We start from the raw sequence: 117827 nt of genomic DNA on the forward strand, positions 1-117827 counted from the left end.
GGTGTGGATTCCGGCTTCTGTTACTGCCGGTTCGCTCAGGGATGCACTTCGTGTGCGCGTTTGCTTGATGTGCTTCTACACATGCGCAGAAGCAAAAAACAAGATGGTGGTGCTTACGACATTGCCAATAGAACCAGTTTGGGGGCATGGCCAGACAAGTTACTACCTACTCAGCTGAACTGGTCCAAACTGGTAGAAACCTACCTCTGTCTGGAGTCCATTTAAGCTCATGCCTACTGCTTTGGTAACTCCATCCAGCCACCTCATTCTCTGGGTTCCCCTCCTTCTTTTGCCCTCAATCTTCCCCAGCATTAGGCTCTTCTCCAGTGAGTTCTTCCTTCTCATTAGGTGGCCAAAGTATGTCAGTTTCATCTTCAGCATCTGGCCTTCTAAAGAGCAGTCAGGGTTGATTTCCTCTAGGACTGACCGGTTTGATTGCCTTGCAGTTCAAGGGACTCGCAGGCGTCTTCTTCAGCACCATTGTTCAAAGGCAATGAATACCAATGAATGAAAAACAATGAATACAAAATTTTTGCATCAAAATGCATTGAGTATTAAATTCAATGAGTTTTTAGAGCAGTCGAGTACAGAGGTATCAGAGTTACAAGTGCTTCAAAAATTATTCAGAGGCAGTTCCAACTCAACATATAATTTGACATACAACAGCATGACCTCGGGAAAAGGTGTCATTGCTTTAACAAATCAGCTTAAAGTTATGGCATTTACTACTGTAACATTTTTTCAGGATTGCAAAACAGTCTAAAAAACGATCTTTAAAAATAGCAGCGAGGTGGAGTGTTCAGAAAAGGTCTGAAATTCATTTTCAGATTAATTTTTAAAGCACATAATCTCCTAATTTTATTTAGAAAAGAGTCAGTCCTGAATTCAAGATGACCCCCTCCCTAAAAGAAAGATTAGGCAGGAAAAATTACTTCATGCACATCGGGAATGTGCCAATCCAGGGTTTACCATTCCAGCCAAAATGGCCCCTAATTTTTTTTTTCTCATCAGTAAACGCCTACCTGGGCCATATATGTATATATCTGCCACATTCTGTATATCTTCCGGAATATGTGGTCATATATGTATATATCTGCCAGAATCCAAACAGGCAGAGCCCAGAAAGTAAGCAGATTAAGAACCAAACAGTGATTAAAATCAATTGTTTGTAAAATGAGATATACCCATCTATATACCAACCCGTTTTGTCTTACACCAAACCATTTCCACAGAGGGAAAAATAAAAGTATAATTTCAGCAAGGCTTGGTACTAGAGAAAGGGTTAAATTCACCAGGCAAATAGCAACAACTCCTTCCCAAGCAACAGCTGATGGATGCCTTTGAACAGGGAGAACTCTAATACCTCTTGCCCATTCCTTTGTTTTCAATATTGCCTCATGGCAGGGGTTCCCAACTCCTGGGCCACAACTCACTAACAGGCCTTGAGCTGTTCGGAACTAGGCTGCAGAATTGGCGGGCAAGCACTTAACATGCACATCCCCACTTCTGCAAGCAGGAGGCGAGCACATGTGCATGCATGGTCTTCATTTGCACGAATGGCAGATGTCCGTACCTGCTGCTCGCACAAATGGAGCTGCACGCTCGTTTGCCCACCGCTCATATGGAACAATCCCCCCCTCCCCTCACAAGTTCACAAAGCCTGAAAGGTTGGGGAACTCTGTCTTATGGGTCACCAGTGAATGTGTGATGACCCTCAATTAAAAAGCAATTATTGGATGAAAAAAGATTAGTATATAGATAGCACCTCTTCTTCAGCTATTTCTCTCAACCACTACAGTTGTTAAGTTAGTGACAGGGTCGTTAAGCGAATCTGGCTTCCACATTGATTTTGCTTGTTAGAAGGTCACAAAAGGTCATCACATAACCTAAAGGCCGTGCAACCATCATAATTACATGGCCGTTCCAAGCATCTGAATTTTGATTGTGTGACCATGGGATGCTGCAATGGTCAAAAATGTGAAAAACGGTCATAAGTCACCTTTTTCAGTACTGTAACTTCGAATGGTCACTAAACAAATGCTTATGTCAAGTTACTCCCATTTGGGCATTTAAAGTAATGTGGTAAGATTAAGATGATAATTGGCTACAATAAAAGTTGTCTTGAAATCAATAAACTCATAGGAATTAAGTCCTATGCTTCTTTTTATTTTCTTCAAACATTTCCACTTATTTCAACCATCTCATAAAAACATTCAGTAGAGCTCTGTGAGAAGGCAGCCAGGCTAAAAACCACCACAGAATGATTTGACTTGGGAGAAACCAAAGGGCAGCTAGGGTGAATGAAAGAATGAAAGTCACAGAAAAGAGACGGTTGATTCCTGATTTGTATTTAAGGTGAGGGAAAGATGGAAGAAACATTTGTGGCTTCATCAACAGGGGAAGGCATGGAGGTGATCAACATGGCTGAGAGTGAGGACTCCCAACAGCTTGGGAATGCAGCAGTGAAGGACATCTTGCTGGACTTAATCATCTCTCTGAATACTGCCAGTGTCATGCTCTTTTTTTTATGCGTGACATAGAGCCAGAAGTCTTAGCAATGATAATGGATGAAGACAACCTGAACATCTACTTCTGCTTCATGATTGCCTACTAAGCTGTGACCATCACTCGGACCCAGGGACCTCAGTGCCAACTAAGCATGTCTCCACACCATGGCCCCTGAGCGGAACAATAAACCTTCTAACCAAAGCTTGTAGGATGTGTTCTAAGCCAGAATATGAATTCTGACCCTCGTGGTTTTGCCCATTCTTACATGTGTGTCCCTTTAGCTCTTTGGGGGCTTTAGGAGCTTTTTAGGTAAACAGATAATACCTCTGTAATTTTTCTTTCTGGTCCCCAGGACCATCTAATGAACATACTGTGAATAGAAAACTCTGTGTCAGAGAGTAAAACCAAATCAATCTGGACATTTCCTCGACATCTTAGTTTTCTATGGATAATTCCTTTTGAAAAGAGGATCTCAGTCATTCCTTCTTTAATCTGAAATGGTGCATGGTTACACTGTGTTAAGCTTTCCTCTACAAAAGACATAAGAGCCCTTGTTTTTCCACACCTCAAAAATAATTTGGTTTTCTTTTTAGAATTATGGGGATTCCTTCCTACCAGTTGAGGAAAATGGGGTAGGTTTGCCTTTAAATGACTCAACATGGTTACAGGTGTTCAATCTTCTCTTAGGCTTCACTTCCCAGCTGATTATCTATCAGCCTACCAAGCAGGCACATAGTTCCTCCCTTTGTAAGATTGTTAAACAGCCAGCAGTTCCCTGTCTGAATTCTGACCATTTAAGGTCAGTCTGCTGTATGAAGAAGATGAGCAGCATTAGAAAGGTAGGTTTCACTGGCATTATGCTATGGAGAAAAAAAAACCTGATCCTCTCTGCCTGCACTGCAATGAGACCTCTAAGGGCTGTTTTTAAAGGGTGTGTTAGGAGATAGATGTATGTGAACTGCAACTGCATATTTAATGTATCCTTGAGCAAGCATTTTTAATATACCAGAGAGGCAATATTTTTTACAGGTTGTTGCCACTTCCTATGCTTGTTCTCATCTTAATCCACGGGAGCACCAAATGAACCTTAGAGAAATTGTGATCTCCCCCACAGGGGGCTCTGATTCTTGTTATGCTTCGTGGCACCATTGGGGGACAGGACCCAAAGCTGGGTTTTTTTTTTACCTTGTTATGATGTGGTGAATACATGTAAAATTTTGAACTTCCTTAGCTTTAAATGCAAATGGTCTCCCAATGTTTGCTGTTCTGCTGCTTTAGTTATTTCTCTATTTTCTCTGAAAAACATAGTGCCTGTTATACAGATTGGCAACACTATTTTTTTTTATATTGTGCTGTAATTATCTTGGATTTCAATAAAGCGAAAGAGATATTGTGTCATTACAAACAACATACGGATTATGTCAATTTAATTGTGATTCAGTGTTGTGCTTTTTAAAAGTACATATTGATCTGTTCAGTTAAACTGGAAGAACACTTTTCAGTGCTTTTGTTTGAACAGTCAGATTTAATAAGGAGGCACTTAGTTGTGAAGTTCTGCATTAATCTATTGAAATAATCAGGAAGTGTGTTTAAAATGTTCCTGTTTTGTTGAGTGGCAATTGCGCAGGCTAACTTCGCAGGGGACTGAAATGTGCTTTTGACACCTAGGAGAAATATTCACATTGTCTGTGATTGGGTGGGGAGTGCTCCAATCACCTAGAATTTTAATAATTATCCAGTGGAAGTCACATGCATCGTGGTGTAAAAAGCCAAAGAAACAACCTATTTCATTTTTGGCTCTCTGTTTCATTCTGTGTCTGTCAGGTTCTACTTCTGTTGCTGCAGCAGGGGTGGGTTCCTACCAGTTCTAACCTCTTCTATAGAAGAGGTTCCACAAATCTACAGTGCCGTTTAGAACCGGTTCCAGCTCCCTCCCGCCTTCAAGATGAAGAGCGAGAGGAGGAATTCTGGGAGTTGAAGTCCACAAGTCTTAAAGCTGTCAAGTTTGAACATCCCTGGGGTTTTTTTCGCTAAAGGGTTAGGGGTGGAAGGGTCTTGTAACTTGACAGCTTTAAGATTTGCATGCTTCAATGCCAGAGTTCCTGAGCCAACATGACTGGAGGAGGAATTCTGGGAGTTGAAGTCCACAAGTCTTAAAGTTGTCAAGTTTGAACACCCCTGGGTTTTTTTTTCTAAAGGGTTAGGGGTGCAAGGGTCTTGTAACTTGACAGCTTTAAGACTTGCATGCTTCAAATGCCAGAGTTTCTGAGCCAACATTTTGGTTGCTAAGCAAGAGTGTTGTTAAGTGAGTTTCACCACATTTTACAAGTTGGCCATGCCCACTCAGTCACATGGCTGGCAAGCCACTCCCACCCAGTCACAAGCCAGCAAGCTACTCCCACAAAGCAGGCCACACCTACAGAAGAGGTTCTAAAAATTTTTGAAACCCCCACTGTGCTGCAGACATAACAAATCCCTTTGCTACTTTCAAGTGTTGTTGGCTCTGCTCCTATGCATCTACATTGATTTTGTAATTTCTAGCCCAAAAGGATGATCTTCATAATAGTATGTGCACATCTGTAAGTGTTACATTAACTTAAGTTAACTTCTTAAATAGGATTTCATTTGGAAGAATGAGCAAAAAAATCTTAAAAGATGGCCATGAAAAAACAAATTAGCAGCCGTCATATTCCTTTTCTCAGAAAAGTCTGAGGTAGCAATCAACAGTATTATTATGAAATATGTATGATCTTTTTAAGTGATGCAAAATTAGTAGATCTTCAATGGGCCAACTATATTTACATCAGAGTGCTTAGCCTAAATCATCAAACTATTACTTATTTATCTCAGTGTTTGGCCCCCAAGTGAAAGAATGATGAGGAAAACAATATTTTGTGTGGCTGCAGGCAGATAAAGCAAATATCAAGATTATATCATGTAATATAAATAGTAAAGTAAAATAACTGGTAATATGTACATTTATTTAAGATTAATTCATGTTTTAAAAAAAGCATAACTTACAGCATGAACATCAATTGATTAATAAACTATGGTTTTATATCTGGGAATCAGAATTAGAAATTGTAATCTAAAATCATAATTGGAAGTGGTTTTTGCAATCTAAGAAGTGTACAAACTATATTGTGATATGTTTTATGAACAAAAACATAGCTGTGTTTATTGCTTTGTCTTCAGGGGCTACATCATGAAGAAAAACAATATGATTTTTTACTTATGGTTATTTGGGGACTATTTAGAATACCAAATTATGACTTTGTTAGCTATATTCTCTGTACAAAAAGCTCTTGAATTAATAGGAAATTATCATGTAAAGGAGAGAGAATGGGTTTTTTTTGCACAATTATGTTTTTTTTTTAGTTTTGCATGGCAGGTCAGCCATTCTGAATTGGTTTAACCCAAATACAAATTTCTCACATTGAACACAGATTGAATTTTAACTGACATGCGTGCTTTGGCAGATATTGAATATTCAGGTTTCTAATCTCAGAGCTTCAAATTTCGCTTTTCCAGTTCTCAGATGGAGTCTTTCGTTTGTCTGATTACAAAATGTTTTTTTACAAAATGCTTTTAAAAAGTTGGTAGGGAAGTTCCACAGTGCAGGATATTCTCTTCTTTTCCATCTTGATAAATGGATGGAACCTTCTTTCACATTGACAACTGGAGAGTAGGGGAAGAAGCACTGTGTCATGAAGGAATGGAATATAGCCTTGCCACAAGAACAATCAACATACTGAATCCTGACTTTATAGCCCAAATCTCTGTGTCTTCTGCATTAACTGTCCCATGTGCCCTTGAGATCATCTCACCAGAAGCGGCACTTAAGAGCTGGATTCATTGGTGATTTGCTTGGACATTGGAAATGTCTAGAGAAATCCTGGCTGTTGCTTAAAGAACCAAGCACTCGAAGAGGAGGGGGGCTGTGAGGATCCCTGTGTAAGAAGGCTTGCAGACTCTCCAGGCTCTGGCGCCCACACATTGCCTGTGGAAAACATGCAGTTGTAAATATTGAATAGCAAAATTAAAACAAGTCATTTTTTCCACATAGTCTCTTACATAACTGTACCATGAGAATATGATGCTAGTTGTTGCAGGAGGAAAAATACCAGTGCTCTTCCTCTTCGCTTTCAAAAGATCTTCTGTTTGAACCACACAGATCAACAAGTTACAAATTTGGCTTCAGAAAGATCTAATAGCATTATGTACACAAACTGGGCCAAATTGTGGGTTCATGTATCCATGTTATTTAATCAAAGAGGAGTTAAGTACCCAAGAAATATGTATTAGTGAGCTCCTGATTGATGCTATTGAAGATCATAACGTTTATAAGTAATAATGCCATCTACTTTGTGGCCATAAATATTATGAAGGAGTATATGCCATTTTTTTCTCTGCATACCTTTTCTCTATTCTCAAAAGTTCTCCAACCTGAGTGGCTTTTTCTCTCAATATTTGTACTCGGATGCAATTATTTTGTTTGCTGCTTCTCTATGCTAACTTTCTTCTCCAACCTGGAACTGAATGTTTGGAAACAGAGATAACAGATTAACAGAGTTGGAAGGACCTTATAGGCCATCTAGTCCAACCCCTCAATCAAGCAGGAGACCCTACACTATTTCTGACAAATGGCAGTCCAGTCTCTTTTTGAAAGTCTCAAGTGATGAAGCCCCCACAACTTCCAAGGGCAAGCTGTTCCATTGGTTGATTGTTCTCTAAAGTTTCTCCTTATTTCTAGGTTAAATCTCTCCTTGGTCAATTTCCATCCATTATTCCTTGTCTTCCCCTTCAGGTGCTTTGGAAAATAGCTTGACCCCCCCCCCTCCTCTCTGTGGCAGCCCCTCAAATATTGAAACACTGCTATCATGTCTCCCCTGGTCCTTCTCTTCACTAGACTAGCCATGCCCAGTTCCTGTAATCATTCTTCATGTTTTAGTCTCCAGTCCCCTAATCCTCCTGATTGCTCTTCTCTGAACTTTTTCTAGAGTCTCAACATCTTTTTTTAGCGTGGTGACCAAACCTGGATACAGTACTTTAGGTGAGGTCTTACTAGGGCTTTACAGAGTGGTATTAGTAACTCACTTGCTCTTGATTGTATACCTCTGTTAATGAAACTTAGGATTTCATTGGCTTTTTTAGCTGCTGCTGCACATTGCTAACTCATATTTTGCTGGTTGTCCACTAAGACTCCAAGATCCCTCTCACAGTCACTGCTATTAAACCTGGTTTCACCCAGTTTATATGTGTACTTTTGGATTTTCTTACCTAAGTGTAGGACTTTACTTTTCTCTACATTGAATTTCATTTTGTTATTGAGCTATAGATGTCCCTGATATGACTTAAGGGGAAAAAGAGCTACACAATATTCCAAGAAAATGTAAAAGCAGTCAGTAAGATTGTAAAAATATAAAGAGCTGAGTAGCAAACTAAAACCACCAGGGGAAAAAAAGAAGAATGAATTACATGGGCAAAGCTGACAAAGAAGAGTTGATGGTGTGAGAGTCCAAGCTTAGGTAAATTTGTTACCCCTCTGTGCTTTGCAAACCAGTTTTCATAAGCCTGTGAGGAAAAGAAAGAAAATAAATAAATGCATTTTATACTTTGGGATATGATGCTCAATGAGAAAACAATAATTCAGGAGGCTAGGATCCTGCATAAAAAAAAAAGAACCATAGTTAGGGGAAGAATCCCTCTGACCATCTTCAAATTTGGAAGTGAGAGGACACTGTTTTGCACTGGTTCTCCTCCTTTTTCCAGAACAGATTTCAATCCGATATTAGAGTCTCTGTTATGAAGCATACCAAGGCTCAATTCTCTCTCCCCTCCTATTTGCTGGGGAAGGTCATTCATCCACATGGTGTCGGTAATATCCTGATGGTACTCAAGTGCGTAACACAAGGCTGGCCTGAACAGGAGATGCGGTGAAGGTGTTATTTAAGTGTTTGGAGGCTGTAAAGTTCTGAATTGGAAAGAACAAACTCAAGCTTAATCTCAGCCGGTTGAAGTGGAGAAACTCAGAAACCAACTCAGTTTGGGAACATCCCTGCCTTGTTTCTAGTTAGGATGACACCTGAATATCAAGAGTTGAGTTCTTACTCCACTGTAAGACTGATTTTATTTTGGCATGATTTTTCCTTGATGTGAATAGATCTATACTATGATGTGATAGAAATGATATATATATATATATATATATATATATATATATATATATATATATATATATGTATATGTATATGTATATGTATATGTATATGTATATGTATATGTATATGTATATGTATATGTATATGTATATGTATATGTATATGTATATGTATATGTATATGTATATGTATATGTATATGTATATGTATGTATGTATGTATATATACATACGTACGTACGTATGTATGTATGTATGTATGTATGTATGTATATGTATATGTATATGTATATGTATATGTATATGTATATGTATTTGTGTTCGAATCCCAGTAAGGGTATGGCTAGCTGATGAGAGCTAATTAGCTTGAAATAGATCTATACTAGTCTCCCTTTATTTATTTATCAGTACAAATACAACACAAATATAAAAAGGCAACATTAAAAATAAAAATATGGTTTTCTGCCTGCATGGTCTTCTGTGATGAGCCGAAGGACATATTTAGGCATACCAGGGGTTGTAACACAAATACATACATACATACATACATACATACATACATACGTGTGTGTGTGTGTGTGTGTGTGTGTGTGTATGTATGTATATATGTTTGTATTTTATACCTACATTTTGTTACTGGGCTGGTGGGTAAACTGCTTAGAGGTTATTTATGACAAAAGTGGCATATAGGTATGTGAAACAAATGAATACATAACATGTGAATAAATACATTAAAATACTTGTGCCTTTGTGTTTCTATTTTATTAGATTTCTTGCCCTAAATGGGAGTAATACCCCTGTTATTTAATATTTTATTATTGCGTTTCAGTGGCATGATCTTGGCTAACATCTAAGGTTACCAAATGAAATTTGGAGGCGCTAATGAAACATTGCAATATATTGTATCCCCAATGGTTAGCTTAATCATGTAGGGAGGGGTTAAACAATAGTTGTTCTAGGTTGTTCTTGTTGCTTCTGCTAATATGACTCATGCACATTGCTTGTTTCATGATCTAGCTCTTAGCTGACCCTTTGATAACAAATAGACAATCATTCCAGAGATCTTTGCATATCTATTCTCCCCTCCTTAAATAATCCAAAGGCTGAGTGAGCAAAGCCTTTTATCTCATATTAAAATTAGCAACATGGTTCCTATGGGTCTGGGGAAGAGAACAACTTGTACAAAGTGGCTGTCACTTTGGCCGAGAGGCCTCTACACATCTTTCTTATCTTGACACTTTGTTCGTCATTGAATCTTTGAGGGAAGCAACATTGTTAAGCAAGAAAGGAAAACTTTGCTGGGATTTTTGCAAAAATATGCAGTTATCAAGGTTATAGGGTCAGTTGCAGCTCCTAACCAAGTGCACATCTAGCAGCAAAATCATATGGGATTTTTTGCACATTATGTGTGAAATAAATTCTATTGCTCATTTAAATGTATATAAACCTAATCAATCTGCTGGTCAAATCATTTTTTTTAAAATGTAATTACTACACATTGCTTTGCGCAATGTGTTTTCTATAGTTATTGCACTTTGCCTTTCCATAATTAGTTTCAATTAAAATCTCAGAGATGCTGTCCCTAGCTATTTCCTCTTTAAAAGTGGGGACGGAATTCTGGCATTATTTCTTCACATGCATTCACATGAATTTTGTATCGAGGTCCTATGGACTTCAAACACAGACTTTCAAGGCTTTTGTAAGAGCCAAAAACCACCTGCAAAGTTTTAAACAGTACAGGGGTGGGTTCCTGCCAGTTCTAACCTCTTCTATAGAAGAGGTTCCACAAATCTACAGTGCCGTTTAGAACCGGTTCCAGCTCCCTCCCCCCGCCTGTCCGCACATCATCAAGATGAAGAGCGAGAAGAGGAATTCTGGGAGTTGAAGTCCACAAGTCTTAAAGCTGTCAAGTTTGAACACCCCTGGGTTTTTTTTCTAAAGGGTTAGGGGTGCAAGGGTCTTGTAACTTGACAGCTTTAAGACTTGCATGCTTCAAATGCCAGAGTTTCTGAGCCAAGATTTTGGTTGCTAAGCAAGAGCATTGTTAAGTGAGTTTCACCACATTTTACAAGTTGGCCAAGCCCACCCAGTCACATGACTGGCAAGCCACTCCCACCTGGTCACATGGCCAGCAAGCCACTCCCACCCGGTCACATGGCTGGCAAGCCACTCCCAACAAGTCGGCCACACCTACAGAAGAGGTTCTAAAAAATGTTGAAACCCACCACTGTCCTCAACTTACAATTGTAATTGAGCATGCCCATTATGGTCGTAAGTCATGATGGTCAAAAAAAATGGACCATCATTAGGCAAACCAAATGTTTGCTACGGGCCAGTTTTTGTATCACATCGTAAAATGTGATCATCTGACTGCAGGACACTGCAAATGGTTATAAGGACTATCTGTATAAAGTTCAGTTCATTACGCTAGGATCGGTTCTAATTTGTCAAGTGCAAATGAAGCCATTTTGTTTGAAAGGGAAGTCCTAGTCAATTCCTCTATATGATTTGATTCAGATACCTGGTAAGCAATGGCAATCCCTCCAGTGTCAGCTAAATTCTCCAGGAGTGTGAAGGAGCCATTGACGCGATGGCCCTTCAGGGAATAGTTCCCATATTGTTTCACCAGACAATCTTTATCTTCTGCTGGTATATTCATGACACAAGTAGAACAGTTCTCAGGCAGCACTGTAAACAAAAGGAAAGAAACTCCAGAAAGAAAGCCAGGTCTTGTCAGCCACTGTAACTCTCTATGTTTATACAGTTCCATTAAACAATATTTCCCTCCTCAAAGCCCTCCTTGAAGCTGTAATGATTAAATGTTGCTTCAGTTGGTAGAACTTGATTGCTATGAAAATCTGTGCAGATGTCTAGAATTTCTTCCAGGTTATGGGGTTAATAAAATGGTTATCTAATCTACTTTTTAGCAGTCTGAAACAATTATAGAATATTTCATAACATTTATATTTTCACTGCCATGCCATATGTTGAGCCCTGCATCCATTTCTCCCTCAATTAAATCAACATTAATATAAATTGCTCACAGATTTTCCTTCAACATAAGGGGGAAAAATACCTTTAGCTCCAAGACATTTTGTGATATTGGCTGCATGGAATCTTTCTATCATGTAAGTACTTTTTCAAAATTATTATTTTCAGGCCATTTCATGAGGTTTTTTTTTTAAAGGGGGTGTTAAATATTTGTTCTAACTACAGTGGTTTCCACCAAGGTCCTCTATTCTGGCGGGAACAGAGGTTTAATCCTATTGGTCGAAGGGTCTGACAGCTCCCTATAAAAGGGCTGCTGTCAGACTCAACCTTCGCTGGATTGTTCTCACTTGTTGTACTTAATAAAGAGCTGTTGTTACCATTAAGCATGTGTGTGCCTATCCATTACCCAATCTAACACTGGTGACGAGGATGGGATTGGAAGGCAACTAGGCGAACCAAAAAGAACGTAGCAATCCAGCAAGTACCTCCAGCGCGGCTTTCAGCAGCCATTTTTGAGCGGCAAACTCAAAATGCCCTCGAACACAAAATGGCCATGCACGCCCCACTGACTCCATATGACCCAGTCACCGAGCACTGGGATTCGTACATGCTCAGATTTGACTGTTTCCTCAAGGCAAACGACCTCATGGGCCTTTCTGAAGGCCGCAAGAAGAACATGTTCCTCGGATACTGTTGCCGGGAAGTGTTTGAGATGGTGAAAGACCTCTCTGAGCCAACACCGCTGCAATCAGTCACCTGGTCCATGCTCCAGCAGACGCTGAGGACCCACTATGCCCGCAAGCCGTCCAAGCATGAGTTTAATATCAGGAACCAGAAAGAGGGCGAGTTGATTAATGAGTATGTTGCGGCGCTTCACAAGTCCGCAGCGTACTGCGAATTCTGAGACCTGGACATGGTCGTCATAATGGGGAATGGAGGAGGAGCTTCCGGAGGGAATGGAGGACTGCCTCTGAGCTCCGCTAAATGCGTCGAAATGCGGAGGGCTTCCTGACGGGAGGGATGCTGCCGACCCTCATTTCCATCCTGAGGGTCGGGGATTTTTGGCGCTAAACATCCTGGCACCTGCCTGGCCCCAAGCTGGCCTGTCGGGTCGGCCGGGCAGCCAGACAGGAGGAAGATAGCGCGCCAGTTGGCGCGGCGTGGCAGCTGGCGTTTTAAACCAGCATGGCGGCCGGCGCTCTCAGAATCGGAGTCAGGGCGGCAGAGCGGCAGAGCGGCGGCAGAACAACGGGGCGGAGCAGCGGAGCGGTAAAGATTGGATTGGAGGGGGGCGAGAAGGCTGGAGGAGGTGGAGGACAGCGGTGGAGGACAGCGGCGGTGGTCTGGGCGGTCTGCGTGATTGCGTGACTGTGCGACTGGGCGGTTTTTGGCCTGTGACATGAGAGTGATGGTGGCAACCCTGGAGAGCCGAGCGGCCCAAACTACGAACTATTACGAACTATGGATCGCTGAGCTCGAATTTGGGCGGTGATTGTGTGTAGGAATGTAAGGCCCGAGGGAGGCCCGAGAGACCCAAGGCGCCGAAGGGAAGAAGGAAGGAGGGTGAGGCCTGAGGCGCCGGAGGAAGCAGAGAGTTGAAAGAACGAGGGAAGGGCTGCAGGGAGGCCGCAGGGAGGCCGATGCAGCCCTCCCGGGCCCAATAACAACACCTGGGTTGCCAAATGGACAGAGGATTCTTTTCATCTAGGGCAGGCCATGGAATCGGAGGCCTGGAACATCAGAGGCCCACGCAGAAGGTCAGACCCGGTGTTTTGCTGAGCTCACTACTACCCCCCCCCCACTCACGCATTTACCATCTACTTACTACGGGCTATCTGCCCTACCATCTATTATGATTTACCATCCATTGCAAACTACCTCTTAGCTGCAATTTTTATCCATCAGCTGGCTACTTTATCATACTTCCATCAGCCAGCATTTCCATCCAGATATGGACTATTTCCATCAGCCTATCCCCCTGCCTGGACTATCTTCTTGCCAAGACCATCCCCTTAGTGGGAACTGTGGCCACTGATACATCTACAGCTCCCACTTGACGAACTTGGCCCTGTCTAATCATGTTATATACGAGGCTAGACCTACTACAGCTACGAGATTCCCCCCTCTCGCAGCTATGGCCTCCTGCCCTTTCAAGGGCCCACCTTGAGGACGGGTTCATTAACCCAGAGAGGTGGAGGAAGCGCACGTTAAGGGGTTTTTTAATTAAATGTTTTTTAAAAGTTGTAAGGGGTTATAAGGATGGGGGGGGAGGGGTTGTAGGGATGGGGGGGGGAACCGGTTAGGAGGGATGGAAGAGCCAGGCACCTAGGTGTGGTCGAAAGAGGAGGGAGCGGAGTGGGGGAGGAGAGGGAAGATAGCATTCCTGTGCAGGGCTCCTTAATACCAACGGTCGTGGGGAGGGGCAGGTGCGAGGACAGTTTAAGAGCGCGTAGTCGGTTGGGAGACCGGGGTTTTTGGTCATTCCCGGTCGTTTGTACCAACCCCTGCATACTAGGTGGTCAGGATCTACAGACCCAAGGCCTGAGACTGCTGTTATGCAACGCGAGGTCCGTTGTTAATAAGGCCCCCCTCATCCACGATCTAATTTTGGAGGGGGAACCAGACCTCGCCGGAATAACCGAGACCTGGTTGGGCCACGAGGGAGGTATACCCCTTGTGGAAATGTGCCCGCCAGGTTATCGAGCATTTCACCAGCCTCGGGCCCAGGGAAGGGGCGGCGGGGTAGCAGTGATTATCCGGGAAGACTTAGAGCCGAGAGAGTTCACCGTGCCGCAGACATCCGGGTGTGAGTCCCTCGTCGTGAGATGGGGCCCAGGGAGGCAGTTGGGCCTGCTGATAGTATACCTGGCTCCTCGCTATACTTCAGCGGCCCTGCCCGAACTCCTTGAGCTGATCTCATCGGTGGCGGTTGAGACCCCCAAACTTTTAGTGATGGGGGATTTTAATCTGCCGTCGATGGGAGAAGCGTCTGAGGGGGTTCGGGAGTTCATGGCTTCCATGACAGCCATGGACCTGACCCAGTAAATTCAGGGCCCTACTCACGAGGGAGGCCACACCCTGGACCTTGTTTTCGTCTCTGGCCAGTGGACGAGTGATCTGGGAATAGGGGATCTAGACATTATTCCCCTGTCATGGTCGGATCACTCACTTCTCCGGCTGGACTTCCCTGGTGCTACCCCCCGCCGCGAGGAGGCGGAACTGGAAGGTATTAGATGGTTCCGCCCCAAGCGCCTGATGGAAACGGATAGGTTCCAGACGGAACTTGGGCCACCTCCTGTGGACCTGACCCGCCCCCGAGTGGAGGACCTGGTAGACGCATGGAATAGTGCGACTACCGGCGTCCTAGACCGGGTGGCGCCTTTGCGGCCTCTCCTGCGGCGACGAACCACCCTGGCACCTTGGTTTACCGAGGAGCTAAGGGTGATGAAACGCCACAAGAGACGCCTAGAGAGTCGTTGGAGATCCTCCCGTTCCGAATTTGACCGAGCACAGGCACGAGCCTATTTGAAGACGTACCTTGTGGCATTAAGAGCGGCCAAACGTCAACATTGTGCCGCTCTTATTGCGTCTGCAGATAACCGCCCTGCCGCCCTGTTTCGGGTGACCCGCTCTCTCTTGTTTGAGAGACCACGGGAAGCCCCACTACAGGGCAGAGCAGAGGAGTTTGGGAAATATCTACAGGACAAAGTCGCTCAAATCCGGATGGGATGGGCCCCTTTCAGTGGTTCAGTAGAGACGCCCGTGGCGAGTCTTGAGGGACCGCTTTGGGAGGAGTTTGACTCGGTTGCCATCGAGGATTTGGACAGGTTGCGTGGACGTCTGCGACCCACCACATGTTTATTGGACCCGTGTCCCTCCTGGCTTGTACTGGCATCCTGGGAGGTTACGCGCGACTGGCTCCTTGGCCTGGTGAACGTCTCGCTGGGTGAGGGGTCTCTACCGGCCGCCTTGAAAGAGGCGGTGGTGAGGCCCCTGCTCAAGAAGCCTTCCCTGGACCCAACGGACCTAGTCAATTATCGTCCAGTCTCCAACCTTCCTTTTTTAGCGAAGGTGGTAGAGAGTGTGGTGGTACAGCAGTTCCCACGTCACCTGGAGGAAAATGATTATCTAGACCCGCGCCAGTCCGGCTTCCGACCCGGGCACAGCACGGAGACGGCCTTGGTCGCATTGGTTGATGATCTCTGGAGGGCCAGAGATAGGGGTTGTTCCTCTATCCTGGTCCTATTAGATCTCTCGGCGGCTTTCGATACCATCGACCATGGTATCCTGTTGCACCGGCTAGAGGGGCTAGGAGTCAGGGGCACCGTTTTACGGTGGTTTGGCTCCTACCTCTCTGATCGGACGCAACGTGTGTTGGCAGGGGAGCAGAGTTCGACCCGGAGGCCACTCACATGTGGAGTGCCACAGGGATCGGTGCTCTCGCCTCTCCTGTTCAACACATATATGAAACCGCTGGGCGAGATCATCCGTGGTTTTGGGGTGGGATATCATCTGTATGCTGATGATACTCAGCTATACATTTCCACCCCGAACCACCCCAATGAGGCCGTCGAAATGATGTCCCGGTGTCTGGAGGCCGTACGGGTCTGGATGGATGGCAACCGACTAAAACTCAACCCTTCCAAGACGGAGTGGCTGTGGCTTCCGGCCTCCCGGTTCAACCAGGTGCTTCCATCTCTGGCCATCGGGGGCGTCCAACTAGCCCCCATGGAACAGGTGCGCAATTTGGGCGTCCTCCTGGATGCCCGGCTGTCCATGGATGATCATGTAACAGCCGTGGCAAGGGGGGCGTTCCATCAGGTTCGCCTGATGCGCCAATTGCGCCCCTTATTGGACCGGGATGCCCTACGCACAGTCACCCATGCGCTAGTGACGTCTCGCCTGGATTACTGCAATGCTCTCTACATGGGGCTTCCCTTGAGATGCACTCGGAGACTACAGTTGGTCCAGAACGCGGCCGCGCGGGTGATTATGGGGAGGACTAGATACTCCCCTGTAACACCTCTCCTGCGCGAGCTGCACTGGCTTCCTGTGGTCTACCGAGTGCGTTTCAAGGTTTTGATTATGATCTTTAAAGCGCTTCATGGCACAGGGCCTAGTTATATGCAGGATCGCATCCTGCCCCACACATCCCTACGACCAATTCGCTCACACAGAGAGGGACTTCTCCGGGTGCTGTCCGCCAAACAGTGCCGGGGGGCGACACCCAGGAGCAGAGCCTTCTCTGTGATGGGCCCAGCCCTGTGGAATGACCTCCCCCGTGACATCAGGATTACTTCCGATCTCCGCTCCTTCCGTGTACAGCTGAAGACCCACCTCTTTCAATTATCTGGCCTGGCTCAATCGTAATTTCTCTTATTCCTCCTAACTGTTTTTTAAATTGTCTTTAAATATTAATTCTTAATTGCATATTGGGTTTTTACAATTGGGGTATTTTAATGCTGATTTTTAACTGTCTAAATGATGAAATTTGTTACCTCCTCCGTGTATGTGTGTATGTGTGTTTTGTATTTATGTACGTTTATGTGCTGTTATATATCTTCTATGTTTTATGCTCCATTGTACGCCGCCCCGAGTCCTACTTGGAAAGGGAGCGGCTAATAAATCCAAATTATTATTATTATTATTATTATAATTCCGATTATGACGACCACATAATTTGCGGCGTGCAGGACATTAACCTACAGAGGAGGTTACTTGCTAAATCTAACTCTGCAGATCCCCTTGGATGAAGCCAGGGCATCCGAATCAGCCGTAAAATCTACTGAGACTCTGCAGCGCCAAAGTGCTCCACAAGATGCACAAAAGAGTACACACGTACATCGCTAGGCTGCATAGCCCGAGAGCTCAGAGGGCAAGGAAGATGACAGCTGCTGCATGTGCAGTAGCCATGCCCAGCCGGCACGCAAATTCAAACAGCATCTCCCGCCTTACGCTAGCTGCGGAGGAGACCATGCCAGATTGTTTTGCTGTCTCCGCGATGCTATCTGCCAGTGCTACGAGCGAAAGGGGCACATCGCCAAGGTTTGCTGAAGCAAGCTCCCCCCAACGACCTGGCAGCCACGAAGCCGACCTAACCGCCAGCAGAGGCCTGACCAACGGGCATGGCGGCCACCACCACCGTGCTCAGAGGGCGACAATAGAGTCACCTATCACACCTCAATCGGCCAAGCCCGCATAAGGAGGTCAAAGAAGCTGAATGTCACAGTCCTCATCGAGGGCTCTCCATGCGAGATGGAGATTGACACCGGGTCATCACTGACCATCATGCCGTGGTCTACCCTGAAGCAGGCTATCCCTAGCCTGAAGAAACAACATCTACGCACCTCTGACATCCACCTTCGCGATTACCAGGGGAACTGAATCCCCATTGTGGGCCAAGGCACCTTCCAGGTGAACTTCAACAACTTCAGTGGCCAGCTGCCGGTGACGGTGGTCAGCGGAAACCTGTGGAGCCTCCTGAGGTTTGACTGGTTCGAAGCCCTGGGGCTAGAAGTGACAGGTGTCGTGAGCACCGACCAACTACTCGCAGACCCTACCCCCGAGATGCCAGTCCTCCTCATTGACTGCCTTGAGACTGGGCCTGTCTCATCCAGTGTGTTGCCCGTCACTTTGCAAAGGACTCCACCATAAAACAAATTTTGAACTGGGTGTGGAGGGGGTGGCCCAAGGGGCCTGTTGGGGCTGATTTCAAAATGTATTTTGCCAAACGCAATGAGTTATCGGTTGTAAATGGCTTTTTACTGTTCCACCCAAACTGCACAATGCAGTATTAGAGGCTTTACACGTAGGGCATCCTGGAATTGTCAGGATGCAGTCTTTACGTGTGGTTGCCTAACATGGACAGGGAGATCGAAGAATGGTGGCTACCTGCACACCGTGCCAGGACTCCAGACCAGCTCCCCCAGAGGCACCCACTAAAGAGTAGGAGCAACCTCAAGCACCATGGTCTAGGGTGCACATTGACTTTGCTGGCCCAGTTCACGGCCAGACATTCCTCGTAGTTGTGGATGCCTACTCGGTCCTGATGACTACTAAGCGGTCATCAAGGTGCTCCAAGACTTTTCTCCACACATGGCCTGCCCGACGTCTTGGTCTCTGACAATGGGCCCCAATTTACGGCCATGCAATTTGAGACTTTCCTAGCAGCTCAGGGAATTAGGCATGCCCTGGTCGTGCCATTCCATCTGGCCTCCAATGGTCAGGCAGAGAGAATGGTGAGATCTGCAAAAGAGGCCCTCTCTAGGATGGGCCCGGGAGATTGGCAAACATGGGTTGACCCTATTTGCTAATTCAGCACATCACACCCAGTGCCACTACAGGGAGAAGCCCCTCCGAGCTTCTCATGGGTCACTGGCTAAGGTCCCACTTAGACCGGCTACACCCCAATTATTCTGCCTCATCGCCCCCAGACTCCACAAGCAAGATTCGGGCATTTGGCGTAGGGGATTCGGTATACACCCACAACTACGCCGGGGGAATAGGCATCACCGACCCTCGCTCTTACCTCCTAGAGCTTGAGGATGGTAGGAATTGGAGAAGGCATATTGACCAACTCTGTGGCTGCCTCTCCAACTCCACTCTTAGACAACCAGTGGTAACTCCTGCACGAGTTAGCCAAAGCCCTATCCAAATGGAGCAAACACTCACTCCTTCCACGGCCAGCTCAAGCCCAAGGGTACCGGGAAACTTATCTGGTTATGTTGCAGGCCCACAGCAAGCTCCGAGCGAACCGGCTCTAGAAGCTCCAGCCGCGGCCTGTGAAAGGTTCCAGGAGCTTCCACCAAGCAGAGCTGCGGAGCAAACAGGTCCGTCCGACCTGTCCAAGGAAACCCCTCCTACTAAACTGCTCAGGTCTGGCAGAGCTACCCAAACACCCGCCTACCTGCGTGACTATGTAACAAGTAGGATTGTTCCATCTAAGAGGGGAGGAGTGTTAGATATTTGTTCTAACTACAGTGGTTTCCACCAAGGTCCTCTGTTCCGGTGGGAACAGAGATTTAATCCTATTGGTCGAAGGGTCTGACAGCTCCCTATAAAAGGGCTGCTGTCAGACTCAACCTTCACTGGATTGTTCTCACTTCTTGTACTTAATAAAGAGCTGTTGTTACCGTTAGGCCTGTGTGTGCCTATTTGAATGGGAAAAGGCAAAACTCTACAGGACTTCATGTTAGAATTCAATTGAAATTCAAGAGAAAGCAAAATGCCCAAAGCATTCATAATAAAATGGTAGCAGAATTAATTTACATCTCTAGAGTAGTAGCTCAATCCAATATGAATTTGGGCCCCTTTGCTCCATTTAATTAAAATAGTTTGCATGTTATGAATAAAGGTACTTTTTCTGTCTGAGTTAACAATGCATACGGGGAAAGGACGAAACACAAGCTGAGCCCAAGATGTGTTCCTCCTTGAAGAATGGATATATATTGTTAAAGAAAAACACAGGAGCCCCAAAAGAACTAGATTTTTCAATGAAGATTTCAATATTGTACTAACCATGTCATTGTATGCTTAACAATTGGTGTGCTACAGGTAGTCCTTGACGTATGACCATAACTTAGCCTAAAATTTCTGTTGCTAAGATAGCTGTTAAGTGAATTTTGCTCCATTTTATGACCTTTCTTGCCACAGTGGTTAAGTGAATCACTGCGGTTGTTAAGTTAGTAACACAGGTGTTAAGGGAATCTGTTTACCCATTTATTTTGCTTGTCAAGAAATCGCAACAGGTGATCACGTGACCCCAGGACACTGCAACCGTCATGAATACATGCCAGTTGTCAAGCATCCAAATTTCAGTACTGTGACAATGCTGCAGTGGTCATAAGTGTGACTAGCTGTCATAAGGATTTTTTCCAGTGTTGTTGTAAGTTGAAAGGATCACTAAACAAATGGTTGTAATTCAGGGACTATCTGTACTCTTTTAAACTGAAATTACTCATGTCACATCTGTCTCATGTATTCAGGCCCTCTTTCTTCTTAGCAAAGCAACGTTGAAAGTGCCAAAGAAATGGAAGGAAAGCCCTCTTTCACCCAACTCCAAAATCCGATCCCAAAACCATATACTTGTGATTTTTTAAAAAAAAGTACAGTTCTGTAATTCTGTAAAGAAAAGAGGGATGGGATGAGCAAGTATCAGATGAAAAGGGGACAGAATTATAAAACAGTGGCCAACAAAACATTTGCCATTAAAAAAAAAATCACACCTCCTACCCACTAAGCCACTTGTGAAAGGCTTACAGCACTTGAATTTTCAATTCTGGCCTTACCAAATAAGGTCCTATAAATGCAGCTAGCAGGATAGTCAATATATTACCCATAATTTATCAGAATACATACCATAATCATACAAGGAGTGCAGTAGTTCATGTGCCATGAAAAAACCCATGACTCCAAAGTTGACAGCACTGGGAAAAAAAGACATGGGAGATCTTTTAAATTTCCATAGAATATATGTGTTTATATAGATATATAGATACCAAATAGGCTGGAGACTGTCAGCATCTGGATTTGGGGAGAGAACAAACTGAACCCTGGCAAATCAGGGCTGTGGCTGATATAGCAAGGTCTTCTGTGGCCACCAGAGCTACTCCTTGATGGGCTAACACTACCCATCAGGGGCAGATTCAAGACTTGGGAATCCTGATGGATTCACAACTCACGTTAGATCAACCCTAACCCCCAAAGCAAGGGGGGTTCCTACTCAACTCTGATTGGTGTACCAATTGTGACCACCCATAACAGACTACTGTAATGTGCTCTTCTTGTGGCTGCCCTTAAATAATATTCAGAAATTGCAGTTGGTTTAAAATGCAGCAGCCCAAATAATTTCGATAGACAGAGTACATAACACTGATTTTATGAAGTCTGCATTGTTTGCAAGTTGGTTTCCGGTCTACATTAAAGTGCTGGTTTTGACCTATAATGCTTTTCATGGTTTGGCACCCAGAGGCTTCAGGATCATGTTCTCCAGCCGGCTTTGGGACAGTGATCAATGGTTTTTATAGCTGTTTTGACATTTTCCTTACCTGGGAAATTCAGTATGGAAGAAAGGATTGCGAAACATCCCAGCAGGAAATACTACAGCATGGCGCCGCAGTGAGTAGTAGGAATGGACAGACCAAGGAGGCACTTCCCAACTGAAATGGGGGGAAAAAATCACAGCAAAGGAAGGAAATAATTGCTTTTGTTGGAATTTTCTCATTTTTTGCTGGTATATGTTCTCACATTTATAGCAATGCCAACTTCTTCACAGTTTTAAGCTTCCAAATTACTTGACCTTTTCAGAAGAGTGGCACTAATGTGTTAGCAATCTGCTGATTCAAATGTGTTTCTTGAGTCTGGTTTGTCTTCAGACAGAAGCATCTTACATTTTCAATCTTTTTTTCAAGTTTATCATTTACTTATGTATATTAGTATATTATGCTGGTGGGTGGTACATATTATCATTATTATCATCCTCTGGCTGAATCGATCCATTGTAGAATGAAAGCCTGCTCAATGAAGTTATGGGACGTAATCAATCACACTGGTCCAGTGCAAATTGGCAAATCTACATTTGCTATGATGAAGTGGTTGTCCCAAAGTCACCCAGCTGGCTTCTGTACCCAAGAAAAGACTAAAACTTTAGTCTCCCCATTCCTAGTACAGAGAGAGAGAGAGACAGGCAGACAGACAGAGAGAATACATAGATGAAGGCAAGTTTCAAAAATAAGTCTTCATTCAATTGTTGTTGTGTACAAGGTTACATCAATAGTCTATAAAGAAAAAAAGAATTCAAGTAATAGTAAGCAATTCTGAACTTTTCTAAAATGTCTAATCTTATAGAATAAACTGGAAGCCAAGGAGAGCAAACCTGTAGAACAGCAGCAGAAGAGGATGTGGGAAGCCAAGATATTAGTTTATTCATTTGGTAAGAAAAACATACCTATCATGCAGCTGGGGTCTGACAAGTCTGAGCAAGAACCTCTTCTTCAGAGAGTTTAGGCAGGCAACCACATTGTGGAAAAAATTATTTTCATAAATCTTCAGCTGAACAAAGTAGCAAACAATAATGTTAGGAATGGGAGTTCAATGACAATGTTTGGCAAAGACAATAAATATTATTTTTCATTTTGTTCTCTGGATTCTACCTAGGTTTCACTTTGTTAAATAATTAAGCACAAATTATGTTGGGTATTTAATTCTTCCGACTCTCCCCTGAAATTCTAAGTTTCTATCAACATGTCAAAAATCTGTAGCTCTACAAAGGCACAATCATTTGGCAGGTGAGAGTTTCACTATATACTGCCTGCCTATTAAATAATATTTGTCGCTCCCCCATCAACTTTCATGGAATTACTGCAGGAAATAAGCTGATTACTCCTTTCCTTTGCAGCTGCAATTTGACAAAAAAATTACTATGTCCTCCTTTCCCATATGCTGCCCTTCCAGCACAAGCAAGTGTAACTATTAATTGTTAAGACAAAACAAAGGAAGAAATGACAACCCATAGGTGTAACACATTTAACATGCAGTTGATTTATGGATGACTATTCAATTTATTGCTGATAATTTAAAAGTTTCTAACTTTGTTTGTAAAATTGAAAACTGGGCAGTTTTATTTCAAGAGCTATCTGAGATAGGAGTATTCTTGAGTGGAGATCAGCTGTGTCAAAATGGGAGGCATAGAGCAGGATTGTCAAACCTTGACTCCTTTTTAGATGCCTACAAGAGCAAGAACCTGGCTGTCCTTGCTGTTTTGATATTGTTGACTCTCTTGGCAGTGTCCCCTGATCTAAGGGGAGCCCATGAGATAGTGTCCGTGTCTTTGATTCAATTCCTAATATTTGAAACTGTAGGAGAGCAGCAAATACACTTTTCTGTGTCTTAAGACCCATCCTTCAGTGGAAGAAATAAAGATATTTGAAGCCAAATCACAAATGGTGCTTAATGTTTACCTCTTGGTACTCATCGTCAATTTTGTTTGTTTGGAGCATGGTTTCTGGATAGCCAATCTCTACTTGGAGGCTATAAATCTAAAAATATGAAAATAAAGATTAGTTATTTACTCTGAACCTATGACATGATGAAATAAAAGAACTACTGGCATTGGTATGCAAACAAGGGCATCCTTCAGAAAAGACTTGAGCATTACTTACAGTATGATTTCCCCTGCTTAAAACTCTTGTATTCATTCATTAATATAAATAAACCATATTTTGTACAAAGCAGGATTGAATGGGAAATTTTTTAATCCATGCCTGGAATTAGACTGATGAATTTCATGTCTGTATAACCTTAATCTTGAAAGTAAAGGTTGCATTGACAACATTATCAAGTGTTACAGAAAAAAAAGATAAAATTTCTGACTGGTAAGTGCTGCAATAAATACTCACTTTTCAGAAATATCATATACCTAGAGCTCCATTCCAGACATGGACACTAGTTTTGACGTTTCTGAGGTGGAGAATACACTCCCTAGATATAAATTCTATTACAGGCATACATTCCCATAACCTAACCAAACAAGCATCACAATAGATGAACATACTTTCTTCTTGGCTTCTTGACGGGATTGGGAGTCCATCCAATTAACTTGATCCAGATGGCTGTTAATGGCATCCCGGATCTCAGAAAAAATCTCTTCTGCCTGGCCAGAGAAAAGAAAGAGAGTCCCAGAAGTAGGGAAGCACTTCACTTGTTATTTGCCCATAAGCCCTAAGACTAAACTTTGCCCATAAGCCCTAAGACTAAACTTTAAAAACAAGAAGTTGTATAGTAGATATGGCAGCACTCTTGAAAGGAATGGTTAAGAAGAAACTAAATCTGCTGTTTTGTTTTGAATAGTGGATAATATTGAGTATGGTTATAGAATGCTGAAGAACGTATTTTATCTGATACTACTTTGTTTCCTTCCTGATGGAGGACCCCCCTTATAATATAATAGTATCTTCTGCCATTTCTGATGAAATCTAAGATTAGCTATGGATAGGCATGAAACATACCACTTCTAATGAAATCAAAGATTAGCTATGGATAGGCATGAAACATACCACATAAGCATATTAGTTTGAAAAGCACAAGAAAATATGGGCTAATAAGTCAGTATCTGGTACTATTGAATACCTACGAGACCCTTGGCCTTCTGGGGGAAAATCTCCTGTACAACCATCTTCCCAAGTACAGGTCCAAAGAATGCGCTAGTGTCAATCAGACATTTCCTCCATCGCTCAGTTCTTATCTGAAAATAATTAAAATTAAATTAAAAATTGAGCAAGTATGAAAAATGAATCCAGAACAAATGGGAGCATTTGCTCCAGAATATAGCTAAATGTGGCTGTGGATGAAAATCCACCCCCCCAAAAAAATTCCAGGATTTAAGTTGGGAAAAAAATAATGGAAGAAGACAATGCAACCCAAATGGGCATATCCATGGAGTCCTGCGTGCCCCAAGAGAGATTCCTTCAATCAAAAATCTATTTGATCTACACACAATAATGTGCTTCTTCTGCCTCCTTCAATATGGCATAACAGCATCACCCATCCTTCTGTAGTGCATGAATCTGGAACAGCATCTCAATCTGGAGATCAGGAGCAGAGGGTTTATGAAGACAAGCCATGGGGGCAGTTTTCCTCCCTTTTGTAAAAATAAAATGTGACTGCTAGAAGCTGCAACAACAGAAGACTGTGTCTCTTTCTGCAGCTTCAATGGATGAGGCAATATTGCTGAAGAAGTAATGATATCTGTGGCAATGGCCATCATTGCAGTCATGAGTCTATATCAGGAAGAAGCATTTGCAAATCTGAAACGTTATCAAGAAACAGAGGGGTTCACTAGGCCAGTGATGGCTATCTTTTTGTTGTTGCGTGCCAAAAGCATACACAACAGTGTGCCTGCACCTGTAATGCAATGCATGGGTTCCCCCTCCGTGCGTGTGCCCCAACCTATGCATGTGCACATGTGACTCCCGTGTTTCCCCATGCATGCTCCCCCCCCCCATTTTTTGCTTCCAGGTTGGTGCAGGAGGCTTTCCAGACCCCAAATAGGGCACCATGGGGCCTCACACGGTGCCCCTGCACCCCGTTTTGGCTTCCAGGTTGGTGCAGGAGGCTTGCCAAGCCCAAAATGGGGTTGCGGATGGGGGCATGTGAGGCCCAAAATGCAATGTGAGCGCTCACCCCCGCACATACATCCCCCGTGCATGCGTCCTGTGCATGCGTGGCAGAGACCCAAAGACCAGCTGGCTGGCGGAAGGCAGCTGGGTTGGGGCAATGGCTGGTGTGACCACAAAGAGGGCTCTGGTTGCCACCCGTGGCACTAGGCCATCAACAGGAAGTTTTTGTCTAATTGTGGAAGAATCCCAAAATGCAGTTGTTAATAGTAGCATTTGTCCTACTTGACTGGAAATCCACCACCAAAATATTATTTTAAAAAAGAGAAAAAAAATGTCCGTACACTTTGTCCCCAATTTATTGTTCAGAGAGAAAGAATCCCAGGGAAGTTACTGATGAGTTAAACATTTCTTTTCTTTCATGCATTCTAGCACTCCCAAATTACAATGAAAAAGTGATCTCGGATTAACATTAAGTGTTAATTCTTAATGCAATAGAAAAAGAGAGTATAAGAAAAGTACTCTTACCATGTTCCCTGCCCTGCTATCCAGTATGTTTGCTAATTCTTGACGAGCTTTCTGGAATTTGCTGTCCAGGGCTGGGGAGAGATTTCCAATTAGGCAAAGGATCATGTAGGTCTGCAATACATCTCTAAAATGAGAAAATGAAAAGAACAAAATGTGATTTTTGTCCCTGTAATGGTATTGATCTTGAAAGGGTAGTTCAGATTTTATTGTATTGTAAATTTGATAAGAGTTCTTAGCAGAATGTTATCTTACTTATATTAAAATCCCAACTATTATACTTTTGAGTATGTTAAAAAAAATACTTGCAGATGAAAAGCCTAAAATTACAATGGAGATAGTCAGATTTGTAACTCTGGCTATAAAAACAAGGTTTTTTAGTAACAAATCAATGTTGGCATTTTAAATGCATTATGTAAAAGCTATTATAGATTATGTACCTTAATAATTGTTTGGATCACATTTAAGGCAAATATATATCGCTGTGTTATTGCTAGCCCTTCATGGAAAAAGAAAACATCAGACAACAAAGTGTTGAAAAAAAGGTGAAATGACTCTTAAGTATGTACTGGTTAAGGACTGCAAGAAGGTGTTTTAGAGTATACATGAATTATGCAAAGTTCTATGAATACCAAACAGGAAAATTTCTTCTATACATTTAGTGCAGAATGTAACTGTGAACATGAAGTAATCAATGTGGCCTCCTTTTTCAACTTCCATATATACAGTCTGTTCAAAATAGCTTCTCCAGGTCTTGCTTTCTTAAGTTATAGAAGTGAAATTACAGCATTCCACAGACCAGCAATGTCTTACCTCCGGTTTTGCCACTGCGCAATAAGTTGTGACATTCCTTTCAAATAATCCATGTCATGCACAGCAATTGGTTGAGACATGTTCAGCTGCACAGGATGGAAAGCTGCCTGAAGGCATGACAGCCAATCAATAGCAGGAGCCTTTTCCTAAAAATAGAATTAGACAGATGAAATGATGAAATCTCACCAAGAAGAGACACAACAAAATACTTGCTTGGAAATTGAAGGCATTCTAGTGTGAAGACAGGGCAGAAAGGAGGAAAGAAGACACACACATACACACACAAAACATTCCTCAGAAATCAATAAAAAGACAATGCTATGATTTGGTGGAGGAAGCAGGGCTATACTACAAGTGGAAATAGGAAAAAGCCTGATTTTATGCATGATTTCACATCATAAATCTCATTGTTTCCATTTCAGTGCATATGGCATTGTGCCCTGAATAAAAGTAGAATAAGATTGTGGCAAGATAGGCACACTGTTGATGTGTGATTTACAAGCCTAGTAAATGAGAGAATGGCCTATACTGGAAAGTACTGCATTCTCTTTGAAGAAGTAGCTTCATGGACTTCAGATTTCTACTTCTTTCAGTGAAAATAGCTGCCTGGGATCATCTGCTTATTTCGGGTTCCTTATTGCCACAGTTTAGCCTTCTATTCTTTCCAACTATGCCATTGCAATGTACTCTGCAGGTGGCCATCGTTAAAGATGATTTAAATCATCTTTGCAGTATTACAGTAGGAAAATTCAGTGAATCATTGGTATTTCAAATTCCCTTTGTGCATTAATTTTAGATCCCCTACAGTATAACAAATAATGAATCATTTTAAATCAAAAAGAATTTCAGGTCCTCTTGGCACTAAAAATTCGTTTCATTATCCAGAATATCCTGGATTTTGTTTTAAACTTCTGGAAGTTGTTAAGACTAAGAATTTCTAGAAAATGTTTGATAGTGGTCATACTTTCTGGTCTTAGTAGAAATTAATCTAAGTAATCCCTTGCTTTATTATCCTTATTATTTCTGTTACAAGATTTGTGACTATTTTATATATATACCATGGACATTTTCCGTGTTTAGATAGATATTTTGATTTCACAGTAATGTTGCAGCATTACTCTTAACCACTTAAACACTGAGATTTTTTTTTATTGTCTCAGCATTATATATTGTAAAAATACAAAATACACATTTCTGGAAAACTATATACAGACCTGTAGCTTCTTGATGGTAGTGTGGTGAAAAAGCATCCTCTTCTCCTGTCGCTTCTTCAGGGGAGTAACAATTTTCTGAAGATTTGAGATAAAGGAGAATGCCAAGGAAATATAGGTAGAAGTAGAATCTGTATGTCCACCCATCAACTCTTCTAGCTTCTTCAAATATGAGTAATATGAACGTAAGACCTGCAAAACAGACCTTTATTTCAAGCAGTAGTTAAACTTGTTCTGAGCCATTTTCTCAGATATGAGCTATCTAAAATAATAAAAAAGAATATCCACATACCACACTCTTCTACTTCTCATATTGGAACAACTTGCCTCCAGAAGTTGTAAATGCTCCAACACTGGAAGTTTTTAAGAAGAGATTGGATAACCATTTGTCTGAAGTGGTGTAGGGTATCCTGCCTAAGCAGGGGGTTGGACTTGAATACCTCCAAAGTCCCTTCCAATTCTATTATTCTATTCCATTCTATTCTATTCTAGATACTTAAAAGACATAAGAGTAGGCACATCATGAATTTCAAAAGAGAGAGGATTCTAGAGTATAGGTACCACTGCAAAGAAGGTCCATTTGGAAATAACCACAAGACCCTGTTAATCCTGTCTCATGCAACAGGACCTCCCTAGATGATCTTAGCAACTGACAGATCTGTAATGATGAAGGTATATTTTCAGCTGTTCTGATCCTAAGTTGTTACGTACCTTACAAGTCAAAAATGAAAATCTAAACCTGGATTGGTAGCTAACTAGCAGCCAATGCAAATGCTTTGGCAGAGGTATAACATGTGGATATGCAACTGCCCCTTGTGGCAACTTGGCTGTCAGATTATGTACCAACTGCAATTTCCACACAAGCACAGCAGCAGCCCTATATAGGCCATACTAAAGGTTTACATATGTGGTTTCCATTTCAAGAATGACCCTGTATTTAGATGTCCTCGTTCAAGAAAGCACATCAACTAAAGTTTACAATAAGTTCTCTTAAACAGAAATCACATGGCTATCAAAGACAATGATGCCTTTCGGAATCATCTGCCAAAATCATCTTCACTTTACCAGGATTCCGTCTAACGATTTAAGTTATCCAGCCATCCTACCACTACAACCAGACAGAGACCCTCGGAATCAGATTCTATGGCATAGTAAGCGTTAGTGCCATTTGCATACTGAAAATACCAAAGCCAACATTTATGACAGTCACAGTTTCATATAAATGATAGATAGCATTGGAATAAAATGTCTATGGAGATTTTTAAGTCATCCAGGTCACGGTTGTCCCAAAGGTGCTTTTTCAAAAGGCAACTGCTTTTCCTTGAAGAGATTTTGCTTCTCGTCCAAGAAGCTTCTTAACTTCTACTGAATGGTGGAGAATGGAATATAAATCCTTCCATCTGCCACCATTCAGTCAGAAGAAGCTTCTTGGATGAGAAGTGAAATGTCTTCAAGAAAAAACAGTCTAGTTGCCTTTTGAAAAGCAACCTTTGGGATGGGAATAAACTACTATTTACAACATCCCACAACACAACTTGGAGAGCATAGGCACAGTCAGCAATTGCTATTTTCTGAGATGATCACTGAATAAGGTAATATGGTCAAGTGAGCAAGACGTCTCATCATAGCTACAGGCATCAGGAGGTACAATGTACAGTTCAGTAGATTTGAAATCAAAACTGTGTTCACATCAGCATGAAGTTGAGCAATTTTGTCCTCAGTGCCTTCTAAATCTGTCAAGCAAGTAATTGAAAGCTGTAAATTCAATTTATCTGAGGCAATGACAATAAATTCTTTAATAATAATAAACCCACTTTGAAAAGATCTGCTGAACGGCTATTTAATGATGTGAAGAAGTCTTTACAACTTTTTATGCCACCCAACAAGTAGGACTGTGTGCACCACCATTGTAAATATCATACTACTTATATTTCAGTTGTCTCCTCATCTGCTCCGTGGTCAGAGATTTCAGGAGAACTAGGGAGAAGTTTTTTATCTACAATGCTGAATAAAACAATTTAGAGCAATTGTCTGAATATCTTTTGTTTTCCTGTTGTACAGTATAGATCAAAAAGATTCAAAGCAGTTGAATATACTTTTGTCCCATATACTGGTAGTAAATTAAAACAAGATTACTAATTCTGGCTTCTGCAAAAAAAACCAGAGCAGCCAAAAATCCATTAGATTCCATCAGTTGTCAAGGGTGGATGCCCTTAATTATTCCTTTTACTTTTTTTGATGGGGAATGAAGCTCTGAGCATCATGTTGGAATAACTATTATCTTTTCCTCCAGTATCAAATTCATTCTACCCATATCCCAGGCCAGAATTAACGTGAGAGCATGTCCTACCCTATACTAAGACAGTTTAATGTCATAATTATAGCTTTATCTAGTTATAGTTTTAGAATGATTCACAGTTAACATGGAAAGCATAAAGTCTCAGCTTCAGCATGAATTGAATTGTTGAACTTTTATAGGATCGTTATCCTGGAGTTCTTTAATAGCACACTTCAGATCATCTTAGCTAGTTCACTCAGGAAGGCTATAAACCAAGTTTCTTCAAAGTGCCCCACTGATTCAATGCCACATAAAGACCATATTATATTTCAATTTGAAATTACCTGGTGATTAAATTGATTACAATGGAGACTTCCAATCCCCACCATGAGTTGATGCTACTTTAAAAACACAGACAGCAATATCATCCATTTAAATTTCTCAGTACAATACAGTAACATACATCATAGATGAATGAGTCTTTGTGACCCACCTCACAATATATTCTCAGTTTCACACAACAAGCACAAGACATAGAGACTGACTTGAGAAATGACTAAACCAGAAGCAGTAAATTAATCATTTAACACAGCTTACCTGGGGATAATTCACATTTCTTTCAAAATAGTATTCGAGTGGCAATTCAAATTCTGGATGGTCAATCTGAAAAAAGAAAACAAGGATAGATACCAACTATATTACAAATGGGGTAACAATAATCAAAAAGTAATTGTAAGGGAAAGAAAGGAAAGAAGGGAAGGAGGGAAGGAGGGAAGGAGGGAAGGAGGGAGGGAGGGAGGGAAGGAAGGAAGGAAGGAAGGAAGGAAGGAAGGAAGGAAGGAAGGAAGGAAGGAAGGAAAAAGTGTTGAGAGAATATTGACTTCTGCAAAATTCCTGATAAGAAGGGAGCATTGTAAACACAAGAGTTTACAATGTCAAGTTGTTATCGGCAATGGCACAAATTTGCATTAAATTTGCATGCGATTATCTATCAAATATAAGCTGATATAGCAATTTTCAAAGAGGAAAATAATACATTCTGAGTTGTTGCTGTTGATAATAAATCATCTATTCGAGCATGGATTTTGTTTGGAACCAATAAGCATTTCTAACTCCACTAGACAGAGCAATGATGCCAATGCAAGTACTGTATGAGATAAAACCTTAACTTAAAAAAAAAGCTATGTAATCCTCCACACTTTAAACCTCAGCATGAAAATTTACTGAATGTTGTGAACAGTGGTAGATGCATTTTTCAGAAGGGCTTAGATGTCTGTCTCTGTCTCCCCCTCCATCCCTCTCTCTCTCTTTCCTGACCCCCCAAAATTGCACTAAAGAAGCATGTTCACATATCTATGTAGTAATACATGAAAATATATAAAAAACAAAAATACTCAAATTTCCATTGACTTTCTTTAATATGGGGGGGGGGGGGGGGAATCATCAAACCCGAATCCTGATATAACATGGAAAGGAAAGAGATTTATCATAATATTTGCTTTGATCACTGCATGTTCATAGCTGCACTTGGCCATATTCTGTGCGCTAACTCCATTGTTCTGACTCTGCATAAGGTAACTTCAGAGAGGAAAATGCATGTACTTGAATCAAACATTTTCACTGCATTGCCTAAATGTTGCCTTCTAGCAGTCCTACCTGGATAATATTGGTGTTTGGATCCGATGAACTGGGTCCCACATATGCTTTGAAGAATGGAAAAGTGTTGTATTTTTCCATGAGTATCTGAAGAGTTTGGTTAAAATCTGTTTGTTTCCAGGAACCAGTGATATTCCAACCACCAATCTGAACAAAGAAAATTTGAACTTTGTTACTGTAGGAAGCCCCCTCCCTCAGAGAATGAAATATTTTGGGGAATATTTTTAAAAAAGAGGCAGAATATTATATTTCCCCAAAAGGAGAAATGGAGAAAACGGGTTCTTAAAGGCAACCCCAGTCTTCCTGCATAGTAAAACAGCCTCCAGCAGATACCTAAAGCATTTAGAGATGGATATTTTGTGTCCATTAAGAAGGACTGGGCCAATCTATTCACAAACAAAGCTCCTGCTGATGGGATTACAAAGGACAGGACAGGACTTTTAGGACATAATAGGATTAACTCACCCCTATTAGAATAGCAAAAAGGACAAAGTTCACTACATTGCACAACCCCCTGGAGCATTTCAAACACAAAACCCCAAAGAATGTATAAAAGCCCACCAATCCCAACTGCATTTTGTCAGCTGCCCCAGAGCTCCTCATCAATAATCACAGTCCTTCTTTCCAACCAACCTCCATTTTATTTCCAACACCTTTTTTTCCAGATTGGAACTGTACTGGATTTTTCTTCCAGCATTACCAAGAAAAAAGGGTTATAAAATAGATAATTATGCATAAGTTCTGAGTCGGAAAAATGCTCAGTTCAAATTTGATTTCAGAAATGGACTCAGCTAAGACTCCTTTTAAAATAAATGAAACCATAATGATAGTAATAAGCTCCATCACTACCCTATGTAAGGACAGGTTTCATTCTTTTCTTTCCTCATTTGCCATCCTGATAAATGTCCTGCTACACTGTCCTTAGCTTAAAATAGTAATCCCTGTAACGGAATGCATGGATTACCCAGAGGAAAAGAGAGAGGCAATGCTGCCTTGGGAGCCACCATATAAGAGAGAGACGAGCCAACAATTGTTTATCAGTCAAAGAAAGAAAGATAGGAAGGAGCTTCCCTAATGGGTCAAGCAGTTAAAAATGGCAGACAAGAAGTTTGTGCTTTCAGACTTGCAAGATTCTAATAATGTAGACTTACACCAAAGTAGATTTAGCTCATCTAGTTGTATTCCCCAGTCCACGTGTCCTCATTAAAACTAACGCAAAATTCTGATTCTCGCCCTCCCACCCCCAAAATAAGAGCATTAGTATTTCTGACAAGATTGTGTTATGGGAAGAAAGAGTTTATTTTTTTCTGCCAGAGCACTATTGTTTCACTCAATTATTATTTGAACTTATTGATGGACTTACAGCCCTGCCTCAGATAATGAACCCAAAAGCACATTTTCCTGTTCCCTCCTTTTTTAACACATTTCTTGTAGTTATATAGTATCCAATATAGACAGAAGAAACAATGAGTAAATAGAATTGTAAAGTTGACATCTAGATACCACCTAATAATATTGAGGAGGTAAGTCAGTAGGATAATAAGACTTATCTGAAGCAACTTTTTGCCCACCTGAAAATGAAAAAAAAAAATATCAAAATGGATCATGGCTTTGAAACTGCAGCATTCCATGTATCCTTCACTCACTTTACCTCAGTAATGTTTGCAAAAACAACTTTCTAATGGAGGGATATTACTTTTTTTTCCCCTCTTGGGCAACGATTTTTAAAAGTGTTTTCTTTTTTTTCCTTTCAGGTTTTTTATTTATATATGTATATGTATAAATGCATGAACAGTGTGGCACCTGGGTTTCATACATTCTAATTCAAATAAGACTTGTAGAATTAATCATAGTTATTACATTCAACCAACTTATATACTGTATTTCTAATAATAATACACATTTATATTAAGTTATAGTCTGTCATTATTTAATTATTCCATGTCTTCTCTTGTTATTGCTTTTATTTTATTATGCAAAAGTGTATTAATATTAACACTAATATTCCCCCTTTCTCTTATTTCTATCTCTTATTCCAACTTTTAATCATGTCATCCTTTTATTAAAAGACATTTTCTTTCTAGCCTTCCTAACTTCTAATCATGTCACCTACCTAAAAAAGAAATGAAAGAGAGAGAAAAAGAAAATCAGAACAACAACAAAAAGAGAAATCATCTATCCATCGTCTCTTGCCCTCTTCAGTAGTTCAGTTGCTATGCTTTTTTTGACTTGCCTCCTATATTCCTCTCTTAGATCTTTATCTCTGACTACATCTACTTCTTGGCTATTCAGTCTAAGCATTTCTCCCATTTTTACCCTCTTCCTCTGCTTAGTTTCCAAAATTTCTGCCCAAGCCCCTATCTCCCTTTCAAAAGTATCTTCCTCTATTTTCAATTCTCTTTTCAACTCTCTTAAAATATTTTCCCCCTGGTTTAATTCATCAATCACTGTTATTTTCATTATTATCTCCTCCTTGTATTCTTCTATTGTTTGCTGGTTCTTCGGTCCAATCTTTCCCTTCATTTCTTCTGTTAGCTCCACCCTTTCCTGAGTCTTTACTCATCATCCCTTATATAGTATTTTCCATTTTTTCCATAATCTCCTTAAATCCTTTCTCCATGGTGTCCTTTGTGTTTTGAAAAAGCAACGCCATCTCCCTCAAAGTTCCACTCATTTCTTCCTTAGTAAGCATCTTATTTTGTTTTTAAAATCCAACTTTTGTCCAATAGTCCAAGAACTATTTATTCAGTCCTAAAGTTGCCCTTCAAGGAGTACACTAATCACAGTTCTTTATATCCCATAGATAAACAATCAGCTCTGTTTGAATAGTCCCAGAAGTTATCAAAATCCTGTTAATGTCCCCTTTATAGGTTAAATCTTCTAGCATAACATTCAGGGGTTCTTTTAATTAAATAGCTTTCTTGTTTTCATATTTGAGTCTCCAGTAGTCATGGGGTAGTTAACAGGGTTGAAATGCCCAATGACAATACCCAATGACCATGATCCGGTAGTGAAAAAAAACTTCTGAGGATCGTGTGGCTCAGCTGTGAGCTGCACAATCTTCGGAAGCTTCCCCCCCTCCACACACACACTTTCTAAAGCATTTTTTCCCTGTCAGTTTGGTCGAATAGGCAGGAAAAAAATGCTTTAAAAACAAAAAATAAATAAAAGCTTCCAAGGATCGTGTGGCTCAGCTGTGAATCACATGATCCTTGGAAGCTTCCCCCCCCCCCTTTTCTTTTATTTTTTCCTGCTTATTTGCCCAAACCGGCATGAAAAAAATGCTTTAAAAAGTGAAAAAAAGTTCCATGATAATCAGCTGTGCCATGCGATCATAGGGAGCTCTTTTTTTTTCACTTGTTAAAGAATTTTTTTACTACCTATTCACCCAAGCTGGTAGTAAAAAAATGCTTTAAAAAGTGAAAAAAAAGGTTCCCACGATCACACAGCACAGCCGAACCTTTTTTTTCACTTCTTAAAGCATTTTTTACTACCGGTTCAGGTGAATAGGCAGTAAAAAATGCTTTAAAAATTACAAAAAGTTGGCCACACCTACCACATGAATCCCCACCACCAAGCCATTCTCACCAAGCCATGCCCAGAGAACCCGTAGCAAAAAAAATTACATTTCACCACTTGTCGTTAGGTATAATCCAGCAAATATTTTTTCACAGTCCTTCATATAAGTATTCCCAGACTTGTATATTTTCCTTTCATCAGCAGGTGGTGCTCTCCACTTAAACGTCAGTGTTGCCACTAGTTAATCGTCATTTTAGTTGTTGTTCAATTATGGAAGCAGGATAAGTTTTTAAAGTAAATGATTTCAGCATTTTAAAATGCCTTCCCATTATCCCATCTTCCCAATTTAGGAGTCCAATTTTCTGAATATTTAATTTTTTTATTATTTTTCTCTCTTTACGCCTTTCCCTTCTGGTCTGATATTTTTTTCAGAATGCTTAAACACTGCTTTAACAAATAGTTCTCAGCAAATAGTTCTACATTATTCCTTGGGGTTAGATTTTAAGCAAAAAGGAATCCTCTCCCCCAGTTCCAGCCACTGTTCGTCTACTTCAATCCAGCACCAGTCTTAGTTATTTTACGGTTAGCCCTGCTTCATGGCAGCCATCTTTAGGCTGCCTCTTCTCCTTGCCATGGCTGAGAGGGAAAAAGAATTCCAGGTCAAACAGGAGAGCTGCAACTCTCTGCAACCACACTGGGCACCCCTCTTTGCTTCACCACTCCTACAGGGTGGCTTTGGCTCCTTTCAGAACCCACCAATGAAGGGAACTTGGCATGGGAGCATGGAAACCTGTGCTGTGTGTCTGATCCTGCCACAATATCAACTGGAAGTCGGAGGGACATTAGTGAGGGAAATATTATATAAGTAAAAATAAATTGGCATGTTGCCCATAATAATCTCAAAACAACAGGATTTTTAAAATCTCCAATACTTTTACCAAGTACTCTGTAGATATTTCAAAGTCTGAATCTGCATTCCAAAGACCTTGAATAATTGTTTGTTTGATTAAGCTCTACCAAGTCAGTGTTGAAACTTAGTAATCATATATGTAAACTTCCTCCAAGATGATCAGTCCCCAAGCTGGTCCTTCAAGCTTTCAGTGATGAACTCATTTTCCACTGTAACTGAATCCTCCCACTTTGCTGCTTGCAACTCTTCTATTTCTTCCAAGTGAGAAGTCTGGTTTGATTTCTGCTGTGATTCATTTGTTTGTTTTCTTAGTTGTCTCTAGTATTATCAAGGGTCTTCTCTAGCAACAACGTTCAAAGTCATCAATACTCTTTCTACTCTGTTTCTTTCCCAGAGGGTCACAAGGAAAGCTATTTCACACACATCATGGCATCTAAATATTTTTACTGCCTCCATATTGTATGCTAGCCTGAAAAATGTCTTCATTGCTATTTCTTTACTCTGATATTCAATTCTAAAAGACAGAAGCTATCTATTATTCCGATGTCTTTACAATCAGTTTTAAAGCTCCTTGCAGTACATGTTGATATCAGTTTGATTTTCTTTACATTTACTCATAGTCTCATGTTTTTTTCACTGTGCATCTTAACTTTCGTTATTAGAGTTTACAGATAATTTGCATTTTCAGCTATCTGTATTCAAAAATAACAGAATAACAGAGTTGGAAGGGACCTAAGAGTTTTTTTAGCCCAGCCTCCTGCTCAAGCAAGAGACCCTATAGTACCATTTCAGACAAGTGGTTGTCCAATATTTTCTTTAAAATCTCCAGTGGTGGAGCACCCACAACTTCTGAAGGCAAGTTGGTCTACTGATTAATTGTTCTAACTGTCAGGAGATTTCTCCTTATTTTTAGGTTGATTCTCTCCTTGATTAGTTTCTATACATTGCTCCTTGTTCTTCCTTAAGATGCTTTGGAAAATAGGCTGACCCACCTCCCCTCTTCCACAATTGTGGAAAATTCCACAGCTTCTTGTGGCTGGCAAGGTGAAAGTTTTTCTATAGTAAATGAAGCACATATTGATTTTCCCCCCTCTTTGGCTTTCTTTTCTATTCATTATGCTCCAGCAATAATAATCTCATGATTCTAGGCCTTTTTAAAAACCAGTTTGAACTTGTGGCATCTCCTTTTCCATATAAGGAAATGATTATTTCCACGTAAGGAAATAAATCTGTGTTGAATGATCATAAGCATTATTTTGCTATTATGTGGAAAGTTTCTTTTTTTTCCTTTTGGGTTACTGATATGTAGACAGACTCCTTTCAATCTGTTTCACAATGTATTGTTCTCCAGATTTGATGACATAGTTTCACTGGGACTTTTACTGATTCTTCTTCTGTTGTGTGTTATATTTCTATAATTATTCCATAAGTTCTTATATTCTTCCAGCTTGGTGACCACAGGAGTGCCATTATAACTTCATCTGCTAGTACTAAGGATTCTCGTAAACAGGAAATCATTTCTAAAGTATCAGTTACTTGGTATCCTCGTGCATACCATTTCAAAATTGGAAACTTCTGACTTCAGAGATCTTTTGAAAAGCTGTTCTTGTTTTTCTATTATTCTTTCCATGTACCACATTATTACAGATATTGTATTATTGCTTCTTGTTTCTTCTAGAAGATCTGTAAAATACGTCCTTCCTGAGGTATTTGTCTTTTGTAACTTTAGCTTCTCTTCTTTGCCATTTTCCTTGTTCTGACATCTAGTTGCTTTCTTCTGTTTTTTAGTCTTTGACACATTTTCTTTTCACATCTGTACTTAACATTTTGTTTGATTTTATTCCATCATTTCTCTATTAATGAGGTTCAAGATCTCAAAGTGATTCTTGATGTTCTCATTGAAAATGGAGGCTATATGCTCATATAGTAGAAATTAGTTGGCTTTGTTCTTCTACTTTTGACTTGTAACTAATTTTACTCTTTGTTCTTCTACTTGACTTGTAACTACTTTTACTCTTTGTTCTTCTACTTGACTTGTAACTTGACTTGTTTCATGTTTTTGATGTTACAGCTGAGGTTTTCTACCTTCTTATAACATTGATTTGATTTCTGTGTACTCCATCTTGTGTTGTCAATGTACACAGGTGTCATGCATAGGTTGTTTGAATAATATATTAGCAATGAAGAAATCACTGGATTGGCAGAAACTGGTAAGTAATTCTGCTTAATTTCTGTTTTCAAAACCATACAATCCAAACTAAAGTTTTTCCTCTAGGTTCTGTTGCATGCATTTGCTCTTTAAAGCTCTAGTCATTCATTTCCTTAGTCCACCCTGGTTTTCCTTCCTAGAATATTTAATCCATTTCCTTTGTTGTTATCAGAAAACCATTTTTGAGTTCCTATCCTGCATTATTCCTTCTGTCTTTCTTGTTCTTGTTGTCACTCCCTTTCAATTTGCTTCTTTGTTTGATTCTCTTCCCTTTGAAAAGTTGTTTCCACACCTGACTCCTGTTGTAATGCGCCTTTATTTAGTCTAATTATTTTGTCTTATCTTCTTAACAGTTGTAGTCCCTTGCACAAACAATTGCAGTATTTCTTTCATTAGTGACATTTGCTTGACCTAGGTGCAAACATATCTCCTGATTGTTGCAAGTCACAGCAACAAAGTCAGCTCCATTCACTTTCATTTCACCATAAATACAAAAATAATTTAATAATACAATAATAGAGTTGGAAGGGACCTTGGAGGTCTTCTTGTCCAACCCCCTGCCTAGGCAGGAAACCCTATACCATTTCAGACAGATGGCTATCCAACATCTTCTTAAAGACTTCCAGTGTTGGGGCATTCACAATTTCTGGAGGCAAGCTGTTCCACTGATTAATTGTTCTAACTGTCAGGAAATTTCTCCTCAGTTGTAAGTTGCTTCTCTCCTTGATTAGTTGCCACCCATTGCTTCTTGTTCTACACTCAGGTGCCTTGGAGAATAGTTTGATTCCCTCTTCTTTGTGGCAACCCCTGAGATATTGGAACACTGCTATCATGTTTCCCCTAGTCCTTCTTTCTATTAAACTAGACATACCCAGTTCCTGCAACCGTTCTTCATATGTTTTAGTCTCCAGTCCCCTAATCATCTCTGTTGCTCTTCTCTGCACTCTTTCTAGAGTCTCCACATCTTTTTTACATCATGGCAACCAGAACTGAATGCAGTATTCCAAGTGTGGCCTTACCAAGGCATTATAAAGTGGTATTAACACTTCACGTGATCTTGATTCTATCCCTCTATTTATGCAGCCTAGAACTGTGTTGGCTTTTTTGGCAGCTGCTGCACACTGCTGGCTGATATATTAATGGTTGTCCACTAGGACTCCAAGATCCCTTTCACAGTTACTACTACTGAGCAAGGTATCATCTATTCTGTACCTGTGCATTCCGTTTTTGTTGCCTAAATGTAGAACCTTACTCTTTTCACCATTGAATTTCATTTTATTAGATAGTGCCCAATGTTCAAGTTTGTCAAGATCCTTCTGTACCTTAGGCCTATCTTCTGGAGTGTTGGCTATTCCTGCCAGCTTGGTGTCATCTGCAAATTTGATGAGTTCCCCATTTATTCCCTCATCCAAATCATTGATGAAGATGTTGAAGAGTACTGGGCCTAAAACAAAGCCTTGGGGTACTCCACTGCATACTTCCCTCCATGTAGATGCAGTTCCATTGAGGACTACACGTTGAGTGCGGTTGGTCAGCCAGTTACGAATCCATCTGGTGGTGATGCTGTCTAACCCACATTCTTCTACTTTATCTAGTAGTAGGTTATGGTCTACTTATCAAAAGCCTTACTGAAGTCCAAGTAAACTATATCGACGGCATTCCTCTGGTCCACAAATTTTGTCACATTATCAAAGAATGCAATAAGATTAGTCTGGCATGATCTGTTTTTGACAAATCCATGTTGGCTTTTGGCTATTACTTTGTTTGTTTCTAGGTGTTCGCAAATTCGCTTGATTATTTTTTCCAGAATCTTTCCTGGTATTGAGGTCAGGCTGATAGGTCTGTAGTTTCCTGGATCTGTTTTTTTCCCCTTTTTTGAAGATGGGAACCACATCAGCTCTTTTCCAGTCCTCTGGTAGTTCCCCGGTGTTCCAGGATCTCTGAAAGATATAATTCAGTGGTTCTGAGATCTCGTCTGCTAGTTCCTTCAGAACCCTGGGGTGTAATCCATCCAGTCCTGGTGATTTGAACTCGTCTAGGGTAGACAGGTGCTCACTTACCATTTTCTTCCCTATTTCAATTTGTGTTCCTAATCTGATTTTTGTGGTGCTGCTTTTGATAGATTGGACTGTTTTATTCCTTTGTGTAAAGACAGATGCAAAAAATGAGTTAAATAGTTCTGCTTTCTCCCTGTTGCTTGTCACCTTCTTGCCACTTTCTCCCAGCAATGGACCAATTGTTTCCTTAACTTTTTTCTTGTTTTTAACATGTTGGAAGAAGCTTTTTTTGTTAATTTTTACTTTTGTGGCAAGCCTTTCTTCATTGTGAGCCTTAGCTTTCCTCACTTCATCTTATCAATTTATTTCTATTTGTTACTTTCTCAGATGTCAAATGTATCCTTAATTCATATGAATTCCACTGCAAACTCCTATTGGTTCTCCCTGTTCACTTGATCAATGCTTATAACTATATTGGCACCCAGAAAGTAATATGAAAACCAAGGAGAAGTTCCTATGGGATGATTCAGATATGCATTTTTCTCTGCCTGAGATTCCCTTATTTGAAGAATGGGAGCTGAATATGGAAGTTAAGATGACTTCTCCGGGGAAAAAAATATTGCCTTTAAGGCAAAGGTGGTTGCTCCCGGTTTGCACCGGTTCGGGAGAACTGGTAGTGGTAATTGGGCATGGGTCACCGAACCGGTAGTGATGGCTGGCTGGCCACGCCCCCGAACTGGCTCGCTCCAATGCTCTCCCTGCCTCGTCTTCGTCATGTGCATCCACACAACTGCCGCCTAGTGCCTACACACAGGTAAGCAGCATGGGCTGCTCAGGGAGCCCCAAGTCTTCACAACCACCGCCTCCTAAGTGGGTTCGAGCCTCCCCACCTCCTTGATGCACAGAGACAGGAGGTGGCAGTTTCATTTGCTGCCTGCGAGCTCTTGGGAGGGGGGGAGGCGAGTAGCCAAGCGAGCATGCCAGGATCTGTCAGCTGCCTCTAATCTGCAATTTACTCATGAGCAAGGTGCTCACGAGTAAACTGCAGATTAGAGGCAGCTGGCAGATTTCTGGTTTGCTTGCTCAGCTGCCTCTAATCTGCAGTTTACTCATGAGCAAGTTTACTCATGAGCGGGGTGCTCATCAGCCGGCAGCCGGCAGACTGCTGGCTTGCTCACTCGGCTGCTACCCTCCCCCTGGAGCTCACAGGCAGTGAACAAAACCACACACTCTTCGGGCCCTCCAGCTCTCCTGCGTTCAGTTGGCAAAGCTCGGGTTGCTGCTTCCTTTGGCCTTTTTAAAAAGAAGTTTTACAGCATATTTTATTTCCCATCTCCAATCTGAAACATAAATTTGCCAAGCCACACCCACAAAATAAGCCATGCCCACAGAACCGGTAGCAAAAAATTTTTTTGAAACCCACTCCTGCTTTAAGGAACTATGAAAATTCGGTAGTATTAGATCTGTGATTGGCCTATTAATAGTAATAAGCAAACCTTTAAGAAAGGTTTAGAAAAATAGATCTGGAAAGAACTTTATGTCCAAGGCTACATCATCACAATAATCTATCTGACAACTAGCCACAAAAGAACACAAATAATAAAAGTGACATAACGAGTATAAAAGTCCACATCACACAAGATAATATCGTCACTGAATTACTGTGTTCAGGAGGGATACTTTTTTCACATCCGTGGAAAGTATTATTTTATTCATACTCAATTTTTATGAGTCAACAGATTAAAGTGGGTTTGTTCAAAGTGTCAACACACACACACAAACAAATATTATTTGAAGCCTTCTTCATAATATACAAATATACAAGTATATACATAATATACAAGTGTGTACATATGAGCAAAAGAGCTTCAATGCTGCCTTTTTATTTTCTTTTGGCTGAAGGAACAAGCTTCCCTGAGCAGAAAAGTGGCAAGATATGAAGCTGCTGTCATTCATCTTCTCTTCCTACAACTACTTTCTTTACAATTCAAAAGGTATCTGATGTTCTGAACCCATGGACAAGGGAGATGTGGGTTTATCCTTAAGTAGAAATATAGGCTTATCACTTTTTGTCAGCCTTGCAGTCCAGACAAGACATCTGCAGTCCAGAAGAACTAATTCTACTTTGTTGTAAGGTTACACTTAACAGAATCTTACCGGTGTGAAAATACATTTCTTCCCCATTGCCATTCAGTCCAAGGAATTAGGGAGGATTCCTTCTGAGACACCCACATTCCTGCTGTGGGTTAATCTGCCTCTTATCCAACTATTTCTCTGGCTATGGCTCTTCTCCCTGTCTCTCAAGATCATTCCCTCATATCACTACATCTTTAAATTTAAATCTTTCAAATTGAGTATATTTTTTAAATGATGGATTCCAGCTATTAAATTCTGTGAGTTGACATTTTAAAAAACGAGGAAACTATCAACCTAAGAATAGCAAATAAGGGAGAAATAATGGCAATGAGAAATGAATCTAAATAGGTACAGAATTTAAGAAGCAACTGAAGATAAGGGCAGAAATATATGCTGGGCAGGATAGAATCTTTTTATTGTATAGATATATGTCAATAAGAAATAGGAGCATCATAACCAACCATCAATTATTTGAGTTTGTGGGCCAGAAAGTAAATGATAAAGCTTGTTATGTTCAATGTTAATATGAAGAAGATAGAACCTATACTAGAATACATCTATGCCTGGGCAAAATCAAACATCCACATTAATGTACAGCGATCACCTCATTTATGAGCTTCTTCAAAGGCTCAGCACCTTGCGCTTCAATCTGATCCGTACTCATGCAAGAGGTATAAAACCGCACAGCTTTCTCCTTTGCTGAGCCACTAGTCCCAAGTTGTCGTTCCTCTGAACAAGAGAAAGCATTAAAATCAACAAAAATCATTGGGAGATATTTTTTTAAAAAAAAATGTGACACAACCCAAATTCCTTTCAATATGACAAGCTATAAAATGCATGGTGAAACAAAGCTAAAATTCTTTCATTCCGATAACAGTGTTTTCTATTTCTATATGTGCTTCTTCACATACCCTCCGGATATTAGGAATACCTCTGACCTCCGCTCCTTTCGTATAAAGCTCAAGACCCACCTATTCCAAGTAGCTGGCCTGGCTCAACTTTGATCTAACTATATCGCTCCTGACGGGTTTTTATTTGGGTATTTTAATTGTATTCAATTATTTAGGGGTTTCTAAACATTGTATTTTATTGTTTTTATTCATTAGCCGACCTCCTCCTTGTACATGTCTTGGTATATGTTTTTGTAATATGTATGTCTTGTCTATATATTTATTTCATATGTTTTATTGTACGCCGCCCCGAGTCCTTCGGGAGAGGGTGCGGCTAAGAAATAAATATTTTATTATTATTATTATTATTATTATTATTATTATTATTATTATTATTATTATTATTAAATTATTTGTAATCAACTTTAAGAGGTGCTATTTGAAAAGAAGAATCTGAGTGAAACCAATACATTGGTCTGGCTGGCTAGCAGAAATAATCCTAAATTTAAATCATACTAAGTTTAAATCAGGGTTCCTACCAGTTTGGACCAGTTTGATCGAGTAGATAGTAACTCGACCTGCCATGCCCCCGAACCATTTCTATTATCAGCGGCAGAATCTTGTTTTTTGGTTCTGCACATGCTCAGAACAATCTTCATTGCAAACATTTATTTTTTTCCTTTTCTAATGTTCTGCGCATGCGCAGACCTTTTTAGCTGCAAATGCGCACATGCACGGAGTGTACGTTTGGCATGCATGTGAGCGAATTTTTTTGTGCACCGAACTGGCAGTAATGCCAGTAGCAACCCACCTCTAGTTTAAATCATATTAAGATTATTAAATCAAATCATATTAAGGTTATATCCATGAGTTCAACAGAGAACAGATCCCCATATGCTTTGGCATTCATATGTCTGCTTTACTGCATTAGGACATAATGTACAATATTTTTACCCAACCACTTCCTTCAGATGTGTTAGATTCCCATTGCCTTTTATTGGTCAGGGAATGGAGGTGATGACCCTTTCTCCACCCATGGAAGAAAGAAGAACGCATAGGTGAAGAAGCATCATGAAGACATTATGGCTGCAGAAATCAAAGTTTGATCATCGAATTAATTTGGTTACATTTGTGTTGACATAATTACCTTTCTTTTGAATATGGCTAAAAGTGACATATTGAATTCGCGCAAAAAGACCTCCAAAAATGTTATCTGATTATGTTATGTTTGTAACGTTTGTATTAATTGGAAAGTTGATATAATACCATAGAGAAATGCAGTTGCTCTGGGATTTATTAAGTAGCGTACTTCCGGGAGAAATATTATTTGGCTGGATTTAAAAACTCACATGAGGGATCTATTTTGAGTTGTGATCGTCCCTGTTCTCTCTGAGGGGTGCTTGGTGCTCTCTAAGCTTGGTTGTTTTCTTGTGGATGTTTCATTATTCAAACTAGGTAACAAGGTAACATCATGAGATGTTACCTAGTTTGGGTAATGAAACGCCTACAAGAAACCAACCAAGCTCAGAGAGCATCAAGAACCCTTTATTTCAACCCTGAGCTACAGATATTCTTCTTTATTGGTCTGTTCTCTCTGCATTCGAAAAGAGTATCAAATGGACTTTTTTGAATTTGACCTTTGGAATCCTTATGTTTCATGGGTAGTCTTTTTCCATTTGAAAGTTTTGTTTTTTATTGTATTGAATTTTTTTATTAATGTTAGGTGACTTGGCTATCATTTTTCTTTAGCAGAAAGGAGCAGGAGGAACAGAAGTAGTAGAGATGATAGATATGTAGAATTGAGGAATGCAGAATGCAGAAAAGGAAAAGTCAAGAAGAAAGTAGGCAACTAATAGAGGAGAATATATATTTCTTATATATATATAACTGGCAGAAATGTTATATGGTAACATTGGGTTACCGTGGGTTACCACGGTCATCACAAATGGCTAAGAATGAGGGACAGTAGAATGCAAAAGGTTTCAAACCTCTTCATGCCACAGAACCTATTCATTAAAATCATGATCATCTTCATAATCACCATCCCAGAATCCCAAGAGGACAAACTCTAGTGATAAAATTTAAGTGAATTTTTTTTTAACCAAGAATCTCTAACAGAATCCAATCAACTTTTTTAACAGTCAGAAGAAAGAATATAGCACTGCAAGGAGCAGAGATTTTGGTAATTGTACTACAAGTGAGATGAATAAATGAATCATACTTCATGCATCAAACTGAACAACACTTGATGAAATAATGTAATCAAAAAGAAATCCCTAAAATTATGGGTTCACAGTGGAATATGAATAAGAATAAATAATAGATTCAAAAGAATAAACAGATTTAAAAGGAATGCATATAGAAATGGTTAGCTAAAAGCTCTCCTTACCCCTCCAGTTTGATACATTTAGAAACAAAATGCTCTTTATATCAAAAGAGTAGGAAATGTTATCTAGTGATATTTTTGCCAAATAAAAAATTACCATCTGAATTGGTTTTAAATTTGTTCCGTTGCAGGTTGTTATACTTGCAATTGGGAGTATATGTAGATTTTTTGATAACAGGGAGTTGGTATAAAGAATCTTAGTACTTAATGAATCTATGTCTGTTACATGCTATATGTTCATTAATGGTATAATTACTAGCAGTCCTATTTAGAATATGTTCCTGGTCTTCCCACCCCCCACCCCCACCCACCCTCACCCTAGATATCTGCATAGGATTCTGACCATAGAAGTAACCATATGCATTGTTCCTCTACCTAAAAGTTTCTTCATGATGAGATGGTTTTCTTCCAAAAGTACATCAAACACATTCACTGAAGGTATATCAATGTCCCATGTGTTATTAGCCTGCCAGTTGCCACACACATAACTGAAGAAGTCTTCACAAGGATCAATGGTGGCATTCTGAGCCTCCTGCAGTCTAGTCAGGAGCACAAGGCAGGACACAGTATTGCAGCTTTCTGGAAAAACATAGGAACAGGGAGGAAGAATTGTAAATTATCTTGCCTTTACTGAAAAGTATAGATTGTTTTATACTATAACTTCAGGAAAACCCATAGCATATGCAATCTCTGGAGGTGTGTGTGTGTGTGTGTGTGTGTGTGTGTGTGTGTGTAAAATACTGTGGACTTCCATAAAGAGCAATTTTATTAATGGATGTTTTCCACCTACCGTGTTTCCCTGAAAATAAGACATGCCCTGCTAATAAGCCCAATCGGGCTTTTTAAAGCATGCGCCATAATAAGCCCTCCCGCGAAAATAAGCCCACCCCAACTATTTAAGCACATGCACAACCAGTCCCTGCCATTACCATTGTACCACTTACCAGTACAGCTTGCGGGGTAAAAAGAGGGCCCGCCACAAAAACAGTGGAAGGCGAAGCAAAGTGCTTCCACCACCCCCCACCCTTCCCTCCCACGCAAAAAGAGCCCGCCGCAAAAAGAGCGGCAGGCCAGCAATGCGATCACCCCCTCCCGCCTGTTCCTTCTCGTGCAAAAAAACACCACCCACCCCACCCCAATGGTAAAGGCAGCCTGCCTGGTTCCCTTCCACGCCGCCCCTTTAGCGAGGGGTGGCAGGTGGTGGTGGGGAGAAGCGAGGCATGTCTCTTACTTTTTCAGGTCCGTTGCTTTCCTCGCCCTTTTGTCCAGTGAATCCCCTTGTAAAGAAAACCTCATGAGTTCAACTCACAAGGTTTTTTTTACAAGGGGCTTCAATGGATGAAAGGGGCGAGGAACGAAACAGACCTGAAAAGGTAAGAGGCACGCCTCGTGGCCCAATGCCGCCCACCTCGCCCCAAGCGAGGGGTGGCAGGTGAGGGCTGAAGCGAGACACGCATCCTAGCGAGTTGAACTCATGAGGTTTTTTTTACAAGGGGTTCAACTGGACAAAGGGCGAGGAATGCAACGGACCTGGAAAGGTAAGAGGCGTGCCTCGCTTCTCCCCCCCCACCTGCCACCTCTCACTAAAGGGACGGCGGTGAAGGGAACCAGGCAGGCTGTCTTCACCATTGGGGTGAAGTGAGCAGTGTTGGGCTGCGAGGCGCGCCTCTTACCTTTCCAGGTCCATTGCCTTCCTTGCCATTGTGTCCAGGAAAGCCCCTGGTAAAAAAAAAAAACATCTCGCGACTTTAAGAAGTTTGATTGAACTCGCGAGAAGTGATTTTTTTTACCAGCGGCTTCCCTGAACATAATGGCGAGGAACATGAAGGAATTGGAAAGGTAAAAGGCGCACCTCACTTCTCACCTGCCCAGAAAATAATAAGCCCTCCCCCTATAATAAGCCCAAGGCCATATTTCGTGGGGCAAAAGAAAATAAGACCCTGTCTTATTTTCAGAGAAACACGGTAATTTTTCCTTTGGATTTTTTCATTCTTTCAAAATAAGTTCCTCATTGCTCAGAAAAATGTAAGTAACCTTGGCATGGGCTTCCCATAATTCCTTGAAAGTCACATGACATAAATCAGGCCATAGATCACCTACCTATATATCTTACTTTATATCATGAATGGCAATATAAATTACTAAGCACAATCTACAATAGAATTTGTTGTCATCTGTCTACTCCCTCCCCAAGGTCTTTCTTTTGTCTTTTGGCCATATATATTTATGTTTCAGTAATGTTGTTTGGTCAATGAAGCATCAGAGAAATGGTAACTTCTAAAAGGTGGTAACCAAACTAAATATTTGACTGAAGGAGAAATATTTACACTGAATATTTCATGAATATTTTAAAATATGTGGAACAGGAAAATATGACTAATAGTGTAAAGTGCTTTCTACAAATGTATTTGATATTACTGCTATCTTCAATGAGAAACTATGATAAATGAGGGGATCTAGGGATTTTTAAGAAGCAGTTTAAACATTAAGATGTAAAGGTCTTCTAAGAGCTTTCTGGGAGTATGGAAGTTGATGAGATTTCCATAACACAATAATCACACTTCTCGAGAATATGTGCAACTTTTCTCATAACTCTGTGGTGATCTTAGTTGGTAAAGATCTTTATCAATACAAATTATTATTCTGGTAAGTAAACATTAAAGCTCTGAAACTTGATTCCCTCGTTTTTCTTCTAATGCTATCATACTGCTCTGAATATAGCCCAAAGGAGAGCTTATTTCAGTTTTTTGCTAACGTTTCATCCAAATATGCTCTGTAAGATACACTCACACAGCATCTATACATTACAGGAACACCTGATCCCCTTTTAAAAGCAGATCACTTCTAGAATCCCAACAAGCTTCTGAACAGAATTGTGTATGATTACAATTTTCATACTTTTTAATCATTATAACCACCCTAAAGCAACTTTATGAAGCAACTTCAGATTTAATTAAGCATTTTTGGTTCCCTCAATCTGACAAAATGGTTTTGTCACTCATTTTTTATGCTCAACCTGGAGAGAACTAAGTGATAAGGGAGTGCCTTCAAATCAGGAGTGGGTTCCTGCCAGTTCTAACCTTTTCTAGAGAAGAGGTTCCACAAATCTACTGTGCTGTTTAGAACCAGTTCCAGCTCCCTCCCCCTGCCCATCCGCACCATGCTTGCCCCACCCACCGCTCACTGATTGGCTGGCTCACCAATCGCCCCGCCCGCCTCTAAGAGACCTATCTAAACCTTAAAGTCTTAAAGCTGTCAAGTTTGAACATCCCTGGGGGGGGGGGGGTTCTAAAGGGTGAGGGGTGCAAGGGTCTTGTAACTTGACAGCTTTAAGACTTGTGTGCTTCAAATGCCAAAGTTTCTGAGCCAACATTTTGGTTGCTAAGCAAGAGCGTTGTTAAGTGAGTTTCACCACATTTTACAAATTGGCCATGCCCACCCAGTCACATGACTGCCAAGCCATCCCACTCTGTCACATGGCCGGCAAGCTACTCCCACCTGGTCACATGGCCAGCAAGCCACTCCCACAAAGCAGGCCACACCTACAGAAGAGGTTCTAAAAAAAATTGAAACCCACCACTGCTTCAAATGCACAAACACAGAATAAGTCATTAAAAAAAGGAAAGCTCTAATACCTAGATCACATGTAATGATGGAGAAGACAATGACTAACACAAGACCAATGACAGCACTGAAGAGTAGAACATAAAGGAACAGGGATTTTCTTTGACGACATCTTTGCACAGTCCCTCTTGGGCTTTCATCACTCTGGAATCAAAGAAACACAGCAACCAGTTATTTCCTTGGGTAGACAGGACTGCAATAATTCTTATCCAGGAACCAAAATCAGGAGAAGTTTGAAGTCAGGTGAAAATCAGGGAACAAGTATCAAAACACAGATAATGAATTAATGGAGGAGGCTAAGAGTAGTAGTTCAGCGTGAATTCTCTACACTCAGTCTAAAATATAAGAAGTGCAGTTATACAAAAATCCTTCATTGGATACTATTTTCTATTGTAACATATTAATGAATTGTTTAAAGACACTCATATTGCATTGATATTTGAATATCAAGCTTAACAAAAATGACTATTTCACTGAATCATACAATTAGTATTTTCCATGAATACTTCAGATTTTCTAAGCAGAATCACTTCTTTATTATTTGTGTGAATCTTATATGATTATCAATACTTACAATGTCACTTTTTAATTAAATGAGGCCTTTTATGTTCCTAATAAACATACAAAATTTATCAACAAATGGGATATATTCCAAGGTATTCAAAGCTGGGGTTATTTAATATGAAATGAAATGTTTTGGGTAAATAGGAGTATGTGTGGAAACAGAAATGGAAGTGAACAAATTGCCAGAATGAAACAGTTTAGGTATAATGTAAAATAGTAAATCAACAGAACTAAAGTGGATATGGATATACATGGGAAATACGTTTGAGGATTTTAAAATCCCTTTCCTTTTTTTTAACTCTTTCATATTCTTCCTGGTCTCTAAAAATTGGATGACAGGGTACCCTGCAAGCTCTTACTTGTGCACTTAAAAATTAATACAACCTTGGGCATCAGATGATATAGTCAGCAGCTGAAGGTAGTACATGCACACCTGTCATATCAAATACTCCAGATAGAACTTACATAACAATTTTCATAATTAAACTTTCATAACATCACCTTAAATCAATTTGCACCTACTACTCAGAGTCTTCATTCATTGATCATTTTTAGAGAAGCAACCCTGTCAAATTTGTTGCCACAAAAGTGACAACCTACATTTATTAAAGTGGAGATTACAAAAACATGTCATAATCAATTAGTTGATCTCTAAGATACAACCCATAGAAAATATTAACACCTGGGCAATTATGTCTGGGCTCAGAAATTAAGCAGAAACAGACTTGGTTGATCCTTACGTAACTGACCTCCAGGGAATACCAAGGCTTTAAGCTAGACTGGGAAGCAGCCAGCACTGATTTGCTTTGATGGCAGCTTGCCATAATGCAGTGGTTCTCAACCTTCCCAATGCCGCGACCCTTTAATACAGTTCCTCATGTTGTGGTGACCCCCAACCATAAAATTGGTGTCTCGGTTCCTAAGACCATCGAAAATATGTGTTTTCCGATGGTCTTAGGCGACCCCTGTGGAAGGGTCGTTCAACCCCCAGAGTGGTCCCAACCCACAGGTTGAGAACCACTGCTGTAATGTATGGGGAGGGGGGAGGGATACAGTGAGGGGGGAATGAAAGGAATCAGAAGGGCCAACCAGAGACTACAGTTGAACGATACAAGGACACAGGCATGGGAACCGAATGTGAACACCTACCAAAGAGACACGAAACTTTAGAACTGTTACCAAAACAGCTAATTTGAACCTTATTGGACACTCACAAGATAAACATGGGGGGCGGGGAGCCTGGGGAAAGGGAAAATTACAGAATTTACATGGGAATCCTCAGATCTAGATTTACTTACACTGTAACCACTTGGCTTTAGTAAACATATACCTTTCACTGAAAATGGAGTCGAGGGTCTTTCATTCCTAAATGCCCAAGCTGGGACAGGCCTCACAGAGAAGTCCAAATCATCATCATCATCATTATCATCCCAGAAGGCAAACCAAACAAAAATCACCTAGACACATCTATGAAGTTACCAAATATTGCACTCTCCTTTAGAAAGGCTATTATTGGCATAGTCTGATTAACTAAACTACGGTATATATCTATACAGACATATGCATACAGTACTCCCATAGTTCTAACAAGAAAACAAAATGGATGTTTCCATGAAATCACTGGGAGCTGAGCTTAATGGAGACTTTACTTTTTCAAGTCTTGATTAACCATGAAAAGAAAATAAATGGCAGACAGGCACTTGCAAAAACTGCTGCAAGTGCATTAGTGTTTTTTAACATCAGCAACTTCAGGATGTGTGGGTGTTCCCCAGTCATCATGCTGGCTGGGGAATTCTGGGAGGGGAAGTCCACAGGTCCTGAAGTTGCTGAAATTGAGAAGCAGCAGCTTACAGCATAAGTAAAGGAAAACCAATATGTACAGAATGATGAAAGTGCAGCAAAGGATATGCTGGCCCAAATTTGCCAACAATAAATATACCTGACAGTCATCTCTATGAATCACTACTAGTATAATACAGAGGTCAGAATGAAGTATTTGAATCTTATAAGCTTGACACTTTTTCAGTCTGTCCTACCACACATAATGCCTGTCTTTTTTAAAAGAATGAAAGCAATAATTAAATCATTTTGCCATTCTGGCAATTGTCTCAAATCCACGGCAACTCTTCCAAGTGAGAAACTCACAGTACTTTCATTAATATTTTGAACTGAAAGGGATAGAATACACAATTTTCAGCACGATTTTCTGCAAGAGAGCCAAGTTAGATGTAGTGCTTAAGATGCTGGCTTAGAAACCTGAATACCATGAGTTCTAGTCCTATCCTAGCCATGAAAGCCTTCTGAGTAAATTTGGGACAGTCACAGAGGTGGTATTCAGCAGATTCTGACCAGTTTTGGAGAACCGATAGCAGATATTTTGAGTAGTTTGAAGAACCGTTAAATACCACCTCTGACTGGCCCCGCCCCCACATATTCTCTGCTTCCCAAGTCCCTGCTGATCAGGAGAAATGGGGATTTTGCAGTAACCTTCCCCTGGAGTGGGAAAGGAATGGAGATTTTACAGTATCCTTCCCCTGCCACACCCACCAAGCCATGCTGTGTCCACCAAGCCACACCCACAGAACCGGTAGTAAAAAACAATCCCACCACTGGACAATCACCCTCTCTCAGTTCAATTTAGCTCATAGGATTGTTGTGGGTTAAACAGAAAGAAATATTATGTATGTTTATTGCCTTGAGTTAGTTATAAAAACAATATTTTTCATATGGAACTAAATTAACAGCCTGAATATTTTAGGGCAGAAAATGTAGTCTTATTCCTTTTCTTTCTAACAATTTTTCTATGAAGTGGCAAAGAGCTGAACCTTTTCATAAATAATGCAGAAACTTGGAGCAGTCTGTTTATCAAACCATCTCCTGAACATTTGTCAGCTCGTCAACCAACCATCATGATTATTTTTACATAATTCTATAATTTTCTAGAGCTGAAATCTGAAGGTCGCATTGTGTTACATCTTGTTTCTGCAGATATAAGTGTGCGAGATAATCATAAGAGATTGGCAGCTGAGGAAGGAGGAAAACGATTATTTTATGCAGAGAGAAAGCCCAAGACCCACCTAGCACCTTCAGCCATATAATCACTTCCAGGTCATCCTCAACTCTTGCCATTTCTGTATGCAGGCCTATAAAGCAAGGATTGCCAAATCCCTGGAATAAAAGATTCACGGAAAAGATTTGGAAAAACCATTTTCTGGGGTTCTTGGTGTAACCAAGGTTAAATCAGCAGATGCAAACAGCATACAATAGTACTTGGTTAAATCTAGTGATCTCCATAGGAGTAGGGGCTAAAACATCTGGTACTCCTAACTGTTAGAATTGGACTGGGAAATTTGGGGCATGTCATTCTAAAGGGGAAAAAAACCCTGTTTTTTTCATACTCAGTTCTAAAACAGTGACAAAATTAGTAAGGAGCTATCTTACATTTTCTTATTTGGAGCTAGGCCAAAACAAAACTTAGCCTCATTAAAGAAAACATAGCAGAATTAACAAAAATCTTTAAGGTGTAGACAATATATAATTATATCTAATTTCCAAATCAAAATAACATTAATATATGTGTAGCCTTAGGTATTAATAATAATACATCAAAGCAAATCCATAGTACAGAAATATTCTTCACTTTATTGAATATTGTGCAACATTTCTAACCTTTAATTTTTTTTAAAAAAAAGAATGTCATATAAGTAAATATCAGCTGTTCTCTCATTTTGTGAAGTCTGTATCATTACGTGAAATCTGAACTTTGCATGTATCAGGCAGCTCGGTGCTATTTTTGGTATTCTGTAAAATGACAAGGTTAATTTTTCCTGATACAAAATTCTCCATAAAATTCTACTTTTGATCTGAAGGTTAGGAACTCTGACCGTGCCAAATGTTGTTCTTGCTCAAATAAATCACCTTGGCAGGAAAAGGGTAGAGAGAATGCTGGATTCAATGATGTCAGATTTGCTCTGTAATTGGAATGTCCTTTACAATCAGATTATCATTGGTTATATCAAAGATTGTACCTCAGAAATGATGCTAGCAGAGAATTTGAAAAATAAATGTTATTTTAATTATTTATTTGCTTTACTATCTCCCATCTCTCACCAGTAGAAGTTGGAGGATGGGAAGAATATATTTTGTGTCAGATTGGTTTATATGATAGTTTTAAAGGTAAGTTTTATTTATTTATTTATTAGTTTGTCAAATATGTACAAGATAGCAGGTGTAATTATGAACATGGACATGAACAAAGGAAATGAATACAAATAAATGGGGGCAGTAGGACAGGGACGGTAGGCACGCTGGTGCTCTTATGCGTGTCCCTTTTACGGACCTCTTAGGAATGGGGCGAGGTCCATGGTAGACAGTTTAAGGTTGAAGCTGTGAGGGTTTGAGATGTTTTTGGTTTGTTTTAGGAACAGATGAATAAATTAATCTCATGTACTCTTCTTCACTGCTTTTTAGCCCCAAGCATTAGTTCTAATTCCTTGTTACTTCTCTTTTCCTTTGCCCAAAAAACCCATTAATGTTGTTCTGAGATTTGCCATATGTATTTCTCGTCACGTGATCTAGTTTCATTCTCGGTGCTATTACATTCTCATAATATTGAGGCATATAAAGAACCTCCAAGAATATTTTTAGAAGACCTATGAATTAATACTAAACACAAATCAAGTTGACAGACATTTGTCCAAATAATCATCAGGAACTAAACCTGACACAGTACAATGCTCTGTGAAATTTGGCAAGCATAATACTTAATAGTGAGGTGGCCTATGTTAAAATTTTCTTCTGTTTTAGCTAAAACGAAAACAGATACTGAAGTGTGTGGTTTATAATGTGGATTCCCTATTGTGAATCTTATGGTATTTAGCATTTTCTTATGTTTTAGCTCCTTCAAATTTCAATTTGTTCTGATTTAAAAGATTTAAAAGTTGTTTATGCTTTTCTAACAGAAGGAAGACAACTATTTTTCCCAGTTTGGCTTCAAAACTGAGAACTAGGTAGAATGGGCTTTCCCCAGGATTAAGACAGACACAAGGGTCTCACTGCAAAGTAAGTGGAATATATGTGATAGGTATTTTATCATCAAAAAAGTTTTCATTGCAACATATGTTATTAAATTAAACTGAGCTATTAATATAAAGTGTGACTTATCTACGTAAAAACCACAAAAAAATGTCAGCGAGTTTGTATGTATTCGTATATTTCTTAAGGATAATCTCTACCACTTGCAATTGATTTTACTTTAAAATATGTTTAGCTTAAACAAATCCAGCACAGCATATTCAAGGAGGGATGGGGAGGGGGGGTGAGGTGGAGGTCAACTCTTGTAAATGAAAATATCTGACAAGCCAAGATCAGTGCAGCCAGACCCCCAAATATGACTTATTACATTGTATATCATTACATTTCAAAAGCAGCTGTAGATAACACTTTTTGGAATGTTGTTGTTCAATAGTTAGGAAATGACTGCACATCCGCAGTGGACTAAGTAGAGAATTAAAAATTTAATTCCCTAGAAAGATATAATTGTTGCTCAGTAGAGCATGGGGAAATAGGTATCACCACATGGAAGCAGTATCCGATATTTGTTTTCATCAATACATATGTACAAATTTTGCTGCAGAGGAAGCCTTTGTATGAATGCCCTAATTTCTAAAAATAGATACATTGCTGCTATACTCTGAAAGTTTTTGATGTGTAATTTTGTCTCCCTAATTCTGAGTCTGGCTGTAAATGAGCTAAAAAGCTAAAAAGAAAGAAAAAAAAGAAAAAAACTCTCTGCGTTCTGAACTGATAATTCCTCTATCTTAGAGACACAAAAGCAGAAATACAAGTTCCATTTTAGCTGGTAAACGTTTGTGTGGTGGTATCAGGATATCAGGACCGAATTAGCAACACATCTTTTTGTTCTCAAATTAAAGCAACTAATGCCTGAGAAGATAAATGCCTAAAATGAGATGAGCAAAGAGAGAGAAAAGTGGGCTCCATCCTACCTGCGGAGATGTCCTCATGATTTCACTTTTGAATTCTTTGCAAAACTTCTCTCTTTCTCCGGGTCCTTTACTCCACCTTCTCCTTAGAGGTTAGCAAAGTATATCATTTCAGAGCAGAGACCAAGTTTTCTGTTTCTACTCTGGCTAGAGGCATGACAGAGGAGGAGATGGAGGAGGAGTGGCAGGGAAACTGGTCAAAATAACATCCCTGAAGGAAAAAGAAGCGGATAACTTTCCCACCCACTTCTTCTTTGTATCATGGTTTCCTCCTGGAATGTGCAGTTCAAACACACTTTCGAGTCCTTGGAATGTAACGTGTATCTTTCCCCCCCAGTGACTGCACAGTAACTTCATTGCCTGCAATGGTTTTGAGACTGCAGCCTTTGACTGTCACTTTGCTGCTGAATCCCCCCCCCCGGATATTATCTCTTCCTCACATGCACATGGAGACACACCCAATGCTAGAATCCAACTGCTTTAACCACACTTGACATTCAATCCATAGTTTGCCCTCATAATTGTCCTGCTACTGCCTTTTACCCATTTTGCCATAATTTTGCATGCCTCCTTTGATCAGAGATATTTTCTTCACACTGCTTGTTTCAACTTGCTGTGCTGAGCCCTCAGGCTTCTGTTAATACCAAGATACAAATAATACAAGCTTTGACTTCCACTGATTCTTCTTCTTTTTCTCCCCAGTTCCTAAAACAAGTGATATTATAAATATGTTTCAGTGACTGACATTAGGACAATATTTTCTTCAGGTGAATAGAATATTCATAAACTTCTTTTGAAATATGCAGCCGACCAAATTTAGGCTTCATTATAATATTAGTCTGGCAAGCTCCTTCTCACAGGAAAGCACCCTTGGATAGAAGTTTTGTGGCAGAGAAAGTGAATGCTTAATTCTCTGCTCCTAAATGTATCTCTCTGGAGAACAGGGCAAAGGAGAGCATGCTATCAGACTCCTTTTACATATGGCTACAGTGTAACTTGCAAATTCAGCCTGCTTATGTCAGCTTTTCTGCCCTCAATGCCTGTGCACAATAATTCTGTATTTAGGAAGAAATTTTGCTTTTTTAAAAAAGAAACAAAGAAAAATATGTTTGTTTAATTATGAGATTTAGAAGCCACTAGACTCCAGAACAACTCTGAGAACTTTATCCTAAGAAAAATAGAAATCAATAAAACAGTTGTATGCATTTGGGCAAATAACACTTCCTATATTCTCCTTATAACATTATAAACTCAGACTAGGACACACACACCCCAGACATTTTATCCTGAACTGCACATTGAGAGTAGCATTCTTACAATGATGAGATAAGGATTACTATGAAATACAGCTGGTTTCCCAGTTGACAGCAGGAGAAGGAGGAGGAGGAGGAGGAGGAGGAGGAGGAGGAGGAGGAGGAGGAGGAGGAGGAGGAGGAGGAGGAGGTGGTGGTGGTGGTGGTGGTGGTGGTAGTAGTAGTAGTAGTAGTAGTAGTAGTAGTAGTAGTAGTAGTAGTTCTTCCTTGAATATGCTGAGGAAAGGGTTTCTTTTTATTTTCTTCCTTAACATGGTATTTTTCTGTGAAGTTTCTTCATATATTTCAATTATACAGACTTCCATCTGATGCAAGTAGAGATAAGACCAGAAAAAAAATGGGATTTTCTGTTATTGAAGTGGCATGTATATCCTTATATACAGTATAGGATACACCCATTGCTCAACCTCCAATAAGGGCTTTATACTCACTCAGTATTAGCTTCAAATTTCAACAAATGAATTAAGGGATAAAGACTATTTAGTTCTGATTCTGCGTCATCATCCTTAAATCCACAGGAAAAGCTTTTGTAAATGTTTCCAAATTGCTCTGAAGCACTTGTTTCTGCTTCAGGTTTTATTCTGCTTTTTCTTTATATAGGACTAAGTGATACTTTTTTGACAGATTCCACCACTGCACTCTCTCCAACCTCATCTAATACTGATGATGGCACATTATAAGAATGCAAACCATCAATACTCTTTAGGGCAGTGTTCAATCAGGATTGACAGAAGTGAAAGGGGATCAATAGGCATAAAAGGACTGCTCAACAAGAACAAGTAGTAAGCATGAAAGGGGCAAGAATTTGCAGATTCTCACTGTGACTCATTGATGCATCAATTGCTACCAACAAATGCCTTCACAAGAAGCTTTTAGAAGAGAGCATGGATAGTGCAAGGTTCACATTGTTGATGATCCATGATTACCAGTCCATGCCCAGGTGAATAGATCCACTGGATCAACTGCATCAAGCCCTCTATGAAGTTTTTCTTCGAAACTGCTTCTCTCTAACAATTTAAATAGTACAGCAGCAGGTTACTTCCCATGGTCTCCATAGCTCTTGCATGATGGAAATCTAAAGGCAGAGTAAAAAGACAGAACTCTCAATGCACTGTGACCTTGAGAGCAGAAATTAGGAAGAACATTTTAGCACCAATACTTGCTTGAGAGGTAAAATAATGCTCCAGGAAGTATGCTTAGTGATGGAACTTCAGAGATACTGTTAAGCCAATATTAGCTCTTACTCCAAAGGAGGGAAAGATGGGAGAGGGCAGAAGGTGAGTACTACATCACATACTTTGAGTCAGCTTCTGCTTAGTGAAGGTAAAAAAATGAATGTTACAACTTTTGAGTTGGACCTTGCCCTTGTAAAAAATGCAACCCAGGGCAGAAATCCCAATCTTGTGATACAACATACTCTGAGCATAGTCTGTCCAACAGTGCTCTTAATTCCTGCAGGGTAATCTGGCAAGGCAGCTGTTGGTCCTGCTGTCATTGTGCTTGCAATGGCTCAAGAACATGGATTTGAAAGGAATATTTTATGCTTCTGAGTAATTAATTTTATTGCAACTTATAGCAAGAAAGACGAGGAGGCACCTTCTTCTTTTTTTCAGGGCAATATACAATAACTGATCAAGCTAAATCTAAACTGATCAGCAATTAGAAAATAACTCCAGCAGTGTTTATTTATTTTTTTAAAATAAATAATTTATACAGGCACCCATCTTATTAGAAACTCATGGCAGTTCCCAACATAGATTGTATAAAATAAACCACAAATCCAGTGAGCTGCATGAGAATACAATTTATCATTGTGTTCAACATTTATGTCTATCCACTGGGTTAACAAGAGACAAAAAGAAATCAGATATAAACATAATTCAGGTTGAATATTCAGTGATTATTGTATATTCATTGCAGCTTTCTTTTGTTGTCCCCAGGTCTGTGCTGAGCCTCCAGTTCTGTAGCCAAGATTTTGAACTGTGCAGGTGAAAGGGCCATCTCTGTGCTCTTCTTTCTTGTCTCTGCTCTGTGAGGTAATGAAAGCAAATAAAACACAGTATGAGTGGCTTGTCAAAGGAGCTGAACAGCAGGGATATGGAGTGACCATTTGTGGATATCTAGCCTTTATTTAAATATACAATAACATAGTTAATAAAGCATTTGATATTAGCAAAACTGGAAGTCTGGACTCGTATCCCTAATCCATCTCTTTCAGAAGGTTCCTGTCATTCCTTTGCTTGCTGGCGCCTTGCTCCTCAGGAATGGCAAAACAGAAATTCACAGGAAGACTGCAGGTTAAAACGTGCCTTCTCTTCCCCCAAACATTGTTTAAAATATCACTTGTGCTTTTCTCTGGAGCAACTACTAAGTAACTTCAGAAGATATTTAGCTATCTAAAGCTCCCCACATTCTTACTGTTAGCTTCCTCTGAACCAGATGACTAAAAGATTTCATACACAAGAGAGAAATGGTTGGGTTACTAGGCTCAAAGATAACACCACCCATAGCCTTTGAAAAGAGAAGACTACTAAAACAGAAATGTCATGCTTTTTTTTTCCACACCAGCATAGCTTTATCTTTATAAAGTGATCTGTCAATGATCCCTGGCATGAGGAAAGAAAAAATATTCCTTACAGCTCTTATAACCTCATTCTGTGGATACACAAAAGGAAATGGGGTGGTTATGGCTTTAACTCAGTGCAAAAAGCCTATTTGCTCAAAGCCATCTATGACCAGCAGATAAATCAAAATGAAGCTGAAAATGCTCAGGAATATTATTTCAGCAGCTCATTCTTTAGTATCTCTATTTCAGGGCAGCAGCTCTTGGAGCTAATGATAAGGCAATAGAGCAGTTTTGTTGCTAATCCATTGCTACTCTGATAGTGAGAGGAAAGTTGTTAGCAGCCCATCACTGCTGCCTCCTTGTAATCCTTGACAAATAAGATGATGGAAATCCTTAAGATTGTTATCAAAGTTCAGATTCCACGCTTGTGCTTCTCTTGGAAGAATCATAGAATTGGAAGAATGTCTATGGAGATTTCAATCATCCAGGCATCCAGGTATATCATGGTTGTCCCAAAGGTGCTTTTCTAAAAGCCAACTGGACCTTTTTTTTTTGGGGGGGGGGGTTCCCTTGAAAATGGAAAGCAAAACATTTTCAAGGGGAAAAAACTAAGAAAGTCTAGTTGCTTTTTAGAAAAGCTCCTTTGGAACATAGAGTTGGAAAGGTATCTAAAGGTCATCTAAATTTCTTGCTCTGTTTGAGGTTCACTAGAGTATATCTGAGAGATTATTGTCCCCCTTCCATTTCAAGATCTCCAATAGATAAGGGAGTCTTCTTCAAAAACATACAGTGTTGCTAAATATATGAAGAATTTATTCTTTAGTTCCCCAGACTGCAGGAACCAGAATCAATGGATTCAAACTCTAAGGAATAAAGGTCAGACTAGCCATCTTTCTATCTAAGCTATCAGTCAGTGTAACAGTCATATGAAATGATGAGTTGTAGCATCTTACATAAAATTCTTAAGTTATTTCTTATCATCCCACATAGCCATCATGAGATCTTTCTATCAGTTTGTGCATCAAAGATAAACTCATAGCACTTTGGAGACAGGGCACAACTGGCAAAGCTAAAATCAGCTTTTTCTCAGTCCCCAAATTCAATTCAACAGGACTTTAGCCAGATTTAACATTCTTCAAAAGCTGTTATTGAGGAGAGATTACAGAACATCCCAGGTGAGTAGTGACCATGTCCCTGAAATGGAAGGACAATGGAACTACTGAATCATATTGTAGAGCACTGCAAGTTTTAAGCTGATGCACAGCAGAAGTTGTTATCTCTATTTTTAATCAAGCACATGGGTGCCCTGACTCCTTTTTACCCCCAGTTGTTATTATCAAATCAATCTGACTTTCTTTCACAGAATGTTGCTAAATATTGCTCCATTTGTACAATACATTGCAACTTTTCTGAGAATCAGGATTCTATCGAATCTATGGGAAAATAAAAGGATATAAGTTGGAAAAGTGACAGATTAAAAAGAATCTCCCATCAATGTTTTCTACTACACCCTGCTACACTAAGATAATTTTTCCCATGGAAATTTCTAATAGAAATGTCTGGGGGGTGGGGGGACAACAGGAAGGGCAGAAAGATAAAACTCTTCCAATTACTGCTCTCTTTCCCCCTAAATAATGCATTATTTTTATCACTTTTTGAAACTTAAAGATCTGAAGTTCCATTGTAGTTGGTTCTCTACAGATCAGCACTATTACATAAGTTTTCAGACAGATGGTTTTCTTATAGCTCTAAAATATATGGAGGTCATCACACTGAAGGCTATTAGGGAAATTGGGTGACAAGAGGCTTCCCATTGCCATGGCTAGTTGTCAAGGCACTCAGTAGAGCAGATTTGTTTTATTATTTATTATGGAGAAACAGAGATGTTATCAACTTGGAAGCCATTGGAGAAGAAAATAATTCACAGTATTTTTTCAGAAATTCTCACCTCTCACATTTTCATTTGTGAATATATTGTCTTCAAATATGCAAGCCAACTATAGCTAGTTCTGGTTTCTTTCCTTCTTTCTTTTTTTCTTCCTTCCCTCCTTTCTTCCCTCTTTCCTTCTTCTGTCAATTTTCGAGTTCTGATAACTGCCAGAACTAGTCCCAGCAGTTTCCTTGACAATTTTTTTCAGAAGTGATTTGCCTCCTTCCTAGGATTGAAGGTGAATGACTAGCCCAATGTCACCCACCCAATGGTGACTAATGTTGGACTAGGACTCATAATCTCATGGTTTCTAGACTGGTGCTTTAACCATTACACCAAACTGGCTCTCTTAGTCCCAAATAGGTCCCATTAAAATCAATGGAAACATGCTGAAACTAAAAGTTCTATTGCTTTTTCCATTCCATTAATTATGACTAACGTTAGCTAACTTCACAAATGACTCTGGTTTTTTTTTAATATGGCTGTGATAGCCTCTGGGTAATATATATCAAAAGAGAAAAGCAGCCATATATAACTTTTTGGCACAAGCTCACATCCCTTTAGTGGGATTTTTCATGTTCTTATTAATGTTATCTCCTTTTGTAATCACGCCAAACTAACTAAAGCATGTTTGCACCGGCTGTGTTTAGTGCAAACCAAACATTTTACAAGTACATCTTTATTATACAGATAGGTAGTTTCTGTTATTTCATATGGCAATCCTCTGTTGTTTGGGGAGAATTTGCTATGTTATATGCATATGCAATCTACAAATGTTAATCATCTAATGAAGGACTGCTCTATTTCTCAGGGTAACTTATATGGACAAACCTCAAGTGCTACCAATCAAAGTCAATGGGCAGTGATTTCTATACTTCATGGTAAGAAAGAAGAGATAGGAAGGTATGATAGTTACAAATGGGAAAAAAACTTTATCTGAATTAGGTTTATTAGGTTTATTAAATTTATAGACCGCCCCCTCTCCCCGTAGGGACTCGGGGCGGTGTACAGACCGTTCGTGTATAAAACAACAAAACATAACATAAAACACCAGACAAAACAACGCAACCATACCGTCATGAATTCATTCATGAAGTCTACGAATGAAGCAGCAAGAGCTTCTCAATTCCAATTCTAAATCCCCAAAGAAGTCAGTTTAGACTAGTGGCTAAGGCATCAGATCAGAAACCAGGAGAGGGTAAGTTCTAGTCACACCTTAGTCATGAAAGCCTGGTGGGTGACCTTGGGCCAGTTACTTTTTCTCATCCCAATTCCTCTGACAGGGTTGTTGTTGTAGGGAAAATAGGAGAAGGAAGGTGTGTGGATATATGTCAGAGGTGTCCAAACTTGGGAACTATTTATTTATTTATTTATTTATTTATTTATTTATTTATTTATTTATTTATTTATTTATTTATTTATTTATTTATTTATTTATTATTCGTATTTATAGACCGCCCCCTCTCCCGAAAGGGACTCGGGGCGGTGTACAGTCACTAAAATGCGTTATAAAATACATACATAAAACAGTTAAATAATTAAATACGTAGGTGGAGGAGGTTGCAAGACTGTATATAGAATAATAAATATAGTACATTAAAAACTCTAATAACCCAGGAGTTAAAATATTACCCAAAATTACCCATTAAAATATATCCACCGGGAGGTAAAAACTAAGAATGTGCCAGGCCAGCTAATCGAAACAGGTGAGTCTTTAATTTTTGACGGAAGGAACGGAAGTCAGTGGTAGTTCTAATGTCGGGGGGGAGGTCATTCCAGAGGGTTGGGCCCATCACAGAGAAGGTCCTACCCCTAGGTGTCGCCCGCTGGCACTGCCTGGTGGACGGTACCAGTAGTAGTCCCTCCCTATGAGAGCGGATTGGTCGTAGGGATGTGTGCAGGAGGATACGATCCCGCAGGTAACTGGGTCCTGTGCCATGGAGCGCTTTAAAGATGGTAATCAATACCTTGAAACGCACCCGAAAAACCACAGGTAGCCAGTGCAGCTCGTGCAGGAGAGGTGTCACGTGGGAGTATCTTGAGCTCCCCATAATCACCCACCCATGCTGGCTGGGGAATTCTGGGAGTTGAAGTCCACAAGTCTTAAAGTTCCCAAATTTGGACACCCCTGATATACGTTGACCACCTTGAATTAAAAATAACAATGGCAGGGTACAAATAAAACAAACAAACAAATAAATAAACATTTTTATATTAAAAACTACATCTAGATGCAGCTTGAAGATATGGTAGTAAGAAAGTTACTTCTTTGTGAATCGTGACTTGGTTCCTATAAAGTTCTTCAAATTGCCTGAAACAAAGGAGCTAGGAATGATTAAAAAAGAAGTGATGAGAACTTTTTAAAAGAATAGCAGGAGATTACCCCTGCAAAACTGTTGCAATTCAAAAAAAAAAACACCCAACAACCTAGATTTTACCCTTGAAATCAGTTTTCTGCCAAACATCTAATTATTTTGTTCTACAGTTTTTTTGCTGAGAAAGCACAATATTCAGGGTTGAGATATTAAAGCTTTATTAGTTGAAACCTTAGACAATAGTGCAAGCCAGCAAGATACCAAAGGGGGGATTTTTTTATCTCTCATTAGTGGACAGTAGCCCAAAGCCTTTCAGAAAAGAGTTCACATTTTCCCCAAAGGCCATTTAAAATAACTCATGTTAAACTTCAACACTGAGATCATTTACAGAGCAATTGCTCAAAGTTGTAATACACAGAATATTTGAGGAATGTGTCATCCGTGTAATCAAATCACACAGTTCTTATATCCCAGAACATATCATTTTTCCCATTTCCAGATTATGTATATGCACAAGAAATGACACCACTCCTAGTGTTTTGATTCCCCCCGCTTCTGGTTTATTTAACCTGCTGCCTAATAAGGAATTGTGCAAATCACCCAGACTTGTTTCTTGTAACAGCCGTATCTGTTAAACAGAAAGGATTTTTGTTGCTTTTCCTGAAACAGGATGTGGAACGGCAAGATACTTGCATGCCTAGGTCATTATGCAGTGCTGATGAATAAGATTCTCCAGTTTTCTGTATGATAACAATGGGTGATGGGATAAGCAAAGCCTGCAGCCCGAAATAAGTAATTGATTAAAAGCTTTTTTCCCTGGGAATTGTTATTACTCACCAAACAGGTTAGAGTGAGGGTAGTGATAAGGAAGTAACAAGAGCTATCAGCTGGCTTCCACCTTATCATTCAACTGCAGATGACAGCTGTATACTGAGGAGCCTAACAGTTTTTCAGGATCCCAGGATCAGCTAAGACTGGACAGCTCATCTCTCAAGATGAAAAAAAGTCACTTTGAGTAGTATACTATGTGGGAGAGATTGTGCAGGAGAACCTGTGAATAAGAAAGAATTGGCACAGTGACTTTTCAGAACAGCCTGGGATAAGACCACTTCAGGATAAGTTACACTAGCCAATCATTGCTCTTTAGTTATAAGAGAGAATTGCACTCAATTTTCCACTTTTATGCAAGCAGTGAACTGCATTTGGGTTGATGTCTCTCATAAGGCCTGCATCTAGTTTTGGTATACACAATACAATAGATGTGGCATTCTCATGAGGACAGTTTTAATTAATCCCGAGTCTCCTGCTCTTGCTTTAATTTTCAAGGCATTTTTTTTTCAAATTAACCATTTCCTAAATCAGGGGTCTCTAGCCTACAGCCCACTACCAGGCTGAAGCCCCTTTGGAACCAGGCCATGCAAGTGGCAGGTGAACATGCACACGGACACTTGCGCTCACACACAAAGCATGTGCCACCACTTACACAGAATCAACCTCTCCTCTCCACACAGCTGTCCACCAAGCTGGAAAGGTTGGGGCCACTGTCCTAAAGTATCCCTTCAAAGGCAGAAGGAAGGCAGTGTCCAATATGCAAGCTCTATGAACAATTTCATATTTTGATGTCCTAGATTTAATAGTAATGGTTTTTTATGTGATGGGGCAATTAAAGAATTAATTAGGAACATGGAAAGCCCAAGATTAAATTTGCCTTCAGTCATAGAAGATCACTGTGTAACTCTGGGCCAAGTCTCTCTCTCAGGTAAGCTACTTCATGCGCTTTTTATTGTGGAGAAAAAATAAAGGATGGAATACTACATACTCCACCTTGAACTTTTGTGGAGAAAGCTGTATATTACAATGAATGAATATATAAATGAATAAATATATCTAACCTTGTTGTTTAGTTAATTTCTTTCAGAAGGCAGTTCCTTCATCTCTAGTCAGATTTTAACTCTGTGTGTAACACTAACGGTTTATATATTCATCTGTAAAATGTACCTATATAGATGCATATAGACATGTTTCTGCATTCTTTTATTAAATAAAATTACCAAAATATAAAGTATAGTTTTAAAATAAGTGGATGTCTGCAACAACAAGGAAAGAAGACCGAGGGTCTTCCTAATTTCTCCTCTGCTCCTGTGATCTGTGAGAGGAATTGGTTAAGGGAAAGAATTGCATGACTATGATGTTTTTCTTTAATTATTGAAGCATTAGAGCTGTTTATATGCAATAGCAGTCAAGGAAGGAGGTTTTCTTCACTGAGAACCCAATGAATCTTTCACAAGATTTTTTCCCTTCACGTCCTAGATTTTTCTGCAGCAAAGTACAGAATATTTAGAGTAAAGGGTGCTCCATCTGGTGCTTTTCAAAGAAAGGTTGAACAGCTGTTTCTCTGGGAAGCTCTGAGGATTGCTGATGTCATCAAGGGGTTGGACTAGAACACCTCTAAAGTTCCTTGATTCTGTTATACTATGATTTTCATAGATTTTTATAACTATGACAGACCATCCCCAAATCTCACCTTTGAGCTCTAGGTAGTTTAGTACTCCTCGGTGACGCTTTTCTGTCTCTTTTTCTTTCAGTTTTTGTTTGTTGCTTCCATGACAACTTCAAAGACCAGATCATCTCTTGCCATTAAAGCATCCAAGTCATTCTCCAAAAGCAATTTATAGTGTTTTCTAGACTCACCCAACCATAAGCATGCCAAAATAACAGCAATGGGCTGTTCCTCACAGCCAGGTTAACATATAATCCTCCAGTCTCTGAGTCAGCAGAAAAGAAGGCCAGAATAAGTTGGGCTGTGCCGCCTTGAAGAACCAGACTTGTGAGTGGTGTTGCAGTCTTGACAAATTTAAGGAAGCAATAGGTGGATTCCCCCTGCCTTTTTCTCCCCCCCCCCCCATGTGACCGGCTGGAGGGGGGGATCCATCAATCATTTCTGTTAATTTTGGATGGGGATGAGGTGAGCTTTGACCAATGGGAAGACCAGCATGTTTAACATCTGTGAACCCTTTCTCTGGTTTTCTAAAGTTGGGGAAAAATGCATGATTGTGCATGACTGAGGTCTTTTTCTATCTTAAAGCTATGGTGCATTTCCTCCTTTCTTTTTTATTAATTTCATTTTTGAATATTTCTTCAAGTGAATTTCGAATCTTTTTTGTTAAATCTATTGCTTAATTTAAATTCACATCTTATGCTGGCTGCAATATATGTTCCTTAGAGTTGTTTCCATTTAAAACACCTTAATGTAATATATACCGGTAAATAACAAACTGAAGAGGTCTTATTAATCCAGAACTCAATTGTTATATTATTAGTTTCCGAATGATGCACAATTATTAATTTGGCTGCTAAGATTAAATAAAGATTATTTATTTTTAAGCTTATGATTGGTGCTGTAAATAAATGCAGTAAACCTAGCTCTGAAGAGCATCCAATTCTTTGATTAATCATCATCATTGTTGCATTTTTTTTCATCATCGTTGTTGTCATCAGCCATTCAGTTGTGCGCGACTATTGGCCGCTCTATGGATCAGCACTCTCCATGCCCCTCTGTATCACATCACATGACCATAGCGGATCTGAAAGACGTGGTGAATTTTGGATCCTTTTTGTTATTGTTATGATTTAACGTCACATCTTACGCTGGCTGTAATGTAAGTTCCTTTAGAATTGTTTCCCTTTAAAATACTGTAATGTCACATACAGTATAAATAACAAAATATGTTATTTAAAGTATTATAACAAAATGTTTAGGATCACCCTAATTAAAATGTGCATCTTATGTATCACATGCAGATGTTAACTTTTCGCAAAAAGGAAAGTTAATTGAGCTATTATCCTGCAGGCAACAGTTTCAAATGTTTGGCATCTCCAGTTTAATCATGTGCCATCCTGCTGAATCTTTACATGCCAGCTCAATTATAGGAAAAATTACGATCCCAGAGGCAATTTCTGACAAAGAAGAAATAAGATTATCTCAAAAGATTATTTTAGAGAACATTTTTTTCAGTTTTCCCTGAAGCCTAAAGGGATTATTTAATCAAATGTTAAAACATTGCTTTGATTCTAGACATAACTCCAGCATATTATATCATTATTTGAACTACAAAATTCAAACTATATAATTGAGCTTAACCTGGGCCCTTTTATGCAGCAGGAAAAGCATTTGTAGATATAAATATGGACAATGCACTTATATTGGGCTCAGAACATTAGCATTATTCTTTTTGATACTTACGCACTTTTTATTTTGCTCTTGTGCTTTTTGCAAGAACATCATTTCATTTTTAGAAAAAAAATTCCACCACTCAACTCTCTCCATAACATACAATAATCCAATGTATGCTAATATATTGTAATTCGTTTATTGAACACAAGTATTGGATCTATTGGATCAAACATCATTATCTGCTTAAATAATTTTAGATATTTTAGATACTGTACCTTTGGATACCAACTGAAATATTTGTTCAGTGGATTAAACATTTATCAAATTTCATGGAACATGATTTGAAATGGTTATGGTATCTATGTGATATGCTCTTATCTGAAATATCAAGGAATAAAAGACCACGAAATAGAATCTTAAATAGTCTAAGCTAATAAATTGTTATTCTAATCATATGTAGATGATTACCATATAATTCAAAGGAAGCTCAAGATATTGGTCTTGATAATCCTATATAGGAGACAAATTGTCAGAAATTCTGGAAACCAGGCAGATTTATTGCAGTTTCAATGCAAAAATGCAATAGAAAAGTATACATCTCAGGTATTCTATTCCTATTAGGTTGGCACATATATCACAATTATTTTTCCAACCTATTGGAAAATTGTCAAAAATGTCATTTTTTCATTTGGGGTAGTCATCAATATAACCTTTTGGCATAAAAAATTTGATGAGATAGTCAAGTCTACTAATCAAAGATATTTGGCATGAATAACATCTGGAAAACATAGTAAAAATATCAGCCTCCCAACCAAATGTAGATTAGGCAACACAATAAATTTCCAATTGCTAAATAGAAAAAGGGTGGAAGCCTTCAAACTATGGCGTTGAAGATGACTATTCTGCCTCCCATGGACTGTAGAAATTACAAACAAACAAACAAACAAACAAAGAAGTCCTAGAAGACCAGCGATGGCGAACCTTTTTTTGCTTGCGTGCCATAAGTGGGGTTGTGCGTGGGCGTGCCGCACTCATAATGCAACACGTGATCCCCGCATGCGCTCATGAGAGGCATGCCCCCCATTTTCTGCGTGCTTTTTTCACCCTCCCCAGGCTCCAGAGGCTTTATAGGAGCCTGGGGAGGGCAGAAACAGTCTACCCTCCCCCTGGAGGCCCTCCAGAGGCTTCAGGGACCTTCGGGAGGCTTCCCTGAAGCCTCTGGAGGGCAAAAAACAACCCTACGAGCAAACCGGAAGTCACTTCCAGTTTGCTCGTTTTTAGTCCTCCTGAGGCTTCAGGAAAGTCTCCTGAAGGTCCCTGAAGCCTCTGGAAGACTTAAACCGACCCTACAAGTAAACCAAAGTCTGTTCCCTGAAGCCTTTAGAGGGCCTCCGGAGGGGGGAGGCTCTTTTCGCCCTTCCCAGGCTCCTATAAAGAGGAGCCTGGGGAGGGCGAAAAATGGCTTTTAAAAAGGCTGAACTCAGCTGGCCAGCGCACACATGCTCAAATGGATCTGCGTGCCATATAGGTTCGCCATCCTGGTCCTAGACCAAACTTTGACAAAATATCACTCAGAGCCAAGATTATCAAACAAAAGCTATCATATGTCATGAGAGCTGAATCACTCGAAAAGTCAATCATGCTGGAAATGATCAGCAGAAAAAGAAGAAGAGACCACTAGTACCAATTGGCTGGACACTATACAGGATGACCTAAAGTATACATTAAATCTATTGCTATTGACATATACTATTAAATCTCTTCAAGTTTGAAAAATTTGTGGTTCTTACCTCTGATATTTCTTTAATTTAGCTCTATAATTCTTTTTCTAATGTAGCCTCCCCCCTCCGGAGGCCCACCAGAGGCTTCAGGAGCTTCCCTAAAGCCTCCGGAGTGAAAAAAAAACCCGGCCCTATGGACAAACCAGAATGTGCCCAATATTGGCCCCTCTATGGATCAGCACTCTCTATGCCCCTTTGTATCAACCATGTACCATGGTGGATATGAAAGAGGCGGTGTGATACCTCATCATACATTTTTTCTAAATCCACCAATGCAATTTTTCCATTTTCAAATTCCGATGCAATCTTCATAGAGTTAAAGAAGTTTGACTGAGTTTCCATAAGCTAACCATATACATGTATTTTAAGATTTTTCCAATTACTTCATTTGCTGCTATAGCCTGATCATTTTGCAACTTGTTCATTGAATGAGTGCTTCTTTTCCATTAATTTTGCCTTGGGCTCTAACGCTTATCAGATTTATTCCATACTACTTATCATTGCATCACAGTTATTCCTATGTTAATCTAAAATACTCTTTTCAGGAATCAGTTTTGTCACTTTTTTCAGTGATGTTGTAACTTTGAATAGTCACTAAATGAACTATTGTAAGTTGAGAACTACCTGTAATCTATCTATGTCAATATTTTGACTTATTGTAGTTCCACTTTACTTGTTTCTCTGTATTATGTTCCATAATTCTCTTTATGAGAATATCCATTATTTTCTTGTACTAAGCTCACCATGTAGTTTTTCAAACTTCTTATGTTGAAGACTCTTATATACTAAAGTAGAGGAATAGGTGATTTCTGAAACTCAATTAAAAGTGAAAGTCTCCACGTGTTTGAAAGCATTGCTCAAATTCATGGGAAAGCACTGTCCTCTAGGAGGGCTTAACATCTTCCATCCTGGGGTTCTGGGCAGTCGCTTGAACACCCATCAAAACGTGAAAGCAGCAATTGTTCATTTGAAGGTATAAATCAAAGCTCTCTGCGTGTGGTGGAATGTTGTCTTGCTTCCCAGGAGGGAAGGCTGCATTCCAGAGGGAAAAGAGATTGCAGAAATTGAAAAATGTGGCCAACAAGCTCCTCCCTCCCAATGGCTCCTCCCTAATGTTTTCCTATATTTTACCCACCAAGCTATCAATGGAGATATCCCACATTTTATAAACTCTTCTTCTCTGGTTTCTCATCTCTTGGGAGAGATTGAAGGGGCCAAAGAACAAAACTAGCCCTGGGCCCTCTTTCAAGAATGGCCAAGTAGAGGCTCTAAGAAGCTTGCCAACTGACCTGCTAATGGGGTTGGCCTGAATCATTCTTCCTTTATCAGAAGCAGAGGTAGAGGGTAGAGATCCCTCCCCTCTATATCTGCTGAGTTTGCTAGGTTGTCCGGGTTCCTCCAAACAAGAGGAACTCCTCTCCTCCACCTGGTCTTGAGACATGAACCTCCTCTGGTCATGTTGAAAAATCATCCTTACCCCTGAGAATGAAGATGTGTCTCCATCACAAGAGCTCTCCTGCTCCTCAATCCATTTCTGTGCCTCTTCAGTCCTAACCAGTCTGGACATGTCAAAGAACATCCACCTAGTTCAACCTCCCCTTTCTCAGACCAGCCAGTCAGCCTGTCCATCTTTTTGCCCCACAAGCCCCTTATGGACAGGAAGTCATCTTGGAGAGAGCCTCTTACAGATACTGCAACCCATCAATGATGCCCCACCATGCCCAGGATTTAGGAGAAGGCAGTAGTACATGTCAGGAGGAATATCTTCTACATTGATGCCCATGAAAGATGAAAACAAAACATAACAGTTGGTTTGAAAAGATTTGCCTTGCTAAATAATGAATAAACTCCACATCTGCCAAATCAGTGATGAACTCCACATCTGTTGAATCAGCACTGGAGTCTACATCTGTCCAATCAGCAGTGGAGCCCACAACTGTCTATAAGAAAACCAGGTTGACACACTAACAATTATAAATGTAAGTTTCATGTAAAGAATCCATGAATTTCTGTTGGAGACCATAGTTAGGAAGGGAGGGAAGGACAGAGGGACAGAGGGAGGGAGGAAAGGAGGAAGGAAGGGAAGGGAAGGAAGAAAGGAAGGAAGGGCTATCCATGGGAAAATAAGCACACCCAGACCTTCAAGGTGGGGGGGGGGGCAGCAATCTACAGAAAGGTAGTATAACAAAAAGGAAAAAAGAAGCAACTGCTATCCCTTTCTAATTGAATAACTATAAACAGGCTGCTCCAAAGCCTTCTGCCATTCAAATTATTTAATTTAAATATGGATATTTCATTTCATTCAATTTATTGAGCCACTTAATTGTGAGCAAGTCAACATATTAAAAATTTTAAAAACAAATTACAGAAATTCAAACATGGAGTTAATAAAAGTACTGTATTGGGGAAATATAAAGATTACTAAGAGCATGTACTTTATGCAGGTTCACAAACTGCTCTGGGCTAGGGCCTGCTGGAAGAACTTTTTAAGTTGCTCTCAAGCACAACAAAATCAGGGTCCTATGGAACTCAGAGGGAAATGATATTTTTAAGTACAAGAGTGGTGACAGAATAGGTACACCTCTAAAATGACACTATTTATTTAATGAAACCTGGAACACACCAATACTGCCAGATACTATAGAAGGAGCAAAAACCAGTCTGAAATAGGTAGACCTTTTTCACCTGTAAGATCTAAACCATGAAGGACTTTGTAGGTGAAATTCAGCACCAAGACATTAATTGTAAATCAGTGCATGGTGCAAGAGAAAGCTGGAAAGTACCTGGAATTAGAAGATCCTTGATCTACAATCTCAGTCTTCCTGAGATTGAACCTAACCTCATTCTTGCCCAACTGGAACTAATATCCAACAGTCACTGAGGCAGAACCTTGGGCTATGTTTTGAAATATCTAACAGTATACATCTGCATCTGTTTATTTATTTGTTTGTTTTTTGATTGATTGATCACGTATACTGTGAGACGCAACTCTTGGTATTGAGGTCTATGGCGATTCTCAGTCATCCAGGTCATGGTTGTCCCAAATATGCTTTTTCAAGAGGCAACTGGACCTTCTGGTTTTTCTTTAAAGATGTTTCGGTTCTCATCCAAGAAGCTTCTTTAGCTCTGACTGGATAGTGGGGAATGGAAGGATTTATACTCCTTGCAGACAGCTGGTCATTTGTATTCTTTTAGAGCAGGGGTGTAACTTGATTTCATTGAGGGACGGATCAGGATTGTTTGACCTTGGAGGGGCTGGGGTGGGCGTGTCTGGAGTGGGCTTGTCTAGCTTGATGTCACTCATGTCGGGGGTGCCTGTGGTGGCCCAAATGCTCTGCCAGCAAAAACGGGCTCCCAAGCTCCGTTTTTTCTTGTGACGGCCTACCGTAACTCTCTGCCAGTGAAAATATCCCCCCTGCCCCCCCACAAGCTCCATTTTGACTGGCAGAGGCACCATGGGCTGGTCCTTCGCTGTTTCTAGGGTGGCCCTGCGGGCCAGATCTAAGTATCTGGCCCACGGGCCTTGAGTTTGACACCCCTGTTTTAGAGAGTTGTTGAGGCCACCTGGAGATTTATCTGTGTTGTCAGAGTCACATGAGTAGTGCAAATGGATGTGGAGCCTTCTTAGAACTGTTGAAAGGACTGTACTTGCTAAAAGAATGCAAATGACCAGCTGTCTGCAAGGAATATAAATCCTTCCATTCCCCACCATCCAGTCAGAGCTGAAGAAGCTTCTTGGATGAGAAGCGAAGCGCCTTCAAAGAAAAACCAGAAAGTCTTGAAAAAGCGCGTTGAGGTCTTGGTATACATAGATGCTCTTGAAAGTCATTTAGACATCCAGGAGATAAAGGTCAATTACTCTACTCTCATTCCATGGTGTCCAGAGGCCATTGACAAGCACAACCAATACTGTCTCAGTGCTATACCATATATCCAGATGAAAAGGGTTCATACGGTCTGCTTTATCCAGGGCTGTCTGCAGGTGAAAGCCTTCCACCCTTAATGAAGCTGGATCTCCAGCATGGGATTTTCCTTTGGTGCATGCTTGCTATCAGCTGCCATAGTAATGGGGAGGGAGGGGCATGGCATTTGGGTTGGGGAAGTGAACTGGTAAGGGGAAGACCCATGTGAACTTAAAGAGAGGTTTGCTCTCAAGAATTATTGTGCTGCTGAGTGGAGTTGTTTACACCCTGTCAAGGCCAACCATCCTAGAACTCCAGATGGGTGAAATACCTGAGGAGGAGCTTCACATGACATTATTTGGGATGTTGATTGGACGCTTAGCATGAGACCCGGGGAGGGGGGATTTGGGGAAACTTTCAACCTGTAACTTTCATACCTTTTGAATCAGATCTTGCCTTGTTTTCGCTGCTATCATTTCAAACTCAGTAAAAGTACCTCTTCTCTACTTCAGTGGAGTTGGAAGTTTTCTTTCTTGGGTTTTGAATGGAGGCAGACCTGACACTCTTAATATTTTTTCCCAAAAAGAAAAGGTTGGAGACTGGATAAAAGTTATCCAAAACAGCTGTGTCCAAGGGAGTGCATCACTACCTTCTTCAAAGCTGCTGGGACCCCTTTCTGAAAGGGATTAATCATCATGTTAATAATGCGCCTTTATAAATTTCTACTTTCTATACACTAACAAAAGCTGGAGAATTTACTACAGCAGAAAAAACATTACTTCTGTTGGCAATACATACAGTATCTAAAGCTGTATTGTACAACAGTTTCCAATGAAGACCTTAAAAGGTTTTTAAGAATCAAGCAGTAATATTAACTGAAAATAATACTACTCATACTACAACTGTACTGTAGCTACAGAAGCATTTCCAATTTAGCCTGGTTCTTTAAGGTGAATATTAGAATGATTATATAACAATGAGATAAAAAGGAAAACTCAGAAAGACATCTGAAATTATTGTACAGATAATGTTTGAGAGCCTGGCCATTATGGTCACATGTTGTGATGGTCATTAGGTGAAGTGTCTCATCTAACGACCTGTCCATCCCCGTTGTTTAAGGAGTGTTAAGTGGAGCATGGGGTGCCTCAAAGGTGGGGTTGGCTCTTAGAGGCCTAGCAAAAGCCCAGGTCCACCTGCCCTGGTCCTCCCAAAGGCTCTCCCACCCATGAGACATCCCATGGTCTGCTTCCTGCCCTTTGGGTCCCCATAGGCCTTTTCCAACTCCCATTGGTCCCTCAAGGCTTAGGCCTGATTCCCACACTTCCAGGTCAAACACTCTCCTTCGCATTTACCTTTTGAAAAGTTCCAAGGCCTTCAGAGCACTGTAATTGATTGCTTCTTTATGCAGCCACATAGTGCTGTTCCAGAAGCAGCTGCCATTTTGTCCTACCCACCAAAGTAGACCTATGTTCTGGTTGCTGCCATGTGAGCCGAAAATAAACAGCTTCATTTTGCTTTGTAAAAGCTTCTGCAGCCCTGTGCAGACCCTGTTAAGGCAGCCAAATCAAGCATTTTGTCTGTCAGTAGCCATTTTCTCCCAGCCCACAAGTGGGCAGGACAAAATGGCCACCACATTCATGTTGCTGGCATACAGCCCAGATATAAACTGCTTCATTATGCTGCCTTAACAGGGTCTGAATAGTGCTGCAGAAGATTCTGAATGCTCCAGAAATCTTCTACAGCACAAGTGGGCAGGACAAAATGGCAGGTGTGTTTGGGTTCCCTCCAGATGGCTGAGGCCTGCCCACCTCTCCCAAGATGACCTATGTACAGTTGCCTGTATCACACCAATAAGGAAGAATGTGGACTTTATAAGTCCTCCAGGCACTCAAAGAGCTAGTTTTCCAGCTAATTCATTTTAAGAAACAGTATAATCTTTTCTGTAGTCAGCCTCTTTCGCTCCTTCGAGTAAGTATCAAAGTGGATGTTAGCTAACTGCTATTCTTAACAGTGGCTCTATCAGGCAAAAGCATAGTCAAAGTGATTAAAATGAACTAGCCCTGCTGAAGCTCATTCAGGGCTCATTCAGGGCACAAAAGGCCCTTAAGAGTTTGCCAATAAATTAATAGGCCAGGCCCCTTACGTGAAGGCAACCATATTTTTCAAATCTCAGCTCCAAGCCAAATCAAAATGACTGTTAGCGACATCACTGGCTCCTGCTAAGCTCATTGGCTGGAGGTTACCATGGCAAGCATCCACATTTCCGGAATTGTCCGTTATTCTGAACTGCAGTTCTGGGAGGTTCTGTTCAAAAATAACTGGAAAGCAAGTGGATTAGATGGTTGGCATTGTCTGCATAGAAAGAATATCCCTCATTTGGGGATTCAGGTTAAAGTTGCTGCACCAGGCTGCCAATCCAAACCTTGAGGGGAAATATATGTTATTCTGTTTTTCTTTCCTTATATAATAGATCAGGAAGAGTTAATAATAAAAATAAGAAAAGAAGTTTCTCCCAATAATCACTTTTCAAGATGTTATTAAATCTTTTCCAGGCTTTTTATGATTTAAAGCTTCCATTAGATATTTCTTTTGCATCTGAGTCTTTAATGTTTTTCCATGTATTCAATCACCACTTTCTTAACATTTGGAGATTATTTCTTGGAATTCTTTTACTTGGGTTAGATCTCTAGAATAAAAGTTGGAAGTTATCTTGCCCAGTTTCAATGCTCTGTCCACGAACCACTCCAGCACAAATCTTATTATCCCAGTTGTCACAGGTTGTGACTTGCCAAAAATGGCTGTCATTCCTGCTGCCATTTGGGAGAGCTTTCTTTGGATCAACGAGGAAATTGTGGTTTCTTCGTGATCAACAAAGCACCTCTTATTTCTTCAACACTCCTCCAGGGCAGCTTTGACCCCATAGGGTCTCCAGGCAAACATATACCAGCTGGTTTCCATGGAGCTCAGTGGAGCTCCGCTATTTTCCAGCTGTTCCTGCCACGACACCAACTGGTCTCCCTTTATTCTGTTACTTGCTTGCACCTGCTTTGATCGTAATCTCCACACCTGTGACTGAATCTCATCATCCACCATGTCGAAGATATACATCTTTGAAAGCCTGGGATGTATGCTAAGAAAATGTGCAAGACTTAGGAGCCAAAAAATTGGCCTCAGGATGGCCCAGTTTGAGGAGCACTGTGATCAAAAAGGTAAAAAATGACCTGGCTTGAAATTTCAGGTAGTTAACTAAAAATAGCCTCCATTGGCTAGATATACTTCCAGGCACATTATTGTACATTAACTAGAATCAAACCTGAAAGCTCTGGTGTCCTGTCAAATAGTGTTGTTTCCCAAACACACCCAGCCTAAAGTAATTATTTATTTTTATTTTTTAAGATTTTTTATCACACTTTTATTAAATAACTCAAGGCAGTGGATATACATAAGACTTCTTCATCCTCTTATTTCCCCCCACAACAATTGCTTCAATTAAGGCAGGGGTGTCCAAAACTTGGGAACTTTAAGACTTGTGGACTTCAACTCCCAGAATTCCCCAGCCAGCAAGTTCCCAAGTTTGGACACCCCTGAATTAAGGTGTTTAAATATTGAGTCGCATGCTAATTGATCCCCCTTAAAGGGCTTAAAATCAATAAATACTTTCTTTTTACTGGCAGCTGGAACTGTTGGCTTTGGTTCTCTTATTTTACTGTCCCTGTCATTATACCTTGTATAACCATTTGAGCAGAATGTTTGGGTTAAAAATTCAAGTTCTTATTTTAAATAGTTCTCAGTGCAAATTCGACATGCCCTCATATAAATAGTGTCCATACCAACACACATTTATACTTAATTGGGGTAAAGCTTGAGAAATTCAGATACTGGCCAGACCATGTTGACTTCCTATGTACCATTCTTTTAATGGAGCCATCACTTCTTCGGATTATCAGTATATTTAGGAGGGCAACCTCTCATCTACTTCATACTTGATGGCCACTTTCAGGTTGGGATGACAGCTGTTCATCCCAACCTGAAAGTATGAAGTCATCAATAGTCTGTCTTGATGAGCAAAAAATCAGTGTATAATATCTATAATATGACCACCTGGATATATGATTAGATGACAGCGATTCGATCCTATGCATGAAGAAATAAGCTATGATTGGACCTAAAGGACTTCCCATCGCAAGTCTGTCAATCTGCTGATAAGACTGACCAAGGAAACGAAAAGAAACATTTTCAGTGCATAACAGTCTGTTTGAAAATGTCAATTGGTATAGGGATTTATATCTGGTTAGATTCCACTAAACTGCACATGTACTCAACTGTTTCATGAAGTGGAACATTAGTGAATAAAGACTGAACGTCTATCAAGCACATGATGTCATTTTTCACATTGAGGGCATTCAGCAAGCTCAAATGAGCGTGTCCGAACCGGTAGTAAAAAGATTAGCAACACACCCCTGATGCAGTGCTTGTAGATGTTTTCTCGAGAGTGCATATTTGTCATTAATAGGTGCTAACAGAAATCCATAAGCAATATTGGCAAGCTTAATTTTTGGATGGTTGTAATAGTCTATGCTTTTAGGCTGAAGTTCAGATAATTGGTCAAAAGGATTATCAAATTGCACCTCAACATGTACTCGGTTGACCTTTTCTGGTTTTACATTGTAGCTCAAGCCATATACTAGTGCTTCCATTTGTAGCGAATTCAAACTCACTGAGGAGCAATTAAGTACATATTTACCAGCATCTAATAGCACAGAGTCCACATGTGAACTACTCAAAGATTTATGTAAACGTTATTGAGATTATACACGCTACGATCAACTATCGTTTTACAAAATAATGTATATAAAACCTGGTATACCAGCAAAAGATCATTCAATATGTACATCTGACAACAATGGTGAAGTTTCACAAGCCTTGTTTGTGATGTTTCATTGTGAGTCATCATTATGCACCTGAGATTGGCATGTGAAAGCTTTCGTTATTTACATCGCAGGATTTTTCAGAGTGATTCCGGCTACACCGTCTGTTGAATACATTTGGCATAAAATGTAATCTTCATAGGTTCACAGGCAATCTTGCATTTATGTCTCGCCAAATGGCGGAGAATCTCACAGGATTGAGCAGGAATTCGTCATTTAAAACACTTAGTCCCTTTTAATAATTTAAACAATACAGCCAAAAGATGAACGGAGGTAGATGCAAGCATTTCGTATTGACAGAAACAGCTTTATGTCAATCTATGCCTCTTGTGGGCATAAAATTTGCCATTGGTTGTTTCCTGCATATGTTGTAGGCTTAATTAATGCTCTTGTTAGATCTTATATTTGAGGCTGACTTCAACCATGTTAGAGGTACTGATGAGTCATATGAAATGCTTGCATCTACCTCTGTTTGTCTTTTGGCTGTATTGTTTAAATAGGATAAATGTTATAAAACTATAGTATAAGAGACCCATTTGCCTGGAAAGAAACAGATTAAAGCTCGTTGCAGCCAACGTAATGTCCAATGTTCGTGCCTCCATAACATAACTCATTGTGACATTAAGAAATACAAAAATATAGATCATTACTTGGACCCAACAATGCAGCATTGAAAATATCACTGTTGAAATATCAGGAATATTGATCATGGCATTTTACAAACCTCCCATCATTAAATGGCCTAAATCCACCACTGCCAACCCTGCCAACCCATATCAAGGAGTAAATATAGGTGGTTTTAATAGTCATCATACTAACTGGTGATATAACAACAATAACAAGAATGCATTAACAATATTAATATCAACGTGGTCTCAACAGGGCCATGCTTACTCTGAGCTGCTTTGGAGCTTTCTTGGGAGCTTCAGAATCCTTTTCTTGACAGGATTTCCCTTGCTAAATTATGAATAGACTCCATGCCTGCTAGATCAGTAGTGGATTCTACATCTATTGAGTGAACAATGGCGTTCACATCATTCCATTCAGCAATGGAGCCCACATCTGTCAAGCCATAGGTTGTGGAGGCCCCTTGACTTCCATCAAGTCTTGCCAATGTGGGGCATTCGTTCCAAGGCAAATCTCCATGAGCATGAGGAAAAGAAAGGCTCTGTAATTTTGTCACCTTCCACTGCAAACTGTAAAGGTCTTTCCAGGAATCCAAGGGGCTCTTCTTCTTGAAGTTGCCAATCTAGCCAGTCTCCCCAGGAGAGATTTCCTCCCCACTCCCATCCAGACTTGAGGCATGACCTCCCAGCAGCTATATTGAAAAACTTTCCTTGCATTGTGGTAGAAGAGCTGATGCCATTGTGAAAGTAATAGAGGAAGGGAAGGGATGCTTCCTCCTCTCCTGCTTTTTGCCACTGTGTGCACACTGAAGAACCAAGGCGGGAAGGAAGGGGTTCAGATCAGCAGCCCTGTAAACCTTTGTCTGGTTCTTGGTTAATTTTAATTTTATAATTATTAATGTTGACTCTCTCACAATCCCTATTATCCAAGTATATTTGATTGGGCCATTTGATCTTCTCCCCACTTGTGACCTCAGGCTAACCTGATTCTTTGTTGTGAGAGAACCAAAAAAAACCTTCAGAGCATGTTGATAACTTCCTTTTCTTTCCCAGTGGCCAAATTTTGACTCCTCTCCTATTGGCATTCACTAACTAGTTTGATAATTAAAAGATACTGAAACGTTTTTGTCTTGCTGGTGTTTTTAAAGTGACAATATAGGAATGCAAAAGACAAAAAAAGAGAGTAAATAAGCATTTACTACTCTTGGTTGTATTTTACATTATTTCATTATGTTAACTCGATAGCTTTATTTTAAACATTTTTATTTTTTAATCTAAAACAGATATATTTTCCAAAAAAGCAGTGAAGTATTGTGCGGTCATTAAGCAAATCTGACTTCCCCCTTTGACTTCGCTGTCGGAAACTGACTAGGAGATTTACAATGGTGATCACATGACCCCAGGACAGTGCAACTGTCATAAATACATGCCAGTGGCCAAGCTCCCTAATTTTTAATCACATGACCCTGGGGATGCTGCAATAGTTATAAGTGTGAAAACCAATCATAAGTCACATTTTTCAGTGCCATTGTAACTTTGAACGGTCACTAAGGAAATGTTGTAAGCTGAAGACCATCTGTAATACATTTGCCACAATACGTTTCTTATTACAAGAGAGAAGCATTTTTCTAAATGCTAGAATATCTAGTTATCATTCACATTGGGTTTGGAAAAAAATGTTCTAAGTGTAAAGGGAAGCCTTTTTTGCAGAGATGGAATTTCCTAAGTCTATGGGGGGAAAATCTGAGGGGGAAAAAACTTACTTTTTCTATTTAGTCTCTGCTGTCACCCAGTGGATTTTTTCTGTAACATCTATTTCTTTCCCTATGGACTGAGAAATATGTATCCAGCATCCAGCCATTGAGTAAACTCCCTTTCCATATTTCTAACAATGTCGTCCCAATCTTGGTTTCAGTAAAAACAATCAAATTATCACAAAACAATAACTTCAAACTCTGGCTCCATTGGCTTTTTGGACTTTCTGGCCATTGGACTTTCTGGCCATTGGACTTTTAGTGGGAAAATTTTGGCTCTTGGATTGAAGTTTGTTCCTGTCTGCATCTAAGCATCGCTTATATTAGATGTCCAATGTATTGTAGCAAAGTATCTTAGGCTCTAGTCAAAACAGAAAAAAAAATCTAAATACTCTTCTGCAGTCATTTATTCAGTTTGAAACTGTCATAATTTGGTAAACCGGGTCCAGATTTAATCTGAGTCTTTGGGAGTCTTTCATATATATCTTGTATGAAAACTTGAAAGAACAAATACCTATGGAGATGTCAGTCATCCAGGTCGCAAATACCTTTTTCAACAGGCAATTGGACTTCATATTTCTTTGAAGATGTTTTGCTTCTCATCCAAGAAGCTTCTTCAGTTTGGAATGTATGGTGGAGGATGGAAGGATTTATATTCCTTGCAATTGTCTAATCATTAACACTCTTTCTAAGAATCATTGAAGCCACTTGGAGCTTTATCTGTGCCCTGAGGGTCACCTGAATAGTGCAAATGGGTGTGGAACCTTCTTGGAACTGCTGAAAGGACTGTGTTGTAAACAGGAGATAGGTGGTATTGTATCCCTCCCCTTCTATTGAGAGAGGGCTGTTCAATTTTAATGTAGATGGCCTTTTTGACCTTCTTTCAAATCAGTGGTTCTCACTGTCCAGAATGTGGACTTTGCTGTCTTCAAAAGAGTGACCTTTGTCTTTCAAATGCAGATGGACTGCTGTTCTTTTGAAAGAACAAAAGGTAATATATGAATCAGTGTATGGTTTTGATAGAAGCAAAGTGGCAAACAAGAAAGGATGGGTTATCTATACAGTATATTGTTCATATAAACTATTTTTCTCTTATCACCTGTTTTTAATTTATTTTGTGTATTTTTATTCTTATATAGTCAGATATGTTATTTTATTCAAGTTTTACATTTCTTATTAAATTCCAAAGAGATTCTGTTACATCTGGTAAATTCAATGTTTTATTACAAATGAAGATGAATCCAGGCAATCAATTAACTGCACAAACAATATGAGCTAATTTCTTTTATGAATGCTTTTTGTAGCTGTATCAGCAATCATGAAGGATTTCATCAATTATTTGCAGATCAATGGTACAAGCATAGTTTTTAGTGTCTAGACAATCTTCATTATCACTAAATTCATAATAAAATTATAGAGTTGGAAGAGACAATTTAAGCCAATAGATCCAACCTTCTGCTCTATGCAAGGATAAAAGTATCCCAGGGATATATTTGTTTGACCTTTGCTTGATCACATTCCATTTCCTCTGCTTCTTTCTCTACGTCTTTAATCAAAATATCTAATACATTGAATTTGTTAATGACATGTAGTTGGCTAATAGCTAATATTCTAGAAGACAGAAATGTAATTCAAAACAAACCTGATTGGTTGGATCAATACAAGTATACTTTCCAGATCAGTGGAAGTAATTGTTCCACATTATTCTGCTTTGGGCATTTTTAATTGTCTGTCCAACTCTGAGTGCCATATTTTAAGAATGGTTCACAGAAATTAAAACTGGCTCAAGAAAAAAGGAATGAAGATCATTAAGAGACCAAAGTCCTATGAAAAGAGAAGTGAAGACAGTTATGTGACTTAAGGAACTAGAAATTAAGCTCTAATGAAAGAAGATTTTAAAATTGGGTATGTTTAAACCAGAGAAAATGGAATTGAAGAAGTATATGACAGTACTCGTTGTGCTTTATGCCTAAAATGGGACTATAATGCATGAACACATGGTTTCTAGCCTGGTGCACTACACCAAGCTGGCTCTCAGATGGTATACCATATTTGAAAGAACATAGTTGTCAGGCTTCAAGCTAGACATAGTGGTAAATCTTGATTCTCCAGACCCCTAGTCCGATATTCAGGAACTGGTTTTTCAACAGAAACTTCACAGACATAACACCACAAGTTTAAGTTCTTGATTTCAAACAAAAATGAAGGCATATATACACAGAATACCTGCTTAATGAAGCACACAGCACTCAGATCCTCTGTATAGGTTTGTACTCCAGTATTTATGGCATTTTTTCCCTGCCATTCTAAGTTATAGATATTGAGATGTTTTCTCCTCATGGCCTTGAGACTTGAAGGCAGATGATCAGAACTGACACAAAGTTCTGTCTGTTGGAATGAATAAACTGATGGAATAGTATGAATTAAATTGATATTCTCAGGACTGTCGTCATTCTACTTCATTTCAGGTTCTTCTTGATAGCTGAGGATGCACCATGCCAACACTATCAGAATAAGTAACTAGGCTCTCTATCACCTTGTTACTTTCTCAACAGAATGTGTTGTTGTTGTTGTTGTTGTTGTTGTTGTTGCTGTTGTTTTCTTTGCATGCAAGCATCGTCTTTCAGAATTCTTACTACAAATACTATTCTTCTAACTTTATTGTTTCTTGCTGTGTACTTTTATTCCATTGTGTGACACTACATGTGCCAGTATTTCTTAGGTCTGAATATTTGAGGCTTGGTGCAAGAAATGAATTAACATGTAATTGCTCAGGTCCAATAGCTTATTTATTTATTTTATTTAGCGTATGACAAGGTCTAAGGGCTGGTGCTATGGGAGACACCCCCAAAACTTATCTTTATCTCCAAACACATAATTTGCTTCTCCAAAAAATTGTTTCCAATTGGTGAAAATTAATGATGCCATTTCTGACTGTACTACTAAAGCAGAAATACCATACATGAAAAGTGCAATGTAAGTTAACCTTATATATAAATGACAGGGAGCAATTTTAGGAATTGCTGAAAAGCGGGGGGAGAGGGGGGAAGGAAAACTGGAAAACTAGCTATAAATCAGCCAACTGGATATTAATGCCTGAGAAAATTCTAGAGCAGCTCATAAAAGGATTTCATGCTAAATATAACTCAGGACTGTGATGTGGCTCCTATAAGTAAGCATATAGTTTTGACGACATTGACAGAAGCAGAGCTTCCAATCCCATGAAACAATTACTGATGTAATTTTGATCACTTTGATCAGACTTCCTCCTCCTCAGAAACAGTCTCCTATATTTTAAGAGGAAAAAAATGAGAAAAACTGGGAAATTCAAAGAAGAGCCATATGGTTGATCAGGAAACTAGAAACTAAGACTCATGAATACAGCCTTGTTACATCAGTCTTGAGATGAGAAGCTTGAGGAAAGACGTGAAAGCATACCAGCCGGGAAAGGATCGGGATCACATGTGACTGCACCCAATGTTATGCCCCCCCTTCTTTTTTTGAGTGGTAATCCATTGTACCTAATGGCCATTTTTCGCTAGAAACAAAAAGCAAATGCTGCTTTCCAGCAAAAAATATCTTAAATTGTGGTCACATGACTGTGGGATGCTGCAAATGACCCTAAATGCCCAAAATGTGATCATGTGACCATGGGGATGAGGTGACATGGGCAGCATCAGAATTTCCAAAGCAGGTCATGAGTAAATCTGAGGAAGTCTGTGGTAACTTCAAATAGTTTTTAAGCAACTAGTCATAAGTCAAAGACTACCTGTAGAACGGAAAACCAAGTTTGGAAAAAAAAAAAAAGGACCACACGTAAAGACATGAAATCATGAAGTCAAACTATTCTCCAAGGCACCTGAGTGTAGAACAAGAAGCAATGGGTGGAAACTAATCAAGGAGAGAAGCAAGTTAGAATTGAGAAGAAACTTCCTGACAGTTAGAACAATTAATCATTGGAACAGCTTGCCTCCAGAAGTTGTGAATGCCCCAACACTGGAAGTCTTTAAGAAGATATTGGATAGCCATCTGTCTGAAACGGTATAGGGTTTCCTGCCTAGGCAGGGGGTTGGACTAGAAGACCTCCAAGGTCCCTTCCAACTCTGCTATTGTTTTGTATTGTATTGTATTGAAATGAGAATAATAGCATTTGATCTTTATTAAGAAACCACATTATTATTTCAATATTTTCCATATTATTGGATATAATGACTAATTGTTAAATAGAAGAAAACATCCACAGGGATATGTTTCCTCCAGAGGTTAGTGTTTGTATTAATGAACAGTGCAATTTCTGATCTCAGAAGCCACATTCTCAAGAAAAAAGAAGTTGTTGTAATATTATTACCGATGATAGAAGTTTATTCCAATATGTTTCATTAACCAAATGCTATTACAAGAAATGAAGATACGAATTATGCACCAGAACAATATTTGTAAGGCTGTGATGCAGGGATTCCATCTTACTGAATTTAATTTGAAAATGCCCAGAATTGCACTACAAACTAGTACATTTTTGGAGGTAAATTTATGACTTTTTATACATTTATTTACAGTATCTCTGTATCTATTATGTGAAGAAAAATCTTTCTTAGACATTATTTTGGTTGGGGGGGGGATCCATTGCTCAGTTTATCATGAATCTGTTGTTCATTAAGTGTGCAGAGATTAATAAAAGCAAATAAGCAAAGGGTTAGCTATAAACTCTAATGCTCGAGTATTATATAATTCAAGGGACAATTAGTGGTTCTCTGATTCTAAGCATTTTGTATGAAAGTTCTCCGAACTATATTACTTCTTCGGTATCAATACAATACGTCAGAAACTGCATAACTCATCTTCCTTGTCTGAAAGATCATAATGCAAAATGAGGAAAAAGAGCATTATGTTCTTTGAATTCCTGAAGAGCAATACTGTATCTGGAATTATGATTGTGATGATGGGATACCGTGTGCTTAGAAGTACTTCTAAGTACAAAAAAACCACAAACTTATTCCAAGTTACCTATTATATTTTAAAAATAAGTTGGTACATAGTCCAATAAAACAGTAAAGCAGCAGTAAAGTATAGCAAATCATGAGAATATGGGTTCTAGTCCCGCTTTAGGCATGAAAGCCATCTGGGTGGCCACGAGCTGGTCAGTCTCACTCAATCCAGTTCACTTCACAGGGTTATTGATGTGGGGAAAATAGGAGAAAGAAGAAGTTATTAGATATGTTCTATGCCTTGAGCTATTTTTAAAAAATACAGTTTTTATTCGTAAATAAAACAATCAACCATTAACACAATTGATCCCAAAATTTGTGTTGCTAAGCAAGACAGTTGTTAAATGAGTTTTGCCTCATTTTAGGACCTTTCTTGCCACCGTTATTCAGTAAATCACTGCAGTTGTTAAGTTAGTAATATGGATGTTAAGTGAATCTGGCTTCCCCATTGACTTTGCTTGTCAGAGTCGCAAAAGATGAACAGATGATCAAGGACACTGCAATTGTCATGAATACGTGACAGTTGCCAAGCATCCAAATCTTGATTATTTGACCAATGGGGATGTTGCAATGGCCGTAAGTGTGAAAATGACCATAGTTCACTTTTTTCAGTGCTATTGTAACTTCAACAAGTCACTAAACAAATGGTTGTAAGTCAAGACTACCTTTAATAAAGGCAGGGTATAAATAAAGAATAAATAAATAAATATTTGATGTACAAAGAAACAGCTGACTTTTATTTTTGCATTACTAAACCTCCAGATGATATGAAAATTCACTTAATTTTTTGACATTCTTAATATACAAAAAATACAAAATGTTGTAGGTATAAAAGTTTTTGGTTGATTGAGTTTCATCTATATTCTGTTTGTATGTTCTGTGTTCCATGCCATATTTAATTTCCTAAATAATTCCTTGAAAAATATAGTTCACTCCAACTCTTCCTTTTTAGCTTATAGTTCTGCAAGACAATACTGAGAGTGGTGTTCTTTTCTTTGAGTTAATTGTGATTGTGATTCTACCCTCTTGCAGACTTACTTATTTTCCATTTCTCCAGATGAAGCCTAGGATGGATGCAGTGACAATCAATAATAACCAGAGCCTTGGACAAGTTGTGACAGAGTTCATTCTGATAGGATTTCCTCAGGTCCAGGTGTTAGAAATTTTCCTTTTTGCAATCATCTCTATTATTTTCACTCTCACTCTCTTGGGCAATCTGATTATTATCAGTGTTGTAGTAACTGATGTTCATCTCCATACACCCATGTACTTTTTTCTGGGAAATCTTTCCCTTCTGGAAATATTCTTCACCTCAGCCATTGTGCCCAAGATGTTGATTAACTTGCTGGCTAAGAAAAAGACCATCTCATTTTCAGCTTGCATTGCTCAGTGTCACTTCTATTTCTTCCTGGGATCCACTGAGTTGCTTCTTTTGAGTGTAATGTCCATTGACCGCTATGTTGCTATCTGTAACCCACTGCGTTATCCCATCATAATGAACAGCCATGTCTGCATCTCTCTGGTGGCTAGTTGTTGGGTGGGCGGCTTTTTGCACATCCTGTGGCCAACAGTAGTGATATCCCAGCTCCCTTTCTGTGGTCCAAATGTAATCAATCACTTCTTTTGTGACAGCACCCCACTCTTGAAGCTTTCTTGCTCTGACACACAGCTCATTGAACTTGTTGATGTGCTTCTTGCTTCCTTTATGCTTGTAGGCACTCTATTGCTCATCACAGTATCTTACATCTACATTATCTCCACTGTGCTCAGGATCCCATCAGCCACTGGGAGGCGCAAGGCCTTTTCTACCTGTGCCTCACATATCACGGTGGTGACAATCTATTATGGCAGTTCCATTTTTATGTATGCTCAGCCAGCCCAAAGCTCCTCTCTAGAGTTCAACAAAGTGGTGGCCATTCTGACAGCTGTGGTGACCCCACTTCTAAATCCCCTTATTTACACCCTGAGAAATGAAAAAGTGTGGGAAGCCCTGAAAGGAATGGTGAAGATGAAGCATGCTTCCCAGAGAAACAGAGAATTTTTGATATGATTTCTTATCTTCCATGCAAATCCACCTTAATCAATACGAGGTTTGTCATGGATCCTACAAATTAGCTGCTGTTTGTGGAAGAGACATGATCTCCATGATGAACCAGACACTGTGTTAATGCTTGGGCTTTGTTTTAATCTCCTTTTTTTCTGATGAGATGCTTATGAAGCCAATGAATATCAAAGCCGAATTACTGTAATACTTGAAGCCTAAGCTGAAAGTTCAAAAGAACTATTTTTGTTGCATCATAACAACAAACCTGTATTAAGTAATAAAATAAGTTCAGTTGCTGAAAAACAAATGGACAAACAGTTAAATTTAAATTAAACACTTAGCCTTCTAATTTTTTTTTCATTTTTAACTTGTAAATTTTAACCTTTTTTGTATTTTGTTTTTACACATGCTTTTAGATATGTTTTTTAATTATTTTATTATGTTGTTTGTAAACCTCCCAGAGTCACTTAGGTGAGCTGGGCAGTGTTGAAATATAATAAATAAATAAATAAAATCTTTTTTATTTTTTTAAAAAATTGAGAATTTTAAAAAATAAAGAATGAACTAAAAATAAAAAATGAGACATTGGCTTTTTTCCCCTTCTGTTATAGACTATTGTGTGGAAAGTAGACTTTGCACCTTTCTTTCTTACAGATTTGCTTTTCATTTGTTTGCATTGTTGATAGGTTTTTAATAAAAGTCTAAATTGTTTTTAAAATGATGACTCCTTTCTCATTGTAAACTCTAGTCCTCTCGTTTGAAACATCTGTTGAGTTAGGTCCACCTCAAGGGGCTTAGGCTGAAGCAAAGATGTTAAGGTCTGTTGTCCACTGGGGCTGGACGTTGAGGATGTCAGGGCAGAGCCAGCAAAGCCTGGTTTCCCTGGTGGTGGTTTTTTTGGTGCCATTGTAGTAAGAGGAGCTCAGAAATGTCTGTGTCAATACAGGGAAACAGCTATTGTAGAAGTGAATAGCCAAGAGAGATCACGAGGCAGGCAGTCCAGACAAATAAAGACCTTTTCTAAAGCCTAAATCCAGGCAGCAAAATCCACTGTTCCAAATCCAGGATAAAATATAACAAGAGATATCTCTGAGTGTCACGGAGACAAAGACAAAATGCCAGCAATTTCTGTGGGTGGAGTCAAATTTCAAAGTACATGAAGACAACGGAAGTGTGCCATCTTGCCTCGCCAGCACCGGGATCAGAAGGCAACAAACCAAAAGTTTTCAAAGTTTTCGAAAAGTCATATCATCACCTCATTTCGCAATTGCAGTAAGATAAATCTGCTAGTTGCTATGAGCGTGACTTCATTCCAAAGCTCACCCCCCTCCTCCTCCTCTGGGGGCAGAGAGCAGTTTAGAGCCGCTTATCCAAGGGGGGGGAAATCCCCCTCCCTCCAGTCACACTTCCCAAGAGCGGATTGAAGTTTTAAAAAGCCGACATTCCTTTTGTTTTTCCTTCAGTCAAGAAAGGGAACGGAGGGAAGTAAACTCTAGTCCTCTCATGGCTCTAGTAAAGCTAGAGAATGACCCCCGAGGAAGTTTTCTTAACCTACTCAGAGAAAGGAAGAAACCACATAAAATAAAGTTGGACTAGAAGACCTCTAAGGTCCCTTCCAACCCAATTACTCTATGTTCTCTGTTCTAGATATGGTCCTATGTTTGTTCACTGCTTGGGTTCTGTCTGACATATAATCTGGTAAAATGTATGGATTGAAGAGTGGAGAAAAGAACCATAACTTTCTCCAAAAGCCTTACCATTCTGAGGGCCTCAACTTTTAGATCCAAACAGTTTTTAAGTTTAAAATCAACACCTGGAATTATACTTAGAAAGTAGCTAATAATCAATACAGATCTTCAGCACTGACCCAACCCTTTTGTTTAATCAAAACAAATTGATAGAGTTCCATAAAGAGCACTTTTGATATTGTCAAGTAACAACCAGGAGCCATGGGCAAAGGGATGATGGGAATCTAAGCCACTTAGGGGAAGGTACAGTCAGTATTTGACAAGAAAAACAGGCAGATAAATTACATCCCTCTTTGCTTCCCCCACTATGTAGCTGTGTGCTATCCTCCCTCTTATCTGATTATACCTTAGGCTGCATCTCTTCACCCAGTCTCCCAATATCATTCGCACATACCTTACAAAGGACCACTGGATCCTTAATGCTCCAGTTTTCCTTAATTTCTCAGTGACTTTTGGTACCCTTAATCATAATATCCTTCTGAACCAACTGCTGTATAGAAATTGGGAGCCACAGTGGGAGCCACAGTATTGCAGTGGTTGTCTTGCTGGTGATAGGGGAGAAGCTTTATTCCAAAGTCCCTGGTTTGTAGGGTAGCACAGGGTTCAAAATTCCTGCCCTCCTGTTTAATATTTACAAGAAACTGTGGATGAAGTCATCTGTTGACATGGAGTCAAGTATCATCAATATGTGGGTGATAGCCAGGGGTGGGTTCCTGCCAGTTCTAACCTCTTGTATAGAAGAGATTCCACAAATCTACAGTGCCATTTAAAACCGGTTCCAGCTCCCTCCCCCCACCCGTCTGCACATCATCAAGATGAAGAGCAAGAGGAGGAATTCTGGGAGTTGAAGTCCACAAGTCTTAAAGCTGTCAAGTTTGAACAGTCCTGGGTTTTTTTTTAAAGGGTTAGGGGTGCAAGGGTCTTGTAACTTGACAGCTTTAAGACTTGCGTGCTTCAAATGCCAGAGTTTCTGAGCCAACATTTTGGTTGCTAAGCAAGAGCGTTGTTAAGTGAGTTTCACCACATTTTACAAGTTGGCCACGCCCACCCAGTCACATGACTGCCAAGCCATCCCACTCTGTCACATGGCTGGCATGACACTCCCACCCAGTCACATGGCCACAAGCCACTCCCACAGAGCAGGCCACACCTACAGAAGAGGTTCTAAACATTTTTGAAACCCACCACTGGTGATAGCAATAGCACTTAGACTTATATACCACTTCATAGTGCTTTTACAGCCCTCTCTAAGCAGTTTACAGAGTCAGCATATTTCCCCCAACAATCTGGGTCCTCATTTTACCCACCTCGGAAGGATGGAAGTCTGAGTCAATCTTGAGCTGGTAAGATCTGAACTGCCGAACTGCAGCTAGCAGTCAGCTGAAGTAGCCTGCAGTACTGCACTCTAACCACTGAGCCACTTTGACTCTATACTCAGTACTCTTTCAGAACCCCTGGTAGACCAAATGATATTGTCAAGCTCTATTGAGATCTATCTGCCTGAAAGCTAACAGGGTTTGGATGGAGAAGAGCAAGCTTAAACTCATTTCAGACAAAACTGAGTGGCTATGGATTCATGACCCTTCCAGTGTTGAAGATTTTCCATTTTTAATTCTGAATGAGGTTAACTTCCCCAGATAGAATTTGTGCGCAATTTAGAGGTCTTCCTGAGTCACAGCTCCTGCTTAAGAATAGATGACAGCTGTGGCCAGGAAAGCCTTTGCACAGATTCATCTGGTGTGATAATCAGACGCTTTTCTGGATGGATCTGTGATTCCCTTCTCATGGCCACTAATATCTTAGTCACCTCATGGGTGGTGTGCTCTCCATGGGGATGCCCTTGAAGACCACTTGAAAGCCACAGCTGATCCAGAATGCGATGCAAGCAGTTGTAGGAATGGCTTGGAACACCCATGAAACATTTTTGCTACACAAGCTGCCCTGATTGCCAATGAGCTTTTCAAATTGCTGGTTGCTACCTATAACAGTCCAGGGATGTCAAACTGGCGGCCCCACAGGTTGGATGCATCACACACAGGCCACACCCAACCCAGCTCCACAAAGGCAAAAATGTTGTGATACATCATGTGACGCCACATGACGCGATTGAATTTGACATCCGTGTATAATACCCTTCAGATGTTATACATGACTCGTTATATGAGGAACCATTGTTCTCCTATTGTTTTTGCCCTTTCCATAAGATGTGATACGGTGGGCTCCCTTCATATTGTATCTATAATTAAACAATGACATCTGAACAGGCCTAGGCCTTTGCTTGTTGTAGCATCTGTCTTCCAGAGCAGCATCTCCCTGGAAGTTGGAACAACTAAACCCTGTTGTATTTTAAATACCGTATTTTTGGGATTATAAGACACACCTTTTTCCTCAAAAAAGGGGCTGAAAATCTGGGTGCGTCGTATACACTGAATACAGCATTTTTTGCCTCCCGGAACTCCGACCCCTTCACCAAAATGGCCGTGCAGAGCCTCTAGGAAGCTTTTAGAGAGCTCCTGGGAGGCTGGGGAGGGCAGAAATTAGCAGAAAATGGCCCATTTTTTGCTCAATTTTACCTTCCCCCCCCCCGCAGCCCCCAGGAGCACTCTATAAGCTTCCTAAAGGTTATCCATGCCCTTTTTTAATGAAACACGGGCTCATTTTCATGAAAAATGGGCCATTTTTTGCTCATTTTTGGCCCCCACCCCCACCCTCAGAGCACTCTGCAAGCTCCCTAAAGGCTATTCATGCCTTTTGGGGGGTGAAACAGGCCCGGTTTTGCAAAAAATGGGCCGTTTTGGGGAGGTTTGCAGAGTGCAAAAACTTTTTTTCTCCCCTCTTCAAAATCTTGCTGCATCTTATACTCTGGTGCATCTTATACTCCAAAAAATACAGGTAACCCTTGAAAACCACCTTTTCCCCAAGTCCTAGAATAAGGCTATTTACCTTGACTTTTATTATGCGCAATTTGTTTATGGTATATATCTCTTCCCAATGTACTGGGTTTTAATTTAATTTGCATATCATCCAGAATTGTTTATTAGTTGAGCAGTTATTAGTATATCAGGAACAATAATATCTGACTAATAGAAATGCAGATAATACTTGTTTAGCAATCACAATTGGGACTAACAACTCAATCACTAAGTGAAGTGGTTGCTAAATGTACCCGCAACTGTACATATAATCTTACTTCAGCTTTCCTTTGCTTTATAGCTTTAAAAAGGTCGTAAGTGAGATGATTGATTGTAAAATTACTTTTTCATCACCATCGTAACTGCAAACAGTCGCTAAAGGAAGGCTACCTGTATCACCACCTTGAAATCCAAATATCATTTCAGGAATGCAGGCCCATATGGAATAGATTGGACCTCAGATTTGATTCAATGTAAATCAGATACAAACAAATGAGAGGATTGTTACCCACAGTTTCACAGTCTGTGGACCATATGAATTGTATTGAGGAACAGAAGACCGTTAAATGGAAAATCAGCCTAATCAGTCTTCTGTAGTGTCCCTTTGCATTCTTCCATGCAATCTAACAGCCTCTATTGTTTTATTTCACTCAAATATATCACAAGATAATATTAAATATATCTTTCCCATGAAACATATTTCATTTGGCTTTGAATCTGGACCTTCTCTAAGATTTTGATTCTGGACATGGACTCTTGAATGTGCTACTATCAATTATTAAATAGAAGCAGAATAGTATTGCCTTTCCTACAGCATTATCATATATATATATAAAAAGGCAACAGTAAAAATAAAAATATGGTTTTCTGCCTGCATGGTCTTTGTGATAAGCCGAAGGACAGAAAGAGGGAGTAGTGACCTTCCTCCCATATTTAGTCATACCAGGGGTTGTAACACAAATACATACCTATTTCCCTGGCTCAACTGATAAGGAAGAGAACCCGTGGCTTAGTGGTTAAGACTCCTGCCTAAGATATATACAGCCCGGGTTCTAATCCCAGTAAGGGTATGGCTAGCTGATGAGAGCTAATTAGCTCGAAATAGATCTATCCTAGTCTCCCTTTATTTATTTATCAGTACAATTACAACACACACACACACACACACACACGTATGTCTGTCTGTCTGTCTGTCTGTCTGTCTGTCTGTTCCACCATAACTCTGAAATGCCTCAAGCCATTCCAACCAAACTTGGTACACAGATGATTTACTCTCTGGGAAACAAATACTGTGGGGGTAAGATACCCCTAAAATGCCTCCGGGGGGGGGAGTGTTCTATTATGATACAGCCTGTTGTGCCTTAAAATGGCTTCTACTATGCAATGCAGTGGAGTTGCCATGGTAATGGCTTCACAGTATTCCACAAGTGGGCTTTGGTCCGGATATTTTCCCCCTATAAATAAATACCCAGGCAATACTGGGTTATTGGCTAGTATTGATATATATGTACCATGGCCCATGCTGAGATGGAATATTCACAGTCACTTCCTAGAAGCCAAGTTTAACTTGCTAAATAAGTCATTGCTATAATTCTCCTATAATGAATAAACATTGCTATAATTCATTGGAGAGCACAGATGGAATTAGTGGTTAAATACTATATAACTCTTGTGTAATTCAACATCAATTACTTTAAACAAGACCCTAGAGTTTTGGGGGCCTCATTCTGGAAAAAGTTTAGTTCAGTTGTTGGGCTCAACACCGGGCCAGATCAAGTACTTAATCTGCAATTACCGTTTTACTTTAAAAGAAAAACTTTTTAATTAGGCCCAAAGGATTTTTATGATACTTTCTTAATTGGTCTCTAATGTCCCATTTTGAAATAATTATAGATGACACAACTAAGAGGGATTAACTTTTGAAATATTGGCCAACAGAGAGTGTTGTCACCATTTTGATGCATAATTTAGATGTCCCAAATCTAGCCTTTAATTAGGCTGGTCTTACTATTAAACTATTGATATTTTACATGATTTGACTCAAAGCATGTGCAAATTTGACATTGTGGTCAAACCAAGAGGTCAAAAATACAGCAAATAGTTTCCATTTGAAGCCAAAACAGATACCTCATGTAATAGAAGGAATCTGCCAGGGATATCTTGTTGTAAAAAGGATCCCAGTTTGAAGAAAAGTAGGGTACTTTCAATACTTTCTTTAAGTATTCCATGTGTATAACAATGCTGCTAGCTACGGGTAGTAAAAATTATAATTAAAATGACCCATGGATGATCTTTCCAAGCTAGGATTACGAGACATTACTCTCAACTTTTCCCATTTTCATAGGTGAACAGTAAAACCATGGTAGATGTGATAGTGTCTTAGCCATGTACTCTGTTAATCACAGGAATGGACATTAGTGAGTCAGTGATTCATTTATTTCCTGAATGTTTTTCCCCTAACCAATAGCTATCTGGAAGTAGTTTTGATCATCTTCTGGTGTCAAGATTGAACTGCTTTGCTTCTTTGAAACCTAATTCCTTTCAACTTGCCAATGAACCGGGAGGAGGGAAATGGAACGTGGAGAATGTATGCAGAGATTGTGAGAGCATGGAGCCAGCAAGATCACCGCTGCAGGTGCTTCAGATGGTTATAATCATTCTCATAACAAAAGACCATCTCATAATTGCACAATGTGATCAACCAGGGGTGGGGAAAAGGAGAAGGTATTGTTTAACAGGACAAGTATTAGTGTGGGAAACCAGAGCTGGTTTTGTTTCTTCAGTACCAACATTGTGCATCCAATAAAGTTTTACTTTTGGGAATTCAATTCTCCCAAGAGTGTTTCCTTGCTTTGGGTTCACTAATTGGACAGTTAACATCTGGCTTGATTGTTTATTCCCAGTTTTTTCCCAAAATGGGATTATCTGGACTAATAATACATTTGCTCATGGCAGAAACTTCTATAGAATAACTTTACCTTTCGAAGCTAGCTTGAGCTCATTTGAGTTTAAGCTTGCTCTGCTCTTGTTTTCATCTCTACTCATGGCTGAAGTTGCTCAGAAGAAATGCAGAAGGGGACAGGGTATCCTAAGCTCTTCTGCTCATTTGCCAGCCTTTTGGTTCATGCCAGGCAGAAACCATTTTAAGCTTTCAGATGCTGACACCTTCATCATTTAACCAGTGTGACTCTCAAGAGATCAGTGTAGTCCATTGAGCTGGATTTACAGTGAAACCCCCAAAAACACAGCTGGACCAAAGCACGCCAATACATGTCTCTCCTAGACTTTAGAGGTATTATCTGTTGGGTATCTGAAGCAGCTGAGCTGACTTGATCCCAGATTCACCTTTCAGTTGCATCCAAAATCAAACAAATCAAAATTCATATTTTTAATAAGTGGGATCCCAAGCTCCATGGTTTCAAAAATACACTGAACAGGGCAACTAAAGAATATGGACAAGGAAATAATTGAAAGAGACTCATTAGTTTCTTTCCTTTCCATTTATTGGAGTGTACTTCAGAGACCAGAACTTTCTTTACAGATTGCAAAGGAGAGACGATTATTTCCATCCTGAAGCCCCACTTCAATCCTGAAGCATCTTCTCTATTCTCAAGTGGTACCTATGCAAAAGGTGGCTCTCCTTAACACATAGATGTGAATGTCACATCTAGTAAATTTCTCCCACTTTACTATACTGTAATAATAAACATCGAAACTGCTGGCCTTTGTTGCAGTAAGAGTCTTGATATTTCTCTTTTTATTTACTCCTTTTGCTGAACACAGAATGAAGTTAAGCATTTCTTAATGTTTGATATTCATTTCTCCTGATGTTCTTGGGACTCCATGCCTCTATTTCTTTTTTAATTCAGTGTTGAGTGGGATTGAATTCTGTGAACAGCTTGCCTTTCTCTCATTGAATTGAATGATAGGCTAAATTCTCATGGATTAATACTGGTTCATATTTGATTTATTTGTATGTCAGCTTTAAGTATTATTTGTATTATTTTCCCTCCCAATAGGCAGCTGTTATTATTTTATTGCCTTTATATCATTACTTTCAAGCACTAGTTAAGAAATTGGTTGGTTATTTATTATGGCTTCAATTTTGGACTCTGGAATGCAAAGATCACAACATACAAGCTCAAGCATAAGTTGTCATGGACAGGAAACAAGTTATTTAATTGTTCAGATATGAAAACATGTTTTAAACTGACTATGATTGTCAACCAGCCACTAATTCAGTAGGAAATTGTATTGTGTTATATAATTTACTAGTAAAAGTGAATTGAATTAAAGAACCAACACCAGATTAAATTAACAATAGAGCCAATTACAAAATATTTTTTATGTTGATTCTATCACTGAACATTGAAACTGGCATTTTGTTTCCTTTATCTGGAAATCTACAGTATGTAATGATAATTAGTTACAATTATATATAATTATTCTCAATGTAATGTAATATAAAATGCTGGTAGAAGAGAAGTTGGGTAGATCAGAGATGACAAGAACTCATAGATACAGTGATTGACAGACTATCCTAGTAAAATATGTCCATTGGATCATAATGAATTTGAACTGATTGAACAACTCAACATAATAGCAATCAGATAAATTATTATTACTGTTTTCCTATATTCCTATATATCTTCAGGAGCTATTGATCATTATGCCCTGTCCCCATGGAGTATTGTGGCACCTATCTTTGGGTACTTTTAGGACAGGAGTGTCAAACTCGTGGCCTGCAGGCCGGATACATCACATGCTGGCCACACCCACCCCTGTTTTAGCGAAGGGGGGGAAGTCACAATACATCATGTGATGACAACGTGACACCACAAGTTTGACACTCCTGTTTTAGGGGATTCCTATAGGTTGGAGGGATTTTTCTGTAAACTTCAAAGCCTAGACAACAAACATTTCTGTGAGTATAGAGTGGCTCATACTGTTTGACTAAGTAAATATCAACTCTCAATTAGCTTGATTCACTATTGATGAGCTAATGTTTGTGTTCAAATAATTACATTTTATCCAACAGTTTGAGATATTTAAGATGTTGTTCCTTTATATGTCATGCTAATCAATTCAAGTCCACAGAGATCATAAGAATAAACTGTAGATGAAAGAAAGATTGCTGGTAAGCCAACAACCTGGACTTCAGAGGTATGGGAAAAAGAAAGTTAAAAACAACTGTAGCTGTATCTCTTTTCTAGACAGACTGTTACTACTTTACCCAAATGAGTAGTGGTGTGGCTTTGTAAGGGACAAGTTCCCATTGTGTCCCTGAAGTTTTGTAAGAAATCTAACCAATTTGGAATGCTAAAGAGATTTGGGGTGTGGGGGAGGTAAATAGAAAGAGAGATTATCTTTTGTTTTTGTTTAGGCAGAGTCTGCATGCAAATAATAGTACTCATAAGCAAGATTCAAGTCCAACAAGTTTCTACTTGACTCAGTCCTATATATACTACTCCCTCACTCCCTTATCCAAGCCCTTATCTTGAGATTTGTGAGGGAGTCATCTGGGAGTGGCAATCTACTTTTCCCAGGGCTTCAGAAGATAGTATTTCCAGATCAAAATTCAGATTACCAAGTCAAGAATTTCCAAAAGAAACATTGCACTCATAAGATCATTGTGAGAAGACTTTTCAAGATAAAAATAATCCAACAGACATCATTTTCTCTTCACAGGTTTTGGAAGCAGTTGTCTTACTCTCATCTCCAGGGAGAAAGCCATTACTCAAACTTTGGTAAAGCTTTACCTCGGTCTTTGGGAGCAATTTTTGTTTCCCTTTCTCTTATCCACAACTTTGGAACTTAAGAATTGTGAGTGGCAATAATGGAGATCTTTGTCAGTACTTTCAGATGCTTTCCGAAGGCTCCCAAAAAGTAGTGGCCCATGTTAAGTAAGATGAGAAGATAATAGCAATGCATTTGGTGTGATAAAATACAGAATTATTTGATTTTACTTTCCTTCACTGTATTGGAGCTCAAGGTCACCAATGGTATTGAAGTTCAAAGTTCAATGAAAAGGATTAGCAGTAGCTTTAAAATCTATCTATCTGTCTATATAAAAGGTGTGTGTGTGTGTGTTCCAGCATAACTTGGTACACAAATGACTTACTCTGTGGAAAAAAATACTGTGGGGCTAAGATACCCCTAACACACCTTGGTGTGTGTGTTCTGTTAAGATACAGCCTGTTGTATCTTAAAATGGCTTCTACAGTACTCCTGTAAAATGGCTTCTATTGTACAACTCAGCGGAGTTGCCATGGTAATGGCTTCCCAGTACTCCACAAGGGAACTCCCTCTGGTAAGGGGCAAAATCCAACATTAGAAATTACATTTGGTCCAGACATTTTCCCCCTATAAAGAAATACCCAGAAAACGCTGGATTATCAACTAGTAAAGGATTTTGTCCCATGTCACTTCCTGGATTCTAAACAGTTATTTTTACATCTTCAAGGCTTCGCACCTTACTGTTATCTCGGCCAAACAATGATTGTTTTCCAGCCTTCATTTTATGAATCCACCAAACTCCCAGTTTTCGGACAGTTTTGTGTGTAACCTGGATAGCAGATAAGTGAAGATAGTTGGTTGATGAAAATATTGTCTATGAATGCAGTTGCATTTCAGTTTTTTGCACAGTAGATGTAACATTCAGAACAGAAATTTGAGCAGAAAAGGTGTGTCTATCTAAAATATGGAAGAACCAACTAGGGGTTTTTCTTTTTAATATTGCTCATACAGAGGGAAAGTTCAACTTATTTGAGCTTCTTCTCCCATGCAGCTAACAGTGCTCTGATTTCAAACACCTGCAAAGTTAGAATTTTAAAAATCTTCTTTGGATTCACCCTCTCAACTCCACTCTAATTTACTCTACTCTACTCTACTCTATTCTGAGACCTTTTTCTTCATTCTACTTAGTGAATACAGGCTCTTTATAATTCTTGTCCCTGAAAGATGGAATGGGGTGGGAGGAGAGAGGAAATGGATAAACTTGTATGCCGCAGTTTGAGATACATGAGCAACTTTGTTGGATTCTCATTATAATATAGTATTATAATAAATAGTATTTATCTAATTTTGTATGTGAGTAAGTAAACAGAAAAAAATCAGCTATCCTTCACATCTTTACATTTTGTCATTTCTTTCTATTGTACAAATTCAAGCATTGTGTGAAAAGAGAAGAGCACCCAAAATTAATGAAAAAGAGTGTTAATTGCTTGAAAAAAATTATAATTGACAAAAAAATTAAACCCCTCTATATTTTTACAAATGAAATGAAAAGGTTTTTTCAAATACACTTTTTAAATTTTCAACCTAACATACAATGGAATGTAAGATTCCCCCAAAATGTCAAACATTTATACTTTCTGACGTTTTTTCAAAAATAATAATAATAAAATGCTTTGCCAAAATCTTCCTTGGAATTTCTCAAAAGTTTAATTTGCACCACAAACAGGTCTTCCAGTTTTCTAACTTGGTGTCAAGAAGTTTGAGAATTTCTTCTGGATTTCACTTGGTGGAGTCTAAGCTCATTCTATTGCTTGAGGAAGTGAAAAAAAAAAGGATCTCCAGGGGTTGAGATTTTTTTGGTTTCAGATAATGAGAGGTATTTCTTCATGATGTCATCACTTGGGACTTAATGATTGAAGCATAGAGAGCCAGATAGGTTGCAACTGATTGAAGAGCTTATTGTGCAATGACAGTGTAAACACACACACATACACTCATTTCAAAACTAATAAGATCATTCCCCATCAACGGGAAAGCAAATTCTCAAGAAGGAACAGGTAGGTAGTAAAAGATAATGCGATAAATTTTTTATGCATGGCACTATTCGGAATTATTGATAGCTATTGTGCATTTGATATCTGCAAGATGGGAAGCATATCAATACCTTCAGATTTAAAAAGTCAAATGGAATGGAGATTTCTGGTTTTATAGTTGCTTGACAAAGAAATCTGGAGCGAAGCAGTTATGTTATTAATTGTGGGCATTAGATGCTGCTTTACATGCTAGCAGCATCAATTTGCCTGCCTTTCTGCTTAAATTGCAACAAATTGAGGTTTTTTTTATTCTACAAATTACCAGCCTTAATCCAAATGGCCATTCATTCTTTATTCTTCATCTGACCCAGTATGTCTCCTCTAGTGTGGTTTTATTCGTTTATTATTCTTCATCAGAACACCTATCTCCTTTTATTGCTACTTCACAAAATAACATTTATTTATTCATTTAAAAATATTTCTAAGCAGCACTACACACTATAAAATATTAACTAGCCATCTTTATTCTACAGTCCAATCCAGTGAAACAAAGCAAATTTCAGAGTGCTTAGAGGAAAATGCAACTGTCTGTCTCTTTTCTAAGAAGTTTGGGTTGTCACTCACTTTTGATTCTTATCCTTGAAAATGCTGTAAGGTCTTTTTCTTTGAAAGGATCAAAGATGCTTAACGTTTCAGCATGCGGACTCTCAAGGGAGGCCTTCATAGGTAGCAGAAAGGAAGAATGAGTACTTGGAAGCGCACAGGATATATAAGATAGTAAAAGAAAGAAGGAAAGAAGGATGCAGTTGGACACCATGGAAAGAGAAATCATTTTGGCAATTTTTGAAAAAGAAGAGGATGGATCCACAGTTTCTGTCCAGTGCTCTTGCGACAACTGGATAAAAGACAGATTGAGGAGATATCCTTCATTCTTCTGTTATGAAACAAGAAAAGGCTAAGTTTGCAAAATAGACCCAGAACCAGACCGGGGGAGGATTGCAGCAAAAAAGCAATACCAGATTGTTTTTCACAGGTGGCCCAGAAGCTCTGAAAGGATTTATGGAGGGGAAGGAACCATACCTAGGCCTGGGAGTTGCATGACACTAGTGTAGATGTGTTTAAATTAGCTTTTGAAGGAAATGATGGGAAAGGGGGTTATTTCATTTTAACAGAGGGTTACAATCAAAATCAAGTGAGGTACTAAAACCACTCTATAAAGCCCTAGTAAGACCACACCTAGAGTACTGCATCCAGTTTTGGTCACCACACTATAAAAAAGATGTTGAGACTCTAGAAAAAGTGCAGAGAAGAGCAACCAGGATGATTAGGGGACTGGAGACTAAAACATATGAAGAAGGATTACAGGTACTGGGCATGGCTAGTCTAGTGAAGAGAAGGACTAGGGGAGACATGATAGCAGTGTTCCAATATTTGAGGGGCTGCCACAGAGAGGAGGGGGTCAAGCTATTTTTCCAAAGCACCTGAAGGCCAGACAAGGAATATTGGATGGAAACTGACCAAGGAGAGATTCAACCTAGAAATAAGGAGGAACTTTCTGACAGTGAGAATAATCAACCAATGGAACAACTTGCCTTAGGAAGTTGTGAGGGCTTCATCACTTGAGACTTTCAAGAAGAGACTGGACTGCCATTTGTCAGAAATGGTATAGGGTCTCCTGCTTGAGCGGGGGGTTGGACTAGATGACCTATAAGGTCCCTTCCAACTCTGTTAATCTGTTAAATCTTTTCTGGACCAGCTCATTTTCTGATCTAGACAATAGCTCCTTCCTCCAGGAATCCCAAGGGGCAAACCTGTATCTTGCAATAGAAGAAAGAATAAAGGCAGAGGGCAATAGCCATAGTAGACACAAAAGAAAACATTTCTCGTGTTTCAGATAGCTTTGTTCCCCCAAACCTTGAAAGTGGTTCCTTCTGTATTTACTTTGTTGTTGTTATGTTAGTATAAATCTTGATACATTATGTTATTTTCATACAATTAATTCTATTGTTTAGATGCATTAAAGTATTGGATATTTTAAAAAGGGAGGGTTTTTAAGAAGAGATTGGACAACCATTTGTCTGAAATGGTATAGGATTTCCTGCTTGAGCAGGGAGTTGGACTAGAAAACCTCTTAGGTCCCTTCCAGTCTGTTATTCTGTTACTGTGTCATTAGTTACTTTTTAGGATATCAGTGTTGCAATGATTATTTGGCTTTTTCATTCAAAGTTAAGTAGGAAGAGATGAAGAAAGATCCTATATCAAGGTATTTGTTGTGTGATAAAAGGTTTCAGTCTGAAGCTAAATTACTTGATATTGAACTATCTATTGTATTATTACTTGGCATACATGTGGTATGTGTGTGTGTTTATATTTGTTAAAGAAGAAAAATGGATAAACAAAACAAGTTTAACAAAATTAAATACTGTAGAGGAAATAAAGTAAAAAATGTTTTTAAAGCTATTGTGTTTGACTTCACCCTTTTTATGTCTGCTAATTACAATATTTATAAACATTTAGGCCCCATTACGCCAAACTGCAGATGACTGCATACATTGCTGTATATTACTATATATGTGAGAACTATTTTTGCTTAAATTCAGTTAAATTTCTATTGTGTGTGTATGTGTATCTTTTCTGCACTGTACTGCAGTCTTTCACCAGTGTTTTGGGGTCTTTTACCCATTTGCCACATATGACAAAATGTTCCTTCTGTTAGACGGCATTTCCAACAACTGTGATTTATCTGTCATAGATATTATTGATGGGTTTGTATGCTATCTGTAAACGTTGTGTGCCAATTTTCCTTTAAGTTATAATATGATATAAATCTTAAAGGTTACGCTGTTGAAAATGTTTCCTTTGTATTTTGTGACAATGAATAACATAAAATATTGTGTGAAAAAGCCATAACAGCTGAATCAAACTCTGGACTGAAAAAGTAACCCAGCACAATCTGAGCAATCATTTTCCTTTGTTATATTTCCGTGGGCAGAAATTATTTAGCTCTCTTCAAACTAAAATTTCTTCTGCCTTAATCTTCCTGCTTTAACAACCCACTATTGTAGACAAAGAATCCAGACTAGGTGGAAACAAAACAAAATTGCATCACATTAACCAATAAGTGTTTTTGCTGTCCTTATACTTTTATTGCCTATATAACCTCCAATATTTCCTGTTGGTTACTGAAAGCTGCCCTGCACATGAATCAGAAGCAGCAGAGGTTATATTCTTTGTTTGAACAAGAAAAGAGAAAACCATAACTTTTTTGCCTGACCTCATTATTTATATGCTGATTTAAGGCTTTCTGTGTTTCCTATTCAACCTGGATACTTTGACCCTTCCCAGCTTCGAAGCATTTAGACTAGATTCCTGAATTTCCAATCGCGAGAGGAAATGGCTACATGTGAAATTAGACAAGGGTTTCACAGGAAGCTTCCTATAATGCAGTATTTTGATATTGTTGTTATTCATGCCATGATCTTTCAGCAACAATTCCTGTACTTATGACTACATTCAGCAAACTTAATTCTAATGTTACTCCAAAGTCTCATGTTGGCTGGCTGCATCCATTTTATGTCTTCCTACAATTGGCACTGAATGATTACTGATAAATAGCCTCTCAGCTGTTGTTCCTATAGTGATTCTTGTGCACCATGGCATTAATTACTCTGGAAAGAGGTAGGTTTAATTGTTATATTCCACACCTATATTTTACACATGACCTCCCAATCCAAGAAATATTTATTTTGTTTTATGTTTCCATATGAATAAATATTCCTTGGTTTGGGAGGTTATATGTAAAATGTAGATATCAGAAAACAGTGGTATCACACTGGAAGCCTTTTCAAAAGAAGGGAAATAGGGTTGTTGGGATGCTGGGATATCAAGCTATTTCATTAGAAAACTCAAGTCATTTTCTGGTTAGGGTATAATATTGTATGCGCCTAGTAATTTTTTACTGCTAATCAAACAATATTTTCAACAGTGCTAAGTTGCACAAGATAATCATCAATATTACCACCAATGCAGAATGTATTATATTGATGTTACAAGTCACTGTTAGGTATAAAATGGTAAGGTGACCAACTTTTTTACAATGAAAAGGAGGACAAAACACGTTCTATTGTCCAATGGATAATGTGACTTTGTCAGAAGTAGGGCCAATTTCTACGATTTTGGATACTTCACTGCTCTCCAGATTCTGGAAACATAGCACCAAGGCTCCCTAAAGATACAGCTCATGCATTTCAGTACCGCAATCTAGTCAGTTGGGTGCAATCTGAGAAACATGTTATCCTGCCTTTTCTTCTTGCAAGATTTCCGAAGAAATAGAAAAAAGGAAAATGCAAGATCACCTTGTTTTTCTAGAATATACTGCAGGAATAACAATATGTTTTACACAAAATACACGGAAGCTATGCATGCCTTCCAATTTACTATCCTTCCTCAAAACTAGAGCTGGGGACCATTGGTGGATTCTAGTTTGCCATTCCTCTTCTACCGCTAGTTTCCATGGGTACTTGGACCACAATAAGTAAACTGCTGGGAATGGATAAGTTTCATCTTTCCATCTAGATTGATATTCTCTCGTCTCATTCTTTTCTCCTCTTGCAGGTCTAATGTCTGTGGACATTTGCATGGAGACCGATAACCAGACATCCTCAAGCATGGAATTCCTGCTGCTTGGGTTCTCTGACCTGTTCCACTTGCGTTTTTTCTTTTTCTTCATCCTCCTTGGGCTGCACTTGGCTACCCTTGCAGGAAACCTGCTGATTCTCTTGGCTGTGTCAGCTGAGCCCTCCCGTCCTCCCATGCTCTTTTTCCTCTGCCAGCTCTCGGCCATTGAGCTCTGTTATACCCTCATCATTGCTCCCAAAGCGCTGGCTGACCTGTTGAGCAATGGGGAAAGCACCATTTCTTTTGTGGGCTGTGCTACCCAGATGCATTTCTTTGTAGCTCTGGGGGGAGCTGAATGTTTCCTCCTTTTAGCCATGTCTTATGACCGCTATGTAGCCATCTGCCAGCCCCTTCACTACATGGCAGTGATGAACCAAGCATTCTGTCTTCAGCTTTTGGCCATCTGCTGCCTTGGGGGATTTGTAGTCTCTCTGGGGCTGACTCTGGCTATCTTCCACCTGCCCTTCTGCAGTTCCCACCATATCGATCACTTCTTTTGTGACGTTCCTGCTCTTCTCCACTTGGCCTGCACCAAGAGCTATATCAATGAGCTTCCCCTCCTTGTAGCTTGCACGCTCCTCCTGCTCCTCCCTTTCCTCCTCATCCTTATCTCTTATGCCTGCATCTGCCTTGCTGTCATGAGGATCCATGATTCCTCTGGCCGAGGTAAGGCTTTCTCCACTTGCATCTCACACCTGGTGGTCACAGCCATGCACTATGGTTGTGCCACTTTCATATATGTCCGACCCAAGACTAGCTACTCACCCCGTCGAGATAAGATGATAGCCCTCGTCTACACCAACATTACCCCTCTGCTGTATCCTTTAATTTATAGTGTTAGGAACAAAGAAATCAAAGGAGCTGTGAGGAAGTTATTGCAAAAAAGATTAGCTCATCCAAACTGGAGCATCTTTAAAAGCAGACCTGCTCATTTCTGGGGAGGCAAATTGAGTCCAGCCCAGAATCCATGAAATCAATATTTCTTGTGTATTGGGAAATCTTGTATATTTCTTGAATAATGGAGAGAAAGCAAATAAAAAGCAGAGGCACCCACTGGGATTCATCAATAAATATTCTCTCTTTCCCCTCTTCCTAGGATGGTCAAAACATTACTTGTTAATTCATCTTGGTGGGAAGGTCACAAATTATGCAAGGCATAATTAATACCAGTGTACGATAATGTACATGCTTAACTGTGCACACTCACACACTATTTATTTATGTTTCACATTTCTGTACTGTCCATCTCCGTCTAAAAGGGACTCTGAGAGGTGTACAATAAAATGTTAAAATATAAGAGAGAGAGTGTGTGTGTGTGTGTGTGTGTGTGTGTATATATATATATATATGTATATATATATATATATATATATATATATATATATATATATATATATACATACATACATACATACATACATACATACATACATACATACATACATACATATATATATATATATATATATATGCTGGTTTTGTTGTATTCGGGTCTTTTCCCGTGTAAGGTTGAGATTGTCTTTGCAACGTTTCGGCAGGATCTCACCTGCCATCTTCAAGCGTGGGCTCAAAATGTGGGAAGACTTACAGAAAGACGGCAGCTCCGTTCCCATTTTAAGCCCACAGCTTGAAGATGGCAGGTGTGATCCTGCCGAAACGTTGACAATCTCAACCTTACACGGGAAAAGACCCGAATACAACAAAACCAGCATATATATATATATATATATATATATATATATATATATATATATATATATATATATATATATATATATATATATATATATATATATATATATATATATATAAAGAAATGTAAGAGAAGGCAAGAGTTCGTTTAAAAATGAAGGAAGGGCTTTCAGGGGACTAACTCCATGGCTGTGTGGTCTCCTTGGCTCCCATACAGGGCCACAGAGCAATGTCTTAACTCCTTTTCAGAAGACAAAGGGAGTTGCAGTTTAACTCTAGGTGTAATTCACAATGCTGGTTTTTATCCATAAAAACCTATATGGTAGAGACCCTGCTAACTTGAGGAGATGCCTATTTCCTGTGGGTTTCTGCCTATCTGGTTTGATCTGACAGGGTTGCAATGCCATTTATAAGAATCCTAAAAACATGCCTTATTTGTCACTCTGCCTCCCCTCTGAAATGAGCCACTCCCTGAAATCGTGGTGACCCACATCCTGACAGTGTACCAGAGGGATGTAATGTAATGGTATGTGGTAATGACCTTTGGGGACAAAGCAAAGAGATGCTACATAGGAAATGTCTGACTTGCAAGATTCTGTTAATGTAGTTTTACAATCAAATAGAATTAGCTTACTTAGTTTTGCTTCCTGACTGGTCTCCAGCTGAGTAGGGAGCATATGGTAGTGTGTACTTACTATGTCCCTGGTGTTATGTCCTTGGAGATACGACCGGCGGCTGCCAAGGGACACAGGAGATGTTTTGATTGGTTGAGATGTGCCTGCCGGCAGGCAGGAATATTACACCACTCTCATTGGTTCCCCGCCTGACAGCTCGAAGTATAAATAGCTGTCAGGCGCGGTAGTTGTCGTTCTGTTCTGTTACCTTCTTGACGAGTTTGTTAAATAAATAATAGTTATTTAAACAGTCGCCTCCTCGATTATTGAACGCTCACAGGAACATAAAACCTGGCTTATGAATAACCATTGAGAGAACAGAGGGGAAATGGGCTGAGGCACCAGACAGACTTGCAACTGAGGACTATAAACATGTGGCATGCTTTTGCCCCATTGTTCTCATCTCTGCCCCAGTGATGGGATTCACATTTTTTTACTACCAGTTCTGTGGGCGTGGCTTGGTGGGTGTGACATGGCTTGGTGGGCATAGCTTGGTGGGCGTGGCAGGGGAAAGATGCTGTAAAATTGCCATTCCCTCCCAATCAGCTGGGACTTGGGAGGCAGAGAACAGATGGGGGCAGGGCCAGTCAGAGGTAATATTTACCGGTTCTCCAAACTACTCACTGCTAGTGGTTCTCCCAAACTGGTCAGAACCTACTGAATACCACCTCTGCTCTGCCCCTGAAGGCTCTGATCTGGAACCACGACTGGCCAAGCTGGGAGAATACCACTGTGTCACTTCAAAAGTCAGAGAGCAGAGAGTGAGGAAGTGGGACGTTGCGTACAAAAGTATCTTGACAGGATCTCAATACCAGTAGTAAAGTCTTGTTCCTGAATGGGCCAGCTGCTAATATCAGAGCTGAGTGACATTGCCAGTTGTATTCAAGTGATAGCTGCGTGCTTACAGCACAAAAGGCGTCATGTGAGGGTCATTGGAAGCAGCATCAATGGCAACCCAATGTGACACGTTTTCACGCCTCCTTCTAACTTGTAGACACCTCTCTGGGAACTTTGCCACCTGGCCTGGATCTGACAAAGCTTTGAGCCTGGCCTGCTGAAACTTGAGTGTTGGTAAAGAACTTCTCAGGGCAAATTCAGGCTGGATTAAGCCTAAGAGGTCACAGCATTACAACTTTGAGGACCTCTGTTATATGAAGACTATTAACAACTTTATTTCAGTTTTGCAGTCCAGGCACCAATACAGAAACTGATCTGTGGAGAATTTAGAGAAATGTCTGTATCCTTCAATCTCCCTTCAAAGTAGGTGAAAACAGCCATTAAGATAAGCCAGGGGTGTCCAAACTTGGCAACTTTAAGACTTGTGGACTTCAACTCCCAGAAGTCCCCCCCCCCAATTCTGGGAGTTGAAGTCCACAAGTCTTAAAGTTGCCAAGTTTGGACACCCCTGAGATAAGCTATTGCAGGCAGTCCATATTCTGAAAGAATTTCCATAAAAGCTAGAATAATTCATTAGGGGAGTAAAATGACACCGAAGGTGGCTTTGGTCATAGTAGTGGCTTTACCTTGCTGTCCTATCAGTATGTGAACTTCCCTCACATTCAAGACATGAGAGGAAAACTGTTGTCCTACTTTGTGCATCCAAGCACAGCTTTAAAATAACCACCCGAGAACTGCTAGTTCATTTCATTAATAAAATTCATACTTTCTACTCAGGAAGCCTGGGATCCTATGACGGCAAGTGACACTCGCTGGGTGTTACGGAAATTATAATGCAACATACTGAGATGGGAAGGCTTTCATGCTGCAATCCATGCACGCACCCAGCTAAAACTTTCTGCCACCAATTTACAAAAGAGGCCACTAGAAAGAGGAGAGAAAAATCCAGCAAATGGGCACAAGGGGGCTCCCTCGAGTCATTTTGCTTCACGGAGGGCTTTCCTATCACTACCATATAGTTTTGCAAGGAGATGCTTATCATAAGAATCTTTGGACTGAGGCTGCAATCTCCAGTCCTTGTGATATAATTTTAATGATAAATTTAATTTAATGTAAACGTTTGATATGGTTTCATCACGTACTACCGTAGAAAGAATGGCCATGTTAATCTTTGGTGGCAAAAGCAACAGAGAATTTGCAATCCCTTAAGGAGTTAAAAAAAAACATTAGGACATTCACTGGTGTAGTATATAGTCCATTCATCAAATTCAAGGACTGTTATCCAGGCATACTAAACCATGCAACCAGTCGTTGAACCATGGATGTGGACGGTGCAGGAGGGCTTACATCGTGTTGTATGAAATGCAAAAAAAAAAAAATTAAAAGAAGAATAAATAGGAGCCATTTGCTGAGCATTCAAATTTTGATGACATGACCACGGGGATGGCTGCAATGGTTGTAAATGAGAAAAACAGTCATAAGTCACTTTTCAGTGCCATTGTAACTTTGAACGGTCACTAAATGAATGGTTGTAAGTCAAGGACTGCCTGTAGTAATCTTCAACAAAGCAGTCTGTATGACACAGACACTGGTATTGCTAATCTTTTTTCCACAAACTGTAAAAGTTACTTCTCCTGTTTTACAAATCCCATTGACAATTATGAAAGTAGCATGGTTCATACCAATCAGGTTTCAATCCGGCTTCCCAAATCTTTGCACTGTTTCTGCATCTAAAGGGTCAAAATAGACCACATTGATCCGAGATACATTTCTGTGGAATCAGCAGAGTAGTTTATGCTTCTGGGCCTACAGGTAGTCTTCGGATTGTCACCATAATTGAGCTCAGAATTAGGTTCATAAATGATACTGGTCATCACACGGCAACTCTCATTTTTACTATTTTTTCTGTGGCAGTTGTTAAATGAAGTCGGGAGTCAAAAACCAAGCAGGACAGTTCCTCAAGTAAATATGGCAATTGTAAAGTGAACCTATTGTCCACAATGGAGGGTGGTGGTGCGAAAAACCAGAAGTAAATGCTGATTTCCAACCAAAAACATTATAAATTGTGGTCATATGAGGCACTGCAAATGACTATAAATACTATAAATCACATAACCATGGGAAAGGACAGCCATCAGAACTTCAAATTGGAGTCATGTAAGTACCTTTTGTGGGGTCCGTCATAACTCTGAACAGTCACTAAGCAACCAGTCGCTAAGTGAGGATTACTTGCACATCCCATTAAAGTCCAAAGAACCCAATGCAGCATCTGCTAAAGTCTGGGAGCAGTGAAATAAGTTGAGTAAGAATTTCTACCAATAGGAAAACAAATCATCTCAAAATCTGTAGAATATCATTGTTTCAAAATATCATAACTTGCTTTTTCCCTGTCCAATCTGGGAAATACTGAAACTGAACCAGTAATCAAGTAACATTGTGAGAACAGAGAAATGCATGTGGTGTATCCTGATTGGTGCAAATAAGCTATACTGAAATGCTTTACTTTTGGAGAGATGTGGTTTACAGGCTGAATAAGAGATCCTTTGAAGTTTGAACAGTATTAACCAGTTTCTTTAGGGCATATCCATTAGATCCCATTGGATCACCACAAGAGTCTGTTGTATGTATTGTATCATTTTGTACTTTGTCCCGCTTTGATACCTTCTCATTGTGATTGATCATACTACAAACAGAGATAATCTGCCCATCATAAAAAGAAAGACATTGCACCCACAATGTTATCTGATATCCATGTTGCTATGAGGATCTACCCTTATTCTTACTCATTTGCATCTGTGTTGACAGTTCAAAAGGAACATATCCTGAAGGGAAAGAAAATAAAGGTAACGAAAAATTATTGAGACTTGAATGACTCAAGTATTATTTTAGATTTTTAGATTTTCTTTATCTCTTTATTATTTGTATAAATAGCTCAAGGCAATGAACATATTTGGTCACCACGGTGTAAAAAACATGTGGAGACTCTAGAAAGAGTGCAGAGAAGAGCAACAAAGATAATTAGGGGACTGGAGGCTAAAACATATAAAGAACAGTTGCAGGAACTGGGTATGTTTAGCTTGAGAAAGAAGGATTAGGGGAGACATGATAGCAGTGTTCCAATATCTCAGGGGTTGCCACAAAGAAGAGGGAGTCAAACTATTCTCCAAGGCACCTGAGGGTAGAACAAGAAGCAATGGGGGGAAAGTAATCAAGGAAAGAAGCAACTTAGAACTGAGGAGAAATTTCTTGACAGTCAGAACAATTTATTAGTGGAACAGCTTGCCCCCAGAAGTTGTGAATGCCCCAACACTGGAAATCTTTAAGAAGATGTTGGACAGCCATTTGTCCGAAGTGGTGTAGGGTTTCCTGCCTAAGCAGGGGGTTGGACTAGAAGACCTCCAAGGTTCTTTCCAACTCTGTTATTCTATTCTATTCTATTCCTATTCTTTCTATTCTATATCCAATGCTGCTCCTTCCCCTTATTTTCCCCACAACAATCACAACAATCACCCTTATGAGGAGGGTAAGGTTGAGAGAGAGTGACTGCTGGCCGGCTTCTACGCTTAAAGTGGAACTAAAAACCACAGTCTTCTTGTATCTAGTTAAGTGCCTTTAATTCAGGGGTGGGTTCTGGCAGGCACTACTGCCGGTTCGCTCGTGTGTGCACCATGTGTGTGCGCTTGATGTGTGCTGCGCGTGCATGCACAATACAATTAAAATTGTTCTGTGCATGCGCAGAACTGAAAAACAAGATGGCGGCACCTATGGCGCCACCGGGTGAACCAGTTCCAGCGACCCAGGCCGCCAAACCACTACTGGTTCGGCCGAACTGCTCCAAACGGGTAGGAACCCACCACTGCTTTAATTACTTAGTGCCAGAATGTATTACAAGAAATGTTTGTATTTGTGAAAAAGATCATTCTTCATTATTTTGTCAATCTTCTTCAGCAACTTGGTAGTGTACAAGAAGTAACATTTTTATAAAATGAAGCAGAAATGCATGTGGAATATAGAACATTACATTTTTAAGCGCCAATGCGGGTGACTTCCAAATAACTGCCTTAAGCTATGAGTTTTCTTTATAAACAAAAATACAAACTTTTTACCTTTATGGGTTTCAGAGAGCTCTAGGATAGACTATAATATTGCCTGCCCCGATCTGGTGCCTTCTAGATACATTGGACCAAGAACTTCATTATCCCTAGTTGATATATCCTTTGGTTGGCCTTGAAGGGAGGCGTAACCCAGCCCCTGAGGGCATTAGTTTAGGAAAACTGAATCTAATGGGAAAAATAGCATTGTCAACTATGTAACATATAATTCTCCATAGTGGTGGAGGTAGCATCCAGACTGGGTTTGACCTTCATCCACTCATTGCGAGGACTGAGCCTGACAGTTAAATTAAACCACGCCCCCTGTCACTAGGCAAAAGCCCAGTTCCGACTCAGTCCACAAAGAGGACAGATGCATCATCGCCTTTCTCTGATAAATTGATTAATTGTTGTGAGTACTGGTGCATTGATTGCTATTTGAGATCTTTCTGATCGGCTGAAGCCCCTTTGGGAGCAGTAGCCTATTTGATCTGAGCCTTTAAGCCCCCTCGGGAGCACAAGGCTTTCCAAGGCAGCTTGAGTGTTTCTTTAAAAAGGAGAAGAAGACCATTAATTATCTAATTGATTGCCTGCACTGGCCAGAGAAGCCCCTTTGGGAGCATTAGCCTATTTGATCTGAGCCTTTAAGCCCCCTCGGGAGCACAAGGCTTTCCAAGGCAGCTTGAGTGTTTCTTTAAAAAGGAGAAGAAGACACTAACAGCTCTCCTCAGCTGTCAGCCGGGCTCAAGCCATTTAAAGAGAAAAAATACTTTTAAAACAGCAGCGCGTTCCTCAGGGAGGCTTCTTGAAAGAAGGCTGCAGCAGATCGATCGTCTGCAGTTTAAAAAGGCGGGAACCGCCATTTTCTTTACATTTGCGTGCCGTTTCTCCGCCCAAATCCAAAATGGCCGCCGCTGCTTCAAACTTGCCAGTAGTTGTTGACAGCTCTGCTCCTGAGGCAACTACAAGCCCCCTGATGGTGGCTACGCAGGGAGACCCTTCTCCATCTCCCAATCCTGCTCCCTCTGGCTCCGATGCCACTACCACCGTAAAGGGGCATAAAAAATCAGTCAAGCCCCATACCAAGACTTCTAAGCCCAAAAAGCCTGGCAAGCCAGCCTCCAGCCCTGATAACAGAAAAGAAAAAAAGAAGGCTGCAGCCAATGATCCTTCCTCAGAGGCACAATTGGCACAGATGCAGCGGGCCTTGCAGTTCTCTCCAGGGGACAGACAGGGTAGGGAGGCTTCCCTTAACCCTTTATTCCCCATTGATGTGTCTGGCATTTGGGGCCCAACTCAGGAGATGCCACCTCCTGCAATCTCCTTACCCCAAATTTCACCACCAGTCTGCCAGAGGATGGAGGCCATACCATCCACTTCAACTGCACCACCTATTTTTTCAGGTGCATCCCCATGAATTGCACCACCTAATTTCTCAGGGGTGATCCCGCCTAGTCAGCTTGGCGTTATCAATTTTCAAGACATCATCACCAACGCGATTTCTCAGGGCATAGCAGCAGGGCTGCAACAGAGGGATACTCAATCCCTAAAACAAACCGCTCAAACCCCTCTGCCTGATCGCCCAACGGCGCCACCTATGCCTTTGCATGCGACAAACTCTCCCACCCCAGGTGAGGAGTCAGAGGCTGATTCTTCTGAGTCAGAAGACGGAGAAATCAAGGAGGCTGAGATGTCGGAGGATGAAGGCAGGGAACCAGAACAAAAGTCATTCTCTGGACTTTTCCCACCAAGCCTGTTCCCATCTCTGTTGTATAAGGCCAAAATGGTCTCTAAAATTGGCCCCCAGCCAACATTGGCGCCTCCAAGACCCACATCTCTCAGCTGACATCCTCTTCTCCGAGAAGGAGACTCCAACAGAGACCATTCCAACTCCCAAATTCTTTGTTGATTTTGTTCAACGTCAGTGGGAAGCCCCCACTTCTGGTCCAATTCTGTCAGCAGCAGACAAGAGATTTTTTAATGTGGCCGATGACATGGCCCAGCTCTTATCAATTCCAGAGGTCGATGCTCCAGTGATTGCACTCTACACCTCGGCCAACATGCCAGGGGGTCCCAAAGACGTCCTAAAGCCGGAGGAAAAGAAGGCGGATCTCACTCTTCAGAGAGGCCACCAGGCAGCAGCCTGGGCAGTCCGCGCAGGCGGACGTGCGCCACAAATGGCGATTGGCTTCGACTCCATTCAAGGGCAAACATCTTTTTGGGGCTGCATTGGACCCTTTCCTTATTGAAAATAAGGACAAAAGGAAGGTCCTCCCTACTACGCCCAAGAGGGGTTTCTCTCGCCCTGGTCCTTACCCCAGACGACCATCCTTTCGTGAGCACGATGGGGGATCTTCTTCTCGAAACCAGGACTATGGTTCATCCTTTCGGGGGTCTGATTACGGGGCACAGGGATACAAGCAGCAGGGGGGATATTTCCCTAGACAGCGGGGCCAATCAGACCGCTTCCAGTGGGGCAAATCCTCCAAGCGCCCCTTTTGTGGTGGCGGGGGGCGGTTCCAACGTCAAACCTTGTCTACCATCGGTTGCTCCCCCCATAGGGGGTAGACTGGTCTTTTTTGCCAACCAGTGGGAACAGACCACAACTGATGAATGGGTTAAAGTTACTGTTCGTGAGGGCCTTGCCCTAGAGTTCATCTCCTACCCCCCTAGACTTTTCAGGGTCTGCCCATTATCCAACAATCCGACCAGAAGGCGCCTCATGCAAGAGGCAATTCAGCATCTATTGGATATAAGGGCCATACAGCCGGTTCCCGTGGACCAACATGGACTAGGTTTCTATTCCATACTTTTTGTTGTTCCTAAGGCCTCGGGGGGGCTGGAGGGCCATACTTGATCTCAAAAAATTAAATAAGTTCATCCTTTATAAGCGCTTTAAAATGCATTTAAAACCATTTTGGGTAGCATTAGGCATGGGGATTTTTTGACATCAATAGATTTGACGGAGGCCTACCTCCACATTCTCATTTTGCCCCAGCATAGACAGTTTTTATGTTTCTCTTACCTGGGACACCACTTCGAGTATACAGCACTTCCATTTGGGCTATCCTCAGCACCTCAGGTGTTTACCAAGGTGCTTGCGGTTCTCGTGGCTGCCCTCCGGGAGGTCCCCATCAGATTGCAGGCGTACCTGGATGACATACTTATACAATCCTCATCCCCTCAACAGGCCCGAAGGGATCTTGCCACCACCATACAATTCCTCCAGGCTCATGGATTCTCAATTAACGTGCCAAAGAACCACCTCCAACCTACCACCAGGTTGGTACATCTCGGTGCCCTAATTGACACGGTTGAAGGTAGGGTGTTTCTATCTCGGGAACGGCAGGATTCCCTCAGGGCTCTAGCTTCCCAAGTCACCAGGGAACGCAGGGTCCCCTTAGTCACCCTATCCACCTTGCTAGGCACCATGGTTTCAGCAATTGGAATAGTTCCCTGGGCCCGATTGCATTCCCGGCAGCTACAGTGGTTTCTCTTACCATTTCAGAAGAGACTTCTAAGCTGCTCCCAGGCCATCCACATCCCGGCAGAGGTCTCCCAATCACTCCTCTGGTGGACGTCACAGACCATAGCCGAGGGGCGGCTGTTCCAAGACCAGGAGTCCTTGACTCTCACCACAGACGCCAGCCTGTTTGGCTGGGGAGCATACCTCCAGGGACATATGGCCCAGGGTCAGTGGGATCAGGTGGATCTGACCCACAGTATAAACTGGCTGGAACTACGGGCGGTCCACCTGGCTCTCTGCCAATTCCAGGACCTAGTGGCGGGCAAACACGTCTTGGTGCTAACAGACAATATGGCTGCCAAGGCGCATATCAACCGCCAAGGGGGGACCAAATCCCGTCTCCTCATGGAAGAGGCCATGCGGTTGGGGTCCTGCGCAGAGAGGCATTTGTTGTCCTTGTCAGCGGAGCATATTTCGGGGGTGGCAAACATGCAAGCGGACTGGCTCAGCCGGGAGGTGGTGGACAACACAGAATGGCGTCTGCACCCATTGATCTTCAGGGACATTGTGAACATGTTCGGTATGCCCATGATCGACCTCTTTGCCACTTCCCTCAACACCCAGCTCCCGAGGTTCTATTCCCGATTCCCGGACCAGCGATCAGAGGGGGTGGATGGGCTGAGATGCAGGTGGCCCCGGGGTCTCCTCTATGCCTTCCCTCCTCTTCCCATCCTGCCCCGTGTCATTCAAAAGATCTTGGGGGAGAGAGCAAAGGTGATTCTGGTTGCCCCTCACTGGCCACGCAGACATTGGTTTGCAGACCTGCGGGCTATGTCGGTGGACAGGCCCTGGAGGATTCCCCAGGACAGGATAGCCCTCAACCAGGGGTCTCTGGAACATCCCGATCCCCAATGGTTCCAGTTGACCGCCTGGCGTTTGAGCGGAGCATCCTGAGGAAGGGAAACTACTCCTCCAGGGTCATCCAAACGATCCAGGCTGCACGTCGTCCATTTACTGACCGCATATACGAGTCCACCTGGCGGTCTTTCTCCACCTGGTGTATAGGTAAGACCTTGGATCCACTTGGGGCAAC

The 117827-nt window shown here is 40.1% G+C and overlaps 3 protein-coding genes and 1 long non-coding RNA gene across 7 annotated transcripts; 2 read left to right on the forward strand and 2 right to left on the reverse strand.

The window, feature by feature from the left end:
* Window positions 1–5468: 5468 nt before the first annotated feature.
* KEL (Kell metallo-endopeptidase (Kell blood group)) lies at window positions 5469–56875 on the reverse strand. 4 transcript variants are annotated; one of them, XR_014174284.1, is made up of 19 exons: window positions 56494–56875; window positions 49936–50068; window positions 46676–46879; window positions 43629–43753; window positions 32254–32400; window positions 31195–31260; window positions 28323–28511; window positions 27109–27254; window positions 26299–26422; window positions 24789–24899; window positions 24210–24308; window positions 23617–23694; window positions 22605–22708; window positions 21706–21816; window positions 21017–21084; window positions 11190–11356; window positions 7987–8082; window positions 6926–7043; window positions 6493–6508 (listed from the first exon to the last, which is right to left on the reverse strand). XR_014174284.1 is itself a non-coding variant. In XM_081940486.1 (18 exons), exons 1-18 carry the CDS (start codon window positions 56509–56511, stop codon window positions 6332–6334), a joined length of 2049 nt encoding a protein of 682 aa, XP_081796612.1. In that variant the 5' UTR covers window positions 56512–56875; the 3' UTR covers window positions 5469–6331. The 4 variants fall into 4 exon arrangements, 3 of the variants coding, with proteins under 3 accessions (XP_081796612.1, XP_081796610.1, XP_081796611.1); XM_081940486.1 differs by lacking the exon at window positions 6926–7043 and having other exon boundaries at window positions 5469–6508; window positions 28323–28397; XM_081940484.1 differs by lacking the exon at window positions 6926–7043 and having other exon boundaries at window positions 5469–6508.
* Window positions 56876–59377: 2502 nt separating this feature from the next.
* LOC309387501 lies at window positions 59378–67356 on the reverse strand. Its single transcript, XR_014174598.1, has 3 exons — window positions 67139–67356; window positions 65452–65665; window positions 59378–59832 (listed from the first exon to the last, which is right to left on the reverse strand). It is a non-coding gene; the product is annotated as an uncharacterized lncRNA (long non-coding RNA).
* A 20465-nt stretch (window positions 67357–87821) lies between these two features.
* On the forward strand, window positions 87822–88814 carry LOC309385522 (olfactory receptor 6M1-like; the record flags this gene model as incomplete). Its single annotated transcript, XM_081940046.1, has 1 exon — window positions 87822–88814. The coding sequence occupies one exon, from the start codon at window positions 87822–87824 to the stop codon at window positions 88812–88814; it is 993 nt and encodes a 330-aa protein (XP_081796172.1).
* A 17060-nt stretch (window positions 88815–105874) lies between these two features.
* On the forward strand, window positions 105875–106885 carry LOC309387377 (olfactory receptor 10AC1-like; the record flags this gene model as incomplete). Its single annotated transcript, XM_081943849.1, has 1 exon — window positions 105875–106885. The coding sequence occupies one exon, from the start codon at window positions 105875–105877 to the stop codon at window positions 106883–106885; it is 1011 nt and encodes a 336-aa protein (XP_081799975.1).
* Window positions 106886–117827: the final 10942 nt, after the last annotated feature.

The sequence above is a fragment of the Natrix helvetica genome, assembly GCF_964273705.1.
Source record: "Natrix helvetica genome assembly, chromosome: 2".
Taxonomy (NCBI): Eukaryota; Metazoa; Chordata; class Lepidosauria; order Squamata; family Natricidae; genus Natrix; species Natrix helvetica.

What these genes read in the sequence shown, in the direction of transcription:
- KEL (XM_081940484.1), bottom strand. An exon ending in ATAGCAGGGCAGGGAACATG is followed by an intron (nt 24,900 to 26,298) that starts GTAAGAGTACTT and finishes AATTATTTTCAG; the next exon opens with ATAAGAACTGAGCGATGGAG. An exon ending in TCTTTGTCAGCTTTGCCCAT is followed by an intron (nt 6,509 to 7,986) that starts GTAATTCATTCT and finishes TGTTTTCCACAG; the next exon opens with GCAATGTGTGGGCGCCAGAG.